This window comes from Coloeus monedula (genome assembly GCF_965178545.1).
Source record: "Coloeus monedula genome assembly, chromosome: 2".
NCBI classification, from domain to species: Eukaryota; Metazoa; Chordata; class Aves; order Passeriformes; family Corvidae; genus Coloeus; species Coloeus monedula.
In genome coordinates this window covers 95,717,003-95,826,845 of record NC_138782.1, presented here as the reverse complement: position 1 = coordinate 95,826,845, position 109,843 = coordinate 95,717,003, and the positions used below count along the sequence as shown (strand labels likewise).

The window sequence follows — 109,843 nt, the reverse complement described above, 5'->3', positions numbered from 1 at the left end:
TCTAACAGCCTCTTACTACTTCTATATAGCTTGGCATAGGCACTCTTCACAGGCACACGAAGATACTCCATCCCCCCATGTTCTTCAAATGGATTAAAGAGACAAACAGTTTGTGGTATTACAGTTTCTTACCACGGCATGCAAGAAGGTTTCTTTTAAGCTGCGCGCCAGAATCGCGGCACCGCCCTCTTTTCTCCCGTCGCCATTTCCAGCTCCGTCCCATGGGACTCACTTCTCTTTCTCTCTGACTCTGACGCCGCCATGCTGAAGGGTGTTCTTGTTCAGGCTTTACGGTGGGGAAAGCCTCGCTCCCTTTGTGCTGCTGGCTGCGTGGTGTCTTCTTCAGTTCAGCACGAAGTGTGCTGGCTGCAGACAGGAGGCTCTGCCGGCTCCCGTTGACTCCGCCGGCTCCGCATGGAGAGGAGAGGGACCCGCCGGTCCCCAGAAGCCGCGCTGGATGGGTTTAGCTGTGAGCAGTCCATGGCTGGTTTGAGCTGTGAGCAGTCCATGGCTGGTTTTAGCTGCCTGCGGCTCTGAGGCAGTCCCCCCCAGCCACCCAGGGTCCGTGCTGCAGCGTTGGGAAAGGGGGAAAGGGGCAGTGGCCCCGGCCCGGCCCGGCGGGGCCGGGAGGCTCGGAGCCCCCCACCTCCCAGCAAGCGAGCTCCGACCAAAAGGGGAAGTCCCGCCTTTCTGTGCGGTTTAAATATGTAAATTGTGAGAAGCGTAATTGGTCTTAAAGACTGTCCAACTCAGGGTCAACCCAATACACAACCTTACAGCCTTTTGTCTTAAAGTGAAGAAGCTATTTGGTCTTGGATAGCTGTCCTTTCAAGAGTTAGGGACTACTGCAATTTGGGATTGGTCTGTGAATGGGTTTACTCTTAGAAATGAGACAAGTCTTTGTAATTTCTTCTAAACCAGTTCACTTGCATGAATTGTAAGCCTGACTTTGCTTTGAAGGCATGGCTTAGAAATGGAGGAACTCTATTGTACGCAGTAGTTGCAAGTAGGTATTATTTCTGTCTTTGTACTTCCAGGATTTGGCATCTTAGAACTCCTCATGAAGGACAGAGTAAGGTTGTCATGAAACTTTTGAATTGATGTCTCTTACTCAAAACACCTTATATGTCAATTTCCTCACTATCCTATATGTTAGATATTACAGGTAGATTACAAAAATACTGCTACTAAAAATGGCTTTTAAAGCCATTAATGTAGTCACCCATCCATTACAGCTTGTGCAAATGCCCTGTTTATACAGGGATTTGAAGCCAGCAGGTGTGCTGCTGTGTTGTGTTTTTTCTCCATGCATTATAGTTGCACTAAAAAGAATGAAGGTTGAAAACAGGTGTGTTGAACTGGAAATGCTGGGGGAGCTTTCTCTGTTTCTGAAATCAGAACAAACATAAACTAGTAGGAGAGGTAATGCAGCATCTGTCATACATACCTGAAGAGTTCATCCCAGAAGCATTCTTCACAAGACCTGAATCTGGCTGAATGGCCAATGTACCACTCTTTGTTGCTAATCAGTTGGTGGCAGATGCTCAATTCAGCTGGAAGTTTCTATCAAGTGTGGTGGCTTTTTGTGTGAGAAAAGCCAAAGTCATTGGTTGGGCTCTGGCATTTGAGAACACAGCTGCAGCCATCTAGAACAGATACAGATGATGGGAATGTCCCCTTGGGAGTCTGAAGGATAAATAGTTGTTTTAACAAATAGGCTTACATTGTTGATTGGCAGTAACTTTCCCTATCCGTGACAGTAGTAGCAGAGTTATGTAGAGGGCAAATGTGACTTCAAGATTAGGTGGCTTTCATTTCCTCTTCTCACTTTCTCTCACTTCAAAGGCTCTAGATACAGCTCTGGTAAGAGATACACAGAGGGTACTCATGGGATCAGATTGTCATCCTGACAATTTCTAATTCAGAAAACACAGTAGACAAGCAAATCTCTTTATTGTAAAGTAGTTGGTGCTACACACCCTTTAGGCTAGGGTTTTTCTTTTGCTTGTCCTGTGGTCTGTTCCTATGGACTAATGCCCACCCAAGGCTGCAGTACTCATTGGGGTACTCTGGGAATGCATCTTTGTGAGGAATCTTGTTTTTGTGGTTTGACAGTGCTTGATGACGCAATACAAATCATATGTGGAGGCAAATTCAAAGCCTGCTTCCAAAGCATACCCTTTTCATCTAGAACACTAATGTAGGTGCTTCTGCAGTCTCCTGCCTTCCATCCCTATATACAGTTACTCCAGTATGGAGGAATTATTGCTGGGTATGTGTTCCTGGCATCTGACATACTGAATAGTACACATGGTATTGGACTATATTGGCCTGAGGGAGATGACTTTCCTTCTGGTGGATGGGTGAAAGATGTTTGCTTGGTTTTGTTGCATATTCCCCAGGCTGGCTGCCACATCTCATCAAAGAAGACCTCTGATCCTTCTTGGATAAGGGACTATTTTCACAGAAAGACTGAATGTTACAAGTGCATGATGGCCTCCTCTTCCTTAAAAACACATTGCAGCTCCTAGTCCTCCTGCAGTATCTCTGGAGCCTTTTATCCCAGCAGCATAATGCTTTTCTCTCCAGGTGATATGGAAGTTCCATATTAACTTCTGGCAAGTTAAATAAGTAATGGGAGAAAAATATGGGCACAAAAGGAAAGTCCTGCTGTTGTGGAAAAGACCACAAATGCATATTTCTTTTCTTCTTGAGCTCTTTTCTTCTTTCAAGCATAGAAACCACTTTCCACTTCCTGACAGTGTTTGTTTCATAGCATTCAGGAACGTTTTCTATCCTCTTAGTGGCTGGGCCCAAGAAGGAAGCTTGGCCTGATTGCTATACCACTTAAAAAAGGAGGATGCATGATGTTGCCATCTAAACAGTCCCTGTGGTAGGAGAAGGAAAACAGTTTTGAGGTGAAGTGTTCAATGTTATGAGACCCTGCTCAGAAGGCATATGAATTCCGGGAACTAAACTCTTCTTGGGGACCACGTAGGCGTTTAAATGTTAGCTTAAATCCTGGGCCAGGGCCAGAAGGGGGTGAAGGGTTTGGCATGATCCTTCTGGAAGAATTTGTAGATGTCAGTGTAGTGCCCCATGCATGCTGTTGTCAGTTGATGCTGTTTAGGGATCAGTATCTGGGCTGCTGCTAAAGCAAGGTACAGCTGGGATCCCTGTGAGCAGGGAGGTTGTGACAGCTCTGAGCATGCTATAGTTGGCTGTGTGGTACCTGGGGATGTCTGAGGCTTTCTGGTGGTCATAGGAGATAACCACAGCAGAGGGAAAAGAAATCCCCTCACAGTGCAGATCTCAGACATGCCATCTGAAAGTTTGGCAAAACATCTGTGCCAGGGTTTAGTGTGGTGAAAAATGTTGATGCACTGATGGGTAAGAAGACCATCCTCTATATACTGCTTTTGGGGAAAAAAACCCAACCAGACAAAACACCACTCCACAAAAACCCACATCAACCAGTCAGAGTTGCTTTGTTCTTCATCTCCCTGCCCTTCTGTAAAGACAGGAGAGGTTTTTCAGTGGCTGATTGAAGGCCTTGGTTAGACAGCTTACTGTCTCCGCCTTCAGCCACCCCCACCATTAAAGAGGGGGGAAATTTATCAAGATTGTTTTCCTGCAGTTGTAACTAGTTACTGCCACTGGAGGAACAAGTCTCTCCTGGGTCACCACTGTAGCAGAAATGGTCTCGGGTTTGCCTATTTATAGGAATAATATATAGTGATTCCACCTCCCCCCCCCCCCCCCCCCACCTAATTTCCATATGAGCAATTCTTCCCTCCAGCTTCCAAAGCATTTCCTTTCTGATCTGCTGAATCAGCTGGAGGGGAAAAAGAATGGTGTTGCATTCCTATGATCAATCATATTTGATCCAGTGTAAGGGCTGGGTTCAGCCTTTCTTGGTGTTATCATGTGCCTTTGGTTTTCAATCATCTCTGCTTTCACTGTTTAGCAGTGAAACCTTTCAGGAAAGCTATGGAATCTCTCTGCAGTTGTGTTGCTTAGCATGAGAATGGAAACAGGATATTCTTTTTCCTGCTTAATGGAAGTGATGTGCAATGTATTTGCCTCCTCTCTTACAGACTGTAGTAAGCATTTTTTAATGTGCTTTTTCCAATTTTCTGTTTTGCACATGTGTGAATTGCATCCTTGCACAACTATTGCATCTTCTCACTCTCCAAACTTCTTCACAGAGCTGAATTATATTTTATTCTGTGGTACAGAATTCCTTTGGTTACATGTCTTGGGTTGTTTTTAAAACTTCTACCCTAATCATTGGCAAAAAAGGGGCTCTGTGACTACACGCATTATAGAGATAGAATTGCAGGCTTTTCAGAAGATAAATATAATTTGTAGAGAGTTTGGATCTAAAACAACAAAAAAGCAGATCAAAAACAAGCATTCCCAAATGTGTAAAGGACTGTACTAATCCCAGAAGACTTGAGAAGATTGTTTCCACAGATGGACATACCAAGTCCAAGTCTCTGATGGCCTGGAGATGGAACATCCTGGAATCTGAGGTCTAACCGTCCTGTGCATTTAACCCTACTCAACTTCCTCACCAATGTGCCCTAGGCAAAAATTATACTAAAAATGGAGCTTGGAAGTGCTATATATATTCTAGAAGAAAGCATATTATGAGACTGTCACAGTTTTTTCAGAAATGAAGCATCAAAAACTCAGAAAACTGCCAACTGTGTAAAGGTGTTGAAATCTAGTTTCAGAATCCGAGTGTTTCTCCTAATTTCAGAAGATGAAGCTAATTCAGGTCAGAATAATGCAGGAGGTTGCAGTTTTGTTATTTTTTTCCCCCCTCAAATTGCAGAACTTTAAAATTCCTGCTTTAAATGTGAAACTACAAAGTCATGAATGTAATCTTTGTAGTTTAAGCCCTAAATGGTGTGCTTGCTGTGGGAAGTGCTGGAGGAAGCCTTCAGCAGCATATGTTATGTGAACTCTGTTTACAGAGAAGTCACCTCTTTTTATCTCTGGTGACAGACCTAAAAATGGCACTTGCTGAGGGACAGGGCTGAACAACTCTGGAAAATCTTCTGTAGCTGTCCTCCTACAGAACTGTAAATAGGTATCCAAGCAGTAGACAAAGCTCTTTACCACATCTCCAGGCCCTATCCCTTTGTGTTTATGGAATTGCTGAGGCTGCAGAAAGAGATGCTGTTTCAGGAGCAGGAAAATTAACTGCTCAGGCAGAAATAAAGAGGAGCAAACTGCTGCTGGCCTCTGGAAGAAGGAAGGGGTCTAACCTGCAAGAGGGGGAAAAAGCTGCTGAGACCAGACTGGGAAGCAATATTCCCTCTTTTCAAGTTGCTGACCTCTCTGAGGGGCAAACATTGAAGCACTCTTCCTTATGCTATCTAGCTCTGTGTATTACATAAGTTTCTTTCACCAGACAAGGCACTTTTGCTGCTTACAGCTTTTCACAGTGCTCAGGGTTCTCAGCTTTTCTCTCCCACGGATGTGCCATAGCCAGCTCTCTGCAAAACACATTTTCCCACAGTTACCTGGGTTGATGTGCTTTTTAATACTTTCAGACTTTTCACTATGAAAGTTAGATGATTCGTCTGTCTCAAATTTTAGATAAACACTAAAGTCGTGTATTAAAGTGTGACTTTTCAGAGCATTAGTATCATGCTTGAGCAGTGCTGACAGCTGAGTTCTGGGCTTAGGTATTTAGAAAAGCATGGAGAGACTAAAATGTTGTAAAGAACTCCCAAAGGCTTATGCACAAAGTAGCTTCTCCAGGCTTCCAGAAAGCCTGAGACCTGAGTTTGCTTCTGCAGCCAAGCGATGAAGATCACAGGCCCTGAGCAGAGGTAGCAATCCTTGTATAGAAAAGGAGAAAAATATTCTATGGGGCTCTGAAAAGGCAAAATCAATATACTGGGCACCTCATTATAACAAGGAGGTCTCTGTGCCACAAGGTTTTGTTGTGACCTGGATGTTGATCACCAGCTGATTAATTAGCTGGCATAATTTCAAATTCCTTTATTTGATAAGGTGCAAGATTCATCACTTTTCCTTGTTAAACTCCTATGGTTGGTGATTGCCCAGCTGTCTAATTTTTCTGTGTTTCTCTGCAGGGCCTCTCTGCCCTCAAGGGAGTCAACAGCTCCCCTCAATTTAGTGTCATCTGCAAACTTCTTCGGTATCCCTTTCAGTTCCGCATCCAAGTCATTTATGAAGATGTGGAAGAGCACAGGGCCTAAGATGGAGCCCTGTGGAACCCCACTGGTGACAGGTCACCAGATTGGTGTCACTCCAGTCACTGTAACCCTTTGTGCCAGACCCATGAACCAGTTCCTCACCCATCCCATGATGTGTTTATCCACCTCTGTGCTGGACATTTTGTCCAGAAGGATCTGGTGAGAGACAGTATCAAAAGCTTTGCTGAAATCCAAGATTACATCAACTGGCTTTCCTTGACCAACTAGGTGGGTTACCTTGTTGTAAAAGAAAATTAGGTTTGATAAGCAGGACTTTCCCCTCATGCAGCTGTGCTGGTTGTGAGTGATGACTGTGTCATCCTTCAGGTGTTTTTCAGTAAGTGTCAGAATAATATTCTCCATAATTTTGCCAGTTATCGAAGAGACACTGACAGGCCTGTTTTTCCTGTAGTTTCCAAGTTCATCCTTGCACTTATTGAAAATGGGACCAATGTTTGCCAGCTGTCAGCTGGGACCTCTCCAGATTCCTATGACCATTAAAAAGTCATTGAGTGAGACCTTGTGATGACATCAGCCAGCTCTTCAAGTATTCTTGGATGAGTTCTGTCAGGCCCCATAGGCTTAGAGGGATCCAGCTAGAACAGCAGATCCTGTGTACATTCAGGGTTGACTGGGATCATAAAAGGTTTTAGTGGTCTTAAGAAGTTAAAATTTAACATTCTCAGCAAGGTATGGGTCCCTAAGAAGGGAAATGTCCGTGGTCTGTATTGAATGCCTTTCCAGAAGTTTCCTGATCTGGAGAGCTGTAGTAAGGTGTACCGGTGTTTCCTCTGCTGTTTGGTACAGCAACATGTTCTTCATTGCTGAGAGCTTGAATCTCTTTGGCTTGCCTAACAAGAGAAGAGTAGGAAAGAAAGAAAACCTTAGTTTGATTTACTGTGAAGTTATTTAATCATTCAGTGTTATCAAAACTTTCAACACCCAGTGTATCTTGTTTCTCTATAATCTCTATCAAGAGCTTTGTGGAAGAACTCATGCATAATGTATGAAGTGTTTTTCTAGATTGTTTAAATAAGACTGAGCTATATTTTGCATATAAGCCAGCGTTAAACATTGAAAATATGGTATAATTTTCTCAAAATTATGGCACTTATAGCAGAGAAAAGATTTTTCTGAAGATTTAACGGAAAAACCAAGGATGTGACAGATCATGTTTTTGATGCTGCTGTGACGAGCAGCAGCTGTTTACATCTTTCTTAGTTCTTGGTAGTTAAAACCCTCTGAGATCTTTGAGCTAGTCAGTGACAAGACAGCCATTCTTTCTCACCAGTATTTTTCTCATTGCTCTGCAACAGGAAGCTTCATCTTTTATCCATTGTTCATAATAATCTGTTGAATTATTTTGAGAATAATGCTTTTCTTCTAGGAGTGAATTGCTATAATTCTCAAAAAATGACCATTGCCTATGGTACGACTGTTTCCATTGGAGAGAAGACACTGCTGACTCTCTTCTGGGATGCTCATCCATTATTCACTGCCTTCTCTTTCAGCATTCTGCTCCTGGGGAAGTTAGGGCTCTTACCTGTGGGGAGAGAGCAAAGAGCTGCCTTTTCCTTACTATGCTCTGAGATACATCCTGCTTACCTAAGTTTATTCAGTCTTCCTAAAGCAATTGTCAGGCAACAGAATCTGGTAAGAATTTTGACAGCAGAAGGCTAACAGTGTCACCACAAGACCACAGTCCTGAGGGCGGTAAGGAGTTGGGTGGGTCCTCTGCATCCCACATCCTGTGTCCTTCTTGGAGCATGGCTCCTGTCCCTAATTGTCCGTCCTTCCTGGTGGCTGCTCCACGGCCCAGCAAGGATTGTTACAGAGGGTTTCAAGTGTGGCAAAGAAGCTGCGAGAACCAGGTCCTTGTTTCCTCCTGAAGCTGGGTACAGTTGGACTCTGTAACTCCTCTGGGCAATTATGAAAATTATTGTTTGGGTAATTTCCGCCTCAACAGCCCCTTTCTGGGAATGTTGGTGTGCAGCTTAGAGGGTTTATTTCCTCAAGACAGATGCCAAGCCACAAGCATGGAAAATCTTAAAATCAGAGAAACCTCTGAGAGGTCAAGAATACTGTAAGTTTTTTCAGTCTGTCATCTAAAATGCTAGTGTAGCTCTGTGCCTTGACAGCTCTCCCAGTAACATTGAGTAAGGCGAGTTTTGGTTATATCTCTTTTTTACCCAAAGCCGGCTGTGTCCTTACCTGCCTTCCCACCCCCAACCTCCTCTGTTCACCCAGATCCTGCAGTCTGTCTATCTGCCTCCTCTTTTTATCAGAACCCTTCCTCCTCCAGCTCCTGATGCCATATAGCAATGCTGCACGAAGAAATGTCTCTGTGAGAAGCCCTAGTGTGTATACTCTATAGTGCCTTCTTTTGTGTTGCACATGCATGCTTTTTTTTCCCCTTGTTTTTAGGGGTGTCACCATAGTTCCAACATCAAAACCATTCCCTGTTCCTCATCACAGATAATTCCATAAATGTATTTCCAGTGGCACTTTTTATTTTTCATAGCACTCCAACAGGAAATTAAAGCTTCCTAGTTTCAGAGATGCAGCTGTTCCTTGCTAATGTATCCCAAAATAATCCCAAAATTGAGGATGTGTTTGCTGTCTTCAAGTGTTCATACTTTTCAATCTGCTAAATTTGTTTTCTCTGCACTTTGACTTGCTGATTTGTAATTAAGTGTGAAATAGGTGCTTGTGTTCCTTTGAAGCAGGTGCTTCAAATTCAGGTTTAGAAAGTCCAATTTCAGTTCCTGTGCTTGAAAATGGGATGTTTCAAAAAAAAGGGAGCTTTCTCCTTGCCCAAAACCTGCCTTGCTCTCAGGTACTGCTTGTCTGCAGCTCTGCTTACAGCCTCACATGATGAGTGGGCTGTCTGTTCAGAAGTAAGCAGATAAACATGCTGTCCTCTGCTCACCTAACGCTGGCTCCCATGCCTTTTGGCAGTTTTTAAAAATAGACTGTTTACTTTTTTTTCTTGTTTTCACAGAGGAAAAACACTGTGCTATTTTATCTAGTGGAGACAAGATACCTCAAAGCAGTAGTAACTGTGTTGGTCTTCATGCAGGACCACACATGGCTCTGGTGGCCTCAGCACAGCAGTCTACAAAGACCAGAGAGCAGTGTCTGTGCTTGCATTTTTAATCAGGCGTCACTTGTCCCTGTTAAATAGGAGAAGACTTGCTAGAGGGAAGGCTTCCTCAAATGCCTTGCAAGAGCTCCATCATTTTCCATCTGGGCTACGTAAAAGACGTCCTCTAGTCACACCATTCCCTGTGGTACAGCCTGGTGACTGGCAGCATGGCTGGGGCAGGCAGCAAACCTCCAGGTTGCATTCAGAAGGAGCCAGCAATTCACTTGAGTGTGCTGCTAATGGCCTGCCACTTCCCACTACAGAAAATTAAGCACGAAAGGTTGAAGGAGAGTAACATTAGTTTCAAGATATGCTACAACGTATTTGTGTACAGACTGTGAGGCTCACGCTTCTCTTCATGGGGAGCTTCATTGGTCCTTTATACTCATCTTCTTTTTACCTGCTCTAAAGAGAGCAGGTTGTTAGGTCATCTAAAAATATCTTGCTTGCATGAGGTAACGCTTACATCAAAATGGGTGTTTCAGAAAGTTAGAGAAACCCAGTGCTGCCAGGACAGAGAGGTAGCAATGTTTACTTTAGGGGAATGTTAATAGGAGTCATCCACTGAAGTCCTTCTGACTTTGATTGGACAGTAAATCTGAGTGGAAATGTTGACTCTAAACACTGCAGTGGATGGGCAGGGGAGGGCATGTGGATTGAACTCAGAAAAACTAATTTTCCATTGCTTGGATAATCCCTTCAGAATCTGTTTTATGAGCAACAGGGAAAGATCCTATCTCTTTATTCATGCCTCTGTAGTGCCTGTGTTGGAGTGGAATGGGTGTCAGCAGACGAGTAGCTGTGCAAAGGCTGTTTCTATAACTGGTCAGCAGCTGATAGCTGTGAAGCTGAACCATTTAAATCTGTGCTAATACGCAGCACTTGGGATTTGTTCTAGAAAATTTATGCTGGAACTTATGAAACACCAGAATGGCAATATGCACTCAGTCAGACGAATTGCAATATTCACAGTCCATTAAAGTCCAATAAAAAAATTCACTATCATTAAACTGGAAAAACAAAGGTCTGTGATAGATATCTGTTATTTTTCAATATAGTAAGCACAGCCTGTATCCAGTAGGACTTCAAAATTGGAAGCTAATCTGGTGAACATATAGATGAATCTCTTCAAAACACAGTATATGTTGCCTCACCATTTTCAAACCTCAGCAGGATACAGCCAACAATTCTCCGTCTTATATTTTATAGGTTCTTTTACAGACAACTGGGTTAGATCCAGATTACTGGCTCAGGCTGATACAAAATGATGATGTTGTAGCATCTAGTTTGTATTACAGGAGAATATGGATTTATTTATATTTTTACTCTGTAGAGGATTGGCCATAGGCACTACATAACTTTCTGAATGTTTTCAGCTGAACAGTTTTCATACCATACAGAATGGAAGGTGGGGTGGGGGGAGTATTCAGTCACCTCCACAGACATCTGAAGTTGATTCTTTTATCAATAATGGCTCTATAAACTTTGTTCTGTTGGAAAAATCAAATTACATATTTGCTGTTGCTTTTTTACTTACAGTATTTACACCTTTTTTTTTCTCTCTGAAGTAGAAAGGATGAGAATATTTTGCCTTTATGCCTCTCAGATGAAAACTGGCATTTCAAAAGCAAATTAGACACATGAGCGGGAACTAATGTGGTTGTTTTGTCATTTTCAGCCTGCTTACAGTGAGGTTTCTGTCTGATGGGCTGGTGAAAGGAATGCAAGGATGAGTTGCTTGTCACCGTGTAATCTGTCAGTATAATTTGTCAACATATAATCTAAAGCAGCCTCTGGAGAAATAAGTACATGCTTTGTGGTTGCATTCATAATGAATTCAATGAAATGCAGATACTTTGTATAAAGCCATGACAATCTAGCCATAAGACTACGCTAATTGAAAAGATCTTTCTAATTTCAGGATGAAGTTTTTGTGAGCTAGTAAGGCTCTATGTAAAAAACATATTACAGTGCTGAATTAAGGAAGAAAAGTACCTAGAAGCTTCCAGTATTGGTATTCAGTTGTTTTGCCCGTTCTCTTGCGTTTCAGCACAGGTTGCACCACCTCTCAGAGTTCCAAGCCACTTTTTCCCCACCTGTCCCTGCCTGCTGCCTGTAATTTAGGGTGCGCCTCATGAGCTCCTCTGTGAAGTTTGTGTAATTAAAATAACCTTTGCAGAGGAACAAAGAGCCATTCAGTTTGGGAACTTTGACTTGACTTTGCTTTTAGTGCACTGGTTTCCTCAATACCATGTAGAATCAAATAAGTAGCTGAGTGTGACAATAATGGTCCAGAAAATATATAAGATACTAGAGACATAGAGTACACTAAGAGTAATGGGGAGAAAAATAACCTGAATTTCTCACTCATGCTCTTTGCTTCCACGTTATAATGTGTGAAAGACAGCAGGAGCTTATATGCTGTTAGCCAGCAGGCATGGCCACCCCAAATACTGCCTATCACACTGGAACTTTTCAATTCAGGGTCCAGAAATACATGGTGGGATTCTCATGCTGCTCTTCATAAGCCCCAAGCCAGAGAAGAAAAATGTGTTACAATTCTATAAGAGTCAGTCTGTGAACACTACAGCTCTCCTTCAAAGAAAGTAAATTCCTGGTACTGCCCAGCATGCTTTTTGCTCACCATTTTATTTTTGTGAGCTCTAAATATAGTTCTGAAATGAAAAAGCTGTAATATTTTCAAGTGTAAGACAGAACAATGTGAGCTGATCAAAACTGGCATTGATACAGTCTCCCTCCCCTCTCTTGCTGTATGTTCCTGGCACCTTCTTTGCACCAGGCTGAGTGTTTTTCTGACTGAGCTGTGAGCCAAATTGGTAAAAATACACTCCCAAACTGCTGACCAAACATTTCCACCTCCTTTTGTCAATCGGATCTAGTGCTCATGTACTACATGCTCTGTTGATTCAGCCTTCAAAACCAATGAAATAAAAAACTTGTCTGTTTCTTTGTATTTCTCATACTAGTTTGGTTTCCCACAGGATCAGCAAGCTTGATCTTACCCCACTGCTGTGACCAATGCACAGGGGAGCTTGGGGAAGGGGAGGCAAAGGAGAATAGCTTTTTTTTTTTTTTTTTTTTTTTTTTTTTTTTTTTTTTTTAGCAGAAACCTCTAACTAGAGAGGTTTAGGCTGAAGAGTGGTTCAGGATGGTCAAAATTGGTCTGAAGCCCTCTGAGAAATGGTCCAGCCTGTGCTTGGCTGCAAGAGCGCTGGCAAAATGTGAGAGAATTGTCCTGCTGGGGAATTGCAGGGCTAAACCTTCTCTTGCTGATCACAAGGGCACTGGGTTCAGTTTTTGACACAGTGGTATAAGCCTAAAGTAACTCATTGTCCAAGTGGTTTAAGCTTACACTGAAAGTGTAGCCTCAGAGTCTAAAAACATGCAACTGATGAAAAGTGTAATGAATTGGTACTTGTCCCATGGAATTGGGAACTGAAGTAGTTCAGAGAGCAGGTTCAGCTACTAATGATGGCTGGACTGGATTCCAGTTGAATTGGCATGCTAGAATGTGCCTGCATGAACATTAGTGCTGGCTAGCACAGGAGAGAGAGCAGGGGAGAGGAGGACAAGGGTGTAGTAGCATAGGCTTAAATTGCAATGACATTTTGTACTGGAGTGAGCTGAGAAGCAGTACTACATCTGTCCAGGTGGGGAGACTTAATCAGTGCAACTACAATCAGCCTAGACTGGAAAAAACAGTGGGAGCAGAAGGTGGAGACTGCACCACGCGCTCCATGTTGAAATGGATTGGTAGCAAATGGGAGGAGGGTCTGGGGTGCTCTTTTCCCTTCTGTTTTAAGTAGTTGGCTTTGCTGGTTCAGAGGTATGAATAGTATGAAGCACTACCTGAAAAGTCTTCAAGGGATTACTCTGGGGCATGTAGATACAGTCCAAAGTGACATTTGTTCAAATCAGCTTTTGAGGAAGGTAGGGGATTTTCTTTTTGCTGGCCTTACCCAGCCCAGCTCATCCTGGAAACTCAGCACAGTTTCACAATTCTCAGCTGCCACATTGAGTGCCAAATGAAATTCAGTGCCTAATGTTGGGTGAGATGTTTCTTATAGCAGACAGTGATACTATACACAGTATACAGGTCATTCCCCAGGGGAATTCATGGCCTGTAAATGTGAAAAAGCTTCATTTTCTTTAGATGTTACTTTACTTTTTTCATATTTTCATTCTGTTTCTCCTATGTTCTGTACAAGGCACAATATTCTTGTGATATTGTTGAGTCATGTGTTACTGCAGTTTCATGGCAGGAAAGCATGAATTTGATCTATTATTATTTTAGTTCTTCTCCTACATTGTGTATTTAGAATTTAGATTAATTACTGCAACTGGTCTTTAAATATTATTGTAATACAGGAACTAGGTGTAAATATTCAAATTGGTTCATCTAAAACTAAATTACTAAAAGCATGGTGTGCGACACTTGCTTTACTGATTAGTTCCAAAGGGACTGGCTAGGTGCTAAGGGTTTTTAAAACTCACAGCCGTGTTTACTCTCTGTAACTAAATAAGAGACCTAGAGACCAAACTAGAAACATGATGGGATTTGGAAGCTTGCATTTTTTTAAAAATTTTTTTTTACATTTGTTTTTAATATAAATATCAGCATAAGCCTATGATCACAGGGAAGCAGAGAAACGAAAGTGAAGCAATATTGTAGGTATTACTGAGTGATTGGAGCTTGCCTCAGTTTGTTACAACCATGAGCCCTGTAATTAAGTAGAATTCACACCAGCACAGAGGATTTCTGTAAAAGCCTTTGCTCCACACACGACCTACTTCAGGTCTCTGTGGAGGGCAGAAATTTGGCATAACTGGTGAGGTTCTGCCCCAGACATAAATCCTTGATGAAAATCCCAGTTATAACATTCAGCCACTGGATGTCCTCATTTTCAAAGGCCTGCAAAGGTTCATCAGCTGGAAAGCCACAAGTTGTTGACAGTTTGCATTGCATAAAAATATTCTTGCATAAAAATATTCTGTGTGTAGTGGGTGTTGCTAAACTCCAAGCTTACCACCCATGTAGCAATGGAATCAGTTTCACTTAGCAAGGTAATTGAACTACTACTAGATGCAGAATATGTATTCTCAATTCTCTTCTCTTCTGTCTTTTCTTTTATCTTATTTTCTCGAGTTTTCTCGAGTTTTTTGGTTTTTTTTTAATGACTTAAGTGTAATTTATGTAACACCTTGCTTTGCAGGACTTGCATTCCTAAACACTGAGAAGTTCACTACATTTCTTCCTCTTTCCAGTGCTACCTTTGCTGGAATTTACTGCAGTTTCTAGTGTGGTTTTGGACTGCAGCTTGGTTTTTTAAAGTTCTTGTGAATTCTCAAGGGTACATCCCTCTGCTTGCAGGAGTCCTGATTGTCTGATCCCACAAAGACTTTGTCAGGGTTAGGTAATCACATCATGTGTGCAGCGACACCTGCCCAGAGAGCTTAACTTAGCTTCCTCTCAGAATCATAGAATGGTTTGGGTTGGAAGAGACAACAAAGATCATCTAGTTCCAATCCACCTGACATGGCCAGGGACACCTTTCACTAGACCAGGTTGCTCAGAGCCCCATCCAACCTGGCCTGCTTTCTCCTGCAGCTCATGAGCCATCATCACCCACCTTTCCTTTGCTGCAGGCTCGCCTGCCTGCACCATCACGGAGGGCGTTCCTCAGCCCAAGCTTCCCCTGCAGCTAAAGCTCTCATCCAGTCTCCTCATTCTTGCAGCTCTAATGGCATCATCCTTATTGCCACAACATTCCTGTCTTCTGATAATGATTTGACATTGCTTGTCAGACACCCTCCAACAACTTATAAAAATCTGAGCTGGCAGAAAGATTGACAATGGGCTGTCTGCAGTGCATGTGGGTTTCATGTTTGATCATGAAATGTGATACATTCACGAAAATCTGTACTGATGATTTTTTTCAGTTCGAAATTTCAAAGAAAAAGTCTACTTTTCTTAGCTTTCTGCCTTTTATTTCTTTAATTTAAGCTGCTCTTAAACCACATTGTCTTTCCATCAAGGCAGCAGCTTGCGCTCCCTAAACACTTGTTTGAAATTGTGAAAGCAGGTTTTACTGTGAGTGGAAAACAAACTCAGGAGAAAAAATTAAAGCTAGGCTTCTTTCCTTCATTAGGGAAACCCACCTTCTGGTCACACTTACGCTAGATACCTACCCTTCATGTACTAGGATGGTAGTTTTGTTCTTACCAGGCTGGTGCATGAGGCACATCTCCAGCACGAGTCAGCCCCTGTAGCTGCTGAAGTCTCCCAAGATGACTGATGCCAGATATGCTTCTATTTATCTCCCCACTCAGTGGTTCCGCATCAGGTGAGTTCTTCAGAAAAAGAGATGAACATGTCATATTTCCACACACAGCTCTGCAGGACCGGTAGATCCTCATGGAAAGTTGCTCACCCCCTGTGCATTCTTTTATGCCCACTGTGGAAAGGGAGGTGTGCCCAGAGTTGCTCAGGTGGGCAGAAACAGCTCCTGATAGGACTCTCAGTCCTAGGATTTGCTCCAGCTCAGTTACTGTGCTGATTTCTGACTCTGGAACAAGCCTAACGTTAATGTGAAAGATTCAGAAGATGGAAGACAGAGAGAAAACCACCATGGGCAGATCTGGATGATACAATTCCTGTCATAATGCTGTTACCTCAGTCCCAAGTATGTGCTGATATTTCCATAACAGGGAGAAGAGCCAAGTGTGATAGGAACAGACTGCTCTGCAGACACGGTGAGGAGCAAAGAGCAGCTTCTGAAGAGGATGTGTGTTGCAGGACTTCTCCAGAGCTGCCAGCAGCTGAGGAGCCAGGAAATGGTTGACTGGAAATGAGCTCTCTCCACTCCTGGAGACTAACTTGGCTGTAGGAGTGAATCAAAAAAGTCATATCCCTGCCCTAGAAACTGTGATACTAGTCTGAAATTTGCTCACCTTAGGCTAAATGATCGTCTCTCAGAGAACACAGCTTCTAAACTGCTTAGGAACTGGTGACAGCCTGCAGACTGCTCAGCCTTCACCCTCTAGGAGAAGACTTACTGATCCCTTTCTGTCATTCTGAAGGTCATTGTGGGCCATGCGAACAGTGGTGGCAAATACAGACAAAGAAGAAATGGAATTGGAGTCCCACATCGATGTACTGAGGCTGGACACTTCCACTTTTCCCTCTGGCACTCATGGCCATCCTTGGAGAGCTGAAGCCTGCTGTGATTTTGCAAGGATCTACCTACTCTTTTCTCTTGTGGCTTTTGAAGAGCTCTTTGGAAAATGTCAGGTGCTGCTTTTAGAGATCGTAAAACTGGAGATTTAACTTGGAGTGATGAAAAGAGATTAAAGGTTTTGCAAGCAGCAAACCCTAGATTTATAGCAAACACAGAGGATTTTGCTTCTTCAGTACAGAAGTCCAGATGCAGCTCAAAATCCATAATTGATCTATGTGCATTTACAGATACATCTACATTCATTCAGGCTAGGAAACCTTATTCCTGGGTGCATATTTTCCTTTTAAGCAGCTTGTACTCAGGCTGCCTGCAAATGTATCTGTTCATCAAGTGGGCAACACTTAGTCCTTCTAGAAATAAGCCAGGGACATTTTTTTCTACAGGGAGCCACGAGTAGGACTGGCAAGACAGATGGAAGCTGCTGAACTGTTACACAGCTTGTTAGGGAAGCGCAGAGCCTTTTAAAGCTGAGGCTGCAGCCAGGATTTACCTCTTGAGAAATGGCAGCAATCCCCAAAGTAAGTAGCTTGCATGGGCTACAAATCTGCCTCAAAATAAGGAAATAAGTAGCATGGATGCAGCCTTTCTATTTCAGCTGAGATACTATAATATGGGATGAGGCTGAGCAAACATATTGTGACTCTCCCCTGTTTGGTGCTCTGTATCCCAGATCGCTGACTGTGCAGCCACACCAAGCTGTGCGTCACACATCTGTATTCCTTATATAGCTAAAAATTCCAGCTATGTTAACAACAGATCTGTGAAGAATTTCATTTTTGTTTCAGCTGGTTAATGAACCAGTGTCTTGCTCTGGCTGGATGCTTGATGCAGCACCTGGACAGCCTGGGCAGCATGATGCAGTCCACAGAGGATTTGGGGGATTTTTAGCTGCTAAATACTAGGCTTATTAGATGCACATGCTTCTGGGCCTTTGTGAACTGATTTTTAAATTATTTTTTTAAAGGAATCTTGGACAAATTTCATGGTTGTGGCAGCAAAAGGCCCACTGGTGGCAGGAGGCTGAGCTTGCTGCTTTCTGGTAAAAAGGCTCTTTTTCTTCCAAACCAAACAGTCATAGCAACAAAACTATGTGCATCTTTTCAATCTTTATGTCTGGTAAATGTATTCTTAGAAGCAGATGATCATTTTAGCTAAAATTTTCTTAAGAATACCTGGGTCTGAGCCAGACATGTAAGGCAGAAGACATTATCCTGACAGCTGGAGTTTAGGGAGGTTGCAAGCAAGTAGAAACTAGATCTTATGAAAAGAAGTACTGGCCAGCTAAGGATGGGGATTATCATCTCTTCCCATTGCTTCTGATGACAGAAAGACAAAAGGTGCCCTTCTGCTTCCTAGGGATGTTTCCAAACTGAAGAAAGGGTCTTTGTTTTTGGTGAGGGGGATTTTGGCTGAGGAAAGTTAGCAGGGAAGCAAAGATCAGAAGCCTACAGCAGCTTGGCATTGTGTGTGAGGTGGAAGTTGCCCATTTGGTGCTAAGTGTGCCTCCAGAAGCTAGAAAGGCAAGATGCTTTTGTTTTTGGCTTTATTTATAGCTGTTGTGTACTCTCAACTTCCTGTTTTCAGCTTGCAGTCCTGAGATTAATTAAGCTTAATACATTAGAGCTTCCCACCTTCCAGAAAATAAATTATGTGATCTCATGGTGGTCCTGTAGGAGATGCACAGGGATGAAATGGGAGACAAAAGAATCAAGGAAAAACTGCATCACACAACTGTGTCTGTATTAGGCCCAACATCTGTATCCTGGAATCAGATTTCTGCTGAGATTTTGCTTGAGGGCAGCTTGTCCTTCCTGCTGAACATCTTGTGGGTGAGCCACAAGATGACCATGGTTGTGTTGGGAAAGTTGAAGGAAAAGAGACATACAGGAAAAGGGGCCCTGGGTGGGCTCTGTTTCTTTGGGATAGCCCATGTCCCAGCAGCACTTCTACCTGGGGACAATGCCATCTGTACAGCTCCTAAACCTGAAAGCACTGATGTATCTGAAAAGCCTAAACAAAGCAAGCCCAGGGCAGGGAGTGGAAGATGAGAAGTCAAGCCTCTGCCACAAGCCAGGAGCCTGGCGCGATGCACAGTAGAGTGGTATGGACAGCTAGGCTGCAAAATTACAGCCAAAATTACAAGCTGCTGCTTGCCAACTGTGTGGCTGGAAGGAGAATGCCAGAGCAGACTGGGTTTCCCCTCTCACCCTTGTCTGGCATCCTGTCAGTCTATGCCTCTGCAAAGTGTCTGGACAATGTGCTAAAAACTGGAAATAGAAATACAGAATTAAAAACTTGAATAAAATGTTCAGGTTCAAGGTCTGTGTTTCTCTGATGGTTGAAAAATGAGTGGGCATTTCACAATTAAAGCTGGGCAGTATCCACAGTGGGTGATGGTGTTTCCATGCCATAATTCCCACCAATGGGCATGACAAGGTGTATATTGCACCTCTACGTTGGCTGGAAGAAGCCTATTTTTGAAGCACTAGGTCCTTTTCCGGTCCACACATTTTCAGGTCATCTCATTTCACATTTGCAGTCATCTCACATCTTCCCATAATCAAATTAATTTCAATACTTTCTTCCAACACAAAAAAGTCTTAACTGAAGATATGGTACCTTGGAAAACCTGTCACTGACGCCGTCAGAGCGTGCCCTCGGCAGATGTTGCTGCAATGTGGCTGCTGGTAAACGGTTTGGTGCTGGCTCCTCGTAGGAGGGAGCACGTCCCAACCTGTTAGACGGATGAGCTCGCACTGCCCGGGGCCAGAGAAGGAGAGAGGGGTCTTTGTGTGAGTTCTAGGAGCTTTATTATTCTGAAGGGTCCCCAGAGAAAAAGCACAAAAATGGAAGGGTCCAGGGTTCTTATAGTAAGGGAATAGGGGTGGGGAAAAGCGAAATAACCAATGGGGTACAACAAGAGGGGTGGAATCTTTTAAACAACAACCAATGGGAATAACATGGAGGCGGGAGTTAGGTCAGGGAGCCAATGGGGGTGTCAAACTTTCCAGAACCTTCTAGAAAGGGGTGGTGGCCTCAGGCCTCAGATCTGTCCATGGATCCACCCCCACATCCCTCCTCGGGTCTGCCCTCATCCTGCCATTGGAGGGCTAGAGTCTTGTGGGCATTTGATTGCCACAGCCCATTGATGGGCTGGGCCACTGCACCATCTCATCAAATGTCCAAGGATGGGATAGTTCGGTGTGAAGGGACCTACAGTGATCATCTAGCTGAGCTGTTGGGCTGGTGGATGTTCCTTGCAGTTAGGAGTTTGCTGAAGGGTCACATTTGCTTTCCATTCACTCCTTCTGTTTGCCTGCAGAGCTTCAGAGGTGCCTGCATGGACTTCTAGTTCTGTTTGCCAAGTGTTTACTTGACCTAAATTCTTTTGAAAACCATCATTTGTGACAACTTAGCACAGGCTTTACAGAACTGGGTAGCTGATTAATAAGCACTGTGACCTGGACTCACAAGCTCTGACATTTCACCAACAGTACAGGCAGGTTTTTTTTCAATTTTATTTATTTTTAAATGTTACTGGTTTCTTAAACTGTATTTTTTTCTAACTGTATGATTGAACTGTTGTATATATGTCCTAAATTGCTAGTTCATCTTTCAGTCCTCAGCATAACATCTCTCCAGAAAGGTATTTAATTCTGAAGACAGTCGTGATTCTCATGGATTAGCTACATCATACCAGGTATCTCACTGGATTCAGATGTCTGCTTTTAATGCCAGTTGTTATTGTGACATGATTAAAAGTAGAAAAAATATTTTACCTGGTGCAACTACTTACTACAATTTTTGTTTTTGGAATTCCAAATAATTTCTGGTTATATTTTATTTATCCTTGGTCTGTTTCCTTAAATAAGCAACTTTCAGAGTTTATTTCCTCTTGCTCTAAGGAGAAATGTCAGAAATTTCTTCATTCTTTTTACTGAAGACCAGTAATACTTTTATAACATAGTATTTTATAATTTGAATTTAAAAAAATCTTCTGTGGTAAAATTCATTGAAGTACAGCTGTCCAATTAACATGCATTTATATGAGGTAATAGAGGAAATTAGTGAAGGGCAGACTCAACATTAAACTTGCATTTATTAATGCCAAATGTGGCATTGTGTGTGTGCAGTTGTGGATAACACCCCATTTGACTATTGTAAGGGCATTAAATTCCCTTTCAGCTGAGAGGAAGAAAAAAATAAGAAACCACTTAGCAAAAAAAAAAAGTTTAAAACAATTATGAACCAGTCAAAATACATTTAATTGTTGTAAAATTTACATTAGCCCTGGTGCTATCTGCTTCTACCTCCTCTCCGTAAAACGTGCTCCAGGTCCATCAATCAGTCCATGAAATGATGGGCTGTAAGAATACTCCTGATACGGGTTCTTGATGTGCCAAGTGGTGTTCCTTATTGCTACCCTTGCACTGGTGGGAACCACCAGCTCAGCCTCCCCAACAGAGATGGGACCACCTGACCCTCACAATGCTGAAAGCCCACTGGCAGCTGGGGATCTCTCATCACTCAGCCAAAAGAGATCATGAAATGAAGGTGAGGCTTAATGCCTACCCAAATCCTCAGGCTGGGCTGATAGGCAGGGTGACCTACCTTGTGCTTGTAACTACCTTTTTACTTCATGCTAAATCCAGCAGCGTGGTTGTTTCTGCTGGCCATAGGAAATGAGCACCAAACTATATCCTGTCAAGGATTAGTTCCATCATGACGTTGATTTGAAAAAATAAACATAGACCTGAATTCATGTCTCTACTTGTTCTCTTCACGGTACTTGGAGAAGGAAAATTTGCTGTGAGAGGTTGTACTGAACCAGCTGAAAACAGCAAAAACCTGGAAGAATGGTTGGGACCCAGAATCTATCCATCAGCTGTGACAGCCAGCCCAGCAATTGGGAGGTGAAAAAAAGAAGGAAGGAAAAAACTTGTCCTGGCTGCCAGAATATGTCTTTTCCTTATTTGCGAGAACACATCAATTTGTTCTTCTGGCCAAAGAAGATGAGGGGTGTCAGCCCTTGAAAGATGGTGTGAAATATGAAACTATTGGATACAATGCAACCACATATGACTGGCCACTCCTTACAAACCAAACTGAAGCAAGTAGGATTAAATCAAAGTAATACCTCATGTGATTACAGCTCATTGTGTTCAAATAAAAGCTGACGTTAACATGAATGATTTGTTTGGTGGTGGGGGTGGAGAGGATAGGAGATGCTACAGCTTCTGCTCTCAGTGATTGCTATTTATAACACTGTAAAACCACAGTGAACGTGTTAAGTGCGCTGCCACGAGCGTGTGCCGCTTCAGCTTGGTATTATGGCTAAAATAATTGATTGCAGCTCTTAGATGTGCTTTTGTACTAGTAACACATCATGTGATTCTCTATCAGTAATTCTAGGTATACAAAAACCTTGTAGATGTGGTGGTACCTGTGACGATTAAACTGTAATTTGTAACTGTAGCTATGTAATCAGTATGGGAACACTTTATAGTCACATCTACCTGCTGTATTTACAGCCCTCCTCTAAATAATTTACATAGAAATGAAGAGCAAATGAGACCAGAATCCTCAGCCAGCAAAACTGAGCAAAGAGAAGTATTTCAGTGCTAATTACCTCCAGCACCCTGCCGGGGCTGGCTCTCAGCAGCTCTGCAGGCTGTAATACACTTACTGTGGGTTCAGTAGTATTCCTGTCTAATTTGCTCAGAGGTGCTGGGTAACTAATCTTCCAGCAGAAATACAGTGCTACTTAAATTATTTTCCCCAAAACTAGTCATACTTGGGTCTTCCTGTCTTCATACTCTTCTTGTTTTGCCCTGGATTCTCTGTGCTATATAACTGTATCTCTTTATAGCAAGGCTTAGAAATCTGGGGGAAGGAAGAAGTCCTGAATGCAGAAGGAGGCTTCAGGAAATTGGCCTGCTTTATTTTTATCTGCTTTAAAAAAAAAAAAAAAAATTATTATTCATTGTACTTTTCCTAGTGTTAATTTACGTGGATTTTGAACTATGAGCTTTATGAACTACTTAAACCATGCTGATGCAAAATCTATTTCTATCCATTCTGTATGTTTTCTCTCTATCCCACAATGTGCTTTACTATTAAATTCTGATTATTCTGAATATTACTGCTTTCCTTGTAGCAGCACTAACCTCCTCTGCACTCACTCAAGCCCATGGATATCCTTGCTCTAGGCCTATTTATAAGAGTCTCAACTTGAAACTTGGCATTGCTTGCTTGAATTGCCTTTTGACAAGCCAGAAAGCAATTCTGTCTGAGCCATGCTGAAGAGGGAGAGCTGCAGCATGACCTTGCTCTTGCTTCTTTTAAACCATAACTTTCAGGAACACTCCTGAGATCAGTCCAGCCTTATCTGTATTTTACTTTTCATTGTCTGAATTCTTTATAAGTCACATAGAGCTAATTTTTTGTTCAGGATCACACAGGATGATGGTATCTAGCAAGAGAAATTGAGATTTTCAGCACTGAAGCTCTTGGCTGTGTTCCCAGACCAGGCTGGTAGTGACTGAAAGATAGCTCTTTGTTTGATGGACTGTAAGACATTAATTTTTTGGTCATGGCCAGTCTCCCAAGTTTCAACTAAGAAGTGACTGTCTGTATAACTGGTACCCCTGGTGTCATTCCCAACAGAGAGCCCTGGAAGCACTGAACTGTTCAGCAGGGGGATCTCTTGCACTCAACACAATTCGGCTGGCAATGCCATGCAGGAGAGTTTGCCTACCTCCTGCTGTGTATGTCCTGCAAATAACTGGGGCTGCAACCTTTGTTTATGAGCACTTTAACACTGTTTAACGGGGGCAGCAGTGACTGTCACAGACCCTGATGTGGGTTGCCTGATCACAGTGCGAATAGCAGGAAGATACGTGAACTGTGGTATCACAGAGAGCAGATTTAATCTATTCCCCTCCGAATCAGAGCTGGTAGAAGTCTGACCTTATCTGCACAAGGCTGAAGAAAGCAGTCGGCTGGGAAAGAAGCACAAAGCTGCTCCCCACACTCATTTACTCCTCCTGCAGAAGAGGTAGTGGCTTTACCTCTCATCAAATGGCAGCTGGAGCTAAGTAATCCCCCTGCAGGACTGCGAGAGCAGCACACCTTAATTCCTTCTGCACCTGAGCCACACCTTAGCTTGCTATGGAAATGTGTAATGCAGCAGGACTGCTGCTATCAGAGAGGGCAGTACTGCTTTGACCCCTGGGGGACACAGTTGCCCCAAATAATAAGGTTGTCAGATATGTGTTAGTATGAATTCTAGCAACTTGCTGTCCTCCTTTCTCACAACTTGCATGCCTGGCTATAGCTTCTAGTTACTGTATTGTATCACAATTCTCTTTTCTCACTCTTTTTTCAAGACCTCTCCCACCAAAACTTGTCCCAAAGGAGGTCTCTTCTTCATTTAAGGAAGGTTTTGTTATTGCTGCTATTTCTTAGTGCAGAGGAACCCCAGAGACCAATAACTTATTACACTGACCAAAGCTGAACAGGTTTACTTTCTCGGGAAGTTGCTTTCTGCTGTGAGAATACTGTTTCCTCAAGAATGGCACTGGCTTGCCTTTTGACTTCTTCGATGCCTATTTCCATACCATAGCTTCACGCTATATCTTCACCTGTGCAGTGGGCCAGGGGCACTAGCACTGATTTAACGTCCTAAGCTTCCAAGGATTTTATCAAAGATCCTATGACAGTAGCTGTCCACCTTAGAGAAGCGAAAAATCTTTATATTGAGGGTCAGCTGGCGAAGGCAGATCTCATAAATAAGTATTAAGCTCTCTTGCCATCACTCTGTCCCCTGGACTCCCTGACACTCATGAGAAGTGTGCAAATACGTTGACTCATACTTCATTGAAGTACACAGACTCACCCGACTGATAGTCACCCTCCTGTTACTGCCTAGACTTGTCACAGTGAGGCGCAGTCATGAGACACATGACAGCATCTGCAGAAATGACATCTCATGTCAGACTTTGTGTCCATGTCATGCACAGAAGGCTCAAGCTGTTTACAAGCATCTGAGACAGATCAATGTAAGTCCTCTTTGTCTGGAGGGCATGCTGGGCATTTCTCCCAAATGGCACAGAGGATGGTGGGACAGAGAGCAGCATAAGCTGGCAAGAGAACCTTTCCACTGAGGGCACTGCTGGAGTTCTTGTCTGTTGTCAGACTCAGCTGTGGGACAATGTGGATGCTTCCAGAAAACAGAAGATGGACATGACGTCCTGAGGTGCCATTGACCAGTCTGTTTTTAGAGCTGAAGTTCAGGAGTCAATGCGTTCATCCTTCTGTTTGGCAATTAAGCAAGTCACGTTGTTCTCCAGCTTCACATGCTTTGACTTATCTCGTCCCCATGATGTAGTCCTTTGTAGTGCTACATGTCCTAGGTAAGCTGGGGACAGTCAGCTGCAGCCCTCCTTTGTTCATGTGCCCTGGTGCATGGCTCCTCTGTAGTCTCACTTCTTCAGAGGGTTCCCTAGGAACAGAGGCACTGAGGTCACTGAATTTAGGCAAAGCAATCTTGGCAGCAAATCTCAGTTGGTCACAGAGGCTTGTGAACACTTTGAGCCTTAAATCTGCCTCAGTATTTGTTCAGTTGGTCTCTGCTGAGCCTCCACGTTCCCTGCATCTGGTTCGATACCTCCAGTATCAGATATTGGGTTGGAGCTGCCATGAGAAGATTGATTTTCTGAACCTGGCTCCTCTGCCTGGCATCTGGGAGGACCAGTCTCACCAACAGCTGCAAGAAGTGCATCTGAAGCACCTGGCTGGTCACTGGTTGGGACTCACAAACTGTGATGGAGATGGTCCTCCTCATCTCTACCTCTAAAATCTGCTGGGCAGCTTCCTGCATCCCTGTCTTTGCCAAGCTCTGCCAACGCGCAACAAGTTCGTTTGATTTTCTCCTGTCAAAGTTATCTAATCTCCTGCTGCGGGGCTGGGAAGGCTTGGGAGTGCTGGTGTGTGCCTGTCCTGTTTCTGAGCACATGTGAACGCATTTTTGAATGCTCTTCTGTAATTACTGAATACATTGATGGAAGTAAGAATCTATTGGTTCTGACGGCTATTTTTAAAAGGTATTTATAAGAAGAAGTTAACATTTTTAAGGTTTCTTGTTTTGTAGGTCTGCAAAGAGTAACAGCACACAAGCACCTAAAATGTCCTTTTAAAAACCAAAAAATAGGCAGATCACTCCAATTCCCACAGAAATTTAACAAGCTAAGCTTGCAAGATTTATCAGCTAATTTAAGAAGAACCTAACAATAAATACATTGCGACTTTGTAAGATTAAGTATTGTCAGTGCTATGCAGGGATTGAAGAACAGAGACTATTACAATAAACTCCCCCTCTCCCCTATTCCTATACCTGCACCCAATTATAATTATGCAAGAAATTAGAAATATTTCAAGAGCAGCTCTGATGTTAACTGCCTGTTTTCGAAAAGTATTTTGTGTTGCTGTGTAGATTACAAAATTGCTATTATGCAACCAGAAAGACGAGATCCTTTGAGACTGTTTTGCTATCGGAGCTCAGGAGCACATCGCCCCACTCACAGGGGTGTGGCGTGGGACTGCCGGAGCCCGGAGCCGGTGGACAGGGGCAGAGGACTGCTGGGGTATTTGTGTTTGTTAACCCTTGTGACCTTACAATTGCCCATTGGAAAGTGGATTAAAAAAAAAACCAAACGTGTTTCAGTCTTGAGGATTTTTTTTTTTTTTTAATGTTAGACCAATGCAATTTGAGAGGGAAAACATTACCCACGGCCACGTACCTAGAGTGCGTTCCGTACATTTTATTGTGTTACTTTCCAGACAGTGTTCTAACAACTGGAAAGAAGCTGTGAGCGTGGTCTGCGCACGCTCCCGCTCGGTGTTCCCGAGCGCCTCAAGTAGGGATCGGCACGTCCCAGAGTCGGTAAAATGAGCGTCCCAAGCCGCTCCCCAGCACTCCCGGTCACCACAGCAGCTCCCGCACACCGCGGGGCGATGGCAGAGCCCGCCCGAGGCGGCTGCCGGCCCGGCCGCTGCTGGGGAAGCCGCGCCCCGCCAGCCCCCCGGGCAGAGGGGAGCAGTGCGAGCCCCCGCTGCCCGACCGGCACTTTACGCTTCCAGCCGGGGGAAGCTCCGTGCCGGCGCCGCTTTTTTTTTCCCTTGGCAGAAAGTTGTGCGGGCGCCCGCCCCCGGCTGCCCGGGGCGAGGCGGCGCCGGGGCGGGCGCGGGGCGGTGTGCGAGCGGCGGGCCGGGTCCGGGCCCGGGCCCGGGGCGGGGCAGGGCGGCAGGGCCCGGCCCCGCTGATGTCAGCCGGGACGGGGGAGGAGGGGAGGGGGAGCGGGAGCGGCTGCCCGTGTTCCGGGTCAGGCGCGGGAATGCGCGGCGGCCGCCGGCAGCGCTGCGCTCGGCGCCCCGCGATGCCCCTGCGGGGAGGGCAGCGGCCCGCCGAGAGGCACTAGGGGGACGCCCCCGGTTCCGCCCCGCTCCGGCTCCCGCCCATTGTTCTCCCGGGGCCGCCGCGCTCGCCCGGGGCTGCTTCCCGCCGGCGGCGGCGGCGCGCTGGATGCGGGTTGCGGCCGCTGGCTCGCCGGGACCCGCGCTGCGCGGCGGCGGAGCGGGCAGCAGCTCCCGCGGCCGGCGGCGAGGAGGGGGCGGCGGTGAGCGGCGGCGCCCGCCCCGCGGCCCCCGGCGGCGGGGCGATGTTCCACTGCATCCCCCTGTGGCGGTGCAACCGCCATGTGGAGTCCATCGACAAGCGGCACTGCTCGCTGGCCGCCGTGCCCGAGGAGATCTACCGCTACAGCCGCAGCCTGGAGGAGCTCCTGCTGGACGCCAACCAGCTCCGCGAGCTGCCCAAGGTGAGCGGGAATGGAGCGGGGTCCAGGTGAGCTGCCCCGGCAGGTGCCCGCCGAGCTCCCCGGTCCAGCGCCCGCACCGAGGCTGCGGTGAGCGGATCCCGGGGCCGTCGGTCTGTGGTAGCCGCCCTGGGAGTTAAAGGAAGAGCCGGAGTTTCGGGCTGGCGTTTCCCCGGAGTTAGGTGGTAAATGAGCTTTCACGAGCAAAACCTGGAGATCCGCGTCCTGCGGGAGGGTAGATCCTGTTGGAGGGCAGGGGGGTTGGTGCCGGAGTCGCAGGACATGAGTGTATATTGTGATTAACATTCACGTCATCGGAATTACGAGACCTTGGAGGGTATTCAACCCTCCCCTTTTTTCCCCTTTCGGTAGATACTATCTGCTCCGTACATGGGAAAACCAAAACCCTCCAGCAGATAACCGCGTTCCCGTTTCTGCATTCTACTCCTGGAAACTTCGCTGTGTGAAACACGAGCCTTTTCTGTGTCTCAGTCTTAGTCCCGCACAGTTGTCAGTGTTTTGCTTCTTACTTGAAGCATGTAGTCAGAGTTTTATGCATACTTTATTTTTGGTAATATTGTCAACGGTGAATTCACTTTAAATTCAACATGGTTTTGAGACCTTGAGGTGGTACCCGCCAGTGTGCCTCTTCAGGTGGCATTTGCAGGTTTTGCTAGACGAACTCTATCAGAGTGATTCCAGCGAGGCACTGTTGGGCTCCACAGATGCAGAACGAGTGGGAGGTATGCTCGACCTCTGACTTGAGGACCCACGAGCTTTTTCCCCGTGTTTACCCTTTAAACTTTGGACAACTCAGAAGCCTTTGTGAGCTGTGCTTGGTGGAGTTTGACACGGGAAGTGCATCTTACCTGGAAGCTGCATCTTAAAAGTGTGTGGACTCTTTACTAACTTGGAATCCAAGAAACTGAACTCACTAGCCAGAAAATTTTTGAAAAGCACCTTTGTTTGCACCTGAATCAAAGTTGCTCTGTTCCTACTGAGACTTCAACAGCCTTACTTTTTCCTTTTTGAAATTCAGTGCACTCACATATACTCTCTTTTTTCAGTCTACATTGTAAGAGTAATCGTGGTGGCTAGGTTTTCCTTCAGACAGTAGTAAAGATATGCAGTTGAACTGACATATTAAATTTGGCTTTTTCTTTTGAAAAACCTGGGCACAAGTTTGCGTCTTGTTGTGACTGAACTCTCTATCCTTCTGAAGTAGAGCAAAACTGGTTTACATAGCCTGTGTGTGGGTGCTATTTTTACTTCCAGCAGTTTTTTCTGGCTTTGTGCGCAGACCAGACTCAGGAGTCCCTTTGTACTAGACCTTTCTTCTTCGTGTTGGCTTTCAGGCTTGTACACATCATATTACGGGGGTATTTAATGGGCGTGTGACTGAAATCCCATTGAAACCCATGAAGCTCTCTGATTTAAAAAAAAAAAAATCCACCGCCAACTGGTTGCTGTGTACAAATGTAAAGGTTGACATCTGTTCATGGTGTTATATGGTATTAATTTCTGTAAATAGAGTGCAACTATTTATTGTTTCTCCTCTCTTCCTTGAACCATAATATATGAAATAGCCTTTTTTTGCCCTGTGGTGCTTAAAAAGACCACTTCTTCCCATTCCTTACATTTGACTATGCATTACATCCCATTCGTGTAGAAATAGCTGAGGGGGTTAAAAAACACCAAAAACCAACCAAGGCTCCTTGGCATTGCGGTGGAATCAAGCAAAAGTTGAAGTTAGAAAAAAGTTTTTTTTGTCTCTCTTTTTTTTTTAAATGTGCATGGATCATGTTACAGGAGTGCCTAAATATACTGTAGGAATATGTTTGTGGGTTTTTAGCTGGCCTAGGAGGAATCTGATGAAATACAACCATGGAAACATACTTGTTGTATCTGTCCTAAGTACTTTGTGCCTTGTCAGCAATGCAGGGAGGCATTTTTATTGGGACTTCCTGCACGAACCTATGAACTTTCCTTGTCAGTTCCTTATTAATGATTTCTCATAAATGGAATATAGAGCTATCATCTCATGTAAATGTTGACTCTGCAGAATTCTGAGGTACAAAAATAGAGCTGCAGTCCTGAATGTGAAACTAATCTATTGAAGGTGAAACTGATGTTTAGCTGTTCTACCAGCAGATAGTTCTAAAAGTTCTCCTATAGGAATCTGGTTCAGGAGAATCATGGAAGATCTCTCAGTGGAAGGTAGTTACAGCATACATTGCTCATTCCTGTTGTATTAGAAGGGTAGTGTCAATAAAAAGTACAGATACAGAATTGGAAATAAGTGCAAAAAGCTGGGGTAGACTATACCTCTGGTAGAGAAAACACAGGGGAAATCATCAGAGTGTGTAGTTAATAAACTGTTAGGTCAGCACAGATAAAGGTGGTTGTTACATCCTTAATTTAACGTAATTCATGATATTAGTCTGACCTTACATCCATTAAGTTTCTTCTCTACATACATAAAGGCAGTTACACAAAATCAAGCTAGGTTTGGGCTCAGTTGAGGCCTAAACAAGTCAGGAGAATTGTGTAACTCCGTGCTGGTTAGTTAGGTGTTTTTCAGTGCTTGATAAAGTCCTGAAGTTCAGTGATCTGTGCCAATTCCTGCTGAATCACCTGTGGGCTGTGCTGATGCCGTAATATAATCCATTAACACTGATAATCTGTTTGTGTCTCTGAGATGGTTGTGATGCCCCTTAGGAAATTGCTGCTGTAAAGCCTTGCCTTGGCACAGTGAAGAAGAATCGCCCTGTGAACTCCGTCACTTGCAGCAGAAGTTGCTGTGGATGGAGGAGGAAACCCCAACTCTGCTGTGCAGCTCTTCATTGTGCACACAGGCAGTTCAGGCTCATTTAACCAGTGTGGGCAGTTGTGGTCTGAAAGGTCTATTACAGCTGGCAGGAGGTCTTGTAATGCTTCTCTGAAATCGAGTAGATATTGGGGAGTTCTTTTACCAGCTTTGCCATGGCTACAAGTCAGACAGTGATGATGGCTTTATTTCTAGACTTCCACTTCCCATCCTCTTGCATATTTTTTTTTCATCCCTTCAAATGTAAAGCTTTCTGAGGGAGATAAGTATCAGCAAATGGCATAATGAAATATGTGGACCTGCTGCATTTCTCTCAAGCTGATGAGGCAATTTGTGTTGGATGCACACACTTCTCCCCTCCCCCCCGGTTCTCTCTGCTGCCATTTCTATCAAGTAGCAATAAAACGTGTTCTTTGGTTGGTTTGATTCAATACCCCAGTAAAAGAATACACTCTGATTCGTCCTAAAATCTCCCTTTTGAGATAAAGGAGTAGTCCTAGGCTTTGTTTAATTTGCAGTCTTTCCTAGCATACTTAAAACCTCTCTTATTCTAGAATAAGTCAGTAGAGCATGGCATATGTCAGGGTGTTACTGAAAAAACCCAACAGAACAAACACACATAAAAATCCCTTCAAAATACAGAAGACGACTTAGAGAATTGCTGTAGCATCTTGAAGGGAAATGACTAGCAGAAGGCCCCAGCACTGATGCTGAATTGTATGTTATGAGAGTCATGTGAAGTATCCTCAGGAGAAACAAGAAATACACTTGAATTATTTTGAAGGAATTACTTTGCTAGTTTTATTTTTGTTCTGTTGGCTGACCAAAATGTATGGTAGAGTTCTTCACCTTTTTCTAAGGGGAGAGGCCCCCATTGTTTCTGCTCTTCCCTGTGTTTTCATCCTTGTGCATTAAGGTATATGTGGACCTGAGAAAGAACTGTTCCTCTGACCCCCTTTTCCCTTCAAGTGTCTTTATTTCACTAAGCTGTATCTGTCAGCATTTCAAGAATACAAGGCTATAATTTTAGTTTGTAGAGTACTTTAAAGGTTTTTTAATATCATTTTGCTGCTGCACATTTGGTTTCCCGTGACAGTAAATGATTCTTTCACAAGGTCTCCCTAACTGTTCTGCTGGATCCCTGGGTCCCTTCTTCTCTCCACTCCCCAGTTACGTGATGCAGAACTTGTGCTCATGTTGACAGCGACCTTTTTCTGTTGTTACCACTGGTGTGTCAGACTCCTCACCCTGCATGTTCATACTTTCCCATCCTCCCTTGTCCGTAATGTTCCAGGGTGTTGCTTATTTCCTCCAACCTAAACAGCTCTGTCTGCCGTCTTGTTTCTGATGCTTTGCTTCCTCTCCTGTCCTTTCTGTGCTGGGTTCTTGACTGCCCTTGCAAACATCTCTTTTCTTTGTACTCTGCTCTTTCCCCTTCCTTTCTGCTGCCTCCCAGGTTCCCTCCTCTGCTCTTGCCCTTCTTGCAGGATAAGCCAGCCTGGTGGGATGTGCTGGAGGAGCAGGCTGTATACCATTAAGCTGCTGGTGGTTTTCCACAATAATGAAGTCTCTCTGAAGCCTTTCTCGGCAGATGTGGCTGTTTTCCCACAGAACAGCAATTTCTAGCTGTCAGCATGCTTCTCGCCACTTCTGCTTTACAAGACAAATTAAAGAGCTGCACCCTTTGGTCTGAAAAGGATGGGCTATGTATAGAGTTGGTGGTAAAGTGTAGCTCTTAACTTGCTTAAATAATTCCTTCTCTTGTGTTGGATCCTAAGTGCCTTCTGTTGATTATTTTGTGTATCTGATTTTATTGGAAAAAAAAAAAAGGTTGCCAGTGTGCATAGAGTGACTTAAAATGGTAGTTTTTGTGGTTTTTTCTAAACCTGTAGCATTTTTATTTTCCTTGGGAGTGAAAACTTGAAGGATTTTTCAACTCAAGCTGTAATGTGTAGTATATCATTTGCTAGACGTCAAAAATTATTCTTCACTGAAGAGTAGGCTTTCTGGCAAATTGCTTTGATAGAAGAAAATAACACGTTCTGCATCATGCGTTTCAATAGCTTCTCTAATGAAAAGCATCAGATAAAAATAAAATGATTTCAATTCTATAGATCAGTCTGTAGTTGATGAAATGTTTTCTACTCCCCTACATTAGAATTTAAGGGCAAATACATCCTGTCAGCTTAATTTCTCTGTGCCTCCAATTTGCAATACAAATCCGAATCTCTGCATATTTCTTTTTCCAGTGATTAAAAAAAAAAATATATCGTAGGAACCCTTGAATGCAGTATTATATTTTGGCCTTGGTATTAAATCACAGCATTCTTTGCATTGGTGGGTGGTGGAAATAGCTTATAACTCTTGTTTTGCTGCTGTTTTGCCTTGCTGCTGCTCACTTTAACTCAAAGAATAAAGACCACTTTCCCATGAGACTTCTAGCAGATGTTGTTTATGGAAAAACTCCAGTGGCCAAAAAAAAAAAAATTCAAAATTTTTTCGATGTACTTACTTTAGCCTAAGAGTCTGAGGAACTCTTTTTTTCTTCCTTTTTTTTTTTTTTTTTTTTTTCTTTGGGGAATGATTTTTATGTCGTATTTGTAAACCTAACATAGTGCAGCTCTGAATTGTTTCGCATTTCTGAGCTTACAAATTATCTCTGTCATCTGTAATTTTTCTTCTTGGTCTTATATACTAAAGCTTCTCTGTAGAGTTACTAGATAGATGGGAGACCTTTTTCCTGAGAGACCTGGTTAAACCCTGGCCTCCTCCTGTGCCCCAGTTTCTTTGTTAGAGATGCTGCTGGTCTGCTGCTGCTTGGCATTTGGCACTGTCGGTATCTTTGTTATGTGCGGTGTTGAAATCCAGGGGGCTGTTATCTTACCAAAATCATGTGAAAGCTCCTTTAGAGTAAGCCCCTCTGTTCTTCCCATACCACACCTTTGTCTCAGGGAAAAACCTGTTCCAAGCTGAATTTCACTGTTCTATCATTGTTTCTATCATTATGCAACCATAAGCCTGAACAACACTTGTTTGGTCAGTGGCCAGTAATCTGTGGAAAGACACGATTATCATACTGTCCCTCTCTGTAAATTTGGGTTTATGGCTGCTTATGTTGTACATATATAGAAGCTTTATTTCCTTTTTTCCAAAGCATAGCTCTCCTTGGGTTTGGAGAGATGTGGTGAGATATCTCACATGGCTGGAGTGCTGCAGTGGATGAACACAGGCTCTTTAAGAAGGATGGGCCAGAAAGGCAAGAATGGAGAGTTGCCCTTTGAATGAGAGAGCAGCAGAGATATGTGAAGTTTTGCCTTGGGATGGGTGATGGGCCACCTGAGAGCAGGTTGGGATTAGTGGATGACATTGTTTTGGGTGTCTGCTGTAGACTGCTTGATCAGGCTGAGGTAGTAGATGATGCCTTCTTCAGATAACTGGAAGAAGTCTCATGTTTGCAGGCTCAGGTCCTCACGTGGGTCTTGAACCACATGACAGCTGGAAGGACAACACAGTGGGACATAAGCAATCCATGAGTTTTCATTCTTAAGACAGGTTGAGATGTGAAGATCAGGGTTGCAGTAGCTGTAGTGACCTTGATCACTTTGGCTGTAGTGACCATGAGGTGGTGGAGTTCAGGATCCTGAGAGGAAGGAATAGGACAATAAACAGCATCTTGAGAAAACGAACTTTGGTGTGTTTAGAATTCTGCTTGGAAGAGGTTGGTAAAAAAGATGTTTATGCTGCCATTCAGAAGGACAGGGAGAGGCTGGAGAAACAGGCAGAGAGGAATCTCATGAAGTTCAGTGAAGAGAAATACACCTGCACCTGGAGAGAAATAACCATTCAGAATTCTCCAGTACGGGTTGGGGGCCAACCATCTGAAAACACCTTTCCAGTAGAAGGCCATGGGTGAGCTGGTGGACAAGTTGACCGTGAGCCAGCAGTGCTCCTTCATGGCAAAGAGAGCAAACAGTATCCTGGGCTGCATTACACAAAGTATTGCCAGCAGGTGATTCTTGTCCTCTGGCTAGCTTTGGGGAAACAGACCTGGAGTGCTTTGTCTAGTGCTGGATATCCCAAAGGAATGGACATACTGGACATATACTGCAGGGCCACAAAGTCTGTTACGAGCTTGGAGCGTCTCTCAGGATGGGAGGCTAAAAGAGCCAGAATGGTTCAGCCTTGAGAAGTAAAAGGCACATGGTTGTGTATAAATATGTGTAAATCAGTGTGCAACCTTGCTTGGGGTGCCCTGTGACCTTACAAGAGGCAGTGGGCAAAGGCTGAAACACAGGGAATTGTCTGAAATACGAAAATACTTTTTTTACTGTGAGGATGGTCAAACACTGGCATGGGTTGTCCAGAGAGGTTGTGCAATATCTGTTTATGGCGATGCTGTAAATCTGACTGGACATGGTCCTGGGTGACCTTCTCTAGGTGACCCATGCTTTGAGCAGGGGGTGGTGCACTAGGTGATTTCTAGAGCCCCTTCCAACCTCAACTGTTTTATGATTCTATAGAGGGCATATCAAAGATTTTGCCATCTTTGACTTGGGTGTTTTTAATGATACAGATAGAATTGTCGTGATTTTCCCTGTTTATTCACCCTCAAAAGTTTAATTGTTTTACTTTCTACATTGATAGTGTCACAGTGTTTTTGCACATCTTGCTGTAAATCCTTAAAGAAACATGACTGTATGATTTGAACAAGCATGTATTTACAGTTAGTGTCAGAGAGAGAACTGTGCCACTGGGTGAAGCTGAAGCAGACTGCTACACACAGAGTAAAAGTAGTTTTATTGAAAGTTTAAGATTTTTTTCAGTATGACAAATGGTACTTAAAATACTTGCTAAGAATATGTGTAACTTTACAACTTCAGTATCTTGAGAATATGTTACCTTTTGTAAAAACCTGTTGTGAGTATAGTCAATTAGGACTAGCATGCAGTATGTGCTTGAATTATTAAAATCCATAATGGTTTGTAGAGAAGCAACATTGGATCCTTATATTGACATACTTCTAAACACAGAGCTCTGTGTTGAAGGCTACAAATAAGTTTATTACCAGATAAATATCTCTAGGTTCTCTCCTCCAAGTTTCCAGATTTTTCTGTTGTATTGCTTCAGACTTGAAGAAATACTTTACCTTTTGACATCAAATATGGAAGACCACGGTCTGATGGGCACAGAGGAAGAACTTAGTCTGCTGTTTCCTAAACAAAGGAAAGTCATAATCTTCCCTGTGATTGTTCAAAAGATTTTTGAAGTCTGCTTGGTTTGAAATATTTTCTGATGGCAGTTTTTTGTAGTAACAGCTCAGCTCTACTGATTTTTGACCTCAGTTGAAAGAAAGTAGTTAATTATGTTTCAATACCTTTAACTTTTTTTTTTTTTGGTAAGGTGTGTACTGTTGTAGTAAACTGGTAGCATTCCCTTCTATTTGTGATGTACATAGGTGAGACAAGGTTTGTGGGCGGAGATTGTACATCTGTACCTCTAAAATAAGTTTTATGATTATAGATAGAGTTATTTTTCTGATTATATCAGTTGGTCTAAAAAAAAAAGACATTACCTCCTGCCAACAGTCTTGTATACTGGAAAAATGCATGCTAGAAATTCATTAGAGAGATTAATGTGGGCTTTGGACGTGTTTTTTTTTCTCCAAATGGCAAATGCATTTAACTGCAATGAATCCATATTTCATTGCAGCAGATGTTTTCTGGCCTCTCTTAAAGGCAGAGGCAGTCCTTCTCACCACTGTGCTCTAACAAACAGCTCTAGCATGGAGTGCTCTTTAGCCTTTGTTGCTTCTGCTTAATTGACATAAAAGAGAAAGCAAATCCTTGCCTGCCAGGAGCAGTATGAGACAACCTGGTCAATGCATTGCTTGGTAGCACGGCCATTTGGATTCAGTGCTGCAGTGTATTGGTTTTTCAGAGTGGATAATCCCCTATTTGTTTTTCATAAGGGATGTAATGACTGAGACTAGGACCTGCAATTGGCCCATCCTTGTCAGTGGTTCAGAAAATGGCAGATGCTTTGAAAATAGGGCGTCAGAAGCGTAGCAGGTTGATGCTGAATACCAGCTTCAGTGAGGCATTGGTATCAATTTTGCTGTCTTCTGTAGGCCTTCCCCCGCAGCCCTTCTTGCCTGGCTGATCTTTCTGTAGGGCTTTCATTTCAAGTATCCATTGGAGGGGGAGACAGCAGTTGCAGCATCTGGGTCTGTTTAGGATATGGGCCCATGAACTGTGATCTTTAATTAATACTTTTCTCTTGTTGTGAAATCTAGTAATTTTATTAATGTTTTGTATGGACTCCTGCTTGAATGTCTGCCTCCATGATGTCTTTCATTAATATTCATGATGACAAAGTTGGTAGTAGAATGCTGTGAGACCAAAGTACAGCTTGAATATATTCTGCATACATGGTTAGGTGTGTGAAACAATCTTTCATCGTGCCAAATATGCTCATGGCATATGTGAAGACAGAATTAGAGACCTCAGCTGCATGGAGTAGTTGTTCGTTTGCCAGCTTGCTACAGAACAGGCTGGCAGAAGTCTGTGTACTGCTGTCCATCACCAGCTGCTGCTGTATCTTCTCATGGCTCCAGAGGAATTCCATTAGCTGCTTCTTTGATGCAGAGTCATCAATTGCATGATGACTCTGCTGTGCTACACCGTTGAGTTAGTCCCTTCCCTCAGAAATTGTTTAATTATCTCAGGGAGTATTTTATTTGAAAGTTAAAGTTTATTGTGCCCAAAGGATCACATGGGATCTACATTTGTGAAACCCTGTTGCCCTTGCCAGCTGTCTTTGGTCGCAGGTGAAAGCAGGCAGAGTGACTTGAGGGATCGTGATGTTGCTCGCAGCCCTTGTGGGAGATGCCAAGCTGATAATACCCATGCTAGGCTTTACTGGAGTCTGCTGAGATCTCTTTTCACACTTCATGAATCCAGAGTAGGATTCAGCTTCCTCAGCATTTTATCATGCAACTGGTTTGGATGTGCTTCTAGGGGAAGGGTGTCTGTTTTCTGTGCTCTTGCTGGTTTTCCTCAGTGCTCCCACCTGTGCTATTGGCAGAAGTCTCTGGGTTGGATGTTAAGACAATGATGTACAGGATTACATCCTAGAAGGAGTTTTTTGCTCCTGAGTTAGTTGTGGATTTCGACTGAGGGTGGATGTCTTGAGGCTTGAGTGGAGTGCAGGGTTCATTACAACTTGCTGAGAGCTCCAGACTGGTATGCCCACTGGCTGACTGGAGTAGAAGTGATGTTTGGAGTCCCACCAGCTGGTTACTGTAGGGTATTGAATGTCCTATCTTCTTGGAATTCTTAGCACTGGGTGACCCCTACTGATCGTCTTTCAAAGGCCGTTCTGTTGATGACTTCTTCAGAAGTGGGTTGGGGAGGAATGAGGAGAAGCTCACCCTTCCCTCTTTGCCTTTGCTCTTCAGACAGATGGGGAATGTGCATGTATGGTTGTGCCAGAGCCTGGTTACTAAAACCATCCCAAGGAAGCAGAGTGCTTGAATTCAGTAGTGCTGCTTCATTATGGTATTTAATCTTTGTTTTCCTCATAGTGTCCTGACCATCATGCAGTGTGTTCACCTAAAGTGAGCTGGGCTTCCTCTGCTCCCACTGGAGCCATGCAACAATGCAGACAAAATGATAACTTCTAGGGGCCAAAAGCAAGGGACTGGGAACCTTGTTGGGGAGCAGCTGTGTTGCGAGGTTATTTCATGGATTTGATGCCTTATCTCTTCTTCACTGCCTTGCTTACCAAAATTACCTCTTCTACTTGTGTTTGCCTGAAGAAAGACCTCAGAAAAAATTCTTTCTGAGGCAGTATAAAAAGTGTGGGGAAGGATTGACTGTGATTTCCCTTATCCCGTGACTGAAGGAGGACACACAGCTGGTGATTGGAAGTAAACAAATGAAATGATGTCCCCATTGACTTTTGTTTACAATGTAAAAGAAGAAAATGGAGCCTGATGTAAGATTTGAAACAAGAATGCGTCTAGGAGTTAAACTGTGTTTAAATTACTATGTGCCACTTCTTAATTCTAAAGCACAGATAGCCTTTGGTTGCTCATTTGTAAGTTTGGAAAATGGGTGAAATAAATACAGATTGTACTTAAGAAAAAGAACCTAGTAACATTCTCTTCTTATAGCTTACTTAATTAATTTTAATATAATAATGTAATCGCCCGAAGAAGCCTTAAAAGCTGAGGCAGCATGTGTATGTGGAAAATCCATACTGGTGTCTAAGGGATATTTGACATAAGAGCAAACCCTTACAAATTCTTAATCTTGTCAGCAACAGCTAAAGTGCTTGCAAAAAACCCCGAAAATGGAAGCAAAAAATCAACAAACCCTCATCCTATCTGATGTGTATGTAACCGTGTAACAAGTTAATTTGCAGTTTTCTTTCTCCTTTACATCTCATTCTAATTTCTACTGCTTCTGCTGGCCCATTGTGAGAATTAGGCAGTGGATTCATAAAGGTTCTAATTTTAATTCTCTTTGTTGCTAGTAGTAGCCTTTTTATGGAAATGTTTTGCTTAACACAGTAACATTTAGTTATGCTACCTGTGCCAGATGGGTTTGGAGTGTGACATGTCTCTAGCACTGCAAAGGCTCTAGCAGCTCAGATGTTGCTGAAATGTTGCTCCTCCCCTTAAACAGCATTAGCCACAAATGCGTCTTTGTTCCCTCCTATTTCAATTATTTCAATTGTCTGTTGTTCCCATGGATCTCCATTTATGGCTTTTTTATTCCCATCAGCTAAGGTGCTGAATTTTCAGGGAAAATTCTCAGATACGCATGTTCTTTGTTTCAGGAGTGAATTGTTTCAGGAGCCATTGAAAGAAACCCAGAGATATGTTGTCTTGGCCACTTGCAAGGGAGAAAATATCCTACTAGTTTGGCTTAATTCTTTTTTTTCTAGAATTGAGTGCCAGTTGGAGTGGTATTCTTAAAAAAAAAAGTTATAAAAAATGAGAACTGTGGGATCACACTGTCTGTTTATACTTTTCAGTGAGTCATTCACTTACCTGTTACTTTTTTTCTTCCGTTGGTTGACATCGACCCAATTTTGTCAGAATGAAGTTTTTTTTAAAATGTGTGTCCGGGTGAGAGAGACTTGGTTAGTTTTCCAGTGAGAGGAGGGATCTGTTCAAGATGTATGTTCTTAGAAAATCCTTATAATGGAATCCTCTATAAATTCTTTGATAGGAGGAAAAGCTTTGATTGAGGATTGGGAATTGTTACTAAATAGCAAGTTATAGGCTACTTCAGTGCTTTATGCTCATGACATTATTTTTCTCATTGAGGCACTATTAATTAGGCTGGCTAAACTGAGCAGCACTAAAAGTGTTGCCAAGATACTTTTAGAGACGTTGGGTCTGCAATCAAAACCCGCTATTAGAGCCTGCTGGGTGGATATGCTGCTCTGGCCAACAACCCCATTGCACTTTGGATCGTGTTAGAGCTTATCAAATAGATGCAGAATTGTTGTTAGATACATCAAATTAGGAACATGTTTCTTGTTGGCATGGATTTAAGAAATCACTGATATTTATACACACGCATATATGTATCTGTTTACATTTGTTGAACTCTATTGAGAAAGCTTTTAATTCTCTTTGTTCCCTGTGGCCTTTTTGAAAGGTAGAACATATACAGCCAAAAGGAATTGCTTGACTCTCCAGCAGTGCTTCAGAGCACTAATGATGTGCCTCAGATAAAGGAAGAACACTTACTGAAATGGGAGTAGGATGCACTAAACATACAAGAGTGGTTGAGTCGTGTAGTTTAAAGGAAAAAAAAACCAAATGAGAAGTTCAAAGAAATGCCATTAATGTAACTGCAGTTTGATTTTATTTAGGAAATGGTGTTATTCATTAAAAAATTGTTATGCAAACAGAAAATAAAGCTTCCAATTAATTTGTCTTTTAAGTAGTAGTCAGTTAAAGAAACAGGAATGTATTTAAATATTGTGTAATATTGCTCGTTGCAGATGTGCTCTGCACATTTAATAAATATATACTGCATTGGGACACGGTAATGTGAGGGTCCTTTAGCCTTCCTGGGGATATCCAGCTCTTAACAGGCTTTTGATGACTATTCTGTCTTTTAGCCATGTTCCTTCTGTCTTTGCTCACTTGCCATTGAATATCTGTCAGGGACAACTGTTGCTTAGGATGAGATTTGTAGTAGAACATCAATATTTGTAACTGTCATAGTTTAGCAGCTACACACTGCCTTGAGGAACACATTTTGGCAAGTATTTATTTTGGAGTGTTAGGACAGATTGGGATTTCTTCTGTGGAGTGTACTCCTGCTATGTTTTCACAAAAGTGTCTTTAAGTGCTTTTCTAAGCTTCTGATGGATTCTTGGTTTAGTCATATTAATAAATATTTAGAAAAAGGGCTACATTTGTTTTAAGATAAGAATGGTAACGATATGAAAATGCAGTTACGGATCTTTTGAGGACAATGAAGGATTAAAAAGCATTTGTGGCTATTTTAATTGGAATTTATGTTTTTAGGGAGCTAGAAATATGGAATTATAGGGTTTTTTTAACCTTCATCTTAAAATTTCAACTCTGTTATAAAACACTTTTAATATGGGTGGAGGAGTGCCATTCTGATTCAAAAATGCCTTTGAGATTTCACATTCAGGTCTGGTGCATCTTTTACTGCTGAGTGTTTATAAACTTTTTAAAGCTCTATCCTTTTTATTCCCTAAAAGGAACCCATGTTTTCGAGGGAAAACACATTAGTTTCAGTTGTGTTTTATTTTTCTGTGACAAAGTGTATATTGAAAAGATTGATGCAGAAATGCAAAACTTTGCACTTAAAAACCTGATTTATGATATTGAACAGAAGACGCTCAAAATAAGATTGAAAACCTGTACTGTAATACAGATTCATGAGACTGCTTTTATCTTGTGTCCTAGTAAGATGCCTTACTGCTCCTTTTTGTGTCAATCTAAGTCATATCTGAGTGACAGTTAGAGCACATACTCCAGCACCTAAATAAAACAAAAACTAAAAAAGAGGTGCTAATTTCCTAGAAGGGATTGCAGGTGATTAAATGTTAGCAGGTGTCCCAAATTTACAAGTATCTTCCAGTTACCCTACGGGGGGGGCAAACCCATGGGGTGCAGGCATGCACACATGCTGTGAGTGGGTGAGATGGAGATGCACGTTCTGACTGCTGGGTGAAACTCCCCCTGCACTCTGGGAGCACCAAACTCGCCCAGAATTTGAGGAGTTCATTCAGTTTTGATCAAGATGACTTGTATGTAAAGTCATTTCGTTCTGCACAAATCCTCACCTCTTGCAGTCACTCTCCTTCAAAGGCCTGCCTGGGAGAGTGGAAAGTTGTGATAAGAGCTCCACAACTTTCTTAGGAATGCCTACATCTCATTAGGTTTTGAATGATCATTTTTCAGTCACCAGCTGCTCCCAGTGCCTGGGGTTGACCTGGCTTTCAGCTTGGCCTGTTTAGTTGCTGTTTTGTCTTGCTGCCAGACCCCCTGAGCCCATAGCTGGGGGTCAGGGAAAACTGCCATCCTGTCTGCGTTGTGTGCCTGTGTCCTCACTGTGGACAGGGCTGGCTTAGGTTTTTCCTCAAACAAAGAAGACCTGAAATTGTGTGTATCCTGCCCAACTTTCATTAGTCTTTCTGAAACTGGGCCACAGAACAGAGGGTGTTTGAGGCTGGAAAGAAAGCCTTCCTGAGGGAGGCTGGTTCTGTAACCTAGTTGGTTTTGGTGTTCACCGGTGAAGAAGACCTTGTCAGCACCTCTTCGTCAGTTTTCTGGATCTCGTTCTTTAGCAGTGTCCCTCTGCATTAACTTCCTAATGAGCCCTGGTGTGTAATTAGGATGCTTTTAATTACTCTGCCTGGTAGTCTCACCCCATTAATGACTTGAAGCTGGCACTCTGGATTTTGCTAGTGTCTGTCTGTAATGATCTTTAACAGCAAGGTTTACGGATATTTTTTTTTTTTTACATAAATTTTCATTTTAGGTAAAAGACGGGTTATAGTTTGTTTTAATTTTTACATGTAAACAAAATGTTCATTCTGATACAGGTCTGAAAGAGATTTACATAACTAATGCCTTGCAATAGCCTTAATTAGCTGACATTTTGAAAGGGATTCCTGTTATTCCTCATTGCTTATCATGCCTATATGTGAGTTATGTGAATATTTTCTGACATGTAATTTTTTCTTTCTTTCAGCCTTTCTTCCAGCTTGTGAAGTTACGGAAACTTGGACTTAGTGATAATGAAATCCAGCGGCTCCCTCCAGAAATAGCAAATTTCATGCAGCTGGTGGAACTTGATTTGTCTCGAAATGGTAAGCTCCAAAGTTAATTTGTTTGATTTTATACAGTCCTATGACATGGTCTAGAAAACTGGGTTAGTAGGGTTTTTCTGTCTCAGAAATTGTTATCTGTATCCTGCAGAACACTTTTCGGTGTAATTCATGGATTTGCCTGTAGTTCTAGAGGGGAAGGAGGGAAAGAGCAGAGAGGAGCTTGTGGTAGAAATACAGCAATAAAATAATCCTTGACTGTAGTTCTGCGTTTCTGAGACCCTGCTTTATTTTCCAGTTTAAAAAATGCTTTATGTGGTAGTTTTATATGTGTTTCTGTCACTATGTTGACTTCTTTTCCCATGCTTTCTGAGATGCCTGGCATTTAGAGATGGAAAAAAACAGGAAAAAGAAAAAAAAGTTGAAAAAAAAAAAGGCTGCTTTCTGTGCTCAAAAAAGGACTGCCTGTGGGTTAGAAGTCCAGTTCTTTATCTCTGCTCTGCTCTTTACCTGGGATTAGCAAGAGGCAGAGTGCTGGTATTTCTAGTTGTACTTCTGGAAGAAGAATCAGTCTGTTTGTCATCTGCGGTGATAAATTCAGAAAAGAATGCTGGGAGAAAGTATCTTCTAAAATGTGTTGGTGGAAACAACATGGGTTTATCGTTTGCTTGCAATGCTTGTTGCATTTATTGTCCTGCATTGTGATGGAGTGAAAACTTTTTTTTTTTTCTGTGGCCTGGTGAACTTACCAGTTCTACAAGAAGTTAAGGGGCTGGTGGGTCACCTTTAAGCAGCCTTATGACCCAGTGGTCTAGAAACAGTGAATCTGTGTTACCAAATTAGAGCAACTGTCAGCTATTTTTGCCTCCTTACATGCAGTACATGTGCACAAAAATGCTCTCTGAGCTGTGATGGAAGGGGTGGGAGCGATCAAGGTTGTGTAACCTTTTAAATAAATGCGGGTTGTACTTGAATATTCAAGAAAATAAATAGTGTAATGGAGAATCTTTTTTGCTTTATGGTTTAACTTCACATCGACTCTTTGTGACTGAGGAATATTCTGTTGCTACTTCACCTTTCTGTAGCATATTTCCTTTATTTATTTGGTGCTTTAAATTCTGTCCTTATCTGATAATATAACTGATGAAGCATAATGAGTCTCCAGGCAATTGCTGAAAAATTTCTGTGAACCATATCATTTTATGCACATTTGGAAAACATTTTAAGAGAAGAAAACTGGGAAAAAAAACAAGAAAAGAGACAGATTAGTTAAAACATTTTAGAAATACATGAACATTAGTTGATGTGGTATTTGGCTACTGAGTTTGGCTGAGTTGGGTGCTGTCAGTGACAGACCTTATACAAAAAGAAACCCTCTGTTGGCTTAGTAATTCTCTTTGCAAATGAATAACTAGTTGGAAAAGAGCTGGTGGATCAGAGCCATGTGAACTCTTGTCAGCCTGACTTGGAAGTTGGCTTGAGAACTCAACTGTAACAAGAACAGATGGTGTGAATGTTTATGGCTGGATAGATGCATGTGTCATTAGAAGTTACTGTACAGGGAAGTATTTTCTCCAGTAATGGGTTGAACTAATGCAGGTGGCAGGGAGCAGTTGCTTTTCTACATCCAAGGTTTGGTGTTAAATACCCATTTTATTGCATTGCTTTCTTTTCTTTGTGTTTCATTGCAGAAGGTGACTGATAAGGCTTCCCTCTACTTAATTATGTCCCAGTTACTGCATGACTTGACCCTTCAAATGAAAAATGCACCATGCAATGTGGTGCAGGGTGGCTGTGGCAGAAGATAACTAGTATTACTTTCTGCTGTTTGGTTGTTTCATGGTTGTCTCATGGTTCTCCAAATCAAAAGGCAAAACACACACTATCTGGGATGCGGCAGGGGGAATTCTTGCAAAAGGTTTTTGAGATTACAGTATTTTGTTAGCTTTGTATTTCGAACCCACCTTTCAGTATGTCTCATTCTAAACCTGCCACAGGTTTGTCCTGTTCAGTGGTTTGCACTCCAAAAGGTTTTGTTTTTCTAACTGTCCAAAACTACTTAGGAAAAAAAAAAAGTGAACTCTTCATATTCCTTTCAGGCAGAGAAAAAGAGCCTTGCTTTTCAAAATGCAGTATGCTGCATGAATAGGAAAGTGTGATGGTGACATCTGAGCTTGGGAAATAAGAGATCATTGTTCTGTGTTTTTTGTTGTTCTAGTTGTCTGGTTTGGTGCACTAATTGCCTTCAGTTCTGTCCATTCTGTTTCCTCAAGAGCTTAAAAATGCAGATATAAATTCATTTAATATTGTCTCCACAGGAATAGCTTTCTCTTTTTTAACCTCTCATCACAGAAGGAGGAAAGGATTTTCAATAAACAGAGTACTTCCACTTCTGCCATAATAAAATGGTAACATACCTTCCTTTCTCCTGCTTTACAACCCTTTGATCAGCATATGATCTTTGAAGCCACCTGAGATGGTGGCTATATCATACGGGTGGACTTGGGTGCTCTTCCAGGCTGCAGTGGCCAGCTGTACTTGGAGCAGCAGTGAGGTGTTGAATCTGGAGGAGGGATCAATCCCTCCAGGCACAATCCCTCCTGATCTTTGGAGGTAGCTCTGGATACCTGTGCCATGCAGTGTTATGTGCTGTGTAATAGCCCTGCTTCATAGGCACTTGGAAAACGTCCATAAGGAAACTCTTAAATGTGTCTCTCTCAAATTCTCAAGTGTTTTAAAATGTCCAAGACATGCTAGTATATGTTAAAAATGTGCTACAATATCAATTTTTCAAGCAGTTTCTTGGTCAATGAGTGAATATCGAACTACAAAAATCTCTCCAAGAAATAAAACTAAAAAATCTTCAGCAGATGTAAATTTGATACTCCCTGTGTATGTGAGAGAAGTCTGGGGAGGGTAAGGATAGCCTCAGTGGTGCAGAAGGAAAAGGATTTGGGAAGGTAAGCAGCCATATATTCTTAAACTTTTCCTGGATTGTTTGCATGTTGATGTTTCTTATTCCCTGCAAGGCCATGTGTTCATGCAGATTTTCCTAGGAAGCATCCCCACTGTGCTTTTCTAGTCTGGCTGAGGCTGTTATTTGCGCAAAGGTTGAATGGATGAATCAAGGACTGGAATATAAGAGGGCAGAGGAGCTGTGCTAAGAAAACAGCATAGTGGTGGTGAACACTTTGAAGGTTATTTGGCAATCCTGTTTATCTCTGCCTCTTAGTATCAGGTTGTTCAAAAAGCTGATGTACTTGTTGCAAGGCTAAAGGAAACAGACTTGTAGGATTTCAACAGTGATGCCTGAGCTTTTGACTTGCTGGCAAAGCATGTCTGAAACTCAGAGTATTCCCTGAGATAGATACTCACCTGCTGTGTGTCTGAAAATACTTCTGGTTTTGTCAGACTCCCCAAGCTTGGTTAAATCTTTTCCTGGATTCTCATATCATGGGTGAATTCTGTGAAGACACTGGGTCACTGAAACATTCTTGCTTGGTGACCCTAAAGTTTGGGTACGCTCCAGTTCTTTGCATTGAGCTCCAGTGCAAGTTTTTGCTCTGCATGACAGAGGGCGAGCTTCTGCTCTAAGCATAGTCAGAAGTGCCTGTGTGCTGTTTTTATTCCCATAGCACTTGGACATTCCCTCAGGCAATTCCTGAAAGACCCCGTGATTCATAAAGTGCAATCTCCCAAGGTAGAAAGACGTGCTTGAATTTCTACAGTTCTTTCCTGGTGCCTGGACTGGCACTTCATTAAGCTTCCCTTTCTTCCAAAGGCATGCCGTGTGTTTCAGATTCCTGTGAGTTGTAGCAGGTTGCTACCCATGCTGTTCACCCCCCAGCGATTTTCTTCAGTGACTCCATCCCCCCTTTTCTTCTTGCACAGCCCCTGGAGGCCAAATTCTTAAAGCTTAGGGCCCTGCCGTCCCAGGTTCATTAAAATGTTAATGGCTTTTCTTGTTCTGTAGCTTCTTCTAAACAGGAGGGGCAATGCATAAAGTGTCTTTAGTTAATTTAATGCATGTTGATATTTGGGATTATGTGTACTATGTATGTATGCTGTGTTCTTCCAGAGGTGATGCAATCCTTTTTAGTATCCCTTTTCTCCCAGAAGAGGGTTTTTGTTTGCCTCTGACAAAAATACTCAATCCTCCAAACTCCACTGATGTGTTTTTGTCATGATATTGCGTGTTTCTTAAAATGCCCCGAAGGTGTTAATTTAACTGTTGCATTCTTATTTGAAAGAAATTTCTATCCTGCACACATTTTCTCTTAACAGGTGTGCTGTGGAAGCCAGGTTTTGTTCCTAATGTCATACACCTTTCACAGCCATTGACACATTGTCAGCAGCTTGTTTAATTCAGCTCTTCTAGCATCAAAAGAAAATTATTGTGAGCTGGGATGCTAGACATGAGGCACTGGAGTGGCTTTCCTACCCTTCCCAGCTTCAGGAGTGCCATTTCAACCGTCCTGCTGTCCACCCCTTTCTCTGATGCAGGCTAACCCCGTTGCTTTTGTAGGCGAGGAGCTTCTTGCACTGCTGTGTCTGCCTGTGAGATGCTGTCTCTTTGTGATCAAAGCCTGGCAGGCTTTTCTGCTGCTTCTCTTGCTTCCATTGAGTGTGTGTACTGAGGACTTGGTCATGCAAGCCTGTAGCATTGGTAGTTGCTCTGTGCTGGCAGTTTTGCACTGACTGACTGTAGTGACTTTCCAGCTGGCAGCAGGTAAAGGGACTCAAATGGTGTGTTCTTCTCTGGAAGCGGTCTGTGACCTTGCAGTTTGGTGTTATGTCCAAGCCCCAAGTCTCAAAACTGTGGAAAAGATGCAAGTGTGAGTGCAGTGGGAGAATTAAATGGATTTTTATATTACTGGTAGATAGATTATTCTGGTTCTGTTTGCTGACTCAGCTCTCAGTGGAGCTGAGATCCATTACCTTGTGAGCTGAGGAATGATGGGTTTGGCTGTGGCATCTATTGAGGAAATCTCTGTGTGGGTGCATCTTGTTAAGCTATATTTGGCTCTGCATGATGCTTGATGCCAAAATCTCAACATGGGTCTTTACTATGATATCCAATAATATTGTTTGTTTAATGTGTACAGTTCATATTTCATAGCCACCTCAGAGAAGAATTCTGGCTACATGATAGTTGCTACCCATTTTTGTAGTTTCTGGCTAAACTGATCTTATGATTGTATTGATAGTGGGGTTGTTCTGGACACAAGTCTTGTGACATCAGGAGAGTCTCATTCCAGAATCCTCTCTGCACACATTTGCCATATGCTGTCATTTATATGAAAATAATTACAGATTTGACCAAAGATAAATCTGCTACTTTAGGATTACCATAACAGTAGAGATGGTTCCTCACAGGCATCTCAGTAGTCACTACACTGTAAGGAAAGACTACACTGCTGCTGTGCAAGGCCTGGGCAGGGTCCAAGACTTTGGAAGTTAGTCTCTAGAAGATCCAAGTGCTCCGTGAGCTTATTCTTATGCTTTCCTTGCTTCCAAGATGGATCACAGTTGCAAATTTAGAAACTTGTATTTTGTTCTGTCTTCAGTTCTCAGGGTACTTGGAGAACTCTACAACAATGGTATTTTTCTGTTCCACTTTCGGCTGCAGGTGATTTGATATTTCTGCTTTTTATTTGAAATGTTTATTCTTTATAGCCGCTTTACAACCTGACAGTCTCTTTAGAGATCTTGGTCATCCTCAGGACACCACATGCATTGTGTGATAGGTAAATTTCATTCAACAAGTCATTGGAGGGCCAGGTGAGCAGGCAGCATCTTTCCTGCAGAGCATCCATCAGTCTGTCCTGCTGAAGAGCAGTGTAGAATCTCTGCTTTTCTCTCTGAGACTCAGCTCACTTGTTTGTATCAGTGCCTGCACATCAGTGCATTCCCTTTTTAATTCAGCCATCTGCTCTCAAAGGTATACCTGTCATCTGTACTGTAGGATTACTTCCCTTATGCTCACAGAGCAAGTGTTCTCCTTTTCCTCTCCCCCACTGAAAGCAGGATAACCAGTATTTTTTCAAACTAGAAATTCTGAGGGAGGAAAGGCTTGAACATTTGTTTCAGTTCAGCCTGGCCTGCTGATCCAGCTATTCTACAGTGAAGAGATAAGCTAAGTAGGGAGAAGCATTTTGAGTCTTCTGATCCTGTCCCACAGCCTCACATGGACTCTGCTCTCATCTGGCCGCTGCTGCTGTTACTTTGTGCTTTTGCATGGAGTCTGGCTGTCACCTCTGCTGCACTTCCACAGCATCTGAGCAGAGACTTCCTTCATGAAATCCTCTTCTCTGCCTGCCACCAGCTGCCTTGATGTGAATGTACTGATAACAGGTCTGGTAGCAAATAGCAAAACCTGGAATGCTGAGAGATAAATGGGAATTGATGCTTGCTTGCTCAGTGGACAAAGAAAAACCTCAAGCCAACTACCTGTGTCAGAAGGCAATATAGTTGGCAAGTGCATCTATTTTGTTAACATATGCACCTGCTGGATGTTGCTTGTTTGTCTTCTGGTTTGTGTCCAGGGGAGTGCTTATGGACAAACAGGAATTGCTCTCCTACTCCTGCATGGACGTGTCTTATCTGATACAAGAAAGCATCCTGTGAATGCAGTTGCTGCAACCCTGGGATGGAACATCCTACCTATGTGGGACCATTGTGTTTGTATGGTGTTGAAATATCTTAAGCTTCAGTCTGAATCTGAACAGTGACTGGTTTTTGGTTTTGTGGGGATTTTGGGGATTTTTTTTGTGCTAATGAAAGTGAAGCAGACTTGGAGATCAGAGAATTTTTTGCTCTTTTAGATGGTTGCTTGCTAACAGTTGTGTTGCATGTTTGGGTTTTTATGTTTGGGTTGCCTTTTTTTTTTTTTTTCAATTCTAATTCCTTGTGACATACCTTTCTTTGTATTATCTCCCATCTCTCCCTTGAGGTTAATTTAAAATTTGTACTTAAAACCATCATCACTTTAATGTCTTACACGTGTAGTTTAGGGATCGATGTACAAAGGAGCATATTAGGGAAGAAAGAAACACCTACTGCAAATTCCTTTTGGACTCTGGAGCTCTGCATAGTCCCTCAGATGTGTAGAAATTCTTGCTCACTTTGAAGAAGTGATGTAAAAGTGAATCTGATTTGTGAATCTGTGTCACTAAAATCGATTTTATGTCAGTAGGTTGGAGGAAGAGGAGAGCTTTACATGCAGCAGGAGAAGTAAGGTACGGAGAGGAATTACTGGACCTTGTCCTTGAGCAGGGCTTCTCATCAAGGAGAAGAAAGAAGCAGCAAGTGCTGATTGTGATTGAGAAAGTGAAGATAAATGAAATCTCATGATAAAATAATTTAATTGGAGAAGTCTGGAAGAGGTTATTTTAAAATTGATTACAGAAAAGTGGATTTTTCCATCATGGCATATTCTGCCAGATTTAACTGTTCTTTCTGATGAGGCTTTGCTAATGTACTTGTGTGTGCATCTAGCAATAGTGCCTTCATGCTAATTCAAGGGAAATCTATGGAAGGGAGCAGGCCAAGTTGGACACAGAAACCTTAGGCCTGCCTGAAGTATCAGCTAGAGTGTTAAACATCAGGCAATACATATAGGAGTGACATAAAATAAAGACTTAATTTTCTGGATAATCTAGATTAGAGATCATAAAATGGTTATCTGCAGACAGGCGTTCTTAGTTTTTGTATTCACAGGTTTGCATGGGTTTTGGTTTCTGTTTTATTGAGAAGGTAAGATGACATGACAATGAAGTTACTGAAGAATTAATCCAGTAAATCTGGAACTTTGCTGTTAAAACTGTTCAAACACTTTCTGTCATCTACAGCTTTGTAGGTAGAATACTGGTTTTCACATTTTTCTCCGTCTTACCTCTCAGACTAAAAGTATTTAATTCCTGTTGTCCTTGAGGTCCAAGGTAGAAATTTGTATGAAAACATCTCCATTAACTCTTCTGCTTAACTCTTGACTGGCATATATACGTGAAAAGGTAGAAGACATAAATTTGTTGTCAAACTTGGGCTCTTCCACTTAATTCACCTGGAACTATGGTTTCCTTGCAATCTGGTCTTCAAGCTCTCCCCTCTCTCTCCCCCCTTCTTTTTTCCTCCAGTTTCGAATTTACAGCTCCTGATCTCTCTTACTGCTGCTTGCTGCAGCTGAGAAGGATAGTATGTTGAATCACCGCACGCTATCTGTTCAAAAACCCAGCTTGTTCTTATGTCCCTGCATAAGTTTTCTTTCAAGTAACATGTCTAATATATATGTATGCATGAAATGTTGTTTTGTGAGGACTCTTTTCCCCGGTGCTCTTGTTTGGAAAAGCGAGGGAAATGAGACATCTCTTCAGTTTCTTGTTAATTATTCAGTGAGGGATTTTCTTGAGAAAGTGCAACCTGAACCTGTTGGTAAATTTTCCTTAAAGCTTTAACATCAGGTCTTAAAAGACCTTTATGTCTTCTATGTTGTATATCCTCATGCTCAGAGACTAAAGAGGAAAATGTTGCAACCTGTTCAAGAACCATTTAATCTCAACAGACTTTGTGAGAACCACATTACTCCTGTCACATTGTGCCCCCAAAATTGGAGCACTTTACCTAAAGAGGTTTATTACTTCTGTCTTCAGGGCTAGTAGCAAAGCCTCCTGGTTTTAAAAAAAGGGAAACCTGTCTGATTATTGTGTATATCATGATCTCAGTGTAGAAGTGGAGGGAGAAGATGAGTAACCTTCCTCCATCCCTTCCCCTTGCAGGATCAGACCCTTTGGGAGCTGCATTTGGCTGCTTTTGGGAGGATAGAGAGATGTGGTGGGGACATCTGTGACACTGCAGCCTGCTCAGCTGGGCTTTCTAGCTGGAGAGCCCTTCAAAAAGACAAACAAATGCTTGCAGAGCAAATTACCACTTGAAAGGTATTTGACAAAATGGGCAGTTTCCTTCCATGTTTAGCAGCAGGAGGAGGTCGACAGCAGGGCTGGAAAACAGCTTTTCCAAGGGCAGGCTTCTCAGAGATCCCTCTGAGAAGGTGGGTGGCACAGAGAAACCTCCCTGGAAGTGACAAGAGAACCTTGAGGTTCCTAAATCACTTGAGTATTCCAGTGCTTAATGCTTCAATGGACTCTGTGTGTGTGTGTATGTATAAATAAATACTGTAGTTGATAATGCATATTATGTACACGGAGGGTGAAAAATAGTCTGTATTGAACTGGATGGATGAGACCTGGTTTGCTGCTGGTTATCTCTCCTGAGGGATAATGCTGCATGGATTCACAGTCTTTGAGTCTAGAATGGGCTTCCCTGGGTATAAATTTGGTGTAAAGTAATCAACTGCTTAATTACATTTATGAATTACTACTAAGCAGTTAAAGGTGTTTTGTCGTATGGAAAAGTGCTGTATATACTGTATACATCTTGGTGGATTTTCTACCTGGTAAATCAGCTGACTTTTTGCTGGGGTGTATGCAGTGTGCCAGCTCCAGTGCTCCTAACACACGGTGCTCTGCGTTGCCTTCACAGCTGGAAAATATGACTGCATCCAGTAGTTGCTCCCTGAAAGACTCTCGAGCGTGGTAAACTCTGCCTCAGGAATGTGGTGTATCTCTCATGTCTGAGACTTCAGCAAAGTTCTTGCAAAAATACTTTTTACTTTGATCAGATCAAGAATCATTGTTTGAGTAGCTCTGGTCTGGCAGCCCTGTCACAGCCTAGGATTTTCCTGGTCATTGCTGTTGTCTTATTGATTAGGTATTGGAAATTATGTTCAATATTGCAGGATGTATAAAGGATGCTGGCTGTACTGTAGCCTGTGGGTAGATGAAATTTTATCAGTTCTTGAAATGTAATATAAAATGCTCGAAAAATGTGCTATACAAAAATTTTATCTGTTTAAAAATTACCCTCCCAGCCATTAGAGGAAGAAAAGTGGGGGAATGTGGATTGAGTGATGTAACTGTTGTAAAAATCTTAAAAAAAAAAAGGGAAGAAAGGATTATCATCAAACAAAGGATTTTTAGAAGTTATTTCCTCATCCAGACAGTACAGAATTCCCTAGAGGCAAATTTACTTCTAAAGTTACTTGTACAGGGCTTGCTAAATTGTTAGCAAATTCTTGTACAGACTATAACAATAAGCATCTGAAGAGGTGTTTTGAATGGAGAAGAGGACACATGCCCTCTTGTATACATGACTGCTGAGCTTGATTTTGATCCACTTCTGCAGCCACAACTTCTTTTTTGCTGTCAGTGTATTCGTACTGTCACACGTCACAGGGCTTATGTTTGGTTTGTGGCTTTATTATTAGCAGTGCTGCACAATCTGTATGCCAGAACATCTGGGGCATTGTGTAAATTCAGAGTATTCGCTGCAGTGTAGCATTAGAAGAAACCTAGATATTTAAGTAGGATTTGAGCTGGTTATCCAGCAGTGGCAAGAAAAGTATTCAACTTTACTGTTGCTGATACTGGCAGGTACATACATGTTAACGTCTGTAACAAAATTGAGTAGTCAACCCTAATGGTGAAAGGTTCTTAATACATCAAGACTTCAAGGACTTCTTTATATATTTTAATATCCTCTGCTGCATTCCAGTTGATCGTATCAATGCTTTTATTATGTACCATTATCTTCTCTGCTACAATTATCACTCCATTTTTTTGTCATGTACTAAAATGCTCCTCTCCTTTTCTCTTCTGAATTCATTTATTCAATGCAATGTTACACTAGTCTTCACACGTAGTGATAAAATATCTTCTCATAACTTGGGTTTTGCTTGAGAAATCTTTTTAAGATGCCTGGCAATGGAAGTGAATTACATTTCAACCTTTTTGAATTCAGTTAATGTATAATGATCCTCACTTCAGAGGGCTACGCTGAATTTCTGTCCAGCCTTTGTCCAGATAGGCAGAGGATAAAAATGAATAGTGAAAGTATCAAGCAAGGGGGAGGAAAATGCACTTTACAGAATCAGAGAGTGGGTAATATTGGAAAGGATCACAGTGGGTCATTGATCCACCCTCCCTGCTCAAGTGGGATTGTCCTAGACCACATTGCACAGGATTATGTCCACCTGGTTCTTGAATATCTCCTGTGAGAATGTTCCACGACCTCTCTGGGCAATCTGTTTCAGTGCTTGGTCACCTGCACAGTAAAGACATTTTTCCTTATGGTCAGGTGGAACTTCCTGTGCATCAGTTTCTGCCTGTTGCCTTTTGTCCTACTGCTTGCCTGGAAACATCCTCTGACACCATCTCTTCATATACTGATAGACATTGATGAGTTCCCCTCTCAGTTGTCTCTTCTGGAGGTAAACAGGCCTAGCTCTCTCAGCCTTTCCTTGTAGGAGAGGTGCTCCAATCCCTAAATCATCTTTGTTGTGCTGTGTTGGACCTGTTTCAGGAGCTCCCTGTATTTCTTGTACTGGGGAGCCCAGAATGGGACACAGCTCTCCAGGTGTGGACTCACAGCTCAGCGAGTTCTTTGTCCACCTCGCTGTCCATTCATTCAGTCCTCACTTCCTGAGTTTGTCTATGAGGTTATTGTGGAAGACAGTGTCAAAAGCCTGGCTAAAGATGATATCCATTGCTCTCCCCTCATCCATCCAGATAGTTGTTTCATCATAGAAGGCAATTAATTCGGTCAAGTGTGAATCCATGCTGACTACTCCTGACCTTTCAAAGATGATCATGAGTGGCCTGGCTGTGGTGTCCACCAGCTCCTGCCGCACTCGTGAGTGTGTACCAACAGGGCCCATCCACTTGTGGAAGTCAAGTTTGCCTAGGTGTTCTCTACACCAATCCCTCTTGACCATGGAAAAGTCTTCTTCCAACATTCCTATACCCCGGTGTTCTGGGTCAGAGATTATGTGCAAAAAAACCCCAGAAGAATGAAATTTCCCTTGTTTTCCCTATGTCTGTTTACGTTTCCTGTTGAAGAAACGTAATTGCTCATGTAGTGCCTTCATACTCTGGGAGAGCAAATTTTATTTCTAAAACAGATTTAGTAATTTGCAAATGCATCCAAACTATAAGCAGTGCCTATACTGTCTTATTGTAAAAAGTATCTTATACTGGAGTAACTTTTTCTTAGCTTGGATACTTGTTGGCTTTTACAGATAATATCCAAGACTTTTTTAACAGAAAAAGCTTATCAAAATAGTTTGGCTGAGAAGGCGTATTTTCTGGGTTTAGTAGTACATAATACACAAGTATTCTCAAGAAGAGAAACTATTTGTAGTATGGTAGTGAAACTATACTTTGGTGGAGGAAATCAGTAGCATGATTAGATTTAGAAACTTTTGCATTGAGGATTTATCTTCTGCTCTATATGTTGCATTTTTGTGTGTATATTTTTTTTCCCCAAACAAATCAGGGTAGTTATTTTTACTTCAGCTTTACTTTTGTGGTTTGTTTGTTGTTTTGTTTTTAATCTGAGAATGATAGTCATGCGAAAGTCTGTATCTCTGTGTGAAAGGGTTGTGTGTGTACATAATGCACTTTAAAATTCGTGGACACTGGGTTGGTCGCAAAGAAATAAGTAATTTTGAGTCCTCAGAAGCTCTGAAATAGAGATGTCCCTTTCAGAATGTTTCCAGCTAGTTTCCAGGGAAGAACAGCATGAAGACTAGATAGTGGATGACATGTTTTTTACTTGCTGTTGGTTAGCCAAGCTCAGTGCCAGTATTTGTTGTTGCTGTAATGCAAGGTAAAAGTTGCAGTGTCTATTTGACTGGATTTAGATGAGATTTTAGGAAGAAATTAATCACTGTGAGGGTGGTGAGGCACTGGAACAGGTTGCCAGGAGAAGCTGTGGACGCCCCATTCCTGGAAGTGTTCAAGGCCACGCTGGATGGGGCTTTGAGTAACCTGGTCTAGTAGAACGTGTCCCTGCCCATGGCAGGGGGGTGGGACTAGGTGATCCCTTCCAACTCAAACCATTCTGTGATTTTGTTCTGAGCAAAACAGATGCTTTTGCTGAGATTACCTGGCAAGGGATGAACCTAGTGAGTAAGTACTTTCCTCCTTTCTACCCTTCTTTCTCTATCACACCTCTTTTGGGGAGAAAATCTGAAGTTACTCAGCTGGGTAGGAAAAGAACTAATTCCCACATTTTTTTTTCAATGTATTTAGATCATACAGGGCTGCTAAGGTCAGCGAAAATAGCAGTAAACTTTGAAACAGAAGTCTGACTTTTACTTTAAAATTCGCTTTTTAAAAAAAATTACTTTTAAAATCAATCATAAAGATTCATTTTGAGATTCAAGGAAACCAAAAGTATTTGTTTCATTTTTGCTGGATCTCAGTGACAGTGAACAAGTACTTAACCAGAAGACTCACAGCCTATTTGTGGTGATTCAGTTTGCAGTAAGAGGGCGAGAAGACAGTTATATTTCTAAGATGTACCTGACTTGAGTAGATAAGCGTGTTGTATTTAAGTTCCTTGAAAAAAACCTCACCTGTTCTCTGTACAAATACCTCTGTTTTCTTCCTGTCAATCTGAAATAGTGTAGTAGCACTTATTTGCAACCTGTCATTTTGAATAATATTTTCAAATTACTTGGCTATGCTGTAAGGGAGGATGTTTCTGCTCCGTGAGTGTATGTTACAGGTGGAGAGACTTGCATATTCTCTTCTTCCTTCCATTGTTTTCCATTCCCATGTACTTTCTTCCACTACAGAATGTGGGCATGTGTTGATCAAATCACAAGATGTTCAGATTACAATTGGCTCTTTAGGACAGCCCTAGCACATCAGTTGTCTGATTCTTTTGATGGGCAGAGTCTGATAAAGATCAGTCCAAGGACAGGTGAGTAGTAGGAAGATGAATATGGAGCAGGAGGGGAAAATGGGATGTGAAAAACCACAAAATGGCTCTGCTTCTATAGTTCTGTACTTGGACAGGGAGCAGTCTTGCATGTTGAAATGTCTTGAAAGATACCAAGATAACTCCTTGCAGTAGCAAGTTACTTACTGTCATTAGGCAATAATTTCGGTGTAGATGCAGTACAGTTGCTGACAATTTTTTCCTTTTTTTTTTCTTCTGCAGATATTCCTGAAATACCAGAAAGCATCTCATTCTGCAGAGCACTACAGGTAGCAGATTTCAGTGGCAATCCACTGACTAGGTAACTTCACCTTCTTCTTAGTACATGACACACCAGAATTGCAATCTTGCTGTAACAATTACAATTTTAAATAAGCCCTTAAAAATTGTGACCTAGGCTCTCTGTGTAATATTGCCAACAGTGTTTGTCTCTGGCAGGCACTGCAGCAAAAGTTCAGATTAAAAAAGTGATGTGCATCTTTCCTTGGGAGGGGATGAAATTTGTTAGCCAACCAGAAAAATCTGATTGGGTAAATCTGATTGTCTATAAAATTATTTTCATTCCTTTCCTTAAATGCATAGGAAAACCATGTTAAGGCTCGGAAAAGATAAAGCAATGGTTAGAACAAATACATTGGCACAAACCCAGGTGCCTGATGATTTGGAATAGACTTTAGATCAGCTGTTGCAGATAATGGCTTTTACTAATGATTAAAGAATGGACTAGCATTTCATCACCCTCCCATCAATTGGGACACAGTGACATGCAGTAACATGAGGCAGAAATGCACTGTGTATGTTGGTGACTGCTCTGTCTGCTGCCAGCCTTCGTTCTGATGAGCTGGTGTTTGGAGCCTATGCACACTTTTAGTATGGAAGAGGAGTTTTGTTTACATTTCTCTGTTCAATTTGCTGAAGAACTTGGAATTTTTCTCTTAAAGTGGGAGTGGAGGTAGCAAGGAAGAGGTGATCTCCTGGTTAAAGCCTTTGAATACTATTGGGAGAACTATTTCTTGAACCAGCCATTGCCACAGAGCTCCTTTGTGATGCCGCGCAAGTCACATAAGCCAGAGTGCTTGCAGTGGGTGACCTGCTTTGCTTTGTGCTGAGATGGCCAGATACTTGCAGGGTTAGCTGGCTGGCTGGGCTGCTGCAGTGCTAACAAACAGGAGTCTGTAATAGCTTAAGCCTCTCCAGTGGTTTTGCAAGGCTGCTTCTCCCACATGTGCAGCTCAGATTCTTCAGAAGTGTGCTTTGAATATTGCCCATAGTGCCTCCTAAGTTCTCTGAAAGTCACATCGCTGAACATTAAAGGGACACTTGTGATCTTAATCCCTGTGGCTCTGTAGCCTATTTATATAGTGAGGATAATAATACCACAAAAATCTGGCAAAGCATACTGGGGCTGAACTGATGTTTAGATACACAAGTGGTGAGGGTCACTGAGCAGCTTTTTTCCAGGCATCAGTTGCAGTGTATAAAGCTCAGAGCTGTGTCTCGTGGTATTGAAATCAAAATTGTCAGCAGTAGTGTTCTAGTTATCTTTCTTCATTCTGTGTGCTCAGTAAGGCCTGAGGCCTGAGTAATGTGTTTCCTTAAACAATAGTAATGCACAGCTACAGCTTCGTGGAATTCACAAGAGTTTTTCAGTGGTGTTGAATTAGATCTCGTAACTCTTTGTTGGCAATTTAAGGGAATTCTAAAACTTCTTGATAAAGTGGCTCCAAAGCGTATGCATGTCCTGGGAAACATCAGTCCAAGCAGTTTAGTAAGTTAGAAAGCACACATTCCAGAAACTGTTTACATATGGTTGTCAGGTATTTCTGTGATGAGATCCAGAATTTCAGTTTTACCTATATAATAGCATGTCAGTTTTGGCACTGATTTGCCCAGGCAAAAAAAAAAAAAAAAAAAAAAGTGGGAAAGTCAAATAGTTATTTTTGTATAATATTCTGGAGCTTTATTTTAGCCATTGATTCTTGTCCTTATTTCCTCTAAGCTTAAAAGCCAGTCGGAAATCTTTGCAATGTCCTGCCACTAATACAGTATGTTACCTCAGTGTCAAATCACTGATGAAACTGGAGCATTAAACGTGGCTGGCAGACCATTTTTCCAGTTGTTTTCAGATTATTTCAGGTTTATTATTTATATCAGTAAAAAGCAGATGCATTTATTTATAGGTATTTATTTATAGATATTTATACATATATATATATAGATTTATTATAGATACGGAAGTCCACTGTGTGCTATAGATAGAATAGTTCTAATTGGAAGGGACCTACAATAATCATTGAGTCCAACTACCTGTTAACATCAGGGGTGAGCAAAAGACAACCAAACCATTTAACTCGACTCCTAAACCTATTAGAGTCTAAATAGTAATGAATGGTTCCAGTGGAGCTCACCTTTTGAAGATAATGAGCATCTTCTGTTGATAAGGTCCAGAATGTGAAGCAGTGGAGTACAGAATTGGTCACATGAAAATTCCCTCCTGCCCCACACTGTAATTTGCTTTTTTCCTTCTCCCCATCCCCACTCTGCAGAGTTGTATTTGCCTGTAGGCGTGACTCCATTTGGCAAGTTGCCTGCAGGTCTTACCGTGTGCCTTGAGCTGGGTGATGGGGAGAGCAGGAACCAAACCAAATGTTACAGCTTCATCTTTGGTTATATGCCCTGGGGGTCTAGCAGAAGTTGAGTGGCTGGGCCAGGGCCTTCTGCTCCTTTACCTCGTTGGCCCCTTTACCTCATCCTGTCTCTTGTGCAACTGCAAACTGAGCTTCTTGGTAGAGACAGTGAGCAGCAAGTGGCACAGGAACCCCCTAGTGTGAGGAAACAGGGAGCCACACTTTGCAGAAGACCAACTGGGTGATGGACCTAAAGGCTTTGGGAATTTTGGAAGTGTTTTGCATATGATTGCATTTTATAGTGTGAGAAGGGGGGATTAACATGCTGTTGTGTTGTGAACCAGTAAATGTGAAATGCTGTAACAGCAGAACATTGTCTTCGTAATGAACAGAATGTTTCTTCAAAAAAGCAGCAGTTGAAGAGCAGCCTAGCAGCTAATACAAAATGGCCATGCTATAAGCATGTATGTAACTGGAGCCTGAATAAAAATAAAATTTAATCATTTTACCATTTGATTATACAGAAAAATAACAGTAAAAAAAATTTGGCTGCCTTTTTTTTTAATGTGTTTGATTTTATTTTTCAGTGTTGTAAAAATGCTGAAAATGTTCTCAAGCCATATAGCTTTTTGAAGTTGCAAATTGGGTGCAGGGCAGAGAGTGGTGTATCACCTGTTCTTTGACACAGAATAAATTTTAACGTCTCTAAACCATGGGGATTTTTTTATGATCCTTAGAATTTTCTGAGACTCATTCTGGAATCTGGGTATTCCTCCCTCTGTGTGTACTTGATAAATAAAGTGTTATTCACATGAATGTGAATACTTCTGGAAGTCCTTGATTTGAATTAATATCTCCATAGGTTGCCTGAAAGCTTTCCTGAATTGCAGAATCTAACGTGTCTTTCAGTAAATGACATCTCTCTGCAAGCACTACCTGAAAACATTGGGAAGTAAGTCCTTTACACTTTATTATTTTAAATTTATTTTTTCTTTATTATTGCATTTATTGTATAAATGACTTGCATAATTGTATTTAATACACCTATAAAATTATTTACAGGTCTATCTTTATTTTTTCCATTCTTTCAAGTTGGAGGGATCTGTTTAAAAAAACCTTAAAACATGGCATTTTCACTTGGCATTCTCAGGCTAATGCAGAACCTAAAGTGTGTATGTGTATGGTTCAACTCTGTTCTCTAGGATTTAAAATAACTTGTAATTTTAGGTGCAAAATTAATTTGGTGTTTTGTCATGCCGACCTGACCTTTTGCTTTTCTAAGTAGACCATTGATCCATTATTGTGAACATGTCAGATGGCTTGCAGCTTAGCTCAAAACCAGGCAATTGCTGGCACAGGAACAGATGAGTAAAAGCTGGCTGTGATCAGGATGGAAATTAGAAGGTTCCTAACTAGCTATGGGAGCAGTCTGGTTTTGAAAAAAACTCCAGTGGGAGCTGTGGAAATGAGAACTCATAGAACAGCTCTTAAGATGAAATTTTATAAGCTTTTAAGATGTTTGTTCACTCTGGAAAGTAGAGTAGTGTTGAAAGGACAGACTTTCAAAGTGGGAACACATGGAAAGTGAAGTGAACAATGTTTATTTGTCTCCTTTTGACTGAAATAAACATCCACACTTGCAGAAGGGAAATCTCTTTCCCCTTAGTTGAGAGAAGGGTCTCCCTTCCAATTTGAAGGAGAAGTAGTAATTCCATGTCTCCTCACTTAAATATATGAGAATGACTGTGCTGACTCAGCTTAAAGGCTCATCTAGCCCACCTTCCTTCTGCAGTTGCAGTAAGTAGATGCCTAGTGAGGATTCAGAAGAAAAGTGTGTGTTTGATGACTCTTCTTTCCATCCCCTGTTTCTGGTTCATAGGATTTCCTGAGCTTTGGATTTTGGTGTGTCAAACTGATAGACCATAATGAATCTCTTTCATGTACTTGTCCAGTTTCTCCTTGGGCATGTGTAGACATCTTTAGTATCCTCCCCTGGCAGATAGCTGCACGTATCTATTACCCATTGCACTGGTTTGTTGTTAGTTCAGTAAAATCCAGATGTTTCTAAACAGAGGTATCTTAATAATATGAGCTCCTGCGATGTAGTCAAGTTCAGACTGGCGTTACTTTAGCCACTTCCCATGGATATGAAAGCTGTCAGCTGGCACCATGCCAGCTGCAACAGAAGTGGAAAATGTCTTTTGAAACTTCCCACAAGCACTAACTGGTACAGATAATGTATGCCCAGTGACTAGGGCAGAGTCTTACCTAAAAATTGCATGGGCCAGGACTTCTGTGACATTCTTCCTTCACTATAAAAGTTCACAAAACTTTTTGTGCAGCTTTTTCAGCAGTGGCAGCTAAGAAAAGGCCTGTTCAGGCTTTGCATTTACTGAAAATCAAGGCCAAAAATTTGGGATCCTGCCTGATTCTGAAAATAAATACAAGAAACATGACAAGCATGATTCCCAAAAGCATGGTGTGGACTGCTGCTCTGCAGACAGTAGCTACAGGAAGATTGTTGGCTTCCTTGAGAGCTCACTGGCTGTGGTGGCTCTGGCATATTGCTTGTCCTGCCTCTCATTTGGTAGTGTGAGTGGTGATAGCCTCTGTTTTGGAGCAGATGACTGGAAACAAGTATGGTTAAAATGGGGATACCAGAATTTGTAGAGATATTTATAGAGATCATGTGTGGAGCTGTGCAAGAAAGAAAAGTAAAAATTTGCCTCATACTGATCCTAAGCAGTTCATGGAAGTGTTGTGATACTATTTCAGTGTGAGCTCTTGCAGAACAGAGCAATGCAACCCTTCCTTCCTCAAAGTCAGGATCTGATCCTCAATATTGAAGCCAAAAATCTGGGGTCCTCCCTTGTGTTGGGAAGAGCCACAAGCTTGTCTTGGTGAATTCTCCTGGAGAGACATACTTTTATTCAAGTCTGACAGGCCTGCTTTGATCTGGGAAGTGTTCCCACGTTAGTTGTTTGGAATGTGAATATTGTATTTTTACAAAAACACTTTAATCTCAGTAGTAGAAATTTTTATTACCAGGTTTATATTTAAAGAAGCAGAGACAAATATGTGGGGCTGTTGTTTTTGCATCATCAGGTATTCAAAATAGGTGGGAATATGTTGGGAAGTCAACAGGAAGCTTGGACTGAACGTGTAGTTTCCAGCTAAGAAAAATGATAATGTTGCAAGAGGGAAACTCACGGGGTGTCCACTCAAAATGTAACTGTTCCTGAAGTCTGTTGAGGAATGTCCAACAGAGAGATTCTGTCTGATTCCAACTGGAAGTTATTGAGAGGTCTTATTTGTAGTGAACTGGAGCTGCAACCTGAAGTCCTTACAGATCACTTCTGAGAGTGACTTTTACTGATTTTTTAGCATTAGATCTATAAGTAAGAGATTTTTTTTTTTTTCAGTCTGGCTACCAACAAATGCAACTTTCCTGTTTTAGTTGGCAAAATTTTCATCATTTATTGCAAGTGAATTTGATGGTGCTGCCAGTCACCTTGTATTTGGTAAAAGTAGTAAAATGCTCTGTGGCTTCTCCAAAGGTAAAAACCACAAACTGGTACTCGTTGTTCCCTCCTTTGTTCTTTTTCGTCTGCTGGGACCCCAAAAGGTGTTTGGATATGTTTGCAAATGCCTTATTGGAGCTTCAGTCTGCTTTGGGTAATAATGCATGTTGTTATTTGATTGAATAGGCTGGACCTATGTGCTCTATATGAGATCTATCAAATAGTGAGCAAACAAATATATATATACTAGTGTTTTATTCTACTATGGTTAGGCTTGTTTGGGGAAAAATTTGAAGTCCCTGTACTTGCTGCAGGTCTTCTGACCACCAGAGTATGTGGAACCTTGGGGAAGTGCTTTCTTACGGTCTTATAGTGCTGTCTAGGAAACTGCCTAGTACAGCCAGTGAAATCTCTAACTCATCTTCATGTAGTACAGTGATCAGAATATACTTAGTGTCCTTTTTTTTTTTTTAGCGACCTACTTACAATCTTGTTGCAATGCAAATTTGCCTCATTGTCTTAAATGGGGAAAGCAGCAAAAGCAATGGCAAATCTTTTACAAACAGCAGTACTTTAATAATGTTAGTAAGAAAGTTCTTACTAATGGCAGGTAATAGACTTGAATTGCCTTGCGGTGAACCCTTAGTGGAAGTGTGTCTTCCTTGTGAATTCAGGTATCCAGTCTGTTTTTCCCATGGTCTGATGTATGAGTGCCAGTGTTCAGCTTCACTGTCCCAGGCCAGTGTTTGAACTTGCTCAAACTACTCATACGTAGAGTTCTGTCAGTACTTTTACTGTACTGTTAAGAATTCTTCTGTGCAGACCTTCTATATTTTTATTTTCCTTTGTATTACCAAAAGGAGTATTTTTAAGGGTCACAACTGGATGTTTGAAGAACATAGGCAAGGCCTTCCTTGAACCTTTTGTCTTCTTGCTTGTGAATAGCCATGCTCCGAGTATATAAACTTTTCTTACTCTGTGTGACCACTTCAGTCTGCTTTTCTGGCACTGTTACATGCACTGTTTTTTTCTTGCTGGATTAAACCTACTTCTTTTAAGCTCATGTGTTGTTTCAGGGCTTTCTAGAAAGATTTGTGACAGACTGCCTTAGGACTGGATAACAGACTAGATATCCTGATATTATCAGTGCTGCTTTTTGTGTTTTTCTGTGATTGTGTTCTCTTAACTCGTGGTTTGGTTGCTATCTGGAGTAAAACAGTGAATGGCAATGCATGGGAGATATTTAACCTAATAATTAGGTGGGTGCAGCTTGGAGGAGGACTTGTCCTGTTGGCTAGTTGAACCATTTGGAGAAACAAGTTACACCATTTAAGCTGTGAGTAGGAGTGTCTTTTGCAGCCTTTCTCCATCTTAATGAGAGCAGGTCTAATTTCCTTGCCTATTCTGCAGGGCCGTCTGTGTCTAGAGCTGCCCAACAAGCAGGCATAACCTGTTCCTCCCAGCATGGGTAACATTTAGGAATTTGCCCTTGATTCTAGGTTTATTTTTCTTCAATACTTCCCTATTCATGTAGCACTCAAAACACAGGGGATGACTTTTTCCTGAAATTGAAAAATCAGAGTATTTGTACATAAGGGGATTTGAAAAAACTGGGATGTGAGGCTTCCTAGGGCATGTCTTATAGTAATAGCATGAATATTCTGATGCCCAGCACCTTTGTTATCCATATGTGTTCATTCTGTAGTGCTGGCTTCAGCCCACTGTAATAACTGGCTTTTTTACCAGTAAAGATTGATGATTTTAGAGATCTGCGTAGTGCTCTTACAGCGTAATGTCTGGAAAGAGAAGAGAGATTGTGTCAGCTTTGTATGTTTATGATTTATTTGTGGTTCTTAGGCTTGAATGAGATCCAGGTACCTTCTCTGGAAAGCTTTTTATGTATCTCTAATGTTTAATCTAGCGTTGGACTCTCAGAACAGTGCATCATGAGAAATTGGCCTTAGCTGGAAAAACAGTCCTGTCAGCATGAAATACATACTTGAAAAAGACAGTTATCTGTCGCATTCTGTAGGGGTAGCAAAATCACCTAATTTCTTCAATGGCTGAAGCAATGGGCAGAGCTTTACTAGTGTTCTTTAAATGATGATTTAAGACCTGCTGCCCACTGGCACACCAGACATCTAACTCCTACCCAGTTTTTAGCTTTCACCATTTTTTAGCAGTCTTGTCTGTGCCTGGGAAAGATAAAGATTGCCAGATTACTTTTTTTTTTTTTTTTATATTAAGCTTTAAAGTAAGAGATTATTCATGACTGGCAGGTAGGGTATTTTGAAAGTTCCCTACATGGCAGATGAAAAAGGATTTCCTCCACCATACGCAATCTTTATTATTCCCCTAAAAATGTACAGATGTTCTCCTACTTGGACATGATCTCAAAATCCTGAAGATTCAACAAAAGATCACAGAAATGTAATGATTTGTAGTATCCCCTTCATTCACAGTTTCCCTCTCCCCACCCTTCCATTTTTTTTTAAGACAGCTGCACAGTCTGTGATGCAAGAAAGTAGGATAGCTTTATTTTAGCTTCAGAAACTTCTGATGTGGGGAGGGGTGAATTTCTTTAGATGTGAAGGATATTCTGATGCTGCTGACTGATGAGTCTGGTTTACCCCCAAGCTGCAAGCAGGCTGAATGGATCTGTGGACCCTTACTACTGAAAGGGAATTACCAGGTAAGCAGAGATATTTTCCTCTTAACATTTGCAGCTAGCAGGTAGAATGCTGAAATAGGCATTTCATTATGAAAGTGAACATAATGAAAAGAATAGAACAAATGTTGCTGCGATTAGGAGCATTGTTTTGCAGAAGGATTTGTTACAGGCATGCTTTTCAACAGTCGTGGAACCACAAATACCCAGAGATTTCGTGTTAGTCACTGAGGTTGGTGGTTTTACATATATATGTTCAATTCTAGAGGTTTTGAAGTTTTCAGCAGTTTCTGAACCAGAATTTCTAATATTGATCATAGAAGAAGTAGCTGGAGAATAAAAGGCAAGGGTGAATCTTCAAAGGCAAGGGTGACCTGCTTAATACAGATGGTCCAGAAGCTGATCAGAGTGGCAATCCTTAGAGTGGATTCCTGGGCCAGTCCGTGACTGGGTTTTTCTTAGTGTATGCCTGGATGTCTCAAGTGTAGATTATGCATCTGGGAGCATCACACAGAATGGAAAATGTTCTTAAAATTGTGTGGAACAAGACAATGTAATTGTCTTTTCAGGTTTAGCATAATAATGTCTGATTAACATAGTCTTAACATGATACAACAGAAGTGATGGGGAGGCTTATCTCACAAATACGTAGAAGGAGGACTATGTGTAGGTGGTCTGGCTAGGCTGATATAAATAGTATTAAAAACTCCTACTGTGGCTTAACTGAATTTAGCATGGCAAGAAATATTTGCAGAGTTTGAGTAGGTAGAGAATTCAGTGTTAATCACAGCTGGTTGGTAAATGACAAAACTGAATGTTAAGAACGCGGAAGTTTATTTCAGGAACACTAGCAATGTTGTAGTGAATGCAGTGCCAGCTGGCCTTTAAATAAGAGATGTTGCATCCTGTATGTTACACAAGAAAAAATATTTAATATATATTTAGCAATATTTTTTAAAAGTGAAATAATTCCATTTTTATTGAAGTTGTTGAAGATTGATGTTGCATGAGTGGAAGATATTTTAAAAATGAAATTTTGTGGTAATAGTGAATTGGTTTAGCTTTCCCAATCCATTTCAATAATCTTGATAAGCAAATAAGAGGGTGTTTGGTTCAAACATTCAAAAGTGAACAGGATGAGCTGTAATTACAAATCTCTCTTTTCTTCTTAATGATGCCTTTGAAATTCATAGGAAGTTCAGTGTTCCTGTCCATTTTTTGGTCTTGTTGCCATGCATGAGGGACTGAGTAAAACTGATCTCAGCAACTTGAAAGCCAAGCTTAAGTAGAAAACTAATCTTAATTAGCAACTTAGACTATCTTTGTAACATATTTAGGGACTTCCTTGGCCATAAACTGTAGAATTTTATTTTTAAAATTTGAATGTGACTTGTACTACTGGCCATGTATTGAGGCTTTCCCTCAGTTAGTGGCTGGTAAGATATTTATACTTTTTTATCCTGTTTTCATTTTTGGAAGACATGTAGCTTTTTATGAGCCAATTAACGGTATTGACAATTCAATCCAAGTAACTCACTATGCAAATGTACTCTTCTCTGACTCTGTGTCTGTGCTAAGTCTAGGAGGACAAAATTATCAACTTTACTTTTTTGGTCCCTATTTAAAATCAGTCTTCAGAAGGAGTATTTCCCCACCCTATTTTGTGTCCAGTTCTCCCAGCTCTGTAGAAAATGACAAGTGTTAAGAACGTAATCCTTAATTTCAGATTTTGTTACAAGAATTATTACTAGAATGCTGTTCTGCTTATCAAGCTCTAGAAGTAGACTGCTAAGGAAAGCCTCATGCCTTTCCCCTGAATGTTATACACTTAAATTTGAGAGGAAAGAATAATGTTTAATTTAGATACAAGTTACATGAAGTTACTTTGCTTCCAAAGAGAAGGAGAAGGAGGAGGAGGAAAGCTTTCAAAGATATTTCTGGATGGTCTTTAACAGTACTGGCGAGACATAGTAACAGTTTCATCAAAACCAAATCTAGTTACTTTGCTTTCTAGTTGCTTTTCCAGCTTCCCTTATATTCCAAGGTAGAACCGCAGGACTTCATGTGTGTGAAGATCGGTTTGTTTTGAAATAAGGAAGTGCCCTCAATTAGGAAATTAATACTTCCTGTAATTTCCAGCTCATGTAAGAATTTCTGGCATTCAGTACCTAAGAATCTGCATAAATCACTCTTCCCTGTTGTATGGTGTGGGCAGAAGGTCTCTTTTTCAATTCTGTCAGATTAGTTTTGCAAAAGTTCATCAGTGGTCTTTTTTGTCATTCACAATGTAAAACAAGTTTCTATGAGCAAAGGGTAACAAAGGCAGGACTGTTGTACTATTTGTAGGTTACCATATAATGGATATGAATTCCAAGGTTCTTCCATGGTAACTTTGTCTAATTATTTGCCAGCATTATGCAGTAGTCAGAAGCAAAATAAGCATGTAGTGTTGAACCTTTTAAGAAGGTGAGAAAAATGCATGCCTGGAGCATATAGACCACAAACTACATGGTTATGTGTCAAGAGACCCTTAGTAATTTCTGGAAGCATAATCCTTCCCTATATGGCAAATACTGCTTTAAATTACACCAAAAATCCACATGGAGCTGGTTGCTGGTTGTTCAGACACGGGGAAGATGCATTGCTGGCAGGTATAGTAACTGTGGGTGAAATAAGGCAGACTCAGGGAAGAGCTGAAGTGGTAGTTAACTCTGGAAAGGGGTACATGCTACAGGAGCTCTTGAAACAATCCAACTTCAGGCATCTAATTTGATAGAATGGGTTGGATTGGTTGGATGGGACCTTGAGAAATCATGTAATCCAACCCTTCTTTTGTGGGCAGAAACATCTTGCATTAGATCTGGTTGCTCAAAGCCCTGTACTATCTGACCTTGGTTTCTAGGGAGGAGGCATCTGCAACTTGTCTGGGTGTCCTGTTAGTGTCTCACTGCCCTCATTGTAAAAAAACTCTTCTCCAGACTGAACAATGCCAACTCTCTGAGTCTGTCCTCACAGGAGAGGTGCTTCAGTCCTCTCGCCATTTTTGTGCCCTCCTCAGGACCTGCTCCAGCAGGACTGTGTCTTTCCAGTGCAGGGGCCCTTGGAGCTGGATGCAGTGCTCCAGGTGGGGTCTCACCAGTGCGGAGTAGAGTCACTTCCCTCGACCTGCTGGCCACACTTTTTTTATGCAGACCAGGATGATATGGTTGATGTAGGCTTGGGAGTTTGGAGATTTGGTCTTTACAGGGTCTGTGTGCAGTTGAGGAAACAGTCAAGAAAGAAGAGAAAGAGGCTTCTTTTGGGTGTGACTTGGAACAGGAGCCTACCCTGTTCCAAGTCCAAAGGTATATGCTGCACCTTCAAATACTTATAGTCTGAGTAAGTGGTATTTTGAGAGCTGGCTAGTTATTGATTAACCCTGTCATTTTCTTGGGGAATAAAAGCTGCTAAGCATCGGGTTCTCAGTGCATTGTTGATCTGCAGCAAGAAGCCTTGTGGGATGGGAGTAGCTTACTAGGATCCTGTCAGATGAGTGACTTGTCATCTGACTGGTGTGTCCTGGGGTGGGGTCATACGTGTTACTGGTAGTTTTATTTGGCTGTGGGGATGGGCTGTAATATGTTTAAATAAGGCTAATTTCATGCATTGTTCTGCCATTGTCAGAGTACTACAGTTACCTTATCTCTTGGAAGACCCTTGAAGGGACAGAAAACCCATGTTCCTTTTCTGCACAAAAAAAAGACATTAAATTGCCTAGTTTAGACTTCTTTCCTTCCCAGTTTAGAGTCATGACAAATGTTTTAAGGTGTATGTGCTGTATATCCAGGCAGGGTGTCTAAGTACCAGTAATCTTCAGATGCTGGCTCAATGGAGTCCTTTGGAACTGGTGCACTGGCCAAAATGTGGACTTAATCTCTGATTTCCGTATGCTGCATCCTTGAGCTGTGTTTTGAAGTCATTGCTGCTGCTGCATAAAAAGTGTAATACCAGACCATAGTCGGAATCTATACTGTCTTCTCACCTTGCGTATCCTTATTGTGCAGGACTTTCTCTTGTTCTGTATAAATTTGGGGACTGTTCCCATTGTCCTGCGTTTCATTTTGCAATTTTACAAATGTAAGGAAAAATTACATTTGGGATTTTTTTATTCCCCTAACCAGCTTGAAACTTGCTGGAAAGGGTGCAGGTCAGGCCATGGATTTCTGCAGGTGCTTTAGATCTTCATCTCTTCCAGCTTTGCTTCCTTATTTCCCAAAGCCTGTATTCTTGTCTTGCTGGCTCAGCTGTGTGCCACTTTTAACATAAGGTCCAAAAGTGTAGTTTTTATTACTCAAGAAAAGGGCGTTGTTCAGTTTTTATTGACAGAGCATCTTTAGCTTTTATGTCGGATCCTTTTGTCATCTATCTTCATTTTCTCCTAGCATTTCCCACATTTCTCTTTCCACTTTTGTAATTTTAACTTTTTCCTTTTTCCCACAAGGAAATAGTGTATGTCTTATCATGCTTCCCAGTGCTTCTCTCAGAAACCTTTGCTAGTCTCTGCCAAGGGCTTGGATCCTCCTAGTCTTTTTGCAGGGACTGGGATAGAAATGGGGTGTAGGGTGTTGCTCTTAAGGCTGACTTTCTGTCCTCATGGATAGAGGAATATGCTGCAACTGTTCCCCAAGGTTAAAGTGCTAGGATAAACTCATAGCACTTCTGTATTTTATAACTTTACAAAAGATACTACATTTAACGTATGCTGTACACTGAAAATGTAGCTTCATCCAGAGTAACTATGGAATGTCTCTTTTTTGGCTTTGGTTTTGTTTTGGGGTTTTTTGTGTTTTTTTGTTTGTTTGTTTGTTTGTTTGTTTTTTGGTGTTTTTTTTTTTTTTGTTTTTTTTTTTGTTTTTGAACTTCAGTGATGTTGTTTTACCTATTGCAATGAATCTCTGTTGTTTAGAGAGTCATCTGTATGTGAAAAGGTTCTTTTGTAGAACATGGTGGTGCTGATAATCTCGTTGTAATCAATCCAAACTGGCTTGCTTTGGAAGAAAAAGAACAACAGGCTTTGTTTCTGGTTTTAGCGGATGATTCTAGTCTAACCCTTGTTTTGGAGTAGACTGCTGCAGTTGATAAAGGAGTATTTGTGGTATTCCCTATCTGTAGATTGTGTTGGATTGCACATTTCCCTCTCAAATCCTGACAGGAATGCTCAGGAAAGACACTTCCAGCATTTATGTCTACTTTGTTGCTGTTAGTTTTGTTCTCAGTGATTGATTTCACATTCTCTTCATTCTTCTAGCTCACACAATGAGTACCGATATCTACAGTTACTGTTGGTAGAGTTCTGAACAAGTATATCTGGTTTATACTGAAACTGACATTTTTAGCCATTGTACCTTTAAATTCAACTTGGTTCCACCCTTACACCAGAAATCATCTGGAATTCTGGGATGGAAAATGCATAATTATTTTAGTTAGCTTCATCCTCTGCGTGGTTTGTCTGTTTCCTTGTGCTCAGTAATTTCACACACATGCTCAGTGTTCAAGGTGTGTGTGGTAGCTTTTGTAGTGAGAGTTATTACAACATTAATGCTTTTTACAAAAAAAAAGTCAGTATCTTCTGTCAGTATCTTCTGACGGTGGTGTTTTTTTCTTCGTTTGTTGTTGTTGTGTTTTTTTAATCTTGTTGCTGTTTTGTTTTTCTTTCCCCTTTAGACTATAAATTACATTTGCTTGTGCATTTTCTGTTGTTTTTTTTTTTTTTTTGGGAGCAAGGAGTGTTTGTTGGAAAGCAGCCTGCAATGCTCTGTGGTGCATTTGCATTTCTAAATGCAGTTGGTGAACAGCTGCTGATGGAACTGTCTTTAGTGTGAGTAAATTAGACTGCTGTTGCCTTTGTGTTTTATGGTAACTTCCCATAATTGATTTTTCTCTACAAGATGAAGATTAGAATTAGGGAAAGAAATTGATAAGGTATGGCTTGCTTTACTTCTTTTCAGGGACTTTAGAAATACTGGACTGACAGTGCACCTGTAAAATTAAGGGCATAGGGAAAAAAGAAATTATTTCATTTAGTATATTGTGAAAAATACCTATTTGTGGCTGAGAAGAAGAAGGATTACACTTTCTGGAGAGAGTGTTACTAAGTCAGAAAACATATTTGAAAAATAAGTTATGTAAAATTTTTCCTGCAAAAGACTTAAAATTGTGTTTCTTAACAAAACTTAAAAAAAAAAATTTAGTACACATACAATGTGGTAAGAACCTGTTGGTAAATGTAAGGATGAGCTATACTTCTGCTTTTTAATATATTGGAGATTAGTGCTTCAGTACATCAGCATGTCTTTTATATGATAGCTGTCACATTTTAGGTTGCAGCACATAGATTTGCTGGGAGCCATTTCTGTAATTAGTCAAAATGTAAGAATAATAAGTCACTGATTTCCTTCCATTTTCTGACCTCTCTATCAAATAGATCCATCTTAAACATAGTATTTCACTCTAATGATGCAGCTTTGCTGGTTTAAACTTCATAGACTTAGGTCTCTGTGTTGGTGGGATGCCTAATTTTGCTTATTGGGGTCTGCTTACATTGGATTTGTACTCAAGACCTTGGAAGAATTAAAAAGGATAAAGGAGTGTGGGGCAGTATCTTTTCTTTTGTTCCACCGTAGAGTTAGGGTTGTGAGCATGCTGTGGGTGCTAGTAGCTGTAGAATGAATAAAGCCCTTCTCCCTCAGAAAGCTGTGTCATTGGAGAGGAAAACGTAGTCTGGCAGGTGGCCGACTCCCACAAGAAGACAACCTGGGCTGGGACTGTGGTGGGCCACAGTCCCTCCGCAAAGTGTGGTTGGATGCTCGCAAGGTACCCACAAGGGCACAGCTGCCAGTGAGTGCTCACAGTGCTGCAGCACAGCTGCCTTCCTTGCACCTTCTTGGCAGCTGTACTAGCCCAGGGGTTTAAGGGGATTTATTCTGTGTTGGTTTGGGGATCTGTGTTACTCTCCTTGCTGGGTTATTTTTAAGCAGGATCAGTTTCCTGAGCTGATTCACTGGCCTGCCCCAGTCTAATGATATGATGAGGCTGGTTAAGATGGTGGTTCCAAAGTTCTTACTGTTGAACATGCTTTTCTGACAAAGATTTCTGTTCAGCCACAGTCAAAGTGGTGTCTGAGGTAAGAGAAGAAATTAAGAGATTGCACCATTTTACTCATCAACACTTCAGCGTGATGGGGAGGGAGATAAGTAGATGTGGGGTGATATGTAAACACAAGATTGCAAGGCAACTTGGAGGTGTGCACATCCTTTTTGTATTCTCTTGATAAAAATGAATCATGGACCTCACCTAATACAAGCTTGAAGAGAAAGTGGAAAATTCAAAGGAAGGCTGAAGTAAGTTTCTAGAAAACCTGTAAATGCAAACATAATGGCAGTCTGTGGGCAGCAGTGTGGGTAAGATCAGACCTACACACCTTTTGCAGAGAAAATGGTTCTCCATCACCCCTTTCCTCTCCCCCTCCCCTTGTTTGGTTTTCATGAGGGTGTTGGATACCATGTCCCACCTTGACTTGTGTTTTATAGTTTTAAAATTTTTATGTGTGAATTTTCTCTTGTGTTGTTGGAATAATGGCTTGCTTATTTCTGTCAATGATTTTGAGTGGCAATAGCAGAGTTATTCTCACTTATCTTTTAATTGAATTTGTAATAGACTTCTACTAAAGTATCTTTGCCTATGTGGTATATTTTAAGTATACTTCTGGAGGAATACAGAACATGTTGGGTAAAATGTGCTTATTTTATAAGCTGGAAAGGGCTGCAGAGACTGTAATCAAAGGTCCTGTGAGATTTCATTCATTGTTTTTTGAATGCAGTATGAAATAGGCGCATGAGATAAGGATTTATTTTTCAGGCACCATCAAAAGTCAATCCATGAAAAATCTTCTTTCCCGTTTAGTCATTACATCAATTCTGTTGCTTTTCCCTGCTTTGATAACTGTATTGAAGTTGCAATGTGAAGATTTTTCTCTTTTTTTTTGAGGCTTAAGTTTTATTGAGGTTCTCAGCTGCTTTTTTTTACTGGAGCTTAACTAATTATTCTGTAATTTGGTAAGCTGGTATTGTTTGAGATGAGAAAATATTTCAATTTTATGTAGTCTGAATGCATGGAATTGTTTTTGTGTTCTTTTTTTTTTTTTCCATTAGGTGTACAAATTTAGAATTAACATCTGTTTCAAATTTAGTGGAATTCTTGTTTTTCGTCTAGATTTTATTCCCTGCATACCAGGACAAAACATAATTCTGTTGTAGAAAACTCCTTATTTGCAGTCACCATATCTGATTTTCATTTTTCCCTGGGATGGTGGAGGATTAGAGCAGATTATAGTGTTGGGATAATGTCTGACTCCTTGTGTTCCATTTAGTCATAAATAAACCCCTGAGAAATCTGAATGTTGCCATGGTGATGTTAGTAAAAGCCTGGGATATGGGGTAAGCGAGCCGCTTAGAAGCAGAATGTCACTTAGAGTAATGAGCACACCATCATTAGGACAGTGATGGGTTTACCTGGTGCTCTGTAACTTTAGTAGCCCATGCCAGATTCTGAAGGCGAGTAACTAAAAGCAATTCAGATGTAATATACTCTGTTTAGTAACTTGCAGCTACAAACCTTTTAACAAATGGAAATTTGTGTTTTATGTGTTTACTTTCTAGTTTTAAGTATCACAGAGAAACAAGCAACAACTTAGTCTTTCTATTCTGCCTTTCACATGGTGGTCTGGTTGAATTAAAACAAGAAGAATCAGTTTATAGCAACTTGTTTTAAACTGTGTAAATGCACACTTCTCTTCTTAAAATGTGGAATATAAAAAGATGGTATTAAAATGTGGGATTTTTTTGTTTTTTTCCAGTCTTTATAACCTGGCTTCACTGGAACTGAGAGAAAATTTGCTGACATATTTACCTGAGTAAGTCACATTGCATGTGTTTCATTATATTAACATAAAATGTTTTTATTCTTAAAATCTGCTCACATAATGAAACTGAATGACAGCTAGAAAAAATATTCCAAACCAGCTGACAACATGAGAGACACCCTTCTTTTAGCAGCATCCACTTCCATCCATTACTTCTAGTTGTACTTGATTAGTAGTAGCAGGAGCCTGCCGTCTGCATGGATTGGCTTTGTTCTATAAAAAAGTATTCTGTATGAAATACAGCAGCACCAAACATGTCCTGCATACATTGAACAAGCCCATCTGCAGTGGGAGTGCTGGTTTGGGTTGTTCTCATGATGAGATTTTGCAACTCTGAAAGTAGGGCAGTAAGATCTCTGAGATTTTCACTCTAGACCTTTATAGCGTTTAAATAAGTGTTTGTATTCAGGGCTGAGTAGCCAAAAGCTTCTAAACCTGGAGATGAATCCGTTGGTAGCAAACTAGGCCTTCTGAGGTCTGACTTCAACCACCGTGACTTCTGGAGAAAAAAGTTATCTGTGCTGTCTGTATTGTGGCAGAGGAGTTGGTGGTCTTCTGTTAGACTAATTTGGTATCTTATACTTTGGGGATCCTTTTTGTCTGCCTAGAAGCAGCCTCTTCTTTCTCTAGTGAAGGAGTTTCCTTCCTTCATTATCTGGCTGCTTCTTGCAAGAGTTTTGTTGATTCCTTGTGCTTGTTTAGATAATCTTAATAGGTACTGTAAAAGATTTAACCTATTTTAACCAGAATGTCTTCCCCAGTTGCTTTGGGGTCGTTTTTTCCTGTCAGTCTACTCAGTGCCTTGGTTGTGGCTGTTGATGGCAGTGAGCCACAAGACACTTCAATGTCAGTGGTCAGAAGATAGGAATTGCTAGCTAAGTTTGGCCATCCAGTGTCAGAATGAAGCTATCACAAATGCTGACAGTTTTATTGCTCCTGGAAAATTCTGACTGTCAATAATGTAGTTGACAATTCTTTCTGGTTTTTGTGCTGCTGCAGCTTTGGGGAAAGTAAGCAAGAGCTCTACGACAGCCTGATTTTGAAGGGTGGCCCTCTGTTGTCTGTCGGTTTGAACTTCTTTTACATCCTTTTGTGCTTCCCTGTGTTTGCAGTCTCAAAAACTGAAGTATTTCAGAAATTGATGGATCATGTTGAGAAGATAAATGATGGATATTGAGTCTTGAGTCACACAGTTATGTGATCACGGTGGGGAATTTTTATGCAATTGCATAACTGCAGATTTCCCCTAAAAGTAAATCTAACTAACTGTACTAAAGTATGTGGCATTTGCTACCCCAGGGCACTTACTGTTAAATTTAAAAAAAAGTAATGATTTGGTTGCTTACTAAGTTTTAAGTTTCAAGGGCATACAGTTACACTGACAAACCAAATTATTTTTTCAGTAAGATATTGCTGCAAACAGTCTGTGCCTGGTAAAATAACTGTCTGCTTACACTACATTGTAATTTGAAATTCAAGTTTCAGTAAAATGAGCTTATTCAAATACATGGGGTTTCTGTTGCTTTAGTCTAATGTGGTTTTGTTTTGACTTATCTCACAGATCACTTGCCCAGCTGCAGCGACTAGAAGAACTTGATTTAGGAAACAATGAACTTTATCATTTGGTAAGAGAGCATGCCACTGAAACTGCACATTGGTCTTGTTTTATGCATCATTTAGGTTAAATAAGTCATAGGATGTCCAAAATGGAAGAAAGAAAAATGTATGGAGGGAGAGTCTTTTTATAGGTACAAATGAATTTTCACAGTGAGCTGGTGCTTTCATATCTGCTTAGTCTTGTTCAGTACAATGTCACTTTACTCGAGAAACTGCAGCTGATCTCTAGAAAATGGCCCAGCTTTTTTTATGGAAATAAAAAGGAGTGGAAGGACACAAACTCTTGTCTGTGCTTGCAGTTATAATGGCCATATGGACTTGTGTCAGGGGATGGTTGGGTTAAAGGGTTGAAAGTTCCTACATTGTCACAGATAAATCTACCAAAAATATATCTGTCATCTCCCTTAAGGTGGCTCAGGTGAATGTTGGATGGATTCTCAGTAGATCAAGGCTGTGCAGGCAATTTGTTAGTGCATGCCAGGTAAAGAATGGTAGCTTATTAAGCTGTAGCAATTAATTTGTATGATGGAGTTTCCAAATGCTTATAGTCACTACTTCTAACCAAGGTACTTCTAAATAGTGCTCTCAGTAAGAATTGGGTTACTTAGACTGTAATTGTTGGGTGGCTGTTTGTTTTTTACTTGAAGCTCCTATGCTACTTAACTTCACTGCTTTTTATGTTATAGCCAGAAACAATTGGTGCACTTTTCAATCTTAAAGACCTTTGGTTGGATGGAAACCAATTAGCTGAAATACCTCAGGTAAAAATGAGCTCTACTGATACTGTTTTGAAGATGCTTTTAAAAGAAAACCTTTTCATTCATTCCTAAAGGGAAGTGCTTTAAAATGGAGTATTTTTTCAGTCTGGGTCTTTGCCTGGGTTTGGTTTTGGGTGTGTAAGGGTTTTCTCTTAATGAGTTCCTCTGTAAGGGATTGGCCATAATGCTGTATGTTGTCAGAAATTTTCTTTTAAGCATTTTGGCAAAGGAATTGTTTCCTACTATGCACATTGTTCAGTTTGTAGGATGACACATCCTCTGTTTATAGTTCTTGCCCTAAGATCAGGGAGCCATTAGTTGTTTGAGCTAACCCTCACCTTGTGTATCTATCTGAATTGCAGTTTTAAAAGTTTTGAGTATGAATCCTTTTTTTTTTTTTTTTTTTTTTTTTTTGGTAGTCATCTTCATCCATTTAAGCATGATATTTGGAAGAAGTACAATAATGGAACTGTTGCCATAAACAGAAATTTTGGTTTATTCAGGCAAATCCCCCATCTGACATCAGTCACGGGATGACGGAACTTAGCATTTAAGGCTTACAGCACTCTAAATTCCCTTTCTTAAGAACTTTTATAATATGTGGGATGGTTCCTTTTCCCTCTTTTTCCTTTACAGCCAAGTCAAAACCTGTTTTTCTCTGTTCCTCCTGCAGTTTGCTGTTACTTGCTGCATGGATCTCATTGTCAACTGTGTGTCTTGGAAATCAGTTACAGTTCAGTGGGTTTAGTTGACTTTGTTTTTGTTGGTTGGCCTAGTAATTTTTTAAGTAGAGGGGATAGTTCATAAAAGGTCAAGTGTGACTTCAGCAGCCATTTTTGTTAAAATTGACCATTATTGTGGTCAGTGTCCAAAGGGTGAACTTGTAGTATAAAGGGTATGTGTTTAGTGAAAGATCCTCTTGAGAGGTAGGCATTTCAAAAGTAAAAGAACCGATCTTGTAACTTAGGATCAAGGCCATTGCTGTATGAAAATTTCACATATGTAAAAGTAAAAGGCACTTCTTCCTCAGCCATTCTGTTCTCTGAAAGGTGATTTGGATGACTAAAATGAGATCTGTTCTCAAGTGTGTATAGGGATGTCTGTGTGCATGGGGAAAGGGGGGATGCTCTGATAGCTAATAAAGTCAAAGGTATTTCTCTGTCTAATGGTTGGGTTGCCATGGTAAAAAAAATTAAGTAGTCATTAATAATAGTAGATGATGGCAGTATAACTTGGCAGTTCAGATATGCTTGCCAGAGCAACACCCTCAATTCCTATTTCTACATTTGTTGTAGCTGGGAGATGTGAGGATATGAAATCCCTAGATGTCATGGCATGTTGCTGTAGCAGCCAGGAGAGACTAATCCTAATTTGCCTAGGGTTAATTGGGAGGGGTAGACTTTAATTATGTAGTGGTTGATAATCTGCCATTCTGAAAAAAACAACTTTGCAGTCTTTACTTGAGGAAAACTCCAGGTTTGGCTGGTGCTTGCCTGGGTGTGCTTGGCATAGCTTGCCTGACTACTGAAGCCAGTTTAATAGTTAAAACAAGAAACCGTGACTGAATCACTTGGTTTGTTTATCATATGTAAAGTGTAATTATTTACTTTTTTCTGCTTTTAGAGGTCGTACAAAGAATGGCCAATTAAGAGGTCATACAGATAATTGTTTTTCTTTGTGGAACTTCATTTTTCAAAATGCTTTCTTGCGTGTTTGGGCATGACTTAAATTTTTTGTCTTGTATCGCAGGAAGTAGGAAACCTGAAAAACCTGCTTTGTCTGGATGTTTCTGAAAATAAATTGGAATGCCTTCCTGAAGAAATTAGTGGTCTGACTTCTTTAACAGACTTGCTTGTTTCTCAGAATTTACTTCAGGTCTTACCTGATGGCATTGGTAAGTACAAGATGAATGCTATCACACAGAACCATTTAATCCACCGTAACTGGAAGTTATTTGCGTTTTTTAAGTCTTTTTGTGCAAGAGATGAGTTTATCTCAAGTTGGTTTTTTTTTTATTTTTGCTTAGTATGAAATGAATAGCTTTATTAATGCTGCATTTTAATTGTCTGCATAATGACTCCCTCATAATCCTCTTTCAGTCTTCACTTGATACATCCAAAACAACATAAAAGTTAGTATGTCCCTTCAGTTCCCATTGTATCCATGTCACCATCAGAACTCTTTAACAATGTAAAATTGTAGCTTGCAACATGCTGTGGGTCACTTGATAAGACTGGCTGAAAGTATCACTGTATCAAAATACAGTATTTTGAATGGCAGTGTGTGTTTATCTTCTTTTGGACAATGTGATTAATCCTCTACTGAACCTAGTGGAAGGCTGTTTGCCTCGCAGCCCATTAATCCTTGACTTGAGGATTCCAGCTACAACCTTTCTGTGTCTGACCCCTTAGACTGGGTTCATTAACTGAAGAATGTTTCCTGAAGCATTACCAGTGCCTTTTTTAAGGTGTATGTTTTTACCTGTGCAGTAGTTGTGACAAGTAGTCGAACAAGCATTTTTTTCTCTACTCATCAGCTGTTTTTCTGGAAATTTCCATCTGTAGGAGTACACCCTCTCCTTTAGAGGATTCCCTCCCACCTCTCCCCCCCCAAAAAAAAAAAAAATAAAGGTGTAGGGGAAGGAGGACTTGTAAATATGGTTTAACCACATTTAACATTTGGAAAAGAGTGGTCAGACCTTCCCCCTTCGTATATATTCTATATAAGGCTAAGAAAAGTTTCTCTAGGAGTTAGTCTTGGGGGAGTGGGGTGACAGTTGTGGGTCCTACACCTGCCTACTGTTTGTTTGACAGAGAGTTGTAGCAGCCCTCTCTGGCGACCTGTGCTGGCCAGTACAGTTGTTGTACATCAGAAATGGAGCTGTAGCTTCTGAAAGTCAGCAGCCCATGCACCTGGCTAGACAGAGCTTGTTGGCAGAAGTGAACCTTGCTGGTCTCTGTGGAAGCTCCTGGGAGTTGCCCAGCTGATCACTGAATTCTTGGTGGGATTGGTGGATCTGTAGAGCTCTTGAAACAGGGCTCTCACCAGTGCCAGTGGGTCAGGTCAGCTGTGGCCGTGTCTCACCCAGTCTCCAGAGCTCTGATGGAGCTCCAGCACCCCCAGGCAGCCTGTGCCAGTGCTGCACCACCTCCCACTGAAGAAGCTGCTTCTGATGAGCAGCTGGGATCTCGCACGCTGCAGTTTGCAGCCATTGCTGCCTCACCTGCCACTGCAGAGAGGAGTTTGGCTCTGTCATGTCTGTAACTGCTCTGCCAGTGGTCCTGGGCAGTTTCTAGATGCCTCCTTGGCTGGCTCTTGGTGGGAGTCAACAAAGTCAGCTCCTTCAGCCTCAGCTCACATGTGCCCTGGCCATCTTGGTAGCTTCCTACTGGACCCCCATCACTTGAACAGGGGATTTGAGGGGGAAGACAGGACATCACATGAAACTGAGAATGATTTTGAAGGTGTGGTTTAACTAATTGCACATAGATAGGATATAGCAACTTCTGTTGATCTGCTGGCTGTAGTTCTCCTAATGTAGTCTAGTTGGTGTTTGTTTCTGATGAGAGCTCACTGCTCTTTAGTATTCAACCTGGTGCTCAGCGTGGTATCCATGTCCTTTTCAGCAGGGCTCTTTTATAGCTGTCACTTCCCAGCCTGTGCTGGTGCACAGGTTTACTCTGTCTGGGTGCAGAGCTCTGCACCTCTCCGTGCTAAACCTCAGGTTTCTGTTTAGGTTGCTGTCTCTTTGTGTGTCTGACATCTCTTCATGATTTAGCATCATCAGTGAATTTGATACTCCAGAGTATTACAGCTGTTTTGGAAAACACAGGGATGGCAGGGAGGTGTCAGCACCTAGTGTTGTCTCCTGAATTCTTTATCTTGGGCTCTGCCTGAGTCAGCTTTTGCACCAAAGACCATTCTGATACAAAGGAGTAGAACAGAGAGAGTTTTCTGCACTGAAATAGTGTTTTGTTCTTCCTGAGAAGGTCACCTTCAAAGAAGTTTGATTTCTCATCTAAAGAATAAACTTGGGTTTCATGTCTGACTAAATAGGTTCTCTGTTAGGACAAAGAGACCTTGATCCTGTTTGGGTTTGGGCTATCACTTCAGTGCAGGATGTTCTCACTGTATCTGATTAGGTGTAGGTGATCTTCTGAAGACTTCTTTATTAATAAACATTGTATAATTGAGGAGCAAACAGGTAATTTTCACTTGTTTATAGGCATTTGGGTAGACACATCCTTGATATTTACATGGGATATCATTCAGATTGTAACTTTATTACAATTTAATATGCTTAAAGGTTGGATATGAATATTGAATATTAATTCAGTCATATTAAAACTTGCAAAAATAGTGCAAGCACTAAGTGAAGCAGTGCTTGAGTTCTTTTATTTCACCTAAAAAAAATTTTCATTGTTTTAGAGGATTTCTAGATGTTTTGCAGCAGTAAAAATTAATGGAATTAAAGGTATTGGAGGATACTAGACTAAAAATCCATGTTGTTCTTTCTGCCCAGGAAAATTGCGGAGGCTCTCCATTCTGAAGGTTGATCAGAACAAACTGATTCAACTAACTGATTCAATTGGAGACTGTGAAAGCCTTACTGAACTAGTTCTCACAGAAAACCAGCTGCAGGTAAGCATGGTCATGGCTGCTCAAATGGCAGGTGGTAATAAGACCTGCTGTTAAGTGCTGAATCACTTAGCTCATTAGGTTAGTCACCCTTGCTACTGCTAAGTAGTGCATTTTCTTTAAATGCATCTTATTTCTTACCTGTTAAATGAATGCTGGAGATCAAGTTGTGTGTAGTAGCAATCCGCCCTTCAAATGCTTAAGCAGTTACATATTCACTTCTGAGTCTTTCATGACCAGTGAGAGAATTGGAGCCCGTGGAGTGCAGGTATCACTTACTTTGTTGCGGTTTTTTATGCAGGGGTTTGTGTTGTATTGCATTATTGCCAGTTTTTTGCTGTGCATTATCTGGATCAGTCTTGCTGGGACTGAATAGAAGGCCTGAGCTCTGAAGAGCTTGTTCTACTTGCTCTGCTGATCTGCTTTAGCCAGGTGTTAAATATGGTATGTGGTCAATGAAAATAAAATCTCAGAACTCCTTCTGTTAGGTGTTTTCTTCCATTATTTTGAAACTTCATGTGACGCTGACACTTGGAGAGTAGCTGTCTTTAAATAAACTAGGTTTGAGCATTTCTTGTGCTTGGTTGAGTTAGAAGCTTAAGACTGTTGAAAAGATGCCTCTCCAACAGTCAGTTTATAGCACCTCAGTTAGGAGATAGCTGACCAAGAAGCAATTTTAGGAGTGTAAAGTTAGGTAATACGCACATCCTACATACGTGCATTCTGTACACAGCTGTTGTGTGTCTATTGTCATGGTGCAGAGATAATTAATGAGTGAATTTGTGTTAGAAACTGACATTCCTGGACACTTGTTCTGAAATATAAACCTTTGGACCTTCTTTGGAAGGTCTGGCAGTAATGAGGATTAACTACATTTCAATTTTGAAAGTGGATCAGACTATTAATTAATTATACAAGTGAGTTAAGTGGTTTACCCTGACTCTGTGTATTTACAAATTCTGTTTGTGTATTATTTTGTTTTTGTTGGCACAGTCATTGCCGAAGAGCATTGGAAAACTAAAGAAGCTGAACAATTTGAATGCTGATAGAAACAAATTAACATCTTTGCCCAAAGAGGTAAGTTCTGTGCAGATGAGATTATAGAAACAGAAAACTCTTGATTTCAGATGCCTACAAGAAGTAGCAGGCAACTTTGGTCCCATGGGTATTCTTTCCAAACTGATCAAAACCAGAAACTTGTCTACTAGATCTGAACTGTGGTGATTTGGTGGCTTGGAAGTACAAAATGTCTTTGTAGTTGAACAAAAAGGCTTGGATCTAATTAGCGTGTAACTAACTGGGATCTAATTAGTTTTCAACTGTTAATTCCCAGTGTAGATGTCAGGTCCTGCACTATTTGAAGACTTGGAGTTCTGGTAGGGTGCATGCAACACCAATATGGCTCTTCTGCATGTAGTATGAAACTACTGCCACACTCTTCCTCACCTCACTGCTATGACCAATATCTAAGGGAAAGTTTCATACTCTTAAAAGTGGCTCAGTGACTGTCTTGACAGTCTTTTTGGTTTTGGAGATCTCTGGACTACTTTTGTCCTTAAATATAAGGACCTGACGTGACCAAGATACCTCAGATTTTGCAGCAATGAGGACTAGGACTTCTTGTCTACTGTAACAGTATGTAGAATGAAATGAGGCCAGAGTTTGTGTTGTGGAACTAAATCTTATTGAAGGCTTTACAAGTTTAGTTGAGGTGCAAATTGTGGAAAAAAAGTCGGGAAAGCAGCATCCTATGATTGTAGCATGGGACTATGAGTTGGTTCTGGTTGTACTACTTTTTCTCTGTGATATTTGTCCAAGTAATTCTCCCTCTTAATTTTCCTATCTAGTGTGTGACTCTGAGCTTGTAGCTATTGTTCTCCACTTTCAGTCACCTAAGGAGCAGGAGGGTTATGTACTTGGGTGACAGCCATTGGATGGAAATTGAGAGGAGTATCAGCTCTGACTTGCTTCGTTATGGAGCTTGGACAGCTCAAAAAGGAGGTATGAGAAGAAAGCAAAGTGGCAAGGAGATGGGGAAATGCTGAAGAAGAGGGATCAAGCAGGGGCAGCTGCAGTGCTGTGGCACTGGCAGCATCAATCAATGTCCTGGTCTGAGCTGCCACAGGCCAGTCACCTAACTGGGGGAAGGTCAGGGAGGAGATATGTTAGTACTGCAGCTTTTCTAGCAGAACAGTGTATTCTCTGCAGTGGTGCTTCTGGTTCTGAACAGAGAATTGTTACAAGTCTTACCCTGACAGGTTGCATGATTGCTAGCAAGAGGCAAGACCCTGGGAAAACTATCTGGGTTGGTATGGGATGGCAGTTTTCATCTTACAATATGCTGAGTTGGAGGAAACCCATCAAGATCATGAAGTTCAACTCCTGGCCCTGCACAGGACAGCCCGAAGAGTCACACCATATGCCTTGAGAGCATTGTCCAAACACTTCCGGTACTCTGTCAGGCTGGTGCTGTGACCACTGCCCTGGGGAGCCTGTTCCAGGGCCCAGCCACCCTCTGGGTGAAGAACCTTTTTCTGATATCCAACCTAAACCTCCCCTGACACAGCTTCAGGCCTTTGCCTCAGGTCTTGTCACTGGCCATCACAGAGAGGAGATCAGTGTCTGCTCCTGTGCTTCCCCTCATGAGGAAGCTGTAACTGCAGTGGGGTCTCCCCTCTGTTTCCTCTCCTCCAGGCTGAACAGACCGAGTGACGTCAGCCGCTCCTCATACGGCTTCCCCTCAAGGCCGTTCACCATCTTTGTTGCCCTCTTTTGGATGCTCTCTAATGGTTTAATGTCTTTCTCATCTTGTGCTCATTCAGCAGCAGACTTCCCATGTCTTTACAAAGGCCTTTAAGTTAATACATAACACAGGTATGGTAAAATACCTGTACTTGAGATTTGTGCAGTTTTATGTCTACTGCACCTTTGAGCAGAATTGTTCTGAGTTTAGCATGGAAGGTTTTACTGGTACACTTTATTTCCAGGTTGAACATTAATATCTTGTGTAGTGTATAAGCGCTTTTCTCAGTTAATGGAATACATGGTATTGGAGGTGGTGCATAAGGGCAATCAGTGTGGCTTGGAAGAAGCAGGGACAGGAGCAGGTGAGAGGAGAAGGCTCAGCTGCAGAAGCAGGTAAAGCAGGGGGAATATGGACCATGTCTGTTTGGGGGTATAGTGGGGTCAAGAGCTCAGTTGAAAACAATAGAGGGATTAATACTGAGCAAGATACTGAAAACTTGGAACCAGCGACGTTTTTCAGAGGTGGAATGTGTTGCTCAGTTGGTGAAGGGGATATCCAAGGGTGAAGTGAAGAATGAGAGTGTGTCTAGAGAACTTCAGTGCACATGAGAGAGAGAGAGGGAGGGAGGGGGACACCTGCACAGAAGTGGAATGAAGACAGGGCTGAGCCTGTGTTTGGAGAAGGTGAATAGTGAGAAAATGGAAGGTAGTGTCTGGAATGAGGTGAGCTGGGGAGTTGTGGAAGTCCAGGAAATAAAAATGAGAGAGGGTGGTTCCCAAGGGAGCTTGGCAGGGAAACAGAGGAAGCAGAGCTCTTTGGCTCCCTATCAATGACTTTGGAATAGAATTTTTATTTTTCCTTTAAAGGTGTCCACGCCAACGTGTCTGTCTCATTAGAACAAGTGCTTTGAAATTACATGTAATGTAAGATTTTATGTTTTGCTCTGTGGATATTTAATTTTAAAGGAAGCCAGCCCTTTTCTAACTACAGGGTCATCTCACCTTTGATCAGTGCATTTGAATTCCAAGATAGTAATGTTACAAATAGAAAGCATAAACAACTGATGGCAGTGGTGTGCCTCAAAAATACTGTTAATATGCTTGCGTTGCAGAACCTACTTTCTAGGTAACAAGACTTTTCTGTTTCAGTTTTTCAAGTTTCAGTTTGAATTCCTTGGGCTACAGCTGTGCAGTAAAACATTTTTCCTTGAATGTTTTTAGAGTGCCTTCTTAGAGTGCTGAAATGGTAGTTTCAAAAACAAAGTAATCTGTTGCTCTCTGCTCATGTTCCATCTGTTCTTGGAGCTGGATTTTCTCGGTATAGTATTTTTCTTAACCAACAGCATTTTGCTTTAAACCAAACATGAAGATTTCATAGTATACATTTTCTGCTTAAAATTCAGAGGAATTAAGTGAAGAGTCACATTTCATGTCGCTAAAAGAAAAATGTTCCACATAATTGAGTGCATAGGTATAACAAGTACTGTTTGCTGTTATGGAAAGCATCAACGGGAGCAGCTTTAGGGGGCTGATAATGGCAAAGATTTCAATTCTGAGTTTCCCTTGAGATGGCAGGGAGGAACAATTTGGTGTCTTTGGTGAAATGTTCAATTTCCATTTTTGTTCTCACTGTTACTATCTTGGAAAAAAATACAAAATACACTGGTAGTGCACTTAGGGAAGACAGGAAAATGTGTCACCCTTTTACTGTCTGTTGGAAGGCTCTGCTTGACAGTGAGAAAGTATACTGTGTTTTCTGTTTATTTTCATCTTAAACTGACTAACTAAGATTTAAAGCCAGGCACAAGCTTTTGTCAGAAGTAATTTTCAACAACCCTGCCTGCTGTGTGTTGCTTAAGATGTCTCCTGAGACAGTATGGCAAAGACTGGGGTCGTGGACATTTGCACATCAAAGTTGGTATTTGTACATTGGTTCCCCCCTTGCAGAAGCAGAAGTAGAGTATGCAGTGCAGATATTTTTCCTCAGTATGTTTTCCTCTTTTCCTTTACGTGTTTTTCTTACCTCTTCCATTCTTTCTCTGCCTTACAGAGTGCTAGAGCAGCTGTGTGCATGTGGTCTTCGGCCCTATAAAACATGGATATGGGACAGGCTGTTACTGGTTTCTGTTGGAGAGGGACAAAGACATGGTCTTATGTGTAGAAAAAAAAGTGGAATTCAGCTAGAGAAAAGAGTACTTGTACCCAATACTGTACCTGCTTGGTACTGCTGTCATTTCATCCAGAATTATTCCAGTAGCAAAGACCACTTTTATAGATAGGACGGTGGAAATTATGTGCCTGCTTTAATGTAGCCTGGTGAGATAATCTCTGAGTTCTAGCTTTTCTGTGGTAGTGTGTGTTTTTTGGGGAAGGGAGTAGAAGGATGTTGATTTGGTTGTGTTAACAGTTTAAGAGAATTGGATTTTGAGTCACTGTGTTAAAAAAACTATTACGTTGCAAGATCTATTGCGAGGCACATTTGTAAAACCATTCCTTATCTTTTGGTGTAAAATTTCTTGACTTGGGATTATTAAGGAGTTTGTATGTAAATACACCTTCAAGGTTTCCTGGTTCAAAGGTTCTTCTTTATTGTGTGCTGATAAAGGTAAAATGTGGAAGAACTAAATGTATGACCAAGGCTTGAGTCACAGATTTCATCTTCAGTATCTCATTTTGCAGCTTAGTCTCTCTCTGACTGAAGTGGTGAAACAGACTTCAGCAAGAACTGAGAATGTCTAAACCTGTTCATAGTTACAAATGTTTTTCCCCTTAAACTTGAAAGACCTGCCTGGTGACTCTTTGGTGTTGAAATCCCACCCTGGCACAGGAACGCTGATGAAACTGGTGTGTTGATTTTGGCACTTGCATAAATAACCTCCTTGGAATGTTTTCCAGTTTATGTGCTTTTGTTAATGAGTCTTTACAATCTGCAGAGATCTGGTAATGTGTCCTTCCTGGCTCTGAGATATATTGTGAGAATTATTACTCCATTAGGTAAAACTATAGGGTTGGTTTTTTGTTTTTGGTTTTTTTTTTTTTGCAATAACTATGATTTTTAAATTTAAATTTTTTAAAACAAGTTGGGACCACTTTGTTTTTTCTGATTTTAACTTCTGATATCCTGTCCCTTCCCTCATTTGTGTAGAAGTATGTGTGTCTCAAAGGAAAAAAAGAAAGACACTGAGAAAAAGTGCAGGAACACTTGAGTCAGAGGGCTAAGAAGCTGTCTTGGTGAGCCCCTCTCCTACTGTTCACCAGTGGTGCAGGAGATGTTGAAGTGAGTTTACTGAAGATTTTCCTAGCCAATTTAAAGTTAATAATAACAACAGAATAATAGTTAATGATAGTGAATTGGGCAGTTTTTTCCACCCCTAAATGTACCCTGTGCTTGCAGTTAAAGAATTAATATAGTTTATGTGGAGCCAAGGAAAATTCTGACTTTTTCTTTGAACCAAAACAAAATTTTGGATATAATGCAGGAAACATTACAACACAATGAGGAACTGTGTTTAAATTGCCACTATATTTATCAGACTTGTTTACATCTGTGAGAATTTTTGATGCTGACAGCTCTTTTGAGAGTTGAATAAAAGAGATGCATCACTGGACTTCTAGCTAGTCACACGACAGCTGAAGACTAATCATTACAGTATTTGTCATAATGTAATTTTTTTGCATTGCTTATAGCTGTGTGAAAGGTGCTGACTGCTAAAGGAGAGAAGAATTGATTCATACCTTTTGAGTAGTAAACAGGTGCTGATATCTACTTGAGAGTCATCAGAAACACCAGCAGAGAAGCAATGTATTAAGACTTGAGTTCTGCAGGACTGTTTAAGGTGGACTAGTAGTGGGCATATGAATGGCAAAAAAGCAGGAGAGTGAAATGCTAAATGCTGGTCATGATGACAACATAGGGGGGGAGTTTTAGCAACCAAGCTGATATTCTGTCTATGTGTGTCCCAGCCTTACTGCTTCTCCATAATGAGGAAGCTGTTAGGAAAATGAGCCTCAGACTGAGATAGAAGAAAAGAGCAGTAAGATCACCCATTAAAGGGTTTAAAGGGTTAAAGGTTTGTGATGCCTCTAGATGCCTCCTAGTGACACTCATCCTCTCAATCAAGCCCATCTGAATGCAGTTTTGTTCTATCTTCGTAGTATCAATGATCTTAAGATTAGTGCTTCATAGAAATGACCATTTACTGCCTGACGACATGTGAGTTTTGTTTTTGTGATTTTCCTTTTGGTTTTTACCTAGGCTTACTGTTCTTTGGAGTTGGTGTGATGTGACAAGTCAGTAACCCTTAAACTAAAGTTGCTAAAATGAACTAAGTCTCATGAGTATGACTTAGGCATGCACAACTCATGTGAGATCTTTTCCTGATGTCCTGCTCACTACAGAAGAACGTGAGGACTTCCTTAAGCCTCCAGTCCTTGGAACAGTTACTCACGTGCCTAGAACTAAGCACATGCTTGTCCCCATTAAGTGAAGTCTGTGCTGGAAATGAAGTGTGTGCTTAACTGGCGAATGGGCTTGTGGCCTCAGCTGTGTCCTTGCTGCGTATGCGGTGGTTTGGCACAGTTTGTTGTGAGCATGTGACCCTTGGAAAGCATGGCTCTTCCTCAGTTAACAACTCTGAGCCAAACCAGCGACGTTCTGATACCGTGTTACTTCATGGCGGCCACAACAGTGTTTTCCTTTCCGCATGCCATGTAGTGTGTGCACTTTGCCTCCGTGGTACTGCTTCTTGTTTAGGTTTTCAAACATTGGACCTGATGTCTTTCTGTACTGCTGGATGGGTGCCATCTTTGTTTGAAATGACAAAGATTTTAATTGATTTTTAACTGTCAGCTTGTCCTCTTTTCCTTTGTGATATCTCACTTGATGCTGCTTGTTAAATGCTGTCTGCATTTTCTAAAAACAGTTTCATTTAAAAAATTCAGTGTCTCATTTTTAGCTACCCTACTACCCTACTAAAATAAAAGGTCTTCACTACCTTTGAATGAAACAACCTTTGAACAGCAGCCTGTTGACTGATAGAGAGCAAAGTTAAATTAACTGAAGTTGAAATGATTTAGGAGTTACAACCCTCTTTGGCAGTAGAAGAATGTATGTTCTGTCTCCATTTGTTGGCATGCTCTTGTCCAGTATGGATAAAGAAAAATAAATTGAACATCTCTTGTATTTTCTTAATTGTTAGCCGCTTGGAAAATTATGGGTCAGGTAAATTGATAACCCTGTAAGTATTCTTCAGTCCGTGGTTCTACTGTTACCTTTCATTAAACTGCTTTAAGTGCATGATGACTCAGGCTGTCCTGATTCCACTGCTGCATTTTTCCATTGTCAGAAGTATAGAAGTTTTGGTCTCATCAGGGCTGCATGGCTTTACTTTGTTTGTTTGGCTAACCTGTTTGGATCTCCATGCTCCAAGACTGAGTAACGCAAACTTCATTCATGAAAAGGGAACACTTTGTGCACACTGAGGGCATCACTTGCCAGCTCATCAACATTCCCTAATTGTATTTCTTGCTTTTCAGAGCTACTCATGTTAGAAACACCAATTAGACACTTACTGTGTATATATATTTTTTAATGTCACACTGTGTTCTGTGAATGTGTGAAGGCACATTATTTAAGAATTTGTACACTCTTTAAAGTGAATAGCAGAGTTCTTGCACTAAGAAATGTTTGCTTACTATTTGAGTGCTGGTTTCTAAGGGCTTTGATTCACAAGCTAAAATGGCTTGCAAGGTTCATGCTTCTGTGGTACACACAGGGCTGGGAAAGCTGATAATCTTGTGAAATAGCTGTATCTTAGGAGTGCAGTGATTTAAGGGAAATATCACAGATTCTCTTTTGTCAAGAATGTAGTGCGTTAACTTTGTGCTGTAAATAGCTTGTGAATCAGAAGCCTTGAGCAGCTGATTGCTGTTTTCTTCTGTTAAAAAGCATTTATCATACAAAGGAAGGTGAGTGGGATATAAATGCTCCATTTCTTTGTTTTATTTTGTAAGTCACAGTTGCATCCTTTAAAAGTGGCTTTTTGCTTAGTAAATAGTGTAGGCTAAATCAACACTCTTTTTACTTTGACTAGTTAAAATATTTTGTACTGTTTGTCTATAATCTCAGTCTTGGGTTAGGTTTTGCAAAGGCACAACTGACAGTTGACAAGAATACAATAATTTCAGCTTAGTTTTGGGGACATCTGGCCAAGGTATAGTTACATACTTGCTATAGTGTGAGGGGAGAACCTTCTTAGATGTATGTCACTATAGAAGTCCTCTAATTTTTGAACGGAGTTGTTCCACTGTGTTTAGTTTGGAATCTATAGTTAGATTCTAAGTCCACTTAAATTGAAATCTTCAAATGGCATTAGGATATTTTGCCTCTAATACTTGCAGTAAGAGAAGAGAAATCTTTTTTCCCCTTCTTATGGTGGGTTTTGGAACTGGCAAACAAACAACAAGGCTTTTTGAAACTCTGTATGATAAGCAAACAAAGATGAGTTTCCTTTGTTAATAGGAACAAAGAGTTACTTGAGGCAGCTTTTGAGTTCCTAGAACTGATTATCTTCCTGTTTAAAGTAGTTCCCTCTGGAACATAAAGTTGGAATGAGGGTTTTTTAATCAAATGTGGAGGGTTTATTTTTCTGAAAACAGCTACTTTTGGTGCAAAATATAGATTTTTAAAGGTAAAACTGAAAAATCCCATCTTTTGCACCCAAAAAACTAATTAGCTTGAGAATGCAAGTGCTTATATTTGGGTAAATTGATAGAGACAGAAGATATTAGATTAAAATAGATTAAAGAAGGCCATTTCATGTGGGAATCATGTTGAAATTGGGTGCTTCTAATGAATCAGGGCATTAAAGATTTTACCAAGTCTTCTGCTTCTAGTGAACTTTTCATTAATCTTTGTGGACTCAATAAATTTTGGGAGTCGATAGGTGTATTTAGCATTTTGCCTTGCTTCAAGCCCCATTGCGCTTGCCTGGATATAAAGTTGCCATGAGGAAAGAAAGAATTAACATGTAAAACGTAGAGCTAGAAAAAGTTGACTGTAGGGTGTTTTGTGAATGTTGGGCACAGAGTAGCTTCTGTGTGGTTACTGGTTTCTTCTGGGTGCGGAAGGCTCTGAAAGGTAGCTAGAGTGTGACCTATATGTAAAGATATCCATTATTTGCAGATACAGGTGTTCCAGAGACTGCCCCAACAGACTTGCTTCAGGTCAGACTTCTTCTAAACTAACACTTGTTTGCAGTCTGTACCTCTGGGGGAAGTGTCTGGCAGGCATTGTAACTTGAATGTGCTGTGACACACTCTGTGACCCGTACTGCATGCTTTTGTTATGCTATGGTACTGCAACAAAACCAGACTTGCTTTTTTTTTTCCCCCCCTCTTCTCAAATGTAGGTTGGGGGCTGCTGCAGTCTTAACGTCTTTTCTGTACGTGACAACAGATTATCTCGAATTCCCTCTGAAATTTCACAGGCCACTGAACTTCATGTCCTGGATGTTGCTGGAAACAGGCAAGAGATTTTTGTATTTTCATGTTCTTTTGCTGTATTTACTTAATTTTTTCTGATAGCAAAAGATAGTATGTCTAAGAACTGAGTAATAAAAAACCAGTTATGACATTCATGTTAGTGTTACTGTTGAAATTGTTGAAGTAGTCATCCCCCTGGGCCAAAAGTAGCATGAATTGTGTGTTGTCATGAGTGTGATTTTTGGATTACTTTGACCCTGAAGAAGAGATTGGATTTAAAAAAACAACCCTCTGGATTTGTATATTTCTGAGAATATAGGCAGTGGATAGAGCTTCAGGTGAAGCTACCAAGCCATGTCAAGTGGCACTAATATTAAGTGTTTTATCTTCGTGATACAGTGTGAGTAACAAGGAAAGCCACTTTGACCTTGCAGCTTCTCATGACTCTTAGTGCTTCAAACATCAACATGCAAAACGAGTGCATTAAAGCATAAACCAGCAAATTAGTTCAGTTAGTAGGAAGTTAAATGAAAAAAAAAAAGCCAAAATGGAGGAATAGCGAAGGGCGTCTCATCTATGCAATATAATTGTCTCACAGGCACTTGCATATTTCTGTTCTGGCCACTGTTTACATGTAAGGCTCCTGACAGGAAGCAGCTGTCTGCCTTCCAGGGCACTTTACTGCAGTAGAGGAAGCTCAGTGTAGTTTTACCTGTTGTTCAGAGCTTCAGAGGATTATGGTATAAAGTTCAGCTGCAGATTTTTTTTTTTTTTTAAAGAATGGAGTAGTTGGAATTGGTGACTGCTGCAATGCCTTCTGTTAGAGGCATTAAATTCAATCCTGTTTGTTCCAACTCAGTGATGTATACTTGAGTTGCCTTCACGACCGTCTATTGAGTCTCCTAGAGAGTGTCCTGACATTTTTACTTTGCTTTTTTGAACTAGGCTGACGTATCTTCCCATTTCACTGACTACCTTAAAGCTGAAGGCTTTGTGGTTGTCTGATAACCAGTCCCAACCTCTGCTGACATTTCAGACTGACACAGACCCTGAAACAGGAGAAAAGATTTTAACATGTGTATTACTTCCTCAAATGCCTTCTGAGCCTGGTTGCCAAGGTAAGTGCCTAGAGTCAGCTTTTCATTACGTATAGAAGTATTATTTCTTTGTTTACTGAGTTGTCCCATAAAGTTTTGTAAAGTATGCATAATCTCTAGTGAGTAAAGTAGCAAAGTTATGGTTGAATTTTCAACATTAAACTTAGATTTTTCTGTTATCCTACTAGTCTTCAGAAGACTTGAAAACTTGGCACTGAGTGTTACTGAAAATACAATGACGGCAGCTACAATAAATAAAATGCAGATCTGTAAGAAAAAGAGTTACTCATACCACTATTCTGAGGCTTGCCAGTGGGCTAAGTAGTGGTGTCCATATTTGTGTACATTGATTATACATCTTAAAGATATATATATATGGTTAAATGGTGGCTTTCCAACTGCAATCTCTTCACCAGCAAAATAAATTGCATAGCTAATAGTAAACAGTAGAATTTTTACTTTGTAGCAAACTAATTTTCTTTCAAGCAAAGGTGCTGTACAGTAACTTTATTATATTTATTAACAAGTGTAGAATTGCAGTATAAGTTGCTTTTCCCTTTCATGCTGAAACTTGCCTCTGGGTCAGGTGGAACCATAAACTCTTTTGTTGGCTGTGTTGCTGCTCCAGTAACTTCTGAATATTTTTTGTCCTCAAGCTTTTAAAGCTGTGTGTGAGCATTCAAGGGGATTCATCTGAGCTAATATTTAAATCTCTGCTGTAATGACTGGAGAGTAATTTATCCCATCCAAGAATGGACTTTTAAAAGAAAATTGTGTGGATTCTACTCCACTGAGTACAAAGGGGCCTGAAGAGAAAAGTTCAGCTGTGGGTATTTGTATTGTAGGTACCCAGACTTAATTCCAGTGTTTCAATTGTATATGGCTGGAGCAAATAGAAACCATTAAAGCAGTAGGAGTTGTAGGAATGTCTCTGGAATGTCTCTGTTTTCAGCTTCTGGATTTTAAGAATAATTAAGAATTAAAATAAATAAATGAATTAACCCCTTTGCAATTTGAGAAGATAAGGCTAGTTCAAGAAGAGTGAGGTCGATTTGACTTCCTCTAAAGGCTGTACTACTAGAAATTAGATTTCCTCCTCTCCAGATGAATCTCTTGGCTTCAAGGGTAGAAGGCTTGGAGTTCAGATTGTTGGATGTGTATGCCTAGCAATACTGAAAGGATGAGGTTAGTAAAAACAATGATCCTATGTTATGGAATGCCATTTAGGGAACTGGCTAATGTCAGCTAGCAGCCATATTCCACAAGAAAAGCAGGTATAGTGGCACGTCTATTAAATTATATAGTCAGTTCAAATACAGAAATACCTAATTTATACAGAAACTATTGTGTATATACTTGATAAAAGAAAACTAATGCTAGTTCTGTTTTCTTCCAAAAACTACTGCTGAAGAAATCGCCACTTGTAAGTCTTGAATAAGTGATCGTTCAGTTATTGCAATTATGAACAGTATAGCATGTTGATTGTGTGACTTCATGTGCATGTTGTTGTGAGTCTTGAGTTACATTTTCCTGTTCTAACAGATAACCTACCACGATGTGGTGCACTGGAGAGTTTGGTAAATGAAATGTCAGATGAAACATGGAACGAGCGGGCAGTGAATAGAGTCAGTGCAATTCGCTTCTTAGAAGATGAAAAAGATGAAGAGGAAAATGAAATGGTATGTTTTCCAAGCCTTTGCATACCTCCAGACACTGTGACATTAATGCAAAAGTACAAAAAGTCTCTGAGCATTCTTGCTGTAAATGTTTCAGCTTGAACTACATGCTTTGTGTGTACATTTGGAGAAGAAACTGTTCATGTTGGCTGCTGCAGCTTTTTATGTTGACTTTAAATGCCTTTGTTTTTTCTGCTTTGAATATAACTTTTATATTCTGATGCAGGGCAGTCTTCTGTTTTGCTTTGTTTTCCTCTGTCTGCTCAGGATGTTTTCTTTCCAGAAAGAAGATAGGATCTTTCTGTGCATCTGTAAAGTTTTACTGCCTGAAAGTATATAGGGTCTAATTTAGGATTCCAGCACTCTGGCATGTGTCTCCATTAAGCTTGCTATTGTTTGTCTTTCTAATTTCTGTTTCTAGTCTCTTTCTTGCTCTCTCTCGTTATTATTTTTTTTTTTTTTTTAACTCCACCATTTGCATTGAAACAACCATAGTGTCCATAAACAGCAGGAATGTTGCTTATTAGTTTCCCACTTAAACAGAGGATGTGGGAACATCTGTCACTGTACTTATAAGACCTCTCCATTAAGTTCGGCTCTGCATGTCCTGAAGATCAAAACACAACATGATCTGTAGTTCTACTAGCTTTTATTAACAATTAAAACTCTCTGTAAAGATTAAGACTGCTTCAGTCACATTTTTAATGTGCTTCTCTGATGCTCTAAAAAGTTGCTGGTGGTCCTCATTAGATTTCAGCTTGAGATACTTCAGGGCACTGTCTGGATTGTTTTAGTTTAAAAAGTGACTATAAAAACTCCTACTTTAGTATGGAAATGAAAAAGTAAGGTAGTTGCTTACTCCAAAGCAGCAGAAACAAAATATCTCTTAACAGGCATGGTTCACAGACTGATAGGGAGTTCAGAATGATGCTGCTTAACAGCTGTGCCAACCTGAGAATGTCCATGCAGTAGTGAGGGCTCAGGTGTTGAAGATAACTGCTTTCAGTCCTGGTATTACAGCCTGATTTGAGGCAAGAACCTTTCTAGGGGAAAAAAGTTTATGATCTTTCTGAGGAGAGGGAAGGGCAGATTTCTGAAGCAGTCTTGACCAAAGCACCCACTTATGGGTCATCAGTTCTGCTGTACTCTGCACAGTTTACATGCATGCCACTAAAAAGTAAGTGCATGTATACCTGTATTACACATATATTGTATTTGTGGTGTTCTGTTGGTCTCCAGCCTGGATGCTAATTGGAGTTGTTGTAAATTTTTGTTTTCCGTGTAAAGGTTTCGGCACAATGATAGACATGCCTGTGTCTAAGGTGGGAGAGAAATACTCCCTCTTCCTCTCAAAATGCTTGTTCTCAACTGACTAGAGAACCAGACTATGTGGTGAGGCCGAAAGGCAAATGGAGCTCCACACAAACACCATCTAAAACTGTAAAGAGATCTTGTGAGAGTCTTTCAAAATCAGATGGATGTTTTATGTTTGAAGTGTGATCTTAAATCATTTGCATGCTTTTGGGGAGAAAAAAAATCCCCAAGTATAGTTACGAAAGAATCTTCACTTCATAACTTGTAATTGGAGTTCACTTGAGCGGCTTTCAGATCAGTAGTCCAAAAGAGGACAAAATTTGCTTTTAGAGACTTCTTAAAACCTCCTTCCCTGTCTTCATAAACAAGTAGCTTTTAAAGTGATGTTCATCACAGAGCATCGTAGTTTGAAAAGGAAAAAGGGGGGGGAAAGAATGGAAAAAAATTGATACTTAATATTTGGTATTTGAATGCTGAAGCCTTGAAAGTGTATGTTGTTTTTGCAGAGAGACAAAGGCAAAACCACTTATTGCGCTGTTTATTTTTAGAGAACACTTCTAAGGCGAGCCACTCCACACCCTGGAGAATTAAAGAACATGAAAAAGACAGTGGAGAATTTACGGAATGATATGAATGCTGCTAAAGGACTGGATTCAAACAAAAACGAGGTCAATAATGCCATTGACAGAGTGACCACTTCTGTGTAGAGTTTCATCTCCAGGTTTTACCTCCTGTGTCTTCCCCTGCTGTTTAAATGTTCCTGTCGTCTTCTGGGACCTCACTGAACCCCTTTTTGTTTTTAACCAGAACCTGATTCATCGTCTCCATACACATGAAAAGTGCGGCCCGCTGGAAGAAAGTGCCTTATTTCATCCAGGCAGTGAACCAATAATTTCCAAATCAATATTGTAATTTTAATAGTCCTAGGCTTTTTTAAGTTTAATACACTACTGTATGCAGAATACAATATTTTTGTCTTAAACACAGGGGAAATAATGCTTTTCTTTTCCAGAGTGCTGGGATACCTTCCTCCCAGTGGCTGGATGTGCTGGTGAGAAATATAGTTTTGTGGGAAATCGGTACATTTTTTTATTTTTTGGCAGCTCAGATGGTGTAAATTTTAAATTTTTGTATAGGACTTTCATAACAAGATGATGTATTTCATTTTTAAGAGAAAATTTATCTTGAGCGGTACATATTTTAGTATTTGTGGAAGAGAACACGTTTCATGGACAACTGTATTCATTTGTTTGTACCACCCATTGTGCCTTATTGTGTCTGGTATGTCATATTAGTCTTAAATATAGAAATTCTTGAGGAAAGTGAGTAGATTTGGTCTCTTGCTTTAGATATGTTTTTCTTTCTGGACAGTAATTTGTTGGGAATTTTACAGCAGAGAACTTATGTTTGTATTATGGGATCTTAGGTTGTGAAGCACAAATGTTAGTTTTGTTGTAAACAGAATTAAGATTAAATGACCAAACTGCTAATGTTCATTACATAATGCACTCACACTTTAACTTAGTTGTAATGAAACATCTTGGTTTGGATGCCTTGTTGCATTGCAGTCACTAGAAATTCATGCTTCCATTGTTTTTTTCTTATATGTGCCATCTGTAAGATAACTTGGAAAACAGCATGATAGACTTTCAGAAGCACAGTATGAAATTAGTTTTATGTATTACACAAGAAAGCATGATTCTTTAAAGTGCTTTGGTGGTTTTATAAAAATTTATAAAACCATAATAAAAACATCTTTAAAAGCTTCAGTAGATGTGATGTATCATTAAACCAGCAATTAAAGTATCTATGAATGAATGCTGTCACTGTTACTGTGTTGCACTTCAGTTGTCCAATGCTGCTTTCAAGGTCTTATTAAATCTGTGGGTTCTGGTTTGTTTATAAAGGTAAGTATTAACTGAATTGAATTCAGTAAATAACAATTTTGCAAAAGCCTGATAAAGACTGATGTTGATGTCTCTGGGTTCTGTACATGCCATGAGCTAACAAAGACCACTGACTGGTTCAGTGAGGGACTTGAGGTGCAGAGCAAAAATGTCATATATTTAGTGTTAGATAATGCAATGAACCCAAATTTCAACAAAATGAAAGACCTGAAGTTTTGTGTGGCTAATGATGCCCTTTCTTCTACTGAATGTTTTTTCCAGTAAATGTTGGTTGTATGAGGATATGTAGGAGAAGATGGAAAAGGAGGAGATCGGGGAAGTCATAATAACTTGTGTTCAAATTAATACCTGCAATATGTGATAATTTTTTAGTTTAACTCTTTGAATTTTCATTTGAAGCTTTTACAAAAGGCACTGCTCTCTTTTTGATACTGAGCAAGTAGGTGTTTCAAGCCAACTGCAAGTATTCAAATCTAACCTGGTACAATGCATTAGTTTTCATTTCTCATCCCAAAGATTCCTCATTTAAGCTTCAAGACATGGTTTCTTTGCAGGAGCGTGCTGGAGGTTTGTAGGTGTTAGGTCAGTTCAGTGGTAGTGCTGTTTCATTCTTCCCAGAGGAGAGTTCTCCTGGTTATTCTTGGTAAGCTGCTGTTAAAATAAAACCAAAAAGAAAATCAGGTTTTGGTACAGCTCACTCCAACCTTGGGTAGAATTTTCTTTGTAAAGTACTTACTGGAATTGGCACAACGAAAGTTTAAAAATACGGGAAACCCTGTACCCAGAGTCCAAGTAAACCGCAACAAACCCATTTGAGATGAAAAAAAGAATTCCTAAAAAAGACAGTTCCTAAAAGAGCCAAAGGCAGCAAGTCTCCGTGAGGCCAATTTTTCATTTGGAGGCCGTGGTTTGTTTAGTTTTTAGTGTCTGCTCCATCAACAAGATGAATGCGTAAAGCCTGGATTTGGGCCCTTGCCTGACATGCCACCAGATGAAAATAATTAACTGCCCTTGTGCACCTCCTGCTGCAGTCAGAACATGATGTAAGTCTTGTCCCAGTGCTGTGATATGCTCTGTGTCGCTCGGCAGTTCCTTTTTGTAAATTCAGCAGGCTCGTGGAGACTGCTGCAGCCCACAAACTCACCACAAGACAAGCACTACTTGCTGCATCCACTTTGACGCAAAGTAACTGGTCAGCAGTCAATATTTTTTACTTCGGTGATTTTTAAAAAAAATTTTAATAGTGGAAGGAATATTTGTTGTGGTTTCTCTGACTACAGATAAATAAGTGGGTGATCCAGGCTGGTTGCCTTCATTTGGGATGGTTTCACATTCCTGTACCCAAGGGTGGCTGGTATCATTTCTTGTGGTCATCTCAGCCAAAGATGGGTGGTATGAAATGCATATTGAAAATGTTTGCCTCCACTCAGTTGTAAAAGAAAATAAATTGAGCTCAGACTAGAATCCAGCAATTACTTAATGAGAGGTTAGAGGAGCTGGTCCTTCATCAGACCAACCAGCTACTATCCCCCGAGGAATGTTGGCGTTTCCTTGCTTTTCACTGCCATCTGTCTTCACTTTGTTAACTTGTGTAGTGGAAGTCTGGATTTTTATTATGTTTTTTCAGTCAGTGTCTGGGGAGAGATAAAGGAGGTGTGTTTTCAGTCTTCTACACTAACACTGCGTAGCACTGTATCTCGTTAATGTCTTTTGTTTATACTTTTTGGTGAGGCAATTTGAAATTCTGCTCTGCTGCAGGTAGTTGAACAGTGTATACAAGGTAGTGTAGTGTTTGAGTCTGGCAGTAAGTGTAATTTCCAGGCTACACCCTGAGGTATGGGAACAGCTGCTGGTGGTATGGAATAATAGCAGATAAAGTATTGCTTTTCAGGGCTGACAAGATGCTTGGATACTCGCTGTGCAGAGACAAGTGGCTACCCTCTCTCTCCTAATGCTGGTTCAGAGCAACTTGCATGTCATTCCACTTGATCAAACCTCCATCAGCTTAGACTTCAGAAGTCTCTCTGATCTCGAGTGATCGATGTATATGCCATTTTATAGAGTGGTTATAGGTACACTTCTCCCAACAGTGTTGATAACATTCCAGGCAGTTTTAACTGTGTTTTATAGCCAGAAAAAGCTGATGACACATGTTCTGATGAAGCAATGTCTGTCCTTGAAAGCACAAGCCCTATCTTCCCAGTCTCTGGGTTTTTTTTCTCTTGCTGATGCTGTGAGGAGCCTGAGTAGTGAATATGGTTATGAATTTTTTCTCTATAAACTTTTCCTACTTTGTAAATCTTTTGAGAGGTGGGTTTAATGCAAAGAAGCTACAAAATTTGCATGCTGTTTTATTAGCTATAAACAGGTAACTGGGGAAAATCAACTCACCGTACTGGTCGAGTGGATTTAATATTAACCTGCCAGGTACTGCATGCAAGTTCTCTTTATTCAAAGTCACAATTCCTAGCCTTAAAAGAATAGGAAGAAAAAGGGCACACCTGTGCTATTGTAGTTAGTGTAGCAATGGATTTTTCCATCCTTTGTGTGTTGCTCCAGGCTTTTCCCACAACTTCCATGTAATTTATGTGTTGAGATTGTTTTTCTGGCTTAAATGCCATATTTTTGATAATCAGCGTATTGTAGGAAAGCGTGTACTGGAAACTTGCATGGTGCTGTTCTTTCCAGCAAGTGACTTGTTTGTGTCCTGCTTGGCCTGCTGCTTGTCTAGCACTGATGCTTTACTAGTGCTGTGTGAGCAGCTTTTTGCTGATTAGCTGCTTAACAGGTTTCACTACTTGCAGCTCATAATTTCAGCTTTTAAGAGAGAGTAGTGATGCCAGGAATTAAGTTTTATTAAAAGGGCATTTTTTAGTATATTGGTTGATACTATCCAGGTTTGCTGTAAATGTCCGCCTCCCACTGAGACAGAAGTACACTTTATCAGAAGTATCTAGACCTTTTGTTGTGGAGAATTCACCACCATTCTTTGCCTTGACTCCAGAAAATAAAATTAGTTTTTCAATTGACTTGATAAGAGTGTTTCCCATCTTCAGTCTCCGACAAACACACAAATCTGTTTCTGTGCTTGGGTTGCTGTCAGGGAATATGACAAAAGCTGTCTGATCTTGACTACCAGTAATTGTTTTGGGTGTTCCCTTTCTTCTGAAGCAATTGTGAAATTTTCAGAGGAACAGTGCCTCCCTCTTTTATTATAAAGTCAGGATTGTAATCATTATTCCACTAGCTGAATGAAGAATGTGATTTTTTTTTTTTGATTTTTTTTTTTTTTTTTTTTTTTGATGTGGGTAGCACATGCCTGATTTGAGGACAACTCTCTGAGCTGCTTTGCAGGAGCCGTCCTGTCTCCTCTTCTGGTGGGTGTTGGAGACAGTGTTTGTTTTATTCCCACTTACACAGTTCTTGTGGCAATGGGCTGGTCAGTCATGGGTTCTGCCAGAGCAGAGGGCTTTGAGGATGGAGCTCAATAAGTGTAGCTGGACTGTGTGCTAACTTGAGGAGCAAGGGTTCATGGCAGTCTGGTTTTAAATTTGTAACCTGTTCAAGGTATTTGCCTCTAAACACTGTTGTTATTAGTCCCTTAACTCTGAGATCTTAACAAGTAGCTGATCTTTTTCCTGGAGAAGACCTCTCTTGAAAATACAGCAGCACTATTGTCCATGGAGAGAACTCTGTGGCTCCTCAGTGATGTTTCAGAGAAGGGATTTAGCAAACCTCCCTTGGCATTAACACCAGGGAGTGGACACCTGATGTACAGTAACCTTTGACACTGTTTCTCTGATGTGCTCTTCTGTTGCTGGGGAATGTTGTCTTGGCTGAAATCTCTGATGTGCACCTGGTGGTAACAGCCAAACACCAAATGTTAGCAACTCTCACTGTGGAAGACCAGTGCTGACTGCAGTAACTTTCCTCAAGATCCACACATGCACACAGAGCTTGGAAATACCACCAAAGCATCAGCAGCTTGGATTTCAGTTTGTACGCATCCCCCAGTATGATGCGGAGAAAGGACTTTGAAGCGTTTAATTAGTTTTGTGTCCAACTAAAACTGTCTTCTTTTGCTTCTGAGGCAAACTCAGGCAAATTAAGGGAATATGCTCATGATGGAAACAGTCTGATTCTATGATCACTCTCAGTAACTTGCCAGTTTTACTCAACCCCAAAATAAATGGGCTGCTTTAAATCATCCTGAAGTAGCTCATAGGAGATATGATTGTCCCATATTTCTGGAAGATTAAACAGGGCACTACATGATGACATGATTATAAATGAGTGAATTTTTTTATAGTTTGTTAATGGTGTCATGAACTTCCACTAAGCAACTTAAAACCAAAACAAAATCCAAACTAACTAGCTAAAAGGTTTGTTTGAATATTACTGATGACTTTTGTTCATTCAAAAGGGAAGAAAACTTCCAAGTCTGAAGAGCATTTGCATAGTGGATATTTTTAGGATAACCTACAGCAATTTTTTAAAATTGTATTTTCAGGAAATTTAAAAAATCTTATCAGGATAGTTAATACTTGAATATCTGAGTTTGAAATTAAGTCATATATTAACTGCTAGCAAAGTGTATAAGGCTTGCTTCCATAATCAGTTCAGGCAGCTTTTACGTTGTCTCTCCTCCAGTGAAAGTATATTCAAGGATGCCTTTGTTTCAGCAGCATTTTGTTCAGCTTTTGTTTCATGTGAATTACACAGTGCTTTCTTAGAAACAGTCTTTTGTACATTAAAAAGGGAATGAGTCCGAAGTAGTTTTTGATTAGTAGAATGTGTTATGTGTAGTTATACTTAGAAGCACAAAAGTGTTCTAGGAAATGCATCTTTAAAAACATTTTTTTCCCATAATTGTGCTATTTAAGCAAATCATCTTTTAAATAGAAAAACAGGTAAGAATATGTGTTTGGGGTTTTGAGTTGAATTGTAGTAGCAGGTGTATGACCATTGTAATGTTCTAGGTAACTGGTTTGTACTTGCCAGTGGAGACCAGGCTGTGGCTGTAAGCAGGGTGCTTCATTTTCCCTATGTGGTTTCAGTGGTACTTCAGAGACATGGGTGGCTTTCATATCTTGGCTTTTATTGTTAGGCTCTTTTGGATTCTCTTTCATTTACCACCTTTGTTTCCTGGAGGAAATGCATTCTCTAGGGCATTTGTTAGTGAGATCTTACCAGAACAGACACCTTGTGCTTTATGAGAACAATTTGTCCTCTTAACGTACAGGGATATGATACAGAGCAGTAGTTATGTTGTGAAGAGGCTGCCTTTGAAAAGATGAAAAACGTGTTGAAAGGAGGTAAAAACGTCACTTGACTTGCTGGTGAAAAAGTGAAGCAAAACAATCTGTTACCAATCAGTGAGGATCATTAACAGTGAAGGGAGAAGAAAAATGTGTTTCCATGGAACATAATAACTGCTGGGCTGGTAAATATTTTCTCCCTCAAAACACTTCTGCATTTACAAAACATCAGTGTTACACCACCCACATACCCATGAAGCTTAAAGTCCTAAATACAGAATTTGCCTTCTTTGTTTCATTCCACCTGTTTTTAAGCAAGTGTAAATCTATGTGCATCTCACTTTGTGTTTGCTACTAATGACTGAAACCAGTCACGTTTTTAATCTTTTTGGGTCTTAGCTTCCCCACATATGAAACACAAGAAAGAACTTCCAAATTCTACCTGTGTAGTAAGAAGACCAATTATCGTCTGTAAAATTCTGTGAGGAGAACTGATTATTTTTTTCTTCATGTTAGGATATTTGCCAGTAGCCCTCCTGTCTCAAACTGTGGTCCTATAGTATTTAATATAATGGGAATGAGCTAATAAATTACTGCAAGTTTTTTGAGAGAGTTTCATTTTTGGAGTACAAATCTACTTTCTGTTACCTGAACTACCTTGAGGGGTGATGGAAGCTTGTCGCCCATCTAAAGCAATTTTCATTAATACATCAGAGTAAGGAATTGGCTTTATTTTTGGCAGGGAAAACAAAATCCAGTAAGAAAAATCAGACTGAGGGGCTGAGTTCACTATCTTCTTATTTCCACCCCTCTCCCATTTCTTTCATCAAAAATGATCAAGCTGTAAAAAACAATTGAGGATTAAGATTTGTTTGCAAAGTAATATTAGCCTGCACTCACAGCAGTAGCATTCATTGGCTCGGTTTCTCCATTTTACTTTGTGAAAGTATAATTCCTGTGGTGTTTTGCATAGAGCAGGTACATGCAAATATTGACTAAAAGGCATTTCTGGTTGTTCCATTCCATCTTCTGCTACTGATAGAACCAAATTAGGAAACTTTCATAAAGATAATGCTATCCACAGTACGGTGTAGACCTGGTGAAAATTCTTCACCAAAATTGTTCTGTTGTCTCTGTTTTACTTTGTAGTGCTGTAGATCAAAAATATTAAAGACTAAAATTTCTTGGGTTACAGGTGTTAAACAGGTACTGAATTTATTTTCAGCTGTATGTCAGCATAAGGAAAAGCATCCTGCCATAGGAGAAGGCAGACAGGGAGCAGGAGTGCCTTGTAGCTCTGTGTTCCCAGCTGAACTGCAGGGGGCATAGGGATGTAAAATCTACTGATGTTCATCACCTTGCTCCTTGCACATACAGGAGGCTGCCACTGCAGTTCAGTGTATGCCTAAAATGATGAAGGGATTGTCAGCATAAGCTTAATTAGAAATCTCTGTCTGTTACGTTGAGGGAATAGCCTTTTACCGGTCTTACAGAATTTGGCAGGCTGAGTTTGAGAAGCTGTTGTTTAGGATTAGGGATCAGGGTCAAACAAGGATGAGACATTTCCTTGGAAGGAGTTAAATGCTTCACTGTGCCCATGTTTATTTTTAGAGTGAAATTGCTTTATGACTTCCTAATGAGCTTAGAAGTTGACAAGGATTTAATTTGTCTCTTGAAATACCCTGAACATTGAGAGATGTCACATTAGCTATTCTGAAATACAACAGACCAAGCCAATAGCAAACAATTTCACCTAGTGTACTGTTTATCTATCTGATTAGAATTGCTATCCCCCTAGTTAACAATCACAGAAAGCAAAGTTTCTGTTTAGGGTACCCTGTGTTTTCCTTATTCAAGATGAGCGTGAAGAAGTATCAGGAGATATCCTGCCTTGCATTTTGAATTGTCAGGAGGAAGGGGAGCCACTGCCGTGTTGTGATTGTTTGTGCTGCTTTCCCACTGATAACTAAATTGGCAATCACCTCCAGTGTTCTGAGCAATGTGGTTTAGAATAACCAGGAATATGGGCTATTTATCTGCAAATAGTGGTATCACTGAGTGTCAGTGCAGTTCAAAATGTGGTTTAACAGCAAATTTCCTGCAGAAGCCAATCATGCCTTCCTTGTACAGTACAAATAATCCTGCATTGGGGTTGTCATCTTTTCAAGGCTCACAGAAAGGTCTATGGTGTTTTCCAGTGAGGTGCTGAGATACTGTCCATTTCCATTTCCTAGTGTTTTCAGCCATCCTGAAACCAAAAGCAAATGTAGAATCCCAAGGGGACCTTTGGCAGCTGAAGATGAATCAGTGTGTCCAGCATGAACAGTCTTGTCCTATTTCCTTGTCTTTATCAACTTTAGATCCAATAGAGATGGTGACATCTGGGTTGCTGGTAGCAGCAAGAAATCTGTGTGTGTGTGAATATAAACATTCTGCATTTAAAAAGGAAAATGGAAACTTAAAGAACTGTTAAATCTGAATCAAATACCTGTTAAAACACATGTAAGTCACCATGTACTTCTTATTGCCCCACCACAAGCTTGTTGAAAGTTGTTTTTGTTAGCTTGTTTTCTCTATTGATGTATCTTATTTGTATGGCATCAGGATGCTTTTTGCCATCGGATTTGTATCACTGTAAGAAAATGCAGAGGTGAGGTTAAAAGAAAGCTTCAAAGAAAAAGTTACTTTGAAAAGTGACTTCTAAAATACAGTGAAATTTAGGTACATAGGCAACCTTGACACAACTTGTCATGTATAAACTTCTGTGTACGAGTGAGAGAGATGGAGTATTTTGGATGTAAATAAGTAATGGATATTTTGGGATAACTGGACTATAATCACTTTGAAAATCACCAATCCTTAAAAGATCAGTTAAGTGTTGTGCTTTCTGTTGGTACCATTCAACAAATGAAACATTTTATTTAATGAATAATGAAGAGACATTTTATTTAATGAATAATGAAGAGGGGAGTGACTTAATAGTTTTTTTAACTCAGGTTGTGAGATGAGATGGTCACTAAAGATCTAAGTGCTCTTGTTTGTTTTCTTAATAGTACACTTATTGAAGACTGTTGTCGATCATTAATTATTCTTTACGATGCTGAAGGTAGGCTCGGTCCCATGCTCTTAAAAATCCTTAAAGGCTTCCACTGTTTTCAGCAGCCTTTGCTTGCTCTTTGTGTCACCAGTAATGCCCATTAACTGGCAAAGTGTCTCTCTGGGACTGAAGGTACCTCTAAAGGTAAAAAAAGGGAAACACAGTATTTGCAAGAATATAAAATAGCTTGCCGGGGAGTTTCTGCACTTACATACTTCAATTGCTTTCTTAAAATCTATTAATTGCCTTTTTTTTTTTTTTTTATGTCCTCTTCCCCCTCAGGACTCTATTAAATGGCTTCCCAAGTCTCCTAAACTGTACAGTGGCCATAACTGGAGCTCCCAGGGCTCTCGCTGGGCCTCGTTGAAGGGAAAGGAAGGTTTTCATGGTGGTAACCTGCACAAATTCAGCTCTGCTATTGGAAAATGGAGAGAAGGAAGGATCAGTCCTGAGCAAGAAGCAGAGGAACTCGAGGATCCTGATGATGTAAGTAGTCTTGAAATGGGGGGAGACAATGTGTATCTATGAAGAGGCTATGGCTGCTCACAGTGCTATGGAACAGAGCACTTCAGGTCTGTGCATTGCTTGTACTCTCATGTCCTTGCTTGTGCAGATGGTGCAGAGTTCAATGTTTTATTCCTTTACTTTGCTTGCAATTAATCCATCCAACCCTCAAGAGTACAGTTCAACTTGCAGGTTAAGATGAGTAACCTGAGCAACGCTGAGACACGTTTTTTACTTTACTCCTACTTAGATCTGTGGTTAGCAGCCTCCCTCCATCTCTTTCAGGTGAGTAGGTTGTTGGCAGTACTTGGGGCTCAGCGTCTCCCTGGGCCTGGATGGTAGAAAGGAGAGGTTGCAGTGCTACTCTGCTGCACGTTTTGGGTGGTGCCCTTCCAGGGTGCTGATGTCTGTGAGCCCCTGCCTGCTGTAGTTTCTCCAGCCTGTGCCTGGCAGGTGTCTGTCACCTATGCAGCAGCCTGGCTGACCTCCTGGTCCTAGCCTGGGAAAGGAGGTTGTGATTGCACTTTTGCAGCCTTTCCCTCTCAGGGCATTGCTCACCATCCTTCCTGATGTTTGCTGGGAGATGAGGGAGGAACTGGGGCTCCTGCTCCTCTTCCTCTCTTTCCTTCCTAGCCCCTGTGAGGGCTCCTGGTGTGCCCCCTCTTCCAGCCCACAGTTCTGGCTCTTGCTCATGGCCTTCCTCCCTGGCACCCACAGCACTGAGCCATCTCCAGGTTGGTTAGCCTGGCACCATAAAGAGGAATCTCTCTCAAGAGAAGAAAGGTAATGAATGTTTTATGTGAGTTAAAGCTAAGCAAATTTCCTTTTAAGTGAAAATAGGAAGCAATCGTGCCTTTTATGCTTTCCCTGGGGTTGGCAATGCTTCTTTCCATCCCAGCCAAAAAGAGATTGTGGGAAAGCACCAATATAGATGAAAAATAAAGTGTCCATTGGGGTTCTCAACAGCTGTTCAAGGTAATGCCACTGCTTTTTATTTCTGGTATTAAACTTCCAAGATTAGAAAAACACATATGGGGCTTATTTTCAGAGGTGTTGGTGTGTGTTTGCTGCATCATTTTACTGCCAAGAGAAGATAGAAGGATTTGGGCAATATGAAGATCTGATTTGACCTTAACCCATCAGATTAGGGAGCAAAAATCAGCTAAATATAAATAAAGCATTCATAAAATGTGAACAGAATTTGAGCATTGTGTCTGAATTTTGTTTAACCCTTCGCCAGGAATAGCTGATAGCTGGAAAACATCACTACATTTTGCAGTCAACTTGTCTGAAGCTTTAATTGTTTAGTGAATGTATTTGAATTGTGTATTTCTCTTTTCAAGCCCTTGTGGTTTATCTAAGCATAGGGTGACATTGTGAGCTCCTCACTGCATCTCAGAGTAGGTTCATCCTAGAGCCAGGCTTCAAAGTAGGCTTTAGTATGCATCACCTTTGAGGTTCCATTTCCAGAGGACTCCTAAATCACTTAGGTTTGCAGGTCTCCACTCACTGCCATTTGCAACTAAAGTCAATCCAATGACTGAAAAAAAGTCTTAGATGTGTAGATGGAAGGTAGGGGTTTGCCTTCCTTCTCACACCTATGCTCCCAAAAATGGAATGTGAGCTTTGAGGAACTATGAGAAATGTTTTATTTTCTGTATGGAAATATCTTTCCTTTGCCTTGTGCGTGTGGTTCCTTCCCCTGGAACAGTGGATTCATGCTATGGGGCTGCCAGAGGCTGCCCAAAATAGTCTTGTTCTCATGCTCTGTCACTTTCACAGGGCATTGTAGGATTTATGCACATATGGATATATGTGTGTTATGTGTGCTTGTGCATGCCAGGGAGAGGCTGTACAAATCCCTGTCCTCTCCCTGTTCTCACAGTTTCAACCCCAGTCTCGAGGGCAAAACATGCCCAGAGAAATAATGCTAAAAGAAATCCTTGTGTGTTTGCTGTAAAGTTCCAGTTTTGTATTCAGTGAAACAAATTCTATCATACAGCAATGTGAGAGTGAGGAAGAAATTCATGTTAGCATGGGTAAGGTCTGTGTTTCAGATTCTCCTTGCTGTTGCTATGTTTACCTTTTTTATCTTTAACCCTCAGGAACCTATTTCCAAGTTTTCGGGCAGCCTTTTTGATAGCAATGATAGCATGCGAGATCAAAGAAATACCAGAAAAATGCTTCAGGAAAAGCACAAGTTGGCAATGAAAGGGAAGACTCTTCCAGGATCCAGCACTAAGGTGCAGCCACCTGTCTCAGCAGCAGGCAGCTTCCCCAGCGAGAGCAGCCGCATCCCGGAGGAGCTGCAGGTGCTGGATGTGCCGCAGCCCCCGCTGAAGGTTTGGAACTGCTGCATGGGCTGTGCTTGCTGCTGGGGTGCTCTGCATGTCTGTGGGGTAGGCCCTGTGTCTGTGGGGGAAGCCCTCTTGTGTGAGGCAGTTTATAAAAGATGCAAAGAAGTGGGCACATTGCATGGCAGGTATCATGAGGTTTACCTTAAAGAGAGTAAGCTGAGGGTTGTCCTTGCTCCCCATGGCTTATATGGAAAAAGAATTTCCCATTAAAAAACCCCAACAAAGCCCACTTTCCTTGTAGCCATGCATCTCACTTTATATATCCAGCTTTGGTATTGTGAGGTCAAGTCGAAGGTACATGCAGGTGGGCACTGAGCTGAGTCTTTGTTCAGTCCATGGTTTCAAAGCAGTGGTGACAAGTCTTGCATGTGCCAGTAGGGCAGCACCATTTTTCTACTGAAGAAAAATACCCATTGAAGGGTAGCACCATTTTACTCTGGGCTGGGCTCTCCAGGGGCATGTCTGCTGGTGTTCAGAGTGGGAGCTAGATTTTCAGTGCTCGTGTAACTGATAGGCAAGGTTTTTGATTAATCAGGCCACTTATCCATTATAATTCTTTTCCAGGTAACCATTACTGTGTGCAGTCAAATGGGGAGTCTTGGTATTAGCATTGCTGGTGGAAAGGGCTCATCTTCATGTAAAGACAGTGATGAGGTGCATTTCATTATCCAAAATTTATCTAGTGGTCATTAGGAATAGACTGATGAGTAGTTCCTTGAGTTATTTTGGTTTTTTTGTTTTCTTTCTGAGCTTGTCCTTCATGTAACATTACTGTTTTTGTGATAAAGCTAACAAGGGTAAACATAACTTATTTCCCAGAGTAGGATCTGGCATTAGATCTTGTTAGGGAAGCTCCAGAAGGGATGATTTGGGAGAGAAACACAAATGTAAACCAGTGATTTTGCAAAGGCAACCTGATGGCTGAAACACCGCTGTCTAATTTTAATTTTCTACCTCAATTTGGGGTCACTCCCTTGGCAATCCACATGCCTCTTCATCTCATTTGCTCATTCCCAGGAGCTAACTTGATTTGAGAGAAATATTTCACACATCTTCTCACTGATTTATCATTTAAATAAAGCTTTGTTTTCAAGTCTGTTCGCCATGG

The 109,843-nt window shown here is 41.0% G+C and overlaps 1 protein-coding gene across 1 annotated transcript; it reads left to right on the top strand.

The window, feature by feature from the left end:
* Positions 1-27,358: 27,358 nt before the first annotated feature.
* On the top strand, positions 27,359-97,381 carry LRRC1 (leucine rich repeat containing 1; the record flags this gene model as incomplete). Its single annotated transcript, XM_082300276.1, has 14 exons — positions 27,359-27,517; positions 42,596-42,713; positions 56,733-56,811; positions 60,000-60,089; positions 74,220-74,276; positions 75,847-75,910; positions 76,589-76,663; positions 78,410-78,554; positions 81,183-81,301; positions 82,292-82,375; positions 91,453-91,568; positions 92,471-92,643; positions 94,165-94,301; positions 96,161-97,381. The coding sequence occupies 14 exons, from the start codon at positions 27,359-27,361 to the stop codon at positions 96,317-96,319; spliced, it is 1,575 nt and encodes a 524-aa protein (XP_082156402.1). The 3' UTR covers positions 96,320-97,381.
* Between the last annotated feature and the right edge of the window lie 12,462 nt (positions 97,382-109,843).